Below are 144,179 nucleotides of genomic sequence, written 5' to 3' on the forward strand. Positions count from 1 at the left end.
CTAAAAAGAAGCAAGTTTTACCTGTAAAGTGAGAAATGGAGTGTGGAATGGAGAGAAACTGAATCTTTGTGCTTCTCAAAGTGCTGAAGCAACACTAACGCTGATCACGGCTGCTCGTGGTAGGTAAGTGATGTTACTGTTGTACCTAAATAGCTGTGGAAAGAATTGAGTGGGCTGAAGGAGGAAGTTGACTCTTCTGCTGAGGCGGGTGTCAGCGTCACCAGCTGAGCTGCTGGAGCCCCACCTGCGCTGCAGACCCCAGCAGTCCCTCGCTTTGTCGCAGTCCAGAGGACTGAATAGAGCTGTAGAGAAGAGGAGAAAGGAAAAATGTAGTCATACGCTGGAGGAATATATCCATCTAAAGAAGTAATTGAAAGAGGCTTGCTTAGCCTAGAGAGGAAACGGCTCCAGGGAGACCTTAGAGCAGCCTCCCAGTACCGAAAGGGGTTCCAGGAAAGCTGGGCAGGGGTTCTTGATTAGGGAGTGCAGGGATAGGATGAGGGGGAGTGGTTTTAAGCTGAAAGAGGGGAGGTTGAGGTGAGATCTTAGGGAGAAATGTTTTCCTGGGAGGGTTGTGATGCCCTGGCCCAGGTTGCCCAGAGCAGTGGTGGCTGCCCCATCCCTGGAGGCGTTCAAGGCCAGGTTGGATGGGGCTTGGAGCAACCTGGTGCATTGCAAGGTGTCCCTGCCCATGGCAGGGGTTGGAACTGGGTGGGCTTTGAGGTCCCTTCTGACCCAAACCATTCCGTCATTCTATGCCTGTCTTGTAGAGACAGGAATTACAGTGTTTTCCTGGGGAGACGGTTTAAGGCTAATCCTTAGGCACAATAATACAGATATTTATGTGATTTAAAATGCATTGAAGAGTCCATACTGAAACAGAACCCGGGGGTTTTATTACTGAAATTTGTGCTGTTTTGTTCACGAGGGAAACATAAAGCAAGCCTTGTTCCTCGAATTTCCCAAACCCCTCCTTCCCAGCAGAGGCTCTTTAAAGGAAGAGCCTGGTTCAAAGGAGGCAGCCCGGGCGCGGGAGAGGGAGGAATGGAGGGGATGGCACTTCGGCAGTAAAAAGCGTTTGGGGTGAGGACGTCGCTCGTGGCCCGGGGGAGCAGCCGGTGGCCATCAGCAGCCCGCGCTGCTGGGGGAGAGGCAGCGCCGCCAGGGGGCGCCGCGGGGACGGGGAGGGACGGGGATACGGATGGGGATGGATGAGGATGGGGTAGGGATGAATGGGGATGGGGGGAGATGGCGATGGGATAGGGATGGGATGGGGATGGGATAGGGATGATGAGGATGGGGATGGGAATGGGGGGGATGGAGGTGGGGACAGGGGGAGATGGGGATAGGATAGGGATGGGGATGGATGAGGATGGAACTGGGGGGAGATGGAGGGAGATGGGGATGGGATAGGGATGGATGGGGATGGGATAGGGATGATGAGGATGGGGATGGGAATGGGGGGGATAGGATAGGGATGGGGATGGATGAGGATGGGTATGGAGCTGGGGGAGATGGGGATGGGAATGGGAGGGATGGATATGGAGATGGGGGAGATGGAGGTGGAGCTGGGGGGATGGGAATGTGAATGGAGATGGGCGAAGGGGATGGAGATGGGGGGTGAGGATGGTGGTGGGGATGAGGATGGTTATGGAGATGGGGGGGTGCTGTCCCCACTCTAAGGCTGGGGAGGGGGGCAATGGGGATGGAGGCGTTGTCACGTACCGAGGGAGACAGAGTAGGACCCAAAACTGTACTTAAACATTTAATTTATTACCTACAATGTTACAATTCTAAGAGTACAAGCTTAAGTCTAGACCTATATTAGCATCCTATAAGGGTTTGTGAGGGACTATATGACCTTTCTGAAGTGCAGTGCCAAAGGCTTTCTGGATGTTTCCTCGAGGTTGCAGGTGAAGATTTTGCAGATGCTCCCATACGAGGACAGGATGAGAAAGTTGGGGTTGTTCAGCCTGGAGAAGAGAAAGCTCCAGGGAGACCTTATTGTGACCTTCCAGTACCTGAAGGGGCTACAAGAAAGCAGGGGAAGGACTTGTTTACAAAGGCTTGGAGTGATAGGACTGGGGGCAATGGGTATAAACTGCAGAGGGGCAGATTTAGACTGGACATAAGGAAGAATTTCTTCACCATGAGAGTGGAGAGACACTGGCACAGCTGCCCAGGGAAGCTGTGGCTGCCCCATCCCTGGAGGTGTTGAAGGCCAGGTTGGAGGGGCCTTGGGCAGCCTGAGCCAGTGGATCCTTCTGGAGTGATAACATCTGGGCTACCAGTTGGCGCAGCTCCTTATCTTCTCTACCTTTGGTCAGTGGTGCTGGTAAGGGACACGGTGGGTTGCTTTGGCCCCCCTGTGGGTGCAACCTCCACCAAAGCACAGGGATTCCAAAAACTCCAGGGTCATACATCAAGCCATTTCCAACACACAAACCTCATGTTTTCCACCTCCATAAATCATCCAAGTACAGCTGATATTGGTTTCTATCCATACATTTTATTAAAACTTCTGTTTTCAGGATCATCTCTGATTCTTTGTTCTGTGGCTATGGTGTAACCCTGCATACCTGCCTTGATATGCGGGAGGGGGTGACCAGGGGCCAGTTTGGTCATCCTGATAGGCAAACGAGTGGCATTGACATAATGGCTAGCTCGCTGTCCCCCACTCATCCTTGCTGCACACATGGGCTTTGATGTGGCTCCCCTTCTCCCCACAACTCAGCAAAGCAGTAGCCCTCTTCAGCAGCTTCAAGGGGAGTGATCTGTCAGGGGTCACCGCTCTGCACTCTGGTGCTGGGGGGGCGTCCTGGCTGCTCACATCCTTCTTCAGGGCAGTGGGCTTTGGGGTCTTGGCTGCTGCACCCAGCTCTGGGGCTGGGGGGGGTGTCCCAGGCTCTGCACCCTGCTCTGGAGCTGGAGGGGGGTTGCAGCTGCTGCATCCCACTCTGGAGCTGGGGGTGTCCTTGCAGGTTGCACCCTGCCCCGGGGTGGTAGGGTTTTGGGGGTCCCAGCTGCTGCACCTCATTCTGTGACTTGGGGTGTGTGTCCGTGTCCTTGCTGTCCATACCCTGCTGTGGGGCAGTGGCGTTTGGGGGTCCTGGCTGCTCTCACCCTGCTCAGGAGTGGAGGGGATTGGGGGAGGTGTCGCAGCCTCCGCACCCAGCTCTGGAGCTGGAGGGGGGGTCCCAGCTGCTGCACCCCGCTCTGGGACTGGGGGTCCTGGCTGTTGCACCAATCCTCAGTGCCAAGGGACAGGAGAGGGTGGGATACTCTTAATTTCTGTCCCTGGGTGCCAAGATTTAGGCATGTCCTTGCTCCTACTTCTAAAGTGAGACAGAACAGTGAGCAGGTGGGTTTTGCTCCGCAGCACTGACACAGTTGCTCCCTGTTCTTCTCGCTCCCAGAGCAGGAAGCCAAGGCAGGTGGGATGAGAGGGAACAGTGGAGAGGGTGAGCTTGCCTTTCTGCTCCTGCTTGGGGGAGCTATGGGGCTGATGCTCAAGCTTTATAGAACTAAATGCACTGGAGTGCTCAGGACTCTGCACGTTTGTGTTCCTGTGCTGAGAAAAGTCCTGCAGCTCCCATGGCTTCATTCCTTGCTTCTATATCAGCTTCTTCCTTCTTTTTACCTTCTGGTTCAGTGTTTTGCCTGAAAAATTTCTCTCTCTACATGACTTTGTAGCTTGACATTTTTATTCCTCAGGCTGGAAAGGAGGAAGGAAGGCAAAGAAAAGGTAACACAAGTGTTGCTGCTCTGGAAGCTATTTGAAATACATCTCTGCTTCTTGATCTTTGGCAAAAAGAGAAAAGGACCCTGTGAAAAAAATATTCAGTATTCTCAAATTGGAAACTCTTTATGTTACAGCAGAGTTTATTTCTCAGTGTGTTCGTGCTTTCAAGGCTGTCTCCCAAGCCCCGCTCAGCTGTCCTGTACCTGCCACGTTGCCTCTGTGGGATGCTTTACCTCCCTCGTTTGCAACTTTCTGTTCCAGTGCTGTGTGAAGTGTGTGGCTTGGCTAATGATTAACCAATATGTTTGCCACCTTTCTTTTCCTGTGAAGTCAGAGAAAACACTCTTCTTTCTTTGGATTCACACTGCCCTCAGGGACAGGCAGAGAGAAGTAGGGTGTCTGGTACCTGATCTGCTGCTGATCTTGCTGTGGTGGCTGAGACATCACCCCTCTGCTGCCTGCCCCGATGAACGTCACCACTTCCTTAGCAGAGCTGGTAGGACAAGCTGCGTGTCCGTGTCTCAGCCTGGCATCTTACCTCAAGCCTTTACTGAAACTACAGGTGGCAGATCTACAGGCAGGAACATCTCTGGCTGCTGCCAAGACTGGTGCACGCTTACCTGTGAGAATCCTTGTGGAAGAGCATCACTGGGAGGCCACATGTAGGAGGTCCTCATTGGCAGATTTTAAAGGAACCAGCTTCAGCTTGAGGTAGATGGCTGCAGGTTTGAGAGAACCTTTTGTCTGTCCTCAGGCGTTGGGACTAACAGCCAAAGTGTGCTGTGCAAGGTTAAACACGTCTAGATGCTCATTTAGCTTTTCATCCTGTGCCTCTTCTCTTCCAAAATGTCATTTATTAGAACACAAAAGACTTAGACTTATAATGTAAAAAAAAGCTATTGATGTGATTTACATCTATTTATCCTTTTCAAGAAATAATGATTCAGTTTTACTGGATCTTTAAGTCATGTGGAATAAGAAAGGTTTTCAAGAATATGTAAGTTCAGTGTCCCATGCACCTTAATTCTTGCCAGTGGTGGAGAGCCTGGTCACATACTCTGTCATTATTTCCTTCATCAAACCAAGTTTTGTCAGCTGTGAACCATGGAAAGAAAAGTCTGTAATTTGACCATAAAACCTGCTGAGGTAGAAAATACTTGCTTAAGTGTCATATACTGCATAGGTGGAGGAAATGGGCATTATTACTATAACTCGATTACTAATGGTGTCATATGAAATGCTGTAGTCCTGGCTACCACTTAGAAAGCTAGATGACCGGTATTATTTGCCCTTCCAGAACAGGAAAAGCATTGTTGGAAGTCCTGAAATATTACATGCCATTAATTCCTGGAATGAGCCGTCTGAACACATTGTATTTGCACTCTTCTGGGGAATAAGCAGGCCCTATGTAAACACTCATTGCTGGCAACGGGCATTTTGCCTGAGTAACGATTGTAAATTAATCCAATTAGATCTGACTCCAGTAGTAAGAAGCTGAAGTTCCCAGGAAGAATCATAGAATCTTTAAAGTTGGGAAAGACCTCTAAGATCATTCAGTCCAACCATCAACACAATACTAATGTGCTGCTAAACCATGTTCTGAAGTGCCACAGCTACAGGTTTTTTGCACACCTGCCCTGGGCAGCTGGTTCCAGCGCTTCACCACTCTTTCGGTAAAGAAATTTTCCTAATATCCAATCTAAACCTCCCTTGGCACAATATGAGGTCATTTCCTCTCATCCTATCACTTCTTACTTGGGAGAAGAGACCAACACCTGCCTCACTGCAACCTCCTTTCAGGCAGTTGTAGGCAGTGATAAGGTCTGCCCTCAGCCTCCTCTTCTCCAGGCTGAACAACTCCAGGTCCTTCAGCTGCTCCTCCTAAGACTTGTGCTCCAGACCCTTCACCAGCAGCATTGCCCTCCTCTGGAGATGATTCCAGCAGCTCAATATCCTCCTCCTGCTGAGGGTCCCTCCAAATTCCTACCTTCTCCTGCCCATAGGGATGACTTGCTGTTCAGACTGAATGGCTTTCTTTGGCCTATTTGTGTTCATTTTGATAGCAACTTGTATTGGTTTTTTGAGCTTCATAAAACATAGGTTTAGTTGCTTGACTTTATTCCGGCTCACGTCTTGACATCAGGATGTCTTTTGCAGGATTGCTCTCTGCAGCTTGAAATTTTCCATCTGAACATGCAGAAGTGGGGTATGGGGTCAAAGCTGATAGTTTTATCTCAAAAGGAAGGTTGTGATACCTTCTTTAAACCCGCCTGGTTGTCATATCCAGCTTTTGTGCTTGCCCCCTGACAGCAACCAGGGACAGCATGGAGGGCTTCTGTTCCCAGCGCTGGTCAGCATCTCCTCACATTAAGTGACTCTTGAAGAGAGTGGTTTCCCTGCTGATGGGCCAGCCTGTTACATCAACTGCTCTCTGAACACTGGCTGACAGCACTAATCTGCATTATGTGGGATTAAACAGGCACAGTAATTAACTTGCATAAGCGCTTTAGCAACTTTTGGCCTTTGCGTTGCTGCATCCATGTCCTGCATATCGTGGTACTGTAAGGTGGGGACAGCAGGGTGGGAAGTTGGGAAGAAGATAGTGAAGCTGAAATTTCAATCACAAACAGCGATGGGGAGTGAGAAAATGCATATAGCCAAGGCGAAATAGTCATTGTCATTTTTTGAGGAGTTGAGGTGTGCTGAATGTTGTACAGGTGTGTTGAAAACGCAGTGTGGGCACTGGTATCCACAACTCTCACTGAATCCAAACAAATAGGGAAGCCATGGCTGCATTCCCAGTCCTAGGTTGTTATTCCAAGGTGAGAAGTGAAGCTGTACCTAGAAATTTACTCCTTTGATTTTACGGTGTTCATCACAAATCATACCTTCCACTAATTCATACTTCTACTGTTTGGAGGTTCAGTTCAAATGGGCATCCTTAAACTGAACTAAAGTATTGATGTGTCAATAATTTCTGCCAGTTGCTGTCCTCAGGTTCTTTGTTCTGCTCAGTGGCCAAACATCTGTAGCTTTTAAAGCATCCTCCATCCTGGGAAGCACCAAGTCCAGAGCACTGTGTCTTCTCAATGGTGTATGGCAACTCTTAAATGTATCTGATGCAGCCAATTCAGGTCTGCTTTGAATAAGATGAATCGCAGAGAAGGCTGAAATGCATTTGCCTGTAGCATTTTCTCTTTCTTTGAAAATGTATGGTGCCAGGGGAAGGGTCTTGAAGTCAGCAGGAAAACTTGAGATTTCCCTCCCCCGGTAGATCTAGGTGTTACATGTGAAGCTTCTATCAGTTTTACATGAAGCAAAAGTGAGGAGGCACCAGGAGCTCCGCTGAAATTTGTAGGGCTTGAGGAAACAGGGCTGATCCAGTCTGCCTTGTAGACCATATGGGTTCCTTCGTTTGGCTTTCACACTCAGGGTCCTCTTGCAAGCTTCACAGGAATGTGTTCTCAAACCCTTTTTGGCTTTCAGGAATGAATGTACAAATGTCTTTGGGCATTTCAGAGCAAAGCACTTGAAGTTTTATCATGGCCCAGGTAGTCCCACATACCTCCAGATGTTTTAGGAACTACTGAAGTAAACAGAAACCTTTGGTATGATGGACTTCAGTGCCATGCCACAAACTCTACGGGAATGAGGCACTTCCGAGAGTCCTAATTCAGCCTTAAAAACTTGTGGTAGCCTTGGGAGAAGTTACTCATAGGTAATCAGCTCAGGAGGATTGCATTCACAGGTACTGACAGTGCAACAACTTCCCTCATGATTAAAATCAAATTCAGCTGGAAAAATCAATCTTCTGCTGGCTTCTCCATCCTTTTAACCAGGTAAGAGTTGGTCTGATCCAGCAATCTGGATGTGATCTAGAAGTCAGGACAGCAGGTCAGCGTACGGGGAAGGGATTCACAGAGGCTGACCATTTTGTAATAAACAAATCAGAGTTCATTAATTGATTGCCTAAGAGGATCAGGCCCTCATCTTCTGGGCCTCGGTTCACCTCTTTGGCCACCGCATCGTCACTGCTTCGCAGGCTGCTGCTGCTGCAAACTGCTCAGAGCGTGGCTGGATACCAAAGCCTGCCAGCGCTCACTGGCGGGTACAGCTGTGTCACAGGCTGCTTTCCCTCTTCCCCTTGCAGCACCAAGAATAACCAAGCTGTACACAGACTGGTGTAAAAAAAAAAATAGAGGAAAATAAAGTATTTTAGTGGCCTAATTCCAGTGAATGCTAAATTTCCTTGTCTCTCACAATCCAGTGCTGCAAACCTGAGTCTCACTGCAAGGTGAGTAGCTCTACCAAGAGCATCTTGAGAAACACATCTCCTTCTGAAGAGAACCACCGGTGGGTGTGAAAGGCTCTGATCCTTATCTCAGCCTGGACATGCTGACAGTGGAGGCAAAACTAGTAAGTGATATTGTCACCACTTAGGTGTTCTTTCTTAAGCACTGAAGTTTACCTTATTAGAAAAGCCAGTCCCCGGATTCCTCCTTTAGACAATACTTTTTGTTTCAAATGCTGGTATAAACTCCATAATTGATCTTTTCTATAAGAGATGGGAAAATGAAAGGGACCTTTAATTTACAGTGAAACCATTAGTAAAAACCATAGTAGGTAAGAAAATGATCCACAATTGAAAGAACAAACCCCAAAGTATGAATGTAACAATATAAAATTACTTAGAAGTTCAACTAATTGTTTTACCAACTGGAATCATAAACCCCATGTCCTGTTTCTCCAAGAATCCCTTCACTTGATTTTGTACGACGATAACCTGGCACTCTAAATCCTTGGAGAAAAGGTTATTGATTTGGGTACCCGCATGGAAATCTGCAGCTTTAAAAATATTTATTATCACGCAGCACTGTTATCTACAGTGCTGCATGGTGGCAGCTGGATAGTAATGTTGTTATGCTTAATGTTTATATGGCATTGCTATCAAATTTGCTAATGTTATATGTGATGTATCTTTTACAGTACTGGAAGGATATTCTTCTCTTATAGCTTGACTCTTGCTATGTTTGGTGAGTAGGATTTCACAGTGCAAGATGGTAGGAGCTGGAGAACATAGAGAAGAGCATGGAATTGGCTCTTTGCGTATAAAGCTGCTAATCCTGTGACATTGCACTTTTTGCACAGTTGCATCAAAAGAAATCTGATTCTGCCTCCAGTGAAGTTTTGTATCACAGGATCCTCATGACAATTTCTGATATAAATGCAACTTCTTTGCTTAAGGCAAAGTTTTCTTTGTAAAAGGCCATAACTTTAGCTGTGTGCCAAGATTTCAGATGCTCCGCAAAGGTGAGGCTGTTTGGTACGATGTTCTCAGCTTCATTCACAATTCCTGTTTAGCTTGATGCCACTCCTGACCCCATCTACGCAACAAGAGGGCTGCTCTGCCCGATGGTGGTTGAGAAGCAGTCAGGCACAGCCTCCCCACCCTGACCCATCCATGAAGGCATCTAGATTGCATTTTCCGTGGTGGTGTCCCACTGGAGTCACCTGCTGCTCCCAGTCAATGGGTGGAGTGGGAATGGGGCCGAACTAGGCACTACTATCAGTGAGCAGTGGTCTCAAACAGTTGTAGAGACTGATTGACTTTGACTTGATGTGGGAGAAGGCAAAGCCGGCTGCCATCAGGGAATGCGGATGGACAGCTGTGTTGCTGTAATTGCTCTGACTGCAGAGAGGGGGATTTGATTCCTTCTCCATTTTAAGGTATAGCCTTGATCGAAAGTGATAACTGTGCTCTTGGCCACTGCCTGGAGTTGTAGCCCAGTTGCCAGAACTTATTGAAAACCCACCAGCCCACCCTCTGTATCATTTAATTTGTTCGTGAAGGGCACACACATAAATTTTTAATGCTCCAGGACAGATGTTTGATGTAACACTGATGCTGCTATCGTTTTTCACTATTAGTTGGGATAAATTTCAATTAAATTCCCAACAGAAAAAGCACTTTCTATTGTGTGTTCACTGGCAATAAAGCCTAACTTACAGCTATTGAAGAAAGTGGTGGTGTTAAAAGGACAGGCTGAGCTTAGGTGTGACATGATTTCTCTACAGCACGGTTAGCTAGGTCTCCTCTTTTAATCACCTATAAACATTTTAAATAGAATCAAAGCATAACATCCAGATGCTGTTAATCTTTGTAAAGGGCTTTGCAGTCATCCTTAGATTTTGGTTAGGGGCTCACAGCAAAAGATCTACCATGGCTGGGGGATGTAAACAATTAATTAACGAGTAGATAAGCGGTTCTACATACATGTATGGGTATGTGTCTGTATGCAATAAAATGTTAGAAGCTTCTGTAGCTCATTTCCACCACTAATAGCTCGTAGAAATGTTGAATGATGGCCTTTCTTTTCATGAGCTTTCTAAGTTCTCTCATAAAGCATTTGAAGTCCAGCTCACTGGTGTATAAAGCAATCTGAGGTTTGCAATTGCTCTACTATATGCCAGGTCAAATTAATACCGAAGGGAAGAGTTTTATGTGCATTAGTTCCACCAGCACTCTCACCATCAGTCCCAGGCTTGTTCCACCTTTTTATAGGAGGTGCATACCTGGATTCTCAAAAGTACTGTGCCTAGTAGAGCAATATTGATAGAATTAAGTGAAGTCTTTCAAAATTTATGTATGCACAAAACTCAGCTGCGTGTCTGTTCTGGTCAGGTTCTTAAAAAGTTTCCTGACTCATCATCAATTTCAAAGAAACCTTCATGACTGAACAAATGGGTACAAAGAGCTAGAGAGGCGTCTGGGCTGGAGAGTTCTCCTTTTAAGTTTGAAGAGTGCAAATCTGGAGCCTGACTTTACAGCCCAAGCCCACATGTACTTGTATGCGGTGACCCAATGCCATGATTTCAGCTGTCTTCAGATCACTCCTCTCCAATAAAAGCAAGTGAATGAGGACTGGACAAATTAGTTTAGTGATGCTTAATTGCAGCCTTAATTATAGACAATGAAGGTAATGACAGTCCGTGACAGCAGGGTGCTGGTATTGCTGCTGCTCACCTGTGGCTCATGCCTATCCCCTGGCGGGAAGCTTCATTTGGTTTATTTCCTAAACTGAATCATTTCAGAAATCTGGCCGAGAAGACAAACATAGGCAGAGGGAGCTGGAGGAGCTGAGCTGTTTAACCAGAGCTGAGGGCACTGCCGCTGAGAAGGGGGCTCCAGGTGAGCATCCCTTGCTGGAGGAAATGATCTGTGGAGCTGCAGCCTTCGATGGGGGCCAAAAAAGCTGCAAGGAAGCTGAGGAGCAATACCATGGATGTCAATAAGACAGGAGTGTCAGCCCTGGATCTGCACCTGCCTGAACTCCCAAGGTATTTGGATATAGAGTGAAATCCTTCCCTGGTGTTAATAGAAATGTTCCTACTTGTGGGGGAAAGAGGATTTACCCATGCTGCTTTAATTCAGCTGTAAGGGAAGGAGGGTCTGGCTTCACTCTTTGGAGCTGGCTCTCACTGCTCAGTGGTATCGATGGTATACAGGTCTGGTGCTTACCCGTTTGTCCCAGCAAGATGATTCCTGAAGTGGGCCTGGAAAAATAAAGATTCTGAGATTTGGTGGTTAGCAAATACAATGTCTTTTTGTTTTGGTATGTGAATCTTTCTATTTAATAATAAATAATGCTGTATAGATGGCCTAGTGATGGATAAACTCCCCCCACAAAATAGCCTCATAGAGAAAAAAAACCCACAGATGTGTTAAAAGCATTTTGGGTTTGTTTTGTTTTCCCTATTGCAAGCCTCTTTGCATTTCTACGACCTTGTCTGCAATGGCTTTTGAAGGTAGCTGATGTGAACGGCTGGTGTAGATAGTCTGCCACTAAACACAGGATTGCTGGAGCAGCTAACACACACCGAGAAAGCAGGGTCTGGGCAGCAAGGAGCACACATGGGGCAGGCTGTGAAGTCTGGTGACAGTTTTTATTGTGTTGAGTGTTTATTTCTCCTTAGGAGATGAGCTAAAGAGAAGGTACATAACAAAAGGCTAGGTGGTGCCAGGCAAGGTAGTACAAGAAGCGTTGTGGAGTCACCTACTCTCTTGTTGGCACGGATGTCAGTCGTTAGCACGCAGGGCAGCGTTTGAAATGAGGCTGTTGTGCCTCCGTGGCTGGTATCCAGCTATGTAAACAGGCGCACAGGGCACATTCCCCTCCCAGGTATTTACCCACATACCTATGGCCAGGCTGTGAGTTCTTCAGTTCAGCAGGAGCCAACACCCACTGAAGCCAGCAGGAGTCTGGCTCAAGGGAGAGGGAGGTAATTTTGCTTTTTAGTTACCAAGTATTGCATCTAACTGAGCCTGAGCCTGCTGTAGGGGAGAGAGGCTGATCTTAAGCTGATAATTCCTTGTTTAGATGTGACTTAAAATAACTGGCTTTGGGGAGCAGCAGTGCCTCCACTGATCCCAGTGAGAAGTGTCCTCCAGCCAACACCAGCCACAGGTCCCAGATTTACGACTGAAAATGACATCAAAGCTCCACTATCCCATCTTTTCTTTCACCCATCAAAGGACTGAATGAAAACCGACAGCAAGAGCTGCACTGAGCAACCAAGAGCTGGAGAATTGGACGCTGCAACTCCCCTCCCTGTGTCATTTCAGTATGAGTGGCCAGGCACCAGTTAGCTGAGGGAAGGGGCAGGGAATGGAGCTGTTGAGACGTGGGCATTAAACCTTTATGAAGAGAGGCTATTACCACAATTAGTGCTGAGGAGATGGGATACAGATGCACAAGCTTCCCATTGTTTTTAAGATATATCTGGCTTTCTGGATGACCACTTCTCTGTCAGATCAGGACGTTTCTAACTAGCTCTTACTGTCGCATGTTGAAATTTTAACGCAGGTTGGAAAAACAAAAGCATGTAGGGGGAGGTGTCACTAAAAGCAAGTTAGGAATCTTGGCACTGTCAGCATTTTGGACGGTGTGAACACATCTCCATGCACTCCAGAGCTAGTGATCTATATCCGTGTTACTCATCATCACGTGTCTAACCATAACTATGTTTTTAGTTACATGGGAGCAGAAGTATGCATACTGTTTTTCAGGTGTGAAAAGGCCTTTTGCTTGCAGCTGGAATCTCCTACGCTGATTTGCCAGCCTCTGAACTTTAATCCTAGTCTAGTGCAACTGCTGTAAAATCAAGGGCTATGTTTCATGTGCCAAAGCAAGTGATGAAGACAAAGAAAAAGGACAAAGATGATGGAGAGCAGGGGTTACAGCAGCTGAGTCAGAGCATGGGCCATGTCCTGGGCACAGCCTGCTCCAGGTCAAGTTGTACATGAGGACTACAGTTCTTGCAGGAAGGGAAAAAAACCAGAATTCTCAGGGGATCCAAAAGTTTAGTTCAACAGGAGCATTCCTTGTGTCCTGGCCTCTCCTTCCCTGGCACCAGTGTGTTGTGCTCCTTTAAAAGGCTGTCACCAAAACAGAACACCTTCTCGAAATGGCAGTGGCAGTTCTCCTGTCTGCCTTCCCCTGGGCACAGCTGGGCTGCAAACATGACTCCTTTGGGACTTATGTTAGCCAATTCCCATGATATTGTAGTATATATCTACATATTTCCTAAACCAAGGGCTGGGTTCTCTAGGCAATAAGGAGCTCTCAAAAGCCACATTGTACGCCTAAAATTTTTAAATCTAAAAAATGTTAATAACAACTCTAGGGTTGCATCCTTTGCATTCTGCATTCAGAGCCTGGCAGGATTGCAGGCTTTGTTTATACAAGCACTGATGTCTTATTTGGCGGGGTTTTTTTTAGGTCAAGACTAGTTTTTCTTTTGTACTTGACAGGTAAATGAAATGTAGGAAACCCACTGGTTCCCCCAAGGCTGACTGTGAGGTCTTGAAGTGCTTTGGGAGTGGTGTTTTTCAGCAGGCTGAGAGATCACTTGGTGCCTTAGAATTAAGAGCATGGTTATTTCATATTCCGCCAGGCAAAAGATATTACTAAATGTAATATCAAGCTATTAAATAAGGGTGATAGAGTGTAATCTGTTCCACGCTGTGTGATGCTTTGTGTATTTGCAGAACAGTTCTAATCAACTTCTGAAACCAAACTGCAAGCTGGATTTTTTTCTCGCTTAAAAAACTACTCTTTTCTTGCCGTAACGACTATGGTGTTGATCATTACTTTCAGTGCTGTGTACTGAGGAGGAGATGGATAGAGTAGTAAACAAGTAGAAAGGGCTTCATGAATTGCTGTTAAAAACAAAGATAGGCATAAAGAAGGATCAGTTAAGCATCTTTTTTTTTTTCCCAGGCATTCTTTGAGATTGTCAGAGGAAACTTAATATTGCTATAAAATCTGATATGCCTTGCACAAGAAAAACAAGCAGGCAACAAGGAGTGGTTAAAGCTTTTTTGAATAAGTTTACCAAAACCTATTAATTCTCAATAGTTTGTACCATGTTTTCTTTGCCTACGCAGGAACAAAGCAAATGACACCTAATGGAATTTATAGCTGATCATAACCTAAAGGCATCCAGATTTCACCCATTGATTAAGTGTTCCACCATATAGTTTCAGTAAATACATTTAATTTTCAAGAATACATTTACATCCCTGTTAACTGCGATATCACCAGAGCTGTCTAGGCGTCTATTGCAGACTTAAAATCTTGAATAAATAGTGCTCTAACTTATGCCAAGAGTACTGTATGCCAAACCAGCCATAGTTTACAAATAGTTAGTTTGCAAATAGTTCTAAAACATCAGTGTACTACAAAACTAATTGTTCTTACCGCTTTAATTTAAGAGTTGAAATCGAACTTGAAGTGTATAGTGACCTAATATTTACCAGGTGCAAGATTTTACGTTATGCATATTTCCAATAAATGAGCAAGACTTTTATTTAGGCCTCCAGAAAGCATTGTTCACTTCTACTTGTTTACATAAGAAGCAATTATTGCCAAACCCTCCCATGGTAAACAGCAATACCTTGCTAACAGCAAAAAATTGCTGTTGCCTGCGTTAACATCCTTTTCTTGAAGGAAAGGGAGCTGACTCAGTACCTGCAATAGAGCTCTCAGAACTGTCTCCCAGGAGCAAAACAGGTTATGTGAGAACATGACCTTGGTGAGCTGTGCTAATGACTATGATTTAAAACTTCAGGCTTTTGTCTCAACTAGAAAAACAGATGAGGCAAAATGACTTTAAAACCAACACAAACAGCACGAAACAAAGTGCAGACACGGAGTGAGTAACTAGCTGATCACTAGCTAAAGCCTGTCTATTTTTTACCAAGCTGGCATTAAGCATGTAAGCTTAATATATTAAACCCACACATTTTCGTGTTTATGGAAGATCTCGGTGAATACCTGCATTATTGTGTTGTCAGCTTACAGATGGCTGTACAGGAACCCAATGGTCCATGTTTGCACTGAGTAGTGACCATATTGTGTCCTTCCCCAGCTTAACCGGCCAGCGTGGACAAGCCCAACATGTATTTTGTGAGTTATTTATAGTTTGAGAGGATAAATTCATGTTTGTTGTCTTCTTGCCAACGGTAATTGCTATTTGGGCTGGGGTCAGAACTTCTTGGAGTGGGCTGTCTCCAGAAAGGTCCAGCATGCAGTGTTCAGGAGGAAACACTACTCGTGTTTCAGCTGGGTCACCTTTTCAGGACTTAAGGTTTCTTTGAATTAGGATGTTCTCCTGCGAATGCAATAGATGTTTGGTCTCCTAAGGGAAAGATTTAGGGGAACTTTCCCTTAAAAATGTTCACTGCGCATACGAAGTATTTGTTGTTTCTAATTTTTATACATATTTGCATATATTCTACTGTCATTTCTTAGAAATGTTCCTGTCTTTGAAATATCAGAGGAATGAATAGGTAAAGAACACAAGGTTTCGAAGAACACACGTATGATCCATTAGTTGATGAAGCAAACATTTTCCAGTGATGCAAATTATGGGATGCAGATGCCCTCTCTGTGTACTGTTAAGCAAGTGTGGTTGTAGTCTTCCTCAGGCATGAACTGTCTTCCTTAATCTTAATCCTTCTAATCCTTAGACCTTTCCTGTGTCAGGTGAGGACAAATGCTCCATGTGCTCTCAGATATCACTGGCCTATTTACCCTAAATCCAGCCCACTCTATATCTGAACTCACAGCGCTGTATCACTTTAATCATCAACGAGATCACACTGTCTTCAGTTATTTATGCCTTCGTAGATTGACTTCAGAATAATGCCAAGACGTAGGAGGATTATAAAATCATGCTTTCGTTATTGCACTCTCAGCTATGAATTCTTGAATGAGACCTTTCTCTTAAACCCTCCTGCCTCCATTCTCTGCTTATTCTTTTTATTCTCTGTGTATTTTCTGATTTTACATGTTACCATGAGCTCTCAGTTCTATCTATATGCTTTCTAATGCTTTCTGTATGTTTACTAACATGGCTTTATAGCACAAAATGGAATATTAGAGGATGTAAATGTATCAGCATTTGTTTCAGAATTTATTTTTCTTTGGTTTTTTGGGTTTTTTTGGTTTGGTTTTTTTTTCACCAGTGACTCTTTTCTCTAGTATCTCAGCAGGACAGCCTTAAAATGTATTGGATTTTGCAATTACCATTATGGAATAATTGAATTTTTGCAATTATTTCATGAAGCATATAAAACCTAGTTACCAGAGGAGTTCTATTTCATTGTCTGCTGTTTTAGATACTAGATTTTCAATTGCTAAGTAACTGCTATGAAGCAAAGGAGTATGTCCATCAGTCAAAACTTATATAAACCTCCTTTTATCATTACTGAGGAGTAACTGGAAGAGCAAAAGTTGCCTTAAGCAGTAAGTTGTATGGATTGTCTGATGCAATCAGTAAGAAACACTGTAAATGTATCATTGATCAGATCTGACGTTCTGCTCAGCTTTGCCCAGAATCCACGGACATACAAGCCCCTGGATAATCCCTAGTTTTACATGTACAAGTGTCATAAATGAGGCTTGAAGGAAGCAGTTAACTTTCTTCCCCTCCAATTCACTACCAGCACGTCGCAGGTCTGCTCCCCCGCAGCTGCGGCACTGCAGTGTCTGCAGAGTGAGCAACTGTGATGGACAAACTGCACTAAATACAACAAACCACTGCCTTGCAGGTGTCAAGCAGCAGACAGCCGGCAGTGACCACACAGTCCACAGAATTGGACACCTCTGCTATATCGCTCACCTTTTGAAGGGTTCCCTAGCTGAGCTTAGTGAAATCAGTGGTTTGGCTTCCTTTCTCTTACGCAAAACAAGCTGAGAGCCGCTCTTTTGAAGTCTCACAATGGTATTGAAGCGTTGGTGTACTGCAGTACCAAGGAAATCCAAGTGTCTTCAATGAATTGAAGTACCGCAGACTAGATTTCATGGGTATTAAAATGACTGATTGGTTGTGGCAAAATGAAATCAGATGCAGGTGGTAGGACTCAAACAACTCCGAGTTCAAATAAAATTTCCTATATGAACACGTAATGCAGTTTGAATCATCGGTCTCAGAGTGTGCTGATCAACAGCACCTTGGTGTCTGTGAGTCACAAAACACTTGCTTTTTATAGACCAGGCTTGCGTTTTAGTGCAATGGCTTTCTTGTTCAAAATATATTCTCTAGTTTTGGCTTTTCTGCATCCCAACTGCCTGTTTGTATACAGAATTTGGATTGTTTTTTTCTGGGAATAACTCGTCTAGGGGCTTATCTGATCAACTGGTAGTGCATTTATCCATTGCTTGAACGACTTCACAACTTTCTTCATAGTTTAGGCAGGACTTCAAATCCTTTTTTAAAATCCTCCTACTTTTACAATTCTGTATTATTTTCCAGCATAACTGAGTTCAGTATAAATTAATTTAGTACTGTTACACCTAGTCACACCTTTGTGTCTGAAATTTGGTCTGCTCTGAAGCATCTTTGTCATCTGTCTCCACCTAATATCCCAGAGAAAGTAAACACATTCATTCCCCCTCTTTCTGCTTCTCAGCTTGGAACTTTTCCTGCTGGTTGGAGTGCTTGGATTTAAATGGTGGAAATAATGTTATACAAATATGACAGGGTAGTAGTGACTTATTTAATGAAACTGTTAAACAGCTTCAGACCTTCTGAAACTGAAAAAGTGCATTGCAAATGTGAGGGAAAAGTTCCACCATGCATGCAATTTGCAGGGGAGACAGAGTAAATGGGAGAATGTTTTCCCAGAATGCATCTTGGGTACATTTGGGCACCAAATTAAGTCAAGGTGTTTCTCAACCTGCCAAATACTTGGTAGTTTTACCTCAGTTTTCTCAAATAACACCAAACATCTGACTTGAACAAGAGCCTGAATTTAAGCTTCTGTTTTGGAAACCCTTGGCCATATTTGTCTCCTGGTTGAAGTCTTAGGCAGTAGAATAGTTTTGGCTCATGGAAACATTGCACAGTAGTTGACTAAACAAATCTCAGTAAATAAAAGCAAACCATCAAAAGCCTTTGCAGCCTTCAACTGCTATGGCAGGAAACCCAGTGAGTCTCACTAAGGTGGTCTAAAAGGCAAAAGGGCTCTGTGGTTGGTGCTGCTTTAATGAAGAAGTGATTTTAGATCTGTGCTATGCCCAGGAGAACCAAGGCTGGAAGGGCTGTTGATGGACTGGGCTGCAGCATGCCCGAAGCATCCATACCTGTGGAGAAAAGCTGATACTTTGGAAGAAGCTAGAGGGGTGGAAAGAACCAACAGCATCACAGGTATAGCAGATGTGAGAACTTTTAGCTATTTGAAAATCCCTGGAGGGACAGAAAATTAAGTACTTCAAGAAAGTTAAACTAAAACCAAACCAACTTCTTATGTGAAACAACAGAGACGATTAAAGAAGGACTTGCGTAGGACAAAGCTTGTGATCTGGATAGAACAGATGGGCTCGTGTGCAAGAAGTGCAGGGGGCTCAGACGTACACTCAGACCTGGGCTTGGATGTTTTTATGGTCTATTTGATGATTAAATTGTATTGTAAGACACTGGTCACTCCGGACATTGTTGTTTTGGAACCCATAGGGATCACCTTTCTTCTGTAGGCTCGAGTCACTACTCATTGTTTGATGCTTTTGATTCCTCTTTGCTGCCTGTGACGCTGTCAGCGCCACTCTAATGTTTCATTGGCCTAGAAAATGACAGGCAGCTTTCAAGCAGGAAACTTCAAGAGCAGAAATAAATTCTATTTTTAATCTTGCCTCTGATTTCTGTGGGTGACACAATTTCTCATAGTATGGTAGTTCATGTATGGTGCAGCAGTGTTGCAGAGTGCACCTTGCAGCTTGGTTTACAGATCCTACCCCACTGAAACGCTTTCTCTAGTTGGAAATTTAAGTTCTGGGGGGTTATCACATTATTAATACCTGAACAGCACTTTGATTTTTTGCAGTAGGTTGGCAATACATCTACGGTATAAGAAAACACAAAATAGGGATTTAAAGAAGTACTCAAGCATTAACAAAGCTGAATTCTGTCAAGCGGTGATAAGTTTTACACTGTATCCTTGATCACTTTATTATTAATGTCATCAATCTCTCTTGGCTCTGGGCATGACCACATTGCCAAATGTTCTACTGAATAATTCATCATTTGGGGCATGTTGCCAGAGTTTGCTGCTTTCTGATTTTGTTCTTAGCAACTTACTCATTTGCTCCTTTATTTGGAAACAGAAAGCTTCATAGATAAAAATGAGTCAAATGAACTGAGATGTACATGGAGAGTATTTAGCATTGACACCTCATGCTGCTTGCTCTAGAAATGTTTTTCCATTCTTTTAAAACAACACCCCAAAATTAACATTTCTGGGAATGATCACTTCAGGAACACAAGCTGTTTCTGCTGCCAGAAACCGTATCCCAGCTGACTCTCCCTGCCCCTTCAGTATTAGCTCAGCCCTCTCTAAGAGGGTATTCAAAACGCCACACTACCAGGATACTTCTAGAAACAGAACTTTACAATGTCAGTTTGATTGTTTAATTGAAAATGTCAAGGGGCTTGAGTCCCTTTGTTGAACTGGTTATTGTTTGAAGCTAAAGTAAATTAAGTTCTAAGCAAACAGTTTGGAAACATTATCTTCTTTTTAGTTAAAATTAATTTAATTTAGATTAATGCTGTATTAATCTGTTGTGTTCAATTATTTAATGAGTCATGGAGAAAGTTTGCTAATTATAGTCATTTATTTTTCACAAGTTTGAAGGCTACAATGAAATATGTTCTATCCAGATCACAAGCTTTGTCCTACACAAGTCCTTCTTTAATCGTCTCTGCTGTTTCACATAAAAAGTCAATTTGTTTTTAGTTTAACCTTCTTGAAGTACTTAATTTTCTGCCCCTCTGGGGATTTTCAAATAGCTAAAAGCTCTCACATCTGTTATATCTGTGATGCTGTTGGTTCTTTTCCCCCCTCTAGCTTCTTCCAAAGTATCAGCAGGCAGCAGCGTACTCATCAAAGATTAATGCCAACCTTCCACACATACTTACCCATTCACAGGCTCTCCTCTTTCAGTGTGGCCCGTAGTTTTGTTTTTATTATTTCCCACTGGATATTATTTAGAATTGGCCAAATATAACACTGGCTTTCTGTTCTCTTTTCCGATGCGTCAGTGGACTGCACTTCAAATCAGTATTTTTGTAAGATCATTTGAAATCTTCTCTCCTGTTTACTACTAGCTATTCATTCTCTGTTGCTGATCAAAGCATATGGTAGTGTTTCTTTTTCCCCCCTGACTGAGTGCCTGTAACTTTTTAAAATGGAAAGTGAGAATAGTTAATGAGCTTTTCCTTCTGGAAATTACAAAAAAAAAAAATAAACAAGCATTTGTGAATACATGAATGTGGTTAGGGGGAGCCAGGAATGTTTTCACAGATACTCCTTCCTTCCCTGAGTGCTCCAGGGTGATACAAGAACTTCTTTCCTGCCTTTAATTGTGCTCTAGTGCTTTTTGAAATTTAAAATAAAAATGAGCTACTATATTAACCGATCATTTTCCGTCACTGTGTGTAGCTGGTATAGAAAAGTTCACTGCCTCCCACAATCATGTATGTGTCTTGGGCAGTTCACATTTCCAATTGCAAACATGTGCTATCAATAATTTCATAGGTGACTATTGTGTCTACTAAAATTCCCCAAATTCTTTGGGTTCACAGAATCACAGAATCACAAGGTTGGAAAGGACCCATTGGATCATCGAGTCCAACCATTCCTAACACTCCCTAAACCATGTCCCTAAGCACTTCATCCACCCGTTCCTTAAACACCTCCAGGGAAGGCGACTCGACCCCCTCCCTGGGCAGCTGTTCCAGTGCCCCATGACTCTTACTGTGAAGAATTTTTTTCTGATATCCATCCTGAACCTCCCCTGGCAGAGCTTCAGGCCATTCCCTCTTGTCCTGTCCTCTGTCACCTGGGAGAAGAGGCCACCTCCCTCCTCTCCACAACCTCCTTTCAGGTAGTTGTAGAGAGTAATAAGATCTCCCCTCAGCCTCCTCTTCTCCAGGCTAAACAACCCCAGCTCTCTCAGCCGCTCCTGGTAAGACTTGTTCTCCAGCCCCTCACCAGCTTTGTTGCTCTTCTCTGGACACACTCCAGAGCCTCAACATCCTTCTTGTGGTGAGGGATCCAGAACTGAACACAGTATTCGAGGTGTGGTCTCACCAGTGCCGAGTACAGAGGGAGAATAACCTCCCTGGACCTGCTGGTGACCCCATTTCTGATACAAGCCAAGATGCCGTTGGCCTTCTTGGCCACCTGGGCACACTGCTGGCTCATGATCAGTCGTCTGTCAACCAGCACCCCCAGGTCCTTCTCTTCCGTGCAGTTTCCTTATGGGATACTCAGTACAGACTCGTACTAGAAAAGTGTTACAGTCTAAATGATGCATTATACCAGTATCTTCCAAAGCCCTGCTGTGTAAGTAACTACACTTAAGCAAAAAGGCATGGTAAAATCCCTGATATCATGAAAAGCTTTACCTATGCTACAGGTAAACATCAGGAATCTATAAAGAAGCTCAAGAAAATACTGAATACAGGTAGGAATCTCTTTAAATCGATATGTTGTTGTTTGTCTATATATATTTTTAAACCATAGGTGTCTTTAAATATGAAGTTGTTTAATGAGTGTGGGATGCAGATGATGTTTCCCTTCTGATGCTGAGCTGAACGAGGAGCCACAGGGATTGCCAGAGATCAGGCTATCCAACCTGGAGTACTGTCTCCAGCAGCCGCCAGCACCAAACGGTACAGGGGGAAGTTTAAGAAATGTCATTGTAGAGTAATGGATAGGACACAGTTTAGTCTTTTTCATCATAACTCTTTAGAAAAATTGGTTTGAATAAAAGCTTTAAAACCTGTTAGGATTTACTAGTTAGTTCTAAATATTTTTGTTGTTATTTGAAGGGCTTACTCCTATCTCAATTGCCTTCAGATATGGAATGCACTGGACAGCTTTTTGGGACATAATACATGCTCTTCAAGGAATATCTGACACGCGGTCCTACACCCAGGAAGATCCTGGCAGGCTTGGACAGTTGGTATTTGCAGGGTAATGAAAGTACTTCAGCTGCTCCAGTGTCTGTAACAAGCCTGCAAGCTCCTCAGTTACAAGCAGGGAGTACGAGTTTGGATAATATAGCTGCCATCCCAGTCCAGACAAAGCCAGTAAGAACTGGGGTACATCAACACCAAAGGCCTTACAGTTTTTCAAAAAGCATCTTGCTGAGGTGGTATGTCATCAGGAACTCCTCATTTACCCACGTGAGGGATCGATGGCTGCATCTATCTGGAATAAATATAGCTAGTTACACAGTTAGCTCATGCAGACTGTAATAAAGACTGAAATACAAAGCTTACAACAAATCTGAACTTGGGAGCTGAAGTTCCTTCAGAATCCCCAGCTCCTAAAACTTGGTAGTATTCAGATTAGCAGTTTAATAAGGGTCACATTTAATTTTGCATTGTGGATTCCACACATTTCTCAAGGTGAGGCTTTTGCCAACGTATTTTAGGTATTTTACTGCTCAGCTGCTGGTGATTACCTGGGAGCAAACAAGAGCAGAGAGATCAACAGGAGCTCTGATGCTGAGCAGATGAGCTCTGCACTGTCTGGTGCTTTACCTCCCATCTTCCTTTATGTAAAATTGTTTTTGCAGTTTTATCCTAAACCTTCCTCACCTTGGACAAAACGTGAAAGATTGCATGACACAACTGTAGGACTCTTTTCCTCTCCTGTTGCAGAAATGCGTACATTTTCCTTCTTTGAAAAATACGTCTCTTCTTCCAAGCCTGCTTATCCTTTTTCACTTTTCCTAGTGCATGTGAAACTTATAAATATAACCTCTCTATACTCCTACCCACATTTCAGTTAGCACCACATTTTTGCTTGGGTAGCTCATGACATTTCTAGCTCAGGTAACTGCAGTGGATAATGTTTTCCTGCTTTTCAGAGCTGTCATTTCTTCTGTTCCAGTTCTAAATATGTGGAAGTGTTTTTTTTCCGGTAACCAAGGTGACCTAGTTAGTTTTTGGATAGTAGTACGTACCCTGTGATCGAAGTACGTACCCTGTGAATTTACTTTTAGCAAAAGCGAACATATTCCCTGTCACTTGAGGACCGCAGGTGACTAGATATGCAAACAGTGCTTTTCTCTAAAATGTGGTATCTGTGAGGGTAAAGGAGGGAGGACTGTCTGTGGGATATTTGTCACCTGTGGTAATCGGCTGTGTTATAAACAGTACAAAGTAATACACTGCCTGCGAATCTGTTGGTAAGGTTGTGCTCAGACTACTGCCCTCAGCTTTTCAGTCCTACTCTTTCCTTCTTTGTGCTGTGCAGTTCAGATCGCTGGGCCGTTTGGCCCCAAGGGCAGTGTGACAGGAGGAAAACAAACCTAACCCTTCTGGCAAAGGCGGCTGCCACCACGGCAGACACAATCACACGACCCACTGTAATTAAATCTTTCTTCTGGGCTTTGAAACCTTCTTCCCATATGTTGTTTTTATTTTGCTTATCTTTGCCAGGTGCTCATTTATTTTGTCTTTCAATATTGTATTATGCAAATTAAATTAAATCTTTAAGTCTGAAGGAACATTTGCAGGGTCTGAATGAGTCAGTATCAATGAGGGAGACCTTCAGTAATTGTTAAATGGGAACTACCCTCGAGCAGTACTAAGCAAAACTTGCTCCGAGTGGCACCAGCTTTGATGGCAGTTGATGTGAAACGAGTGGTCTTTGTTCAGTACTGTCAGCAGAGCTCCATGCACAAACCTCTGCTGCAACAGCCGCTTGTGACACCTCCACTTAAAACCTCAAACTTTGCAAAATCTTAACAGCAGCCTCAAATGCGGGAGCTTGGCAGGCAGAGGAGAGCTGATAAAAAAATATTCTGTTTAATATCTTTATCAATGATCTGGATGAGGGGATTGAATGCTCCCTCGGCAAGTTTGCAGATGACACCAAAATGGGCAGAAGTGTTTATCTGCTGCAGGGCAGGAAGGATCGATGGACCAAGGTAAATTGGATGAGATTCAACAAGATCCGGTGCTGAGTCCCACACTTCAGTCACAGCAACCCCATGCAGCGCTCCAGGCTTGGGGAATTGTGGCTGGAAAGCTGCCTGGCAGGGAAGGACCTGCGGGTGCGGGTTGGCAGTGGCTGAAGATGAGCCAGCAGTGGCCCAGGTGGCCAAGAAGGCCAACAGCATCTTGGCTTGTATCAGCCCCAGTGTGGCCATAGGAGCAGGGAAGGGATCGTCCCCCTGTACTCAGTGCTGGTGACGCTGCACCTCGAATACTGCAGTCAGGTTTGGGCCCCTCACTCCAAGGACATTGAGGGGCTGGAGCACATCTGGAGAAAGGGAACGGAGCTCGTGATGGTTGTGAAGCACAGGGGTTATGGGAGTGGGACCTGGCTGGTTTAGCCTGGAGGAGGCTGAGAGGAGACCTCATCATTCTCTGTAGCTCCCTGAAAGGAGGTTGTAGTGAGGTGGATGTTGATCTCTTCTCCCAAGTGACAAGGGGTAGGATGAAAGGGAATTGTCTCAAGTTGCACCAGCGGAGATGCAGATCGGGTATTAGGAAAAATTTCTTCATCGAAGGAGTGGTGAAGCATTGGAACCGGCTGCCTGGGGCAGTGGTGGAGTCTCCATCCCTGGGGGGGGTCCAAAGAGCGTGTGGTCGTGCCAGTTCATGACACGGTTTAGCAGGTACAGGGGGATGGGCTGAGGGTTGGACTGGAGGTGCTTAGAGGTCTCTTCCAACCTCAACGACTCTGTGATTCCACGGTGATTCACTGATCCCCGCAGCAGCTCCTGCCCCTGTAACGAACTAAGGGCCAACAGCAGGTCACTAACGCACGTTTCAATAGAGGTGGAGGACACATGGGTACACGTTGGAAGGTTGGGGTAACGCCTAACTGCGAAGACCCCACCGGCCCCAGGACTGGGCCCAACGGGCCACCCGGCACGCGCAGTGCGACTCCAGCGCGCGAAAGGGAGACCACGCCCCTCGCCGTAGCCACGCCCACCCCACACATTGCCCCGCCCCACCCACTGGCCACGCCCCCTTCGTCGCAGCTGACCTGCAGTAACCCCGTCGGCGCTCGCCGCCCGCCCCTCCCGTTCCGGGGGGAGCCCCGCCCCGCGCGCCACCCCGCTCGGGCCAATCGGGCGGCGCCGCGGCGCATACGCAATGAGCGCGCGCGGCGGGCTGCGCTGAGCCCAGCCAGGGGGCGGCCCGGGCGCCGGCCGCGCGCGTCCTCGGCGCCGGGGCGCGGTGAGTGCGGGGCGCCGCTGGGAGCCGAGCCGGGCTGGGATGAAGGGGGGGGGCGTTGGGAGCCGGGCTGGGATTGGGGGGCGGTGGGAGCCTCGATGGGATTGGGGGGACGACACTGGAAGGGCGTTGGGATGGAGCGGGGAGGGATGAGAGGCCGTACTGAGATGCGGGGGGAGCCTCGAGGGGGAACGATGGAATGGGTGGGGGGCAATTAGGATGGTGGGAGGACTGTGCTGGGATGGGATGAGGGGGGGCGATGGGAGCAGCGATGGGATGGGGGAGGACGGTGAGAGCCGCGAGGGGTGGCTGGGAGCCTCGATGGGATGGAGGGGGGACACTGGAATAGAAGGGGGGGAAGATGGGAGCAGCGCTGGGGTTGGGGCGGGGGGGGATGGAGGGAGCGCTGGGAACAGCCATGGGATGGGGGACGGTGAGAGCCTCGATGGGATGGAGGGGGGCCGTGCTGGGGTCGCGGGCGGCGATGGGAGCCTCGTGGGGGCGGTGCGAGCCCCCCCAGTCGCCGTCCCGGGGTGCTGCTCGCTGTGTCCGGGGCCGGGGGGGAGCGCTCCCCGGAGCGGCCGGTGCTCCGAATCCCGGGGTTCTGTACCCGCCGGGGCTGCGGTCTCCCCTGCTCCGAGGGGTTCGGTAACGCGAACCCGCGGCGGCTGGAGCGGGCGCGGAATTGGCAGCCGAGCTGTGCTGGGTGCCATCTGGTTTCGGAGAGTCATAGAATGGTTTGGGTTGGAAGGGACCTCAAAGTGCCAAACCCCCGACACCTCCCACTGGATCAGGCTGCTCAGAGCCCCATCCCACCTGGCCTCGAACACCTCCAGGGATGGGGCAGCCACAGCTCCCCTGAACAACCTGGGCCACTGCATCACCACCCTCAGAGGAAAACATTTCTTCCTCTAAGAGCTCAACTAAATCTCCCCTCTTCCACCTTTAAAACATTCCCCTTCGTCCTGTCCCCTCAATCCCTGATAAAGAGCCCCTCTCCAGCTTTCCTGTAGCCCCTTTCAGTACTGGAGGCTTCTCCAAGTTCTCCCTGGAGCCTTCTCTTCTCCAGGCTGAACAACCCCAAATCTCTGTCTGTCCTCGGACGGGAGGTGCTCCAGCCCTCAGACCATCTTTGTGGCTTCCTCTGAACCCACTTCAACAAATCCGTGGCCTTCCTGTGCTGAGAACTCCAGAACTGGACACACAACTCCAGATGAGGTCTCACCAGAGCGGAGCAGAAGGGCAAAATTCCCTTCCTTGCCCTGCTGGTCCCGCTGCTTTGAATGCAGCCCGGAATATGATTGGCATTCTGGGATGCAGGTGTGCTTTGCTGGCTGATGTTGAGCTTCTCATCCACCAGCACTCCTAGATCCTTCTCTTCAGGGCTGCTCTCAACCTATTTCCAGGAGTTTGATGATGGATTTAATGCTGTGGGCTGTTTCCTTCATTGACTTAACTGGGAAACATAGCAGAGAAACATTCTTTGCTTGCAGCGTGTGGGAGAGGATTAAGTGTTAAAAGATACTTTGGATAGTTTCGTGAACAGCCTGAGGTTCGTTTTGTGTGACCCATACAAAATCTTTGGAAAATAAGTAAACGGTAACCTTTCAAAAAATCGAAACGGTGACTTTCATAGAAGTTGTGGATTGAGCACTGCTAGGTTTTTCTTTGTTTAAACTTGCTGAAGAAATATCCTCCAAGACACACGTAATAATTATGTACAGCAACCAGTATACTTGCTTTTGAAGACTGCATTTTGTTTAGAAGTACCAGATTTTAGAGCATGGCTTTTTTTTTTTTTGCCTATAAAATGGATTTGATAGCACCAAATGTGGAGTTCTTGCATTTAAATAGTCTCTGTCGCTAACTTGAAAAGTGCTGTTATCAAAACAGAACTTGTGAAAAAGACTAAAACCAGTGATTTTGAGTACTTTTAAAAGTCTGTTAAGAGTAAGGGCGCTCATTTTTACTCAAAATATTTTAGAATATTATCATTGAATCACAGAATGGTTTGCGTTGGAAGGGATCTTAAAGCCCATCCAGTTCCGACCCCACCTGCCATGAGCAGGGACACTTCCAGAGATGGGACAGCCACAACTTCTCTGGGCAACCTGGGCCAGTGCCTCACCACCCTCACAGGAAAGAATTTCTTCCTAACATCTAATCTAAATCCCTTCTCTGTCAGCCTAAAACCGTTACCCCATAATAGAAGTCTTAAGGAATATTTCAGTTGATACGAAGACTTTTCTATTATGTTGTTCTAAGCATCATGTGAAGAAAAAGCACAAAATGAAACCAAAAGACATAGTGAGACTTTTATTCTGGTTATATTCAGCTGTAGAAATAGCCTTTCTCCAAAATGGACTTAGCATGTCATTGTGCAAAAAATTCACTGTGGCATATGACTTTTTTTTCCTACTCTTGGGGTACTTTCCTACTTTTTTTACTTTAAAAAGTAAAAATCAAATGGTGGATGCTCTATCAGGCCTTAAGGATGTTCTAAGAGAAAGATTTATCACGTGGGTGCACTTACAAGATTTTATACTGGCCATCTGCACCACACAAAGAGCAAGCACATGTAGTATTTGCCTGTCGTGTGTGCTTCAAAAGGTGAAGGAAAGACATTAAGCCTGGTAATTCCTCCTTGTCCTGTGGGTTTATGTTTCGGGAATGGTTGCAGCTAAATGTTGTGACTGAAAGACTTCTTTTCTTGGTAGTTATTCAGCATGTTTGTTATTGTTAGTTCCTAGAAAGAGGAGTTAGGTCATATTTCCTGCTTTGAAGGTTCAGTTTTGATGGCTGGCTGACAGACTTGAGTGGATCTGACAGATCTGCTGATCTATCTAAACTTCTGAAACACGTAACACAACCTGTGGTATGGATTCAGTCCCTGCTGTCTAGTCAGGAAAGCAAGCTTCTGACTGATGGAAATGGAGTCCCTTGGAGAGGAAGCAAACCTACCCAATTTATTTTAAAATAGCCCATTTGATCCTCAATGAGCTGTCACTTGGTTCTGCAAACTGTGCCACCTCCAAGTGTCCCATTCCTCTCAAAGTAATTGTGTAGATAATGATCCTCAGCCTCAGTTTTACTCTATGCATTTCACAGTTATATGTTTGGTAGCGTGCTGTGGTGTTTTTGACAGAGATCTAGCTCTATGGCTAAGGGTAGGGTGTCCATACTGGTGTATCTGGAGTGCTTTGGGGCTTTGACCAAAGCACTGTGAATGTCCTGATGCAAAGAGTCAGGACTGCAGTGTGTTGAATCTGTTTCCTCTTTTCAGAAGTGTTACGGCTACTTCCCATCTTCCCCCTCCATTCCGTTTGCTTGAAGGATCCCAACTGCACAGGACCATAGAGTAGAGCATATTGGGCTGAGTATGCTGGGATGTGTAATTTTTCAATTTATAACATTGTTAGAAAACAATAATGCCTATGAGAAGTAATTCCTCAAATCAAGAAACTGGGTTCAGCCTGAAGCCTAACAATTTTTTTACTGCAAAACTGATCCTCTTAGAAGAACTAGAGAAAACGTCTTCATGCTTGACTTAAAACATGGTGTCCTTTTGCTGGGTTGGTGAGCATTTAAGCCACTGATTTCTCCAACCTGCATTTAGTGCCAATGTAGGGCTTTTATTCCTCCTTTCTGTAGACCAGTGAATGGTTTGAGCCACAATCATACTAAAGACCAGTTTTTTGGGTTTTTTTTGATGATTCGTCAAGACATCTGGGACAAAGCAGCACACACAGCTTGGGAAAAAATGAGAGAGGACTATGGGTAAAGCATTCTTGTTCAAGGAGATCCAGCTATGGAGTTAACTTCCAGAAGACAGCAGGAAGAACTGAATCCTGAATTGCTTAGCAGTCAACGTTTATTTAAAAAATATGTTCTGGAGTAACAAAACTAAACCCTTTCCTGACAAACAAGCTGCTACTTAACTGGCAGGATGACAAAACTGAAGGAATAATGCAGTCTAATGCTGCAACATTGCCAGACTTTAAAGACTAAGTTCAGGTGCCTTGAATTCCACTCAATCAATGGAGAAATCTACGTGGTTTTGGAGACCAGTTCAAAGAATTTACATAAGACGCTGAATGAGGAGCTGCCTGAAAGCCTGCTAATAAGAAATAGGAGGCAGAAGGATTTATGTGGAATTTAGGCCATCTGAATATGGCCCTAAGATGCGACTTAGTAGTACTAAGTAAGGTGTATTAACACTAAGAAGACTTGGCTTCAATTTCTATCCATTTCATCTGCTGCTGATTACTAAGCAAATTTGCCATTTAAACAGCTCTTCAAGGGTGGGGGCTTCCTGGCTGTGTTTCCTGGCAGGAGTAACCCCCTGCAGCAGCACAGCCGGAGGCCAGCCTGGCTGGGAGCAGCTCTGCTGAAAAGGTCCTGAGGGGGGTGGTGGCCAGCAAGCTGAGCACTGGGCAGTCGGGTGCCGTGTATTAAGAGGGGCACAGCCAACAGGTCAAGTGAAGCGATTATCCCCTTTAGACCGCATCCAGTTGTGCTGCTTTCCAGGATGAGGGCAGTGTTGATAAACTGGGGTGAGTGCGGTCGAGAGCTGCCAAGGTGTTCTTTGAGGTGTGTGTGAGCTTTTGCCTTGTGAGTGGAGGCAGAGAAACCATGCCTGTTGAGTCTGGAGAAGAAAAGACTGGGGGGCCCTTCCAGCACCTGTGGGGAGGTCTTCAAGAGAGTGAAGCCAGGTTTTCCACAGTGGTGCATGGTGGGAGGACAGAGACAGCAGTATGAATTGAGGTCAGAGGAGTCTGTGTCTATAAGGTTTTTTCATCATGAGGTCAGTCAAGCAGCTGGATTTGCTAACCGGAGAGGTTGCACAGTGTAATTCTGCGAAGGTTTTCAAGATCCAGCAAGATAAAACCCTGAGAAAGCAAGTGTGATCTCATTGGTTCCCCTGCTTTGAGCTGGAGGTTGAACCAGAAGTCTCCCGAGGTCCTTTCCCACCTGAGTTATCTCGTGGCTCTGTTTAATTTCTTCCCACGGAGCAGTTGCAGTGGAAGTTTCTGAGCCAGCTTGTTAAGGACTGCATGCGGTCTGGCAGTGCAGGTTTACTCATCATTCTTGGAGGAATATAGCAAGCACTTAAGCCGCTCTCAAGTGGCAGGACTTTATTTGTTTAATTATGCAGTTAGAGTGGGAAGAAATGCTCTTCAGCCTGAGATCCTGATCTGCATCGGGGTTTGCCATGTAGTAAGGTCTGAAGGGCTCTCAAAGGTTTTGTTACTCAACTTCGAGGTACAATTTCGGATCTAATGATTTTCAGGATGTTGAAGGGAATCACCTGGACAAGGCCATATCCTAGTGGTGCCTCTGAGTGGGCGTTAGTAAATCCAGGACTACAGGAAGGAAAGCGCAGCTCTCTGAAGGAAGCTGCAATCTCTTTATGTATCACCTTCTAAATCAATTAGAAGTTGTTCAAAATTAAAAATGGGTTTAGAATTGGCCCATTACAGAACTTGCAACAATCTTTGCTGATCCTTGGTGGGGAATAGCTCATACATGTTCCTCTCCTTCCTGGAGCCTGCAGTTCCTGGGAAGTCAAGGTGCTGACTTAGTATCTGTAGTCCTGGAGGAGGAGGTGGCGGCAGCAGTTTGTCAGCACCTGTGCACTGGGAAGTCGTGTTTTCTTCGGTGTTTGTATGTTGCATTAATCATGCAGGTGTGCTGATTAATTAGAATATCTGAAATGAGACAAGGTCACTTCTCGGTTTTATGAGTTTCGTGAACACTGGGAAAGATGGGGTTATTGAGAGTTACTGATTTATGGATTTTCACTGCTGGTAGTGGAAAAGAGCAATAACAAACTACAAGCCTTAGCCTATTTCACTGACAAATAGGAAACCTGGCGCTTTGTTTTGTAGTGCTGTGCAAAGATCATGCTTACCCAGAATGCTTGTATCTGCTAGATGAAACTGTTGTGAGACCTGGAATGGAGAAATAGATAATGAAGATTAGAAGTGACTTGCTGAAGGATAAGGAGCAGAATAGCAGGAGTGTTGTGTGGCCACATCCAGCTGCCATCTATTTGCTGTGCTATATTACTGTCTATGTAGAATGTTCTGTCCTCCTGTGATAAACTCGTAAGGATACTGTGAACTGAAAACTATATAAACCCAGTTTTTCTGCATCTTCAGAAGGAAGACTTTTCTGCCTTTCTCTTACTGCTGTCCAGGACAGGATGTGGAATGTGTTGACTACTGAGACATGCGAAACCTTGACCATCCTAGGAAGTTTTTGTATGGGTTCTTTGCTTCTTGACCAGAAGACTTCTGAGCAATTACCACAGTATCGTATGTCAGCGTGTGTGATGATGCAAGTCTTTTTGGATTGGACATACTATATGATTTCTATCAACCAAAGCTTTAACACAGAATCGGGATACAGGGAGGTGATTCTCCTCCTCTACTTCATCCTCATGAGACCCTACCTGGAGTACTGTGTCCAGTTCTGGAATCCTCAACATAAGATGATCATAGGGCTGGAGCACCTCTGCTGTGAGGACAGGCTGAGAGAGTTGGGCTTGTTCAGCCTGAGGAAGAGAAGGCTCTGGGGAGACCTTATAGTGACGTCCTTCCAGTACCTGAAGGGTGCTATAGGAAAGCTGGAGAGAGACTTCTTAGAAGTGCATAGAGTGATGAGAGGGAAAGGCTTTACATTGGAAGGGGGAAGATTTAGATTAGACATTAGGAAGCAATTGTTCATGATGGGGGTGGTGAGGCACTGGCCGAGGTTGCCCAAAGAAGTCATGTCTGCCCCATCCCTGGAGGTGTTCAAGGCCAGTTGGATGGAGCTTTGAGCAGCCTGATCCAGTGGGAGGTGTCCCTGCCCATGGCAGGGGGATGGAACTGGATGGGCTTCAATGTCTCTTCCACCCCAAACCGTTCTGTGATAGTCTGTGAAACAGTGGAGCTTGGTCTGCAGTTGTTTCACCAAATCATTATTAAAATTGTAAAGTTTATGGCCTCATCATGTGAGAACCTATGAAAAATGTGGCAAGTGACAGCATCTGTGGATAGTTTTTAAAAGATAGATATATATGTAATGTGTGTTTGTAAAGAGGCTGTCTGTGGTCTGTTTTAAGGATGCGAGTTTGGAGAAAGGCAGAAGGGAACGGGGGAAACAGGAGGTGACAGCTTTGCAGGAGGATTTAAGTGGTTATGTAGAGATGCATTGCTTTTTTTTGTTTGCAGATCTTGCAAGGATTTATGTTTAGTGAATGCTGTAGAAGAGAGAGGTAAGGTAGCAGGCATAGAAGGAAGGCAGTGGTCTCAGCAGTGCTCAGTCATTACTCGAGCTTGAGTTCATGTGGCAAAATGTGGATTCAATATGTTCCACAGCAGTCTGTCCTCAAACTCCTTGGGAAAGTCTGTCGCCAGGACTTGTCAGTCATTTATAGCCGCAGTTGAATTGTTCTGATGAAGCATTGCTGCACTGTGTTGTCCTAGGGAAGCTGCAGATAGAGAAATGATTCTCCTAATGGACGGCTTTGAGATGCCTAGAAAATATTTTCCAGTTCTGCAGTGCTGATAATTGTGTAGGTTTTATTCCCCCTCTCCCTTTATGGAGAAGATGCTTCTAAAAATTTTTATCTAGTTCTCTTATAATCTGCACAAGTAGCTTAACCTGATAACATCCAACACTCTCCAGAGCAAGGCACAAATCCACCATAGCAGGGCTATGAGCTCATGCGTGTGTCCCAGCCACAAAAGCAGGGCCCTTAGTGAATGTTGGAAGGTGCTGTGAAGGAATACAGACTAAAATAGACTTTCCTGAAGAAAATGGTGACAACATTTGTTTTAAAAAATCTGACATTTAGCAATAAAATAAGTTTTATGTTTAAAAAAATTGCTCTACCCCAGCCCATGTTGTGCATTCACAAGTGCAGTTGTGGCCAGGTCCAGGGGATGAGAGAATGGAAAGATCTGCTAGCCTCACTGTTTTTTTTCTATGTATCTGTGGATTTGTATACATCTGAGACACCAAAGTTCAAGTACTGTGGTTGAAATTGTATATGTTTTAGTCACATCATTGGCTTAATCTTTCATGATTCTTTTGGGGATTTTTTTTAAAATGCAAGACGTGCTTCTCTTTGTGTTCAAAATGTCATGAAACATGAAATATTTTATTTAGATTCTTCTTCTAGAAATAAACGTTTAAGTCTGGACTTCCAACTTGTGGACTTGCATTAATGTGATCTGACCATCCGTATAACACAGGCAAAATAATTTTGGCTGAGAATATTCACCATATTCCTGCAAATGCTGTTGGTTCCGTGGCACATTTCTCTTTAAAAGAGGTCAATGTTCTTGTTTTAAAAACTCAGTGGTTAAGGCTCTGCCCAGCCAGGTACTTCAGTAATTTGCTCATGTTTACATAATCAGAGTCTAAGGGCTGGTCTCTTTTGCCTGAATAGAAAAACAGGATTCCCTTCTGCCAAAACCACCTCCTACCTACGTAGTATTTGTAGACTGATTCTGAGCTACTGACTTGAATTATCTCCCATGAGGACTTAGTTCCCTCCACACCTTTATCCCCTCCAGTCCGTGTCTGAGGGCACTGGATGTTGCCTTCTAATTTTCAACCCCTGCGTTTGTCAGTTTTATTTTTGAGGGTGACAGAGAAGAGCACACTTCCTTAATGCTGCTTCACATAAAATAAAGTCTCCTCTAATTTAATGAGTCCTTGTTTTGCATTTGTTTCATGTTAGGCAGTTGTGTTTATAACTGAACCTGCCTTGCTTTGCTTACAAAAAGGAGAGAAGGATAGAGAGAAAAGGATATTTGTTCTGGTGTGATGGAGGAGAGAGATTGACCTGATACTCTGCCACTTCTATGGTTAGAAAATAGGATGATAACTCAAATGAGCAGGGTAGGCATCCTTATGCTGTACTTGAAATCCAGTGCTGGAGTTTGAACAAAGAATTAGTTTCCCCAAGCAGTATGGTTATAAGACCTAGATGAAGTAGCTCTTTAGGAAACTCTAAATTTGAAATATTTTCTTTATTCCTCTGCTATTTCTTTCTTTTGTAGTGTTGTGTTCCACACTGTCCTGGAATTTTAGAGCAGCCAAGAGAAATAAAAGCCTTATGAAGTGGTTTGCAGTAAACCAGCCTGCTCGTTTTTCTGTAACCGAAGCTTTCGTTGACTCCCTGTGGGTCATCCCCAACTTTGGGTGCAAAGAAAGAGTGCTGTCTGCCCATAAATACGTGGGGGAATGACACTGAAGCAGGAGCAGGTGTAACCTGCTTCTGTGGTAGCTTTCCCTAGGCTTCATGAAGTGCTTAGTTCAAGGAACTGTTTTGACCAGCTTTGTGGTAGACAAAAAGACTGGGCAAAGGTGGAGAAGTTCCTAAGTAATTGGCTTCCACTGGTAACTTGGCATTTATACTATCATGCTTATATCTGTAGGAAACATTTAAGTCTTATTTCTGCTGACTGTGCAGCATTCCTATGGGAATAAGTCAGTTTGGTTTAGTTTGAGTCATTTTGAAATCTGGTGTTAAATAAGCCAGGTAATTTTTTAGCATTAGGTTATGAGAAATACTAGGAGAAAGGCAGTTTCTGTGCATTGCAGTTCAATTGGGGTCTATATTCAAATATAACTGATCTTAAAGTATTTCTGTTAAACCAGTGTAGGCCTCAAGGGCAATCACCTGTAAACTTGTTTGTTGAGGAGGTGGGATTTCACAGGTGCTAACCTAAGCACTCTGAGAAACAGAAGACTGTGTTTGAGAGCATATATATATCGTGGCAGAGGCAAGATTACTGAAAGTGTCCTTGAAAACTGAATATTCAGAGAACTTCGAGGAAATTTCATTTCTCCCTTTCTATTTGTGCTCAGGAAAAGCTCCGCAAGTTATTTTCTGCATCTCCATAGTTGCTGGAATGAAGTATTGCTTTTGATACGTCTTGCTTAGCCTTGGCAGAGAGGTTGGCTTCATGAGGTATGAAATGCCCAGTGAGTCTTGTGCAAGTGCTGGCTTGAGGAAATGCTTCCTGGGTCTGTGATTTGTGTAAATTGTGTTCCTCTTGCTTTTCTGCTGTGCGGCTTGGAGGAGTGTCTTCATTATATTGAGAGTGGATGCTGCAAAACACAGTCTGTAGCATTCACGTGGGTTTGGGAGCATTAGTCTTTCCCTGTAATGGTAGCAGTCCCCTCTGAAGGACTTGAGACTTCCATTACTGGCCAGAGGAGAGGAATTGTTCCTGTTCTGGAGCTGTCACACGGCAGAAAATCTGTGTGTCACCACGGCAGAAAATTGTGGAGAAAAGCAGATGTTCTTGTGGGAGTTTCTTCATTAAATGTTTTTTGTTCTTAAATCCCTGGTGATGACTGGACACGATTATATTGTTAAAAATCCCAAACCCCAACACACCAAAACCCAAGCAGCTGGAACCTGAAAATGTAGTTATCCTTCAAAAGAGAGAGTGTGTTGAAAATTTCAGCAGCTCAGCCTTCCAAATTAAGTGGTGAAGCATCCCACTTTATCACTTTGGTGCCTTTGATCATGCCGTGGATGTCCTTATTCCTTGGAATTGCATTGTAGGATTCCTCTTGAAAATAATGTTCACCTGGCTGATGTTTTTCTTGTGGGGAACTTCTCTAAAGACTTGGAATAAATCCTTTACTCTTTCTGCTGAAGCCTATATCATCGTTTTGTTCTTTCACACTTGCTTTGTAGCATATTCATCTGCTGCTTGCTCTTTAAAGAGGTTCTTGCTTAAGGTTGTCCCTAGCAAAAGCCCATTAAAGTAGTGTTACAGAAGAAGGCAAAGACCAGATTTTGCAGCTGGCCACCTGTGTGTTTGGTTTTTTTTAAATTAAAGAATCTACGATAATGGGTGATAATTTTTCCTGTCACCTACATGAACTCTAATTCATGTAAAAGTAAAGGAGAACGTTTTTATGCCTGTATAGCTTGTGGTAGCTTGAAAACAAGCAGCTTTACTGCTAAAAATCTCTGGTATTGTTATGTTAGATTTTTGTTCTCATCTGATGAATTCAAATGACTGCAGTGTAGCACACAATCACATTGAATACAGGAGAACAGAACATCTATTTTTGGTTTGATTTTTAAGAAACAAACGAGTCAGACCTGTTTGCTCCTTAGCATTGCAGATTTCGTAGAAATTAGAGAATTCACCTAAGGCTGTATTTTGTGGTAGAAAAATGACATATCAAACCATTCATGTTCCCTTCCATTCAAGTGGAGAGTGAGTTTGCCTCCCAGTGGAAGTACATAGGAGAATTTTCTTAAAGAATTGGGAAGTGGCTGTAGGAATTTGGACAGTCATGAACTGGCATCGGTAACTGGGCGCTTACTCCTCCAGTAGCCAAATGTTGAGGGTAATGATGATGGTTTATGTCTGTACAGACTTTTTTCATACTGTGTGTGCAGTGGTATTGGTGTTTTTGTTTAAGTACTTTTCCGTGTTTAATTTGTATCTGTGGTTTAAAAGTCTAGTTCTTATTTCCTGACTGTACTTGGGAAATCAGTGGCTTTGTCTCTCTGATAGTGATTTTGCAGGTACCAGTTACTCTGAGGTCTTATCCAGTAGTAAGGTACTTTATCCATTAATTTCTTTGTTTCTCTGGCACAAACGTGACAACATTTAATTTAGTGTAGCGTTAAATGCTAAATGCTCTCATAACTGCTTATGAGAAGGAATGGAAGCAATGTATTGACAATATCTGATAAATCCAGGTGCCTGAAATGAGTAAGGCACTTGTTTGCCATGAAGCGGTATTATATAGTGGGAAGAAAAGGAGACAAAGATGTAGCAGCATTGGATTGTATTCCTGGCACAGCCATTACTTTGTTGAACGACTTTGAATATTTTATCACACAGTTTCCTTCTCTCTATTAGTAGTAACAATGACAGCAACTTATTGGGCACTATTTTCAGGTTTGCTGACAAGTTTTTGTCTTGGAGCTGAGTTTTATTACTCTTATTAATAGAAGACATATTAATCAGTCCATTAAATGTGTCATCTGTCTTGTATAAGTTAAAACATTAGAATCATAGAATGGTTTGTCTCAGAAGGGACCTGAAAGCTCCTCCTTGCCATGGGGAGGGATGACTTCCATCGAATCAGGTTGCTCAAAGCCCTATCCAACCTGGCCTTGAACACCTCCAGGGTGGGAGTAGCCATGACTTTCCTGGCTGAACCTATTTTGATTTTGTTTACAAACCTTTGTTACAAGTGAAAAGTAACTTCAGTTTGTAGCCCCTGCAGTCAGACTGTGCATTGAAAGGCTCATCATTTTTGGGCCCTTTTTTTCTGCTTCTAGGGCTGCTTCTCTACTTTGTCACTTTAGCTTTCAGATCCTTATAAATATTACTGTATTTGTTTCATTAGAAAGCAAGGGATGGATTTATGAACTGGAACTTCTTGCTCTCCTGCAAAATGCTGGGATAGGTTGTACAAGTGGGGCACGGGAATTTGTACAAGGGGCTGATGGCAAATTGGTGTTTTTAGCATCCACTTGCCCCTGCCTTTTTAGAAATAACTGGATATAGCAAAGATCCATTTAAGAGAAATCACAGGTTGTTGCCCCTGGAAATGTCAACTGCTTCTATCTAATTTAATTTTGTGCTATCACATTTATCTCCCTGTTTTCTGCCATCACTATGTGCGATTATTTTTCTTTTTTCCCCTTGGTGTAAATGGGCCTGCTAAGAGGAAAAGATATGTTAATGTTTTGCAGAATCTTCTAGATAATAGAACTATTTACTTTGTCTCAGGATTTAGTTAATGTAGTGGAAAGCTTCTCCTTAGGGTAAAGTACTTCTTTGGTTCATGTCATTCTTACCGTTATGGCGTTATAGTGTCTAACAAGTATAAAGTAATATATTTATCCTTCTTTGGTTCATGTCATTCTTACCGTTGTGGTGTTATAGTGTCTAACAAGTATAAAGTAATATATTTATCCTAATAATGTGCCTCCTGGCTGCCTCCAAAGGAAACAGGAATAGCATTTTACAAATGCAGCATCAAAATATGAAGAGCATAAATTAAACCTCTTTGTATTTATAGGAATGTGCGATAGCCTACATCCAAAGTTTAAAGGTATTGAGGCTGTAGTGCTTGCAACCACCAAGGGAGAGCTCTGAAAAAAATAGGCAGTGAGATCATTAGTAATGAGAGCAGAAGGTTAATCCTTCAGATCACAGCTCTTCCCTGATCCCACCGTGTCCTGGTGACAACCAAGTCACAAGGTGTTTTGCGTATTGGTTTGTGCTGATCTTGGTTCTCCTACATCTGTCTGAGTGGAGGTTTGATTTACAGCACGACCTTCCCCCTTCTCCTCCAGCTGCGTGTTCCCTCTTCGCTGTGGCATTAACGCCTGTCTATTCACGGTTATCCAGTTTGAGGTAACAGAAGAATAACTTCTTTTGTAGTGCTAATTTTCTGTTGGTTTAGGTGCCTGCAGTGACTCACCCTGGGTTCTGTTCAGCACTGATGTTGATAGAAAGGAAAATCCACCCTTCTGTCCTGAGAAGGAGAGGTTTTAAACTGGATCAGCAAGCTAATCTGACCTGTTCCTAGCCACACAAGCACTCGTGTGTTGGTACAATGGAAGGAAAGAGCTGGATTATGTTTTCAAGATGAACAGTCTGTTTTTGTTAGCAGCCCAGTGTTAAATTTGCTTGAGCCAGACTGAAACCGTACCCCCAGGCTGTGTGCTTCATGAGCAACCTTGGCTGCCCCAGCGGTCTCTTAAATACTTACCTTGAACTACTTTGTTCCAGGTCATGATGTGTCTTTCCTAATGGGTCCTGTGTGCCCTAGTGTACTTTTCAGAAACACAGTGGTGCACAGAATTGCCTGAGTTCTCTTGTGGGTTTGTTTCTGCTGAAGCCTCCCGGGTGTGTGAGTTGTGTGAGCAGGAGTGGGAGTGCCGAGGTGCCTCTGGGAATCCTCCTGTGTGTAGGATCACATTTACCCGAGCGTGGGTATTCACCCAGGATTGTGCAAGATGTGGCTCGCAGATGGAGGCTCCAGGGCAACCCAAGCAAGGTTGTTCAAAATTACACTAGATGTGCTTGTACGGAGGAGTTATTCTCCCCACGTCCTAAAACCTGCATTCTTTTGAGAGAAAAGCCATGATCTGTTATAATTTTGGTCTCCCACTGTATATCTTTCATTGCAAGTTAATAGCAGTCAGGTGTGAAGCGGCAAGGAGGGCAAAGTCTAGGAAAAGACAGATACCTCTTGTTCAGACTTGGAGTGAGAAATCGCAGACTGGAAGTGATGTGGGAATTAATTTAATTCTGGTTCTGCCTGCTTGACAAAGTTTCCTGGAACCCTCCAAATGCAGGTCAGGCTTTTACAGCCACGCAGTCCCGGATCTTTCTTTAGCAAAGTCTTTTCAGTAACCAAAACAAGCCCTGTATAGTCACGTGGAGCTGCTGAGGAGGGTCCTGCTGCTGGGTTTGTGGTGCACGGAGCATTTTCTCTCTGTTGCAAGCAGATGTCCTTTGGACAGAGCTGCAGATCTGTTCCCAAATTGACTCAATAGAGGCAGTCTGTTTTGGAACAGGGTTTCAGGTCTGCCTGGTGAAGGTCTTTGTGGGTGTTTTAGAGGTGCATGGAAGGTCTTTGTTGCTCTAGAAGTGATGCTGAGAGCTGGACATCAGCCTGGGGAGGAGCGGCATGGAAGATTGGAGAGGCTGGAAAATAAGAAAGCAAGTGACAAGGGCAATGTTTGCACTTTTACAAAAAACGTTTGGAAAAAGATTGGACCACTAAGCTTGGTGGTAGCTGAGTCCTGGGGAGCAAATGTGTCCGCGAGCAGTCCTGGGGCAGTGGCTCTCAGAGTGTAGGAGGTGATGGGGAGGAGAGGCTTACTGTGGATAATAGCAGGGTGGGTGAGTTGGGAAGCTGAGGTAGGTCCTTGTCCTCACTCTGCAGACACTTCAAATTCAGGGAAACATCCTGAGCACCCACGCTTTGGGGCCCAAGCATAATTTCCACCATTTTCTAGAGCTCACTGGGATTTCCATCCTCTTTATTTCAAGAAATGTGTGAAAACACTTCTGTTGTAGCTGTGAGGAACATCTGCTTTCAAATGTAACTGTCTGAAATCCATACTGCAGAACAGATCTTCTGCTTAGATAGCTCTGCACTTGGCATTTTTCCTCAGTACTGTTCAGGACCTCAGGCTCCACCTTGCCTCAGAGTCACTGGAGTTTGCTTGTGAAGCAGAAGCTGTTAGCTTCTGTGTATATTTAGTTTTCATTTCTATTTTTATATAGATGAGTACATGAGTATTTTTAAGTGAATGATAGTAATTTGGTCTTTCTAGTTTTTTTTTTTTTTAAAGTTGAAGCACCGTTGCTGAATGCTTGCAAAGAAATGTTTTTTTGCTGGCAGATCTATAGTAAATTCAGATGTAGTGAAGAAACCTATTTCCTTGGGATTGTGGATGTTTTTAAGTCCAGATGTCAACTAGTAGGGGCTAATTTCCAGTACAGTTAAAGTTCTCTATTATAGGCTTTGCTATATTGTTGTGAGTACTGAGATTGTTAGTTTTTACAGCAAAGTATTGGGCAATATGTGAAGATACTCGGATGTTTTATCTAATACAGCCTAACCATATATCTAGCCTTTTTATCCTTCCTGTGAATGTTAGCAAATCAGGGTATTTTTTGTAAGATTCACTGATAAGAGGAACCTAATATGTGTTCCCATGACTATAAATTGTTGACTGAGATGTTTTTATTGTGTGAATATATTGAAATCTCTGGGTTTGAGTTTGGTTTTGATCAAGTAGTACATGTGAAATCATGAAAGTCAAGAAATGGTGCTTGTGTGCTGTGGGTACTGAACCTTGAGCAGCAAACAGTCGATCCACTGGAACTACTCTTGGAAAAGATTACCTACCTAAGAGCTGAATAGCTGTGTAAATAATAACGTTTGCAGGCAAATAAGAGATAAGAAACGTTTACATTTGCTGCATGTTTTAAATGTGAATCGCTGGCAGAGGTCTTTAAGTGAGACTTATTTCCACGAAGGGCAGTAAATCAAACCTTGCTGTGTTATAGAGCAAAGTCAGTATCTGTAGTGATTACTGTTCTATGTAGTCTTTTTAAAAAGCATCCAGAGATACTTATTGCTCTGACTGAAATGTAGTCTCACCATAGATAGGTATACAAAGATTATTTTCAACTAGGGGTGGTAGAACCATTGTTATACTGAAAGATACAGGGGAGTTAGGAGTTTGGCAGTGAGCCAAGTGGTGGAGCTGCTGAATTTAACCAGTGCTGTTCCAGCCACCTTGATGATGCTGTGTTTGGGTACAAACCATGATGCTTTGTTGTGTGTAAGCTTTACTTGGGCATAGTGAGCCAAGACTTTCCATGGTGATACATTGCAGTGTTAGACAAGCAAAAGGTTTCTTGATTTGTTATAAAAGACAAGTGAAAGAACGGACGATGAGTTTTATAATTGCCTTACTTAACAGGGATTTTCCAGTTTTAGATTTTATGCAGTTGCCTGTGACAGCTCCTGTTGGGCAAACTGAGATGGGAACATCTCGTATCAGCTGTTGTACCTGTACATGCCGCGATGAGAAGTTGCATAAGGTTTTGTTTTCTTGTTAATTCATGCTGTTATTGTAGTGTAATTATTATAAGCAGGTCAGTTAGTAAACACATTCCTGGAAGGATTTTTTTAGAAGAAAACTTTTGTTAAATGAGAAAAACCCTAAAGGTTATAACAGCATTAGCATAAGCAGCATATCAGGGCAAATCGCTGATTATGTGTTAAGTAGGATCAGTCCTGAAAACTGCCGGTTTACTTCTGCAGACTCATGAGTGTGAGTGCTGGTTGCTTCTTCTCATCACTGTTGAACAAGTGTATAATAATTTACTTGTGGCCTTGTGTCTTTGTTGACTGTATCAACTGCTTCTGTATCAACTGAACAGCTAGGATGTGTGTGCAGAAATATTTGCTTGCACAATTTTTCTGTAAGTTGTATTCTTGCATATATTAGCAGCTCCTGCTCCAAGATCTAATCTGCCAACCTTTCCTACATGACTGGTCCGGGTTTGAACACTGATTCCTCAAAAACCGTAACAACGGTAATTACAATAGTGATGATGATTACAATTAGATTACATAGATGCTGTGTAAATATCACAATCTGGAATTGTTTGCCAGAGACTGGCACAGGACCTCTACCTCTTGCTTTGCGTTCTCCTAATCATAAGATTTTAAAGAAAGAAAAATAGAGTCTTATTTGGCCTTTAAGAAGAAGCTGCATTTGCAAAAGATACTTTTTTTAATCCTTTAAAAATCGCGTTTTAAGTGAAAACTATTTTTGTAAGTTAATTTTTAAAAGCAACACTTTGAAATAGGTGACTTGTAACATCCTGGCTTTCCTGAAGGGGGAACTGAAATAGTGATTTCCTCTGGGTAGCAGATGTGCATCACAAAGATTTAGAGCTGGCCACTTGCTTTTGTGAACCAGGGTGACATTCCCCTTAGTCTGTCCTGGTGGAGTGTCCTTGGCTTGCGCTGCAGCCTTCGTGGGATTAGCACAATTTATGATTTGCGATTCAAAGAGAGCATTTCCAGGTGTGGGGGTTCTGTGCTGTTTCAGGTAAGCCGTAAGAGTTTGACGTGAGACCTTGGCATGGATAGCTTAGAAATGGCGGAAAGGCTTCCTCTGTCCTTCTGAGGCGGGAATAAAGCTGTTGGGATAACTGCAAAAGCACATGGGAAGAACACTGTAAGAGCTTAGCGCCTCTCTAATGAAGGAAAGTCATGAAACCCAGAAAAAATACTTTTGGACAGGCTCTCCTTTATTTGTCGGACAGGGAATTTCTTTGGAGAACAATTTTCAATAAAGCTATTAAATCAATTGCCTTCACTTTTGCTTGTAACAGTGCTTGGTTAAATTCTATTTCTGCTTTGTAGGCACAGATAATTTCTCCAGCTTTATAAAGAGAACAAAAATGCATCCACCTGCCCTGAACTGGGTGAGACCAAATTATAGTACAGCATATAACTTCTTGAAAAGTGGGTAAACTTTTCTGTGTGTGCTCTGGATTGAGCTCTAAAACACCACATTCTATGCTGCTATCAACAACAGTGTAATTTTTCTGGACAGCAGTAGCCTATTGGCTGGCGCATGATTTGCTTTAAGTATCTTTTGGTGACAGCCTAAGACTGTAAGTCTCATCAAACGATTACTGAATCTGCACTTTAGCCTATTGAAGGCTTTTATTTGCCATCACTTTTTGCCTTTGATCTGAAAGTTAAAATATATACACGTACATTTTCCCTGGAGGAAGATTGCAGTTTCCTTCTCTTACAGAGATGTTCCAGTTTGTATAATCTTTAGGAAACATTTCAACATATTTAGTGATCAGGATTCTCATGTACGGAGCAGTGGCATTACTTGTGCTCTTAGGGATTGTGTGGAGGTTGATGATTTACAGTCACAGGTCATAAAGATTTCTAATGAAGGTATCCACATTGGTATTCTGATGTGGTAGGAGAGAATCTTTTAAGTCACATAATGTTTTCAGGTAATATATGCTATTCAAATGTCATTAATTTGAAACCCAGGTTCTGGATTCCTTAGGCTCATAGAATCACAGAATGGTTTGGGTTGGAAGGGACTTTAAAGCCCATCCAGTTCCACCTGCTCTGTCATGCCGTGCCGTGGGCAGGGACATCTCCCACCAGACCGGGCTGCTCAAAGCCCCATCCAACCTGGCCTTGAACACCTTCAGGGATGGGGCAGCCACAACTTTCCTGGGCAACCTGGGCCAGTGCCTCCCCATCCTCATCGTGAAGAATTTCTTCCTAATGTCTAATCTAAATCTTCCCCCTTCCAAATTAAAGCTGTTCCTCCTCATTCTGTCACTCCATGCCCTTGTGAAAAGTCCTTCCCCAGCTTTCCTGTAGCCCCTTTCAGTACTGGAAGGCCACTATAAGGTCTCCCTGGAGCCTTCTCTTCTTCTCCAGGCTGAACAACTCCAACTCTCTCAGCCTGTCCTCACAGCAGAGGTGCTCCAGCCCTATGATCATCTTTGTGTTTTGCGTTTGCGTAGCGTCCAAAGAAATAAAAATATCAGTAAGTGCTGCGGTCTGTTGAGTGGGAATGAAAGAATTTTCCCTCTTCTATCGGTGTCTTGTTCTGTTTGTGCTAGTGGTTAAGACTTTTAGCCTAATTTCTGCATAAAAAGACCTGCTCTCATATGGGTTGTAATAATATGTTTGAAAACAACGCCCATGCCAAAAGCTGTAGAATTTATTACAAATGCTGTCTCTTTTTTTTTTCTGTCCTCCAGGTCTTTTTGGATCCTCAATTGATCCATGTTTCTGAACTCTTCCTTGTAACCTTCGAAGGCAGCCAAAATGAAGTTGAAGCATAACATCAACCCCGTTCTTCTACAGTTCATCAACTTGATAATCTTGGTGTACTCCTTTGTAACGTACATTCCGTGGTACATCCTTTCAGGATCAAGGCAAGCTATAGCAAAAGCCAAGCAGGTTAAAGCTAGACCTGTGAATAACAAGCCTGGAGGTGCATACAGATCTGTGAACAGTCTGCACTGCTTAGCTTCTGTTTTATATCCTGGGTGTGACACACTCGACAAAGTTTTTAAATATGCTAAAACTAAATATAAGGACAAAAAACTCTTGGGAACACGTGAAATCCTAAAGGAGGAAGATGAAATCCAGCCGTCAGGAAAAGTTTTTAAAAAGGTAAGTCTTTTTGCAGTCTGTCTTCACAAGTTTTTTCAGAAGGTGTTTGTTCGCTTTTGCAGCAGTTCCAATCCAGTAAAGCCAATCAAGGGAAAAAATAAGTTTCTCTACTTAAGTGGAGTAGTTGTGAGAACAGTTAAATTCTCAAATTCCCAATCTTTCATTACTCTGCATTTAAAACAAACCGAACCCATCTTTTTGCATTCTTGAGTAGGTATCCTCCTTTATGGTTTCAGCCAACAAAAAACCACAAATGTGGTTTAGGTGTTTGTTTTTAATATTCAGCTGATGATGAAGGTGTGGCGGCTTTAAAGTTTTCTTTCTAGGTGAATTGAAAAGAAAAGCCTTCCTGTGTGTTATTCTGAACTATAATCAGAAGTATAGAAGAATTACTTGATGTCTATCATCACATGTGCCTTTCCAGTAAGCTTAGCTGTAGACTAAGGATTTACTGGTTTGCCCTGTGAATTCAGGGCTTAAATGAAATTTTTGTTTGCAAAAGTATTGCACAGACTTGAACTGGAAGATTCGTTGTTTGTGGTTTGGTTTTTTTGGGGATTTTTTTTGCCCCTTTCAATCACCTTTAAGGGGAATGGAGTCCCTACTAAATCTGTAATTATAGTGTGGGGGAAGAGGCGTAGTTTCAACATGAAACTGTTACTTCAAGGGCTGACTTTTTATAGTCTTTCAAGGTCAGGCCTGTGTTGTAAGTTGCTGCTTTGTATTTGTTCGGAGGCATTTAAAAGTGCAGTTTCGACTGAAGAAGCATGTCAAAATACCATTAATGGGATACTCTCGTGTGTGCAGATAGGTCTGCACTTCTGTCTTAAAGTTGTTAACTATATGGTATAGAGATAATTTTTTCCATAAGATTAGTTTTCCTGCAGAAGAAAAAATTATCTCTTCATATAATAAAAGATTCCTTAAATATTGCTAGTTTTAATTCTGATACAGGAGTATAATATTTACAGTAGAATTTGGTTAATATCACAATACAAAACAAAGTTCAGTTCTGTTAAATTCTTCATAGAAGCTTTACTTGGTGCTGAATCTTCTTCCCAGCACTGGAGTTAATTTTTCAGTATGGAGGAAATGCTGGGAAAAAATGGGTACTTGGAATCTTTCTTGGTGCTCGTTTTGCTGCCTTGTTGCCCAGTAAAGAAATGGAAAGGTCATGTTGTACAAAGTGAGCTTCTGAGCACAAATCAGTATTCTGGCTGCCCGTGCTCTGTTTTTTAAACAGAATTAGTAACATAAGGCTTAAGAACTTAGGAGTTTTAGCCTTTTCCATTATGCAAGCAAAGTATTCTGAATATTGGAAAGCTGAAGAAAGTTGGTATTGACCTACTTACATTACTTGTTTCTTGGTATTTAGACTTAGAAATTACCTGATTTAGGTAATTTTGTCTAAGCTTGACACAACAGTTCATTATGGTGGGGTGCCATACTTGCCCTCATGGTGTATTGGTCCAAGTCTTGGCATCCTGCTATGAGAACATGCTGAGAGTTGGGGTTCTTCACCCTGAAGAAGAGAAGGTTGGAGGGAGACCTTATAGTGGCCTTTCAATACTTGAAGAGCACCTGCAAAAAAAGCTGGGGAGGGACTTTTTACAAGGGCATGGAGTGACAGGACAAGAGGGAATGGCTTTACATGGGAAGGGGGAAGATTTAGGTTAGACATTGGGAAGAAGTTCCTCACAATGAGGGTGGTGAGGTGCTGGCACAAGTTGCCCAGGGAAGTTGTCGCTGTCCCATCCCTGGAGGTGTTCAAGGCCAGGTTGGATGGGGCTTGGAGCAGCCTGATCCAGTGGGAGATGTCCCTGCCCATGGCAGGGGGGTTGGAACTGGCTTTAAAGTCCCTTCCAACCCAAACCATTCTATGATTGTTGCCTAAGTCTGAATTTAGTTTGTTTCCATGAAGGAATACTGTTTCTTAGCACCTCCTCACATATTTTAGCAAGTAGGGAAAATGGGAAAATTTCCCAAGATTCTTTGTTTCTGAATGTCAGGATTCTTTTTCCATGGTTTTTGTCTTTCATAACTTGAATCTTTTTGTTGCCTGGTTTCCTTTAGCAAAGGCAACTCGTAGAGGTTTATTTGGTGCACCTTTTTGAAAAGGTGCATGACTTCAATTTTTAGATAGAAACTCTGTAATTTCTATACCTTACAAGAGCAGCCAAACTAGTTAATTATATTTTCTTTTTCAGAAGTTAAACACAGTGGTGGGTAATGATTGATAGATTTTTCTGCGGTCAGCTGCAAGTCAGGGGCAGATCTGAAAGTAGATGATGGGTCTGTGTACTGAATTGCATTACCTGTTTGTAGATGTGCCTCTGTGCGGGTTGTGATGGTCTAGATTAGGCTGACCGGTGGGTTGTTAGTGGGGTAAATATATACGTCAAAGTAAATATTAAGCTTTTGATTCTTAGCAGAGCTGTGTGTTCACACTTCTAGCTAAAATTATTTAGAGCTAGATATTCAGCATTTTTAAGATCAAATACTACAGTAATTTATTCTGAGAACAATGATAACCCAGATAATCTAATTTTTTAAATTTTTACGATAATGTATTGTTAAAAAGGTTGATTTATTCCTCTGTAGTTGCCAAAATGACAGAAACTCATGGATGTTAATAAACCAAAAATACTTTTCTTCTGTAGGGTCCTTTTAATCCATGAATTGGAGGGCATACCTAGTATTAATTTCATAAAACATTTATTTGTCAGGATAAAATAATGGTGAAAATACTTTACTAATTGAGATGTGTTTAATTGGAAAGATTTTAATTTAAGCAGAGCTTAAGTTTTATGATGCCCAAAGGATGAACTTTATTCTGCTGAGTGATTATTTTATGTCAGTTTACTTATAGGTTAAATTGTTATGTGCTTGCTTTTCTATGTTGGTATGTGGGTTTTTCTTTGTTTATTTACGATCTTTTGTTTGTTTTGGAAATTGTTTCTTTTGTTCTGTTTTAAGAAGGGTTTGTAACAAAGAACAGAATTAATGGAAACAGTAATAAATAGGACACAGTGGGGAGAACTAAATATGGTTTGGGCAGTGGAAAGTGATGGATGTAAAACCTGTGAGAGGTATGTGAACCAGTAAGCGCATGGGCCAGCACTTGGGAATCCAAATATTAGTCATAATAGCTGATACTGAGACTTAATGGGAAGTTTCAGGAAGATTTTTGTTATGCCATGGCATTGAGCAGTGAAAGACTTGCTTATGATGTTGAAAACCATAGTGCTATGTAAATTATAATTTAGGGTCTGCTTTTTTCAGAAGTGTTCACCTACGATCCATGTTTTCATGTGAAAAAATGCCAAAAAAGGACATTTCAAATAACCCCCTTTGTATTATTTTTAATATACTTTTTGCAAGGAAATATAGTTAATTCGTGTTCACTGGTTTCTAAACTGTAAATTGTTCTTCAAGCCTCATAAGCTAATTTTAGGAAGACCATGAAAGATAACTGAGGTCAGATAGTTTAATGACTCTACATGTTCCTGTAGCTCTTCTGAGAACTTTTTATGACACCTTCACGCGAGAAGTTTAAATGTGGTTGCCCTAGAATCCAGAATAAAGAAATGTTCAAATTTGCAGCTTTCCCAAATATTAATCAGTACTAATATTTCCAATACATTAAATGGATAACTTAAATATTTGAACAACTTGCGGTGTATGTATGTTCAAAAGCTGGTGCACTAGAGGGCAGCATTTTTCTATTTAATGTAGTATTTCAAAGTCAACATTCAGAGGTGCTGTCTCTTCTGATTTAGTTTGTGGTTTATGGGTCTGTTTGATCACTTCTCGATAATCTTAACTTCTTCAGCTCTTCTCTTTCAAACTATTTTACAGTTACTTTCTCTACCTATATCAATAGTTATGTAGCAGAAATAAGTTCTGAAATTTGTGAGATTGAATGCGTGTGAACGTTCAAAAGATTGTGGCACTTAAAATCAGTCTTAACGGCTGTTTAGAGTAGGAACATTGGAGAGTATTAGCAATAGGCTCCCAAAAGAAGGGCGAAGAAGGGAGGTGGACTGGGAGACATGCGCAATGTAAGGAAAGATGAGAGAAACCATAACCTGCTCTGTGTCCTGCAAAAGCAGCCTGCAGGGAAATGCAGAAGAAGGGGACATACAGAGGCAGTCTGTTAATGTATCATAGGGAGGGAATGGAGAAGAAATGCTAGGCATGGGGAGGAGAGGAATATGGGAATTTAAATATATGGAAGGCAGTAGGAAAAGTAAAACTCAAAATAGCTGCATTGAGAAAGGTCTTACCTGTTTTCACACGTTGGTGATGTTCAGAAATGTAACTATATTTCTATATATATAAAAAAGTGTAACAGTGCTGTATGTCCTTTCTGTGGGTTTTCTAACCTCTTAAGACAGGCAAGCACCAATAAGGCTTTTTACTACTTTATATCAAACTTGTTTAAGCAGTGAGGATAAATTGTTTAGGAGAATAAGGAAAAGGGAGGGAAAAAAAATCGGAATTACGGGTGTTATTCAGAAAGACCTATTTTTGACCATTCAGTGATACACTATTTTTACTTCAGTGAGTTACATAGTAAGTGATGGAGATGGCCAGTCCATACAAATGAGCAGGTTTTGGCAAACTTGCCAGAAACAGCAACAAGAATCTGATTGTGTTTCTTGGTCTAATTATTTGTGAGCAGCAGCATCCCCGAGGCTGTGCCCGAGTGCAAGGATAGAAAGGCCCATCGCCTGATTACTTTCTGTTGATTGTTTTCAACTGATGAGCTTGTCAGGAATTTCCAAGTCTGCCAGAAATACTTTGGGGGGGGGGGGGGGGGCGCGATGGGAAATGTACCAAATGGGATTTAATTCCCAGTTACTGAAATTTGGATGGACAAGAAGAGGTGCAGTATTTTCTTTGGAAGCAGGACAAGTTTTCCACACTGGAAATATCTTTGTGTGCGGAAGCTGAAAGGAACTCTCAGGTCCTCCTCCTCGAGGGGCTGTAGCTGTGAGTGTAGATAGCGTATGAGCCCCGTGGCGCTGCAGAAGCGGTCAGGCAGTAATTCTGCTGTTCTCTCACCTGTTACAGCAGGGAGATTCAGTGGGATCTTCCTTCTTCAGGAAGGTTTTTGGCTCTGAAACAGTGTATTTGCCAACAAAGCTGAGTTTCTGTCAATAAAACAGGAAATCCTAAACAGATATTTGTTAGGAATGTTTAGTTTTCTGGTGAAACTGCCAAATGTTGTTATGGGATTATTTGGTTGGAAAAGACCTTTCATAGAGTCCAGCTGTACCTGTCCACTACTCAAACATATTCCTGAGTAGCTCATTTACCCATCTTTTAAACACCTGCAAGGATGGGGACTCAACCACTTCCCTGGGCAGCCTCTGCTACTGCCTGAGAACCCTGTTGGTGAGGAAATTATTCCTTATGTCTAATCTGAACCTGCACTGGTGCAACTTGAGGCCGTTTCCTCTGGTCCTATCACCTGTATCTTGGCAGAAAAGACCAACACCAACCTTGCTACAAAGCAGTTGGAGAAAGCGATAAGGTCTTCCCTCGGCCTCCTCTTCTCCAGGCTAAACAATCCCAGTTCCCTCAGACTGCTTTTGTAAGGCTTGTTCTCCAGCCCCTTCCCCAGCTGTGTATAGGATATCATCAAAGACATAACCTATCACTCCGGGAGAAAATGTTGCTGTAAGGTGCAAGTGCGTTTATAGAAGTCTATGACAGTGGACTGGAAATTGAAGCCAGATTTTCCTGTGCACCAGCTTTCCCATCTGAAGAGAATTGAGATTGCTTAACTTTTTCCACATGATTTTTCAGTACTGAGATCTTCTGGTAAATCCCAGTCCGCTCTCTGTCCTGCTTTTAGTAGTAAAAAAGGCTGAAAAGATTATTCCTCTTCCCCCTTAGTTTTGTTTTGGAACAAACAAACGAAAGAGAATTTCACAGTTTCTGACTGAGGACCCATTGACAAACTGCTGTCTGCGTTCCAGTTTCCCTGTTTGGTCAATTTTGTTACAAGAACGAACGCTGTATCCTAACTTCAAATGGCTGTGGTTTCTTCACCTGGATAAAGATGTAGGCGAGCATGTATTAAGTATTTTCTTTTTCTAAATGGGATTTATTGTTTTCATTAGGTCATCCTTGGCAAGTACACCTGGCTTTCATATGAAGATGTATACATTAAAGCTGTTAATTTTGGGAACGGCTTAGCAGTATTGGGTCAGCAACCAAAGACTAACATTGCTATCTTCTGTGAGACAAGAGCCGAGTGGATGATTGCGGCGCAGGCCTGCTTCATGTGCAACTACCAGCGTGAGTACACATCTCTCCTAAAATGTTTGTCTTGTGATCTTACAACACAGTCTGAAAACAAACCTTTTTCTTACTTCACTTTACACACTGAGAAAAAATTATATAAAGCTTATATGGAGTAGTTAAAACCACAAATAAAAAATACTGCCTAAGGTAAAGACTACACACTTCGTAGCGTTGTGCCTTATTGAATGGAGAACTGTGTAACTGCAGCTGGAGTATGCTTTCAGTAACTCTTGCTCAATGAATTTGTGAGAGGTTTATTTTCTTTTAATCTCAAATCAGTACAGATTCCTAAGTTTCTAAAAACAAACAAACAAACAGAAATCACACACAAATTCATTCACTCTGTTTCAGGAGTTGACGTCAAACCTTTATCTGTGCCTGCAAGTTTTGTTTTAGCTGGATATTTTGTCAACTTTTCAATTTTGATTTTGGTTGGTTTATTGTACTGTTATCTTTAAAAAGTGAAGAGGAATGAGGAAGTCCTGAACTTGTTTTGGGCAGTTCGTTTGGATTAAAACCTTAATAGTTTATAGTAACTATTGCTTAGTAACTCTTTTACCAAACTACAAGTAATTCTTTATTCAAACCTTGGTGTGATTCTTTTATTTTTTGTTGATTTTTTTTATATTTTTCTTTCTTCACATCTTGACTTTCTCATAGTCCGTTGCATGTCATTTAATGCTTTGTGGTTAAGCCTGAATGCTGGTTTGAGACTACACTCAAGGACAAGCTTGAGTCCTAGTTGTTACTTCAGAAACCTTATGACTGTTTTGGTGAACTATTTAAAGTCAGTCTCGCTCTCATTCGTAGTAACTGGATCCTTAACCTTGGCACCAGACTGAGACTAGGTTCTCTGACCTCTTCTTTTTCTCATGGAGTGACCATAAGAGAAGTGTCTTTTGGGCTCTTCTGTCTGATGACAGTTCTAGTTCCTTCTATAATTCCTAGTTGCTTATCCTTTAGTCTTCTGCTATTTTATTCTGGAGACTGCTGTGTTGGGGCAGAGCTGAGTCTGCACAGGGAGGACAAAGTGCTTTCTTTGCAGGATCCGTGTACTGTGTTGGAGGTGCCTTAGGGCACCTCCTGGCAGAATAGGACAGACTAGCTGGAGGTGTCCTTGTGCAACTCCACAGCACAGGGCAGAGACAAATGCAAGTCCAAATCTGCCCATCTTTCACTCGAGGTTTGTAGAGGACCATGAGGTACATCTCTGCCACAGTGGAAGGCCTGCTGGATACCCTAACCTAGTCTGAGCCTAGGCGCAAGGATATGTGAAGGAGCTCTAGGTGTGTTTTTCTTGCTGAGAAACCTATTGAGTGCTGATCTAAACCTGGTATTCGAATTGTTTTCAAATGTCTCTTTCATCACTCCTCAACATGTCATTCATTTGACTGTAAGCCTGGACTGGCTGGGTGCTGTGATCTTCTCAAGAGGGACATTTCTTATTTTCCTGTAGGGTGCTCTAAAAGCTGCTGTTTCTCACAGGCTTTGGCTGCTTCTCTCCTAACACATTTACCCTCCTTCAATAAGAGATGGGCTGTAAAAGCCACATGTGCAGAAATGCCTGGTTTACTACTTACCTACACTAAAGCTGTTTATCAGTTAAGCTTGCTTCCAAAATCTGAAAAAAGTCTAACAAGAAAATTGTATCTTAAATTGTCCTTCTCTGCTCTAAGCACAGTCTGTTTCAGTTTGAGAATATGAGTATATAGCAATTTTCATTTAAATAAGTCTTTACTGTGTGTCGGTGTGGTTATTTTGTGTGTATACTTACACTGTATTATTACTTCAGTTTTAAGGGTGGAGTTGATTACGAGATTTACAGCCCTAGCTCATACCGTTTCAAAATCAGCCTGCTTACCTTGTGTGATGTATGCAAACAAGGAGGTAGTAGATGTTGTGTACTATGACTTCAGCAAGGCCTTTGGTATGGCTTCCTGTGGCATCTGTGCATCCAAACTATTTAGACAGAAACTGAAGAAGTAGCTGATAAGATGGAAAATTCATTAATCCGTTGCTTGAAAGGATCGTGATCAGCAGGACGAAATTAGCTGGGATTGGCACAGAGTCCATTGCTGTTTAACGTCTTTATTGAAGGTCTGGATGATGGGACAAAGTGTAAACATAGCAGTTCACAGCCTGTAGCGGGTTAGTTGGCGCAGCCGGTACACTGGAGAGGAGGGCTTATGTTCAGATGGACCTGTCAGCTGGAAAGGTGGTCTGGTGGGAACCTCATGGAGTTCAGCGAAGGCAATTACAAATTCCTCTGTGTGTACTGGAGTAACCTCATGCACCAGAACAGGCTAGATAGAGAGCAGCTTTGTAGAAAAGGACCTGGGGTCCTAGTGGATAGTGAGTCAACCATGAGTACACAGCGCCTTCTTGCAACGAAGGCCAACAGCATCCTGGATGATGGTAACACGAACGTGGCAGGTAGGTCCAGGGAAGCCGTCCTTCTCCTCCATTTGGACACTGGTGACACCACATCTAGAGTACTGTGCCCAGTTTTGGGCTTCCCAGTCGAAAAAAATGTCCTTCACATACTGGATTGAGTCCAGTGGAGGGCTGCCAAGACGCTGAAGGGGTTGGAGAATGTCACGTATGAGAAGAGGCTGATAGACCGAGGTCTGTTCAGCATTAAGATGAGTGAGTTGAGATCTTGTTACTGTCTAAAACTCTCTGATGGGAGTGTAGGGAGAGGACAAAGCCAGACTCTGCTCAAAGATGTATTTTGTTAAGATTGGAAGCAAAAGGCATGAGTTGAAACATGGGAAGATTTGATCAGATGTTAGGAAAAAAATCTTCATTGTGAGGGTGGTTAAATGCTAGAACAGGAGCTTGGAATGGCTATGAAATCTCCATCCTTGGAGATACTTACCACTGGATTGGCTGTGGCCCTGAGCACTCTGCTGTGATAAACTGTTTTGTGCAAGTGATCTTCCCAGTTGCCTTCCAGCCTAAATTCTTTGATCTTTTTGGTCCTTTCTTCAGCGAGTGACTGCTGCAAACTTGCCTGCCAAAGCAGGGATCTACACAAGCTGTTCTTGGATGAATTGCCTGTGTTGCTTTTAAACTGTCTCCTAATACACAGGGTCAGTTCCCATTTATTGCTTTTTGGATCTGTTGGATTCCTACGGACTGTCTTGGGAATAAAATGCAAAGGCTTGTATCAATTATTTTTTCTTTCTAAATGAAGTACACTTACAAATCCTAGGAAGATTTTTGTAATTTGAGGAGGGGAAAAAAAAAAATCCAAGCTAATGGATGGTGTCGTGTGTCCAATGGTATGCGTGTGTTTCTTGTTTTGTTGGATTAATGTTTTAAATTCCCTTACTGGGATGTGCTTCGGCACACTGTCTGACGTGGTATTTAGCATCTAAGCTGTGTGTCATCTTACATGAACTTGGCTGACTTGTATGTTGGCAGATGATGATATACCATGCAGTGTTCACGTAGTCACTTTGCTGAATGAGTTATAACGTTCAGATGATGTTGAAGAAGCAGTGTGGCAAGATGTTGCTAAATGACTCGTAAACTGAAAAAATGCTAATCTGAGTTTCATAACAACGAGCTGCTGTGGTGGGGTTGTGACATTTTTTTCTGAATGTGAGAGGTATTAAATCTTATGGTACATGGCCAGAACTGATGCCGAGAGAGGGGGTTCATTTGCTTCATACCTAGAATTGGAGAGAATGAATGCCCTTTGTACTGCAGAGTTAACGTGGGGAAGGTAGTTTTTGTTTTATTATGGATTACTCACACAAACAAATGGGTTTGTGATTAAATACTTTTTGATTGTAAACTTTACATTGTTTGATGCTATCCAAGCCTTGTATTTGCAGGAGGTAGAGCAGGGTTGCTAGTTCAAAAACAGAAAAAAAAGTTCTAACATGATAACAGATTTTCTTCCAAAGTATCTTCTCTTCATCTGTGTGAAGAGCTCTTCACCAGTGTGGGCAGATGAAATACCTGAGCCCATAACCAGATAATGAAATAAACAGGAAAGATGCTGTTTCTTTTTTTAATCACACCTTCCTGAAGCTTGAACAAAAGTGGTTATGTCAGAATTTGTTTTGCTGAAGCCTATGAAGGTGCTTTTTATTTGTTAGGTGTGATGGGTGCTGAAACACTCAGTTTAAAGTTTTAGTTGCATTGAAATAAACGTCAAAAGTTCTGTTTTATTTCTTTAGGGCAAGGCTGTGTTCTTGTCTATAAGGTGGCAAATTGAGTGGCGTTAAGATTTTTCTTCATCAGACTTACAGAGCAGTATTCCTAGCCGAAGCCCATCTATCAAAGACTCACTCATACTATTGCATGTGTAAGGACGAACACAAAAGACAACCCCTTCTCAGTGTGAAAAGGAGAGGAAAAAAACATTACCTACATTTTCAGATTTGCCTGGAAAGGTTTTTAGGTGCCAATGTGGAGAAATGAGAATTTCAGACCAGAGTCCTTGCTCTGTGTTTTTCTCTTCGTGACGTGAAATGAGAATTTCAGACCAGAGTCCTTGCTCTGTGTTTTTCTCTTCGTGACGTCCATACACCATGATATAAATGGTATAGCTTTCTCTGGCTCTGTCACAGAGCTGCCAGTTGTCCTTGATGCGTTGATTTGTAGATGAGTAGCGGCATAGATGGCTGTTGCAGAGATTCTTCTTTTCTCTCCAGGCAGTGTCGTTTTGGTTGTGCTTGCTGGCCTGGGGAAACTGGATTTCTGCTTGCTGTTTATGTAACAGGGGTCACTGCCGTAAGTAGGGAGAGCTCGTGGGAACGAGGAGAGGCACTCTTCTGGACTCTGCTCCCACCAAATTAAAGAAAACACAGTGCATGTGCGTTTGCCCTGCAACAGTTCTGAACTATGATGGACTGTTTTAACAAGGAAAAAAATAAGTAGAGGTCAACTATTTACTTTTCGGTGTAAGAAAACTGCTTTTGAGTTCTTCCTTAGTGTGCTGCACTGGGTCAGTAACTCTCTGGATTTCAGCTTCTAGAATACAACAGAGTTTGATTTTATTCTATTTGTATTTTTCATTTTTACTGTGGTGAATATGGCATAGTTACAGCCTTGCTGTGCTATGGGCTTTCTGGTTTTAGTAATTGTGTTGTTTAAATATTTGGCTGAATCCAAGCCTAAAATGCTAAAAAAATTCAGATACCTAATGAGAAGAAAACATCCATCACTAATAATCAGTTATTAATGATTGTGTTGATTGACCTTACAACGGCTTTGAGAATCCCCTGCCTTAGGAAAATAGGAAAGGATCAGTTTTTTTGAGACCAATACATCTCTACCTTTTTAAGCTGCTTTTTTCTTCCTGTCTTTTCTCGTGTAGTTCCCATGTCAGGAAATTAAATACGTTTTTTTAAGTTGTTGATATGAAATAATTGTGATTTGACACTCTGCTAATGAGCTGTCCTTAATATAGGAAAGTGATTTTATAAGAGTCAATTCCCTAAACATTTTCTTTCCTTGCTGTTTGGTATTTTCACAATGTCGGTTCAATGTCTGATTACTGCGGTGACTAAACCTTTGTTATGTTGTTTTAAAGAGATGAGAGAATGTGATAGTCACAGATTTATTACTGAGTGTGAGTCTTAATCTGCTGATGACATCTATTACAGCATTACAGTCATTTCTTACTAGCAGTCAGTTGCAGGCTGGTAACTAAGCACATGAATTCTGAAAGAAGTCACGTAAATGGAAGCTGTTTCTTTTCCGTGTGCAAGAGGACTGTTAAACAGCACATTAAACTGCAGACAGATGCCTGCTTGTAAAATGGTAGAAGCCATGGACGTAAAAGAGTAGGTCTAGATGATCTCTGGCTAGACCCTGAAAAATGGTTGAAACAGTAAATGGTCACAGAGACAGTGATTGTTCTTTATTTCTTCTGTGAACTGAAATTTATCCTGTATCTAAATGTATATAATGTGTATTTTTTTAAACCACAAAACTGTACCATCTTTATATTACTTGACAAACATTTTTACAGTTTTGCCTAACTTAGAATAGGCTCATCTCAGCCTTTTGTTGTAAACCACACTTGAAAGTGTAAAATAAAGATTCATTTTTTTCCCCCTCTGTTTTCTATTCCAGTTGTGACTCTCTACGCCACGCTGGGGGGCCCAGCAATTGTACATGGGCTCAACGAAACGGAGGTGACCACCATCATTACCAGTAAAGAACTGATGCAAACAAAATTGAAGGTCAGAAGACTGCTCTTTGTCTCTCTCTTTCCAATGTATCTGCTCAGTATTGTTAAAAGGGCCTGGTTCCACTGTAGTGAATGATCATTTATTGCCTTTCTATAGGGCAGACACTTTTAGAATAAGATTTATGTATCTGTCTTCATGTACAGAGAAAAACATTAGTCAGTGGATTTAGGCTCCTCAGTGACTGGAAAACAGGATGAGCCATTCGTGCTGCAGTGCTGCCTGGATCAACTCCTTTACAGGAACTGCTCTGGTTTCTAGGTGGATTTAGTGTGGTGTTGTTGGGATGGACTCCATTTTCTCTGAGTCCTCAGACCAGCTGTGGACTCCCCCAGTTCCCCCTTTTTGTATTTCTGCTACAAAAATTGTCATGACAGTCTGTTGCAGGGCCCTTTGCAACAAACTGACCATACAAGGCAACATTAATAACACAATTACAACAATAACCAGAATCAACAACCCAGTTTTCATCAATGATAACCATCCTGACAGTCCTCATCCTTTTAAACAAGCTATTCGACCAGTCTGATCCATCATCAACTTGTAACTTTTTCACCCCTTCTTTTAGAAGCTGAATGCATTTATATATTGTTTCCAAATGATCTATCAAACATCCCTGTCTAGTCTGTTAACAGCTACGTCAACAGCTACCCCAATAAAATTCCACTATTGAAGTTTCCACAACTACAGAAATAAAGAGCAATGACTAGTGCTAGAGATGTACCCCTTATCTTCTTATTTCTCTTTGCTAATAGCTCCTACATTCCCATAAGCACTGTTAGTGATTCCAAGGTCTTTTAAGCTTGCTAGCAAACTTCAGAACAATGTCCACTTGCTCTGCGTTTGCTGCTAATATCATGGGAATACCAAGGCATCAGCCACCTACGTTGGTACACACACAACAAATGCTCCTGCTGATTCAGGGACACAGTCTTTTCTCATCGGGTTCAAATCCATACATGCTTTCTCCCATATCTCCTCTTCTTCTGTTTACAATCATCACAGCCTTCAAGAGCAACCTGTAATGAAAAACTGTTAGCCAAACACCAGTCTAAATATTCTATTGTAATAGAGACAAAAATGTTAATGGCTCACTTCCAGTTATTTGTACTATTCTTTTTTTGCCTTTAATGATGATACCTGCAATTATCTGAATTTGAATAAATACGGTTTTCTTAAGTTGATAAAAAAAATCCACTCTAATATCACAAGATCTGAAAGAAACAGCACAGGTACCCATTGTACTGTTAGGCCGAATGCCTGACAAAGAGTAACAAAACCAAACGTATTGGATGACCAAGTTGTCTATCAGCTTTTCTCTGAGTAATGGCTTTTTCAGTTTTGTCCAAAGTTTGTTGTGCGTGAGAGTACTCATAAGAGTATGAGGTGCTGTTAAAGCCATGTCTCCCTTAAAAAGATCAAATAATGGACTGATTAGTAATACCCAAAGAAGGTTTAACCCAACTGATTTGTTCCTAAGAGCTTTTGCAAATCGTTTAAAGTTTTAACTACTGTTTGCAATTCGGCGTGCTGAGGTTCAATTGTGGCATCTAAAATTTTCCTCTCAAGATATTTCCAGGTTTGAATTTTTTCAGGTGCGACTTGAAGGCAAATTTTCTCTAATGCAATCTTTGAAATGATATTAATTGAGCATTACAACTACTTCGGGTGATATACACAGGTGGAAAAGGAATATAAACCATAGCTTGTATTTGTCTAGTAAAATCAGAATTAATAACACCAGGTTACACAGACTTTGCAAAACAACACTTGAATGACCCACTAACCAAGCACTTAAACCATTACTGATAGGAGCAAAAGCTTTGAGCGATACCTTATGAATGCATTAATCCCTTATTGTGATTGAGGAGGCTGTGGAGAAGATCTGAGCGGGAGCATTTACTGTTGTCAAGCGTCTCTACTGTGTGCTGGGTTGCTGGTTTCCTTGGTTCTTTGATGTTAACGGTTTACCCCGAATATTGTATTTGGAAGGGCGTTGATTTGTAAAGTGACAATTTTTTCGACATTTATGGTAACGGTCCAGGCCCCTTTTGTCTGTTTTTACCTGTATGGGAATTCTCAAGGCTGCAAATGCGTTAACTTTTCTATTCCTTTGCAGTTTTTTAACTCAGAGAATACTCCTTTTGGACTCTTAAACTATGCTTTCGTTAGTGTCTGGCTAAAATTTATGTTTGTCTGCACTAGGACCCAGCAGTTGCTGATCTGATAAGGGACACTGGAATGCAGAGTGTTCTTCACAAATTGTTACTCCCCTAAAGAGAGAGATAACTACAACCAAGCTGAAAGAAAAAAAAAAAAGCAACTTCACATTCAGAAAAAAATGGGAGGGTGGGGAGGAAGAAGGGACTCACACAGTGACAGGGCTGGGTTTTTTCCATTTTTTTTGTTTTCTATTTTCCATTTTCTTTTTCTATTTTCTATGTTCTTTTTCTATTTTTTTCTTTTTCCATTTCCTTTTCTGTTTTCTTTCTTTTTTCTAATTTTTTTTCTATTTCGTTAGGTATTTTACAATTTTCTCCTCTGCAGCCTTTCACTCCAAAGGTTCCAGATAAATCTACCTGTTTGCTGGATGTTTGAGATTGAAAGGTCCCAGAGTTGCATTTTTAAGATTAATCAACAAGCAGAGGCTCAAAGCCCTGTAATCAAAACCCAATTTGTGAGTCCTACAAATGTTTAAAGATCTTCAAACACACACACACGCACAGACACACACAACCACTCTTTTGAAAGCTAACTTAATATACCCATGCAATGTTGTTTATGACCAGCACGATGTTATGAATATTTAAACTGTACATGGTACTGCGCACATACAACAGCTAAAATATGCAAATGTATTATAAAATAAGGTTAATATTGATTGTTTAACAGGTAACGGTCTTTGGTTGTTACAGCATTTTTGTGACAAAGGGCTGTCCTGTGGTTGCTGTGAATTATTCATGCATATGATGGAGCCGGTGGCTGCTTCAGGCGCTGTGGCTTGATCCTCCAGGGAGACACATATGTTCCCAGGGAGCCCGGCTCTAAGGAACAAGCAGGTTTCACCGTTCTTTTGGTTTTTGACTAAACCACAGGCTGTGACTTTTCAACTGAGCTGTCATTTGTTTCAGAAATTCCCACTACAGCCTCAGCTGCGGAGGAGGTTGTTGGAATAGAGTCTGTCTTGCCCTCTACTTCATCGTGCTCAGACTTTAAATCTTTCAGAGCCTCTAAAAGTAATCGCCGTCTTGTCAACAATTCTGGGGCTTCTTTTGATCCATGAAGCAGCATCAAGTATTTTCTCCCCTAGGGCTTGCCAAACAGACACACTGAATGCTGTGGCAAAGTTTGCTTCAAGCCCCTGTCGCTGCACCCACAGCAACATTTCTGGAGGTTATTACCAGCCACTTTTAACCCTTGTCTTTTCAATATTGGCGTTCACATAGAAGGGACAGCTTCCTCCTCTTTTGAGAGGTTATGTTCTGTTCCCAGCGGCTCACCTGATATCACTTCTCAGGTGTTGTTGTGAGGATCTGGATCAATTCGCAGCTCCCCCGCTGCTCTCAGTTACGCTGGGCTCCGTCCTCACCGCACTTTGCCATGCAATCCAAGAAGTTTGTATCACATCGGTTCTATCGCATCGATTCTATTGTGCCAGGGTCACCAAATGTCATTGTTGGGATGGACACAATATTCAAAAGTTTGTGAGCAAAAGCCAAACTTTATTGTTTTACAAGCCTCTTTATATTTTTTCTTATCTATGAGGCACTAAAGCTGTTAAAGTGATTTGCTCAACCGCTCTGTCCATGCGCCTAAAACTTTACTATGATTTGTTGAACAACGCTGTCCATGTGCTACCTGTATCTACTATTTTTCTTGCCAACTTTCAATTAGATGTTACTTGTTTTGCTTTCAAGGTTCTTCTTTGGGACTTTCCAGCCGTGTTATGGGAACATGGTTATCTGTTCAAGATCAATATCCATTTTCTCTTGAGTCCTCAGACCAGCTGTGGACTCCCACATTAGTGCCTATAAATTTAACAATAAAGAAGCAAATGGGAAGAACAGAGAAATGTATAAACTGCTAAATGGCATCATCCTCCTGATTCATTGTCAATGGTTTTTCCAGCAGAAAACGGCTCTTAAATGTTAAGATGGGTGCTCGAAGAGTTAGAGCTGGTTTCAGGTGCTGGAGAAAGCTCGTTAAACGTATGAACAGTCGAAAAACTTTTTGACTTACTGACCCACATGGAAAACGTAGGCAGAACAACTGATCTGCATGAGCTTTATCAGCATGAGTTTTGGGGGAGCTTGACCTATTGCATAGGGGAATTGTTTTATTTAAAAAGCAAGTGCTCTTTCTGAAGTTTGAGAATTCCTCTAAACTTTCTTCTCTTAAATTACTGGAATTTATTTTTGCTTGCAGTAAGAGAATGGATTTCTTCTGCTTACGATGATAACCATCCCTTGTTCCACCAGAACACTGAAAATTGTTTTAGAACTTACATTTATTTTGCGGTCTTTAACTAATGCTTAACCAAATTTTCTGTATTTTTGCTATTTTATATGGCACAGTAATCAAGGAGCAACATAGGAATTACTGTGAACTCAGCATTGCCAGCTGCCCAGGACCTTTTCTTCTCAGTGTTCTATGAGAGTGGAAAGTCAGTTATCTCTACAAGTCTTTACAGCCTTATTTGAAATAAGACCCAGCTCACTAAATGGTTAGAAAAGCTTTTGGACTTGTAAGTGGGAAGTTCAGTTACTCCTGTGAATCTAAATGTGGAAAGTTTCAGGCTTGGCAGCTATCTAAGCTAGACAAGTTTATCCAAGTTTATACTTTAAGTCTTCAGATATTTTATGCATTTTTTTTAAGTGGATACAGTAGATAGATTTATATTTTTCTTCTTGTTGGTGCAAACCTCATTTTTAATTTCTGAACTTATGTCCGTTTCCACAGGAAATTGTTTCTCAAGTTCCGTTGCTGCGACACATCATCACAGTGGATGGCAAACCAACAACGTGGTCAGAGTTTCCCAAGGGTGTCATTGTTCACACGATGGCTTCTGTGCAAGCAATGGGGGCCAAGGCAGATACTGGTGAGTTGTCTCTTCTTTCTGTTCGGATCATCTCATTTTTTGTCCTGCTTTGACTCTGTTGAGTAAACTTGGGGAAATTGCAGATCTCAAACAAATTCTGCACATATTAACATTTTATCATCGACTTTTTCTTTAAATGAAATCTCTGAGTTTTTTTGGTTTGGTTGTGGGTGTATTTTTGGGGTGTGAGTGGTTTTTTTTTTGATTTCAGCTTTTATAAAAGTAAAGTGCTTTTAATAAAAAATGGAGTGACTGCTGAAATATGTCAGTGTATGAGATCTCCCAATCCGATAGGCTCTCCACACATTATGCATTCTCTTTCTTAAAACAAATTGCAGGAAACAGACAGCAGGCCAGGCCTGTGCCCTCGGATATCGCGGTGATCATGTACACAAGCGGATCCACAGGAGTTCCGAAAGGAGTTATGATCTCCCATTGCAACATAATTGCTGGCATAACTGGAATGGCTGAGAGGATTCCGAATCTGGGGTATGTACCAACAGAAAATGAAGTTACATAGTTGCAGATATTTTTAGGGAAATTAATGTGTGCAATAATAACTGCTTTATATTGCTTTGTCTGTGACACATCGTACTGTGTCTGATGTCTGAGCATCTTCCAGCACTGCATTAAATGCCATGACTACTCAGTGTGCTGTTTGTTCTCTTGTCTTCCGGATGCGGGCAAGATGGGGACACTCAGGCTGCCTTGTACTAGACTGCTCAAAAGCTTCCCTTTGCGATCCCTTTGTCTTGCGATGATCATGTGGTATCCAACTTCTGAAACAACACCCATATTGTTTCAAATGTATTCTCAAGCTCAAAGGTGTTTTTCAACTTTCTCTAGTTCTGCAGTAAGGTCTGTGTAAGTTTAGCTTAATGACTCAGCTGAGGACTCCTAATGGTGTAATATAAACCTATCTTTTACCTATTCTTTACAGGGAAAAAGACATCTATATTGGCTATTTGCCTCTCGCCCATGTTCTGGAGCTGAGCGCTGAACTTGTGTGTCTGTCTCATGGGTGCCGCATTGGTTACTCTTCACCTCAGACACTGGCTGACCAGGTATGTTGTAAGTGTTAAGTCCTTATGGTAAAAACCCAAACATATAATTACTCATATCAGATCTTTGTAATATTTTTTAAAAAAAATACTACATCAGATCATCTTTTCTGCAATTTATGAAATAAGATGTTAGTGGTTGTGGCTGGTGCTCTGGACTACTTTGAATTGTTAAAATGTACTTTGTAGGAAAGCGATTGTTTCAAAGATGTGCTTTGTCATTTTGTTTCTTGTGTTAAAAATCTTGAATGAGTCTGCTAGTAAGCTTGTTCTTCACTTTAGTCCTCTAAAATAAAGAAAGGAAGCAAAGGTGATGTTACTACGCTGAAGCCAACCCTAATGGCAGCTGTCCCGGTGAGTAACTGAAGGATAAATAATTTTTAAAATTATTTTAAAAACATAATTAGTAATTCATTGATTTAACTAGAAAATTAATGCAATGATGATGTAAATAAAAAAGGTAGAACATTTGTTAAGCTATCTTAAATTACTATTTGTGGTATGTATTTGTACAGTGGGTATAAATGCCATATGAGTATCAACATTTTTCACAGCTTAAGTAGCTTTGGCGATTAGATTGCCATTTTAATTAGTTGTCTTTTGTTCATTATGGTTAGTGGATGGGATAAAGAGAGCTGGCAGCAGACAGTTTAGGGTTAACCAATGCTCCTGTTGAGATGTTTGCTTTCCTTGCTTCTGTGAACATTTTGCTGTCTCTTAACAATGGAAGAGGAGGCAACCTGGGAGTGCATTGTCACCTGAAATATGCTACAATTTCTAGATCGTGTTTCCTTTTCGTTGTATTGAATTTAAGACAACTGTTTCTTTGAGTAATAGTTAATCTTTTTATGTAACTAGGAAATTATGGATCGGATCTACAAAAACGTCATGAATAAAGTGAATGAAATGACTAGTTTCCAGCGGAATCTATTTATATTGGCCTACAACTATAAAATGGAACAGATCTCCAAAGGCTACAGTACCCCGCTCTGCGATAGGTAATTTCATTTTTAATGGCACCCAAAGAACACCTCTCAAAGTCTTAGCACATGAGCAGCATCTGGGACTTTTTGTTCTTTCCTTTGTTTGAATGCTGACACTTTGAACGTGTCTGTAAGTAATCGTAAATTGAAACAACAAATTGGTAGTTTGCGTGATGATTTTAAGTATTTCCTGATATAATTTAAGTGAGTGTTATTTACCTTGAAATTGGTTGGAGATTTATATTAATTTCATTATTTTCATCAGGACTTTAATAATGCATTTACCAAATTCTTGGGTTAGATGGAAAGCCTGTTCCAATAGATAACTGTAGACTTCACGTTTTCACGGAAGTGAATCGTGGAATATCTGAAGGAACACATAAGGAGCATTGAGTCCAACATCCAACTTTAGTCAGACTAAAGGAAAATATAACTGCAAAATTCATACAGCTTATTTAAATTATTTTTGAGGAGAAAAATCACAAAACTTTACTGTCTTACTAAAATCTATGTTTTGAAAACATTTAATGTGAAAACAAGCCTAGATAATTGCGTGTGTTTTTGAAAACTTAAATGTGCTCCTTCAAAATTCTCCTTGAATGCTGTTAAAGTTTATTTGAAGATGGTGGAAACTTTCAGTTCAGATACAAAATGAGATACTCTCTCGTTTTGTTTTTAAGCAAGAATTTATTCTTATTTTTGCATTTTAGCCTTATTTTCCGGAAAGTACGAATGCTGCTAGGTGGAAAAATTCGCATTCTGCTTTGTGGAGGAGCTCCACTCTCTGCAGCAACTCAGAGGTTTATGAACATTTGTTTCTGCTGTCCTGTAGGACAGGGGTATGGACTCACGGAATCAGCTGGAGCTGGAACGATCACAGAAGGTTCGTGTCTGTGCATTCTCAGAGTGCTGTGATTCATGCTGGGCGCTCTGTGTGTGCCACCTCTGATGCTCTGTTCATTTGGTATGTGCCACCAAACATAACTGGGGAATCCTGGGAATAACTTGTAATCAGAAATGCATAAACCAGTAGGAGTGCTCATTTTGACACATTGTGGTAAAAAGCGAGTGGCCTACACGGCAAATGGGTGTTCTCATTTGTGATAGAGAAACCTGTAATTCTGTGAATGGGATCTTGGCCCACGAATGATATCTAATTTGGATGAGTATGGAAAACAAAAAATAGAATTCAAAAGCCTGCACCAGGTTTTAATGTCATATAACAGACCTTAATGGCTTCAGGATGCATTAAGTCCTCAGATTTCACCAGTATTCAGCGGTGGCAGAAACAGACAATATGTTTTGGCAGTGGTATGGTCCAGCTAGGAACTGTATGAGGAGTGTTTGGGGTTCATTGCTAGATTATGCTGGACCATGGGACATGCATTATGTTCCTTGGTGATCCTCAAACTGCTGTGATGTTTTTACTCCCAGAGGTCTTTGGAAACAGCTTCTACAGTAGCTTGGAAAAAAAACCAACATAGTGGAACTGTAATACAAATTATGTAGTCTCCAGTAATGTTCTTTTGGGAAGGTGCCCGAATGCAGAAGCGTTTGGAATTGAGACTCCAGACAAGTGAATCAAAATATAGAATCCCTGAACTGTTTTGATATATTGCTGCTTGTTTCAGAGTCCAAGAAACACTTTTTAATGTGGTTGTGCCGCTTTTGAAGCGTGATCTCCATGGACAGATTCCTACCAAAGCTGTGTTGATTTGCCTAGAGGTATTTGTATACACAGCTATCTGCTCTTTCTGCAGGATAGGGATTTTATCTACATTATCTTGATAAAGCCATTGGCTTTCTTTAAAGTTTTGTTCTATGAATTGAAATTCAGAAATAAATAGTGTTGGTTTTCTCTAAGCTGCAAGACAACAAAGACTTTTTTAATGCATTTTGGTACATTTTGTTTTTGTGAAAAATCCTTTTTTTAAAATTCTAGTTTGGGACTATACTACAGGGAGAGTGGGAGCGCCTTTGGTCTGCTGTGAGATCAAGTTATTGAACTGGGAAGAAGGTAAGAATCTGTGTCATTAAATTATAGTGTGCTTGTAAGAACTTCTGTAGCTATTTTCCTATTGGGCTTTGCTCAGCAGTAATTAGAAAACTATTTCTTGCTGTTTTTTTTTTTTAACTTTTAAATACTACTTTTACCTAGAGAAGTTTGATCTTGGGTTATAAAAAAGGTAAAAAATTCCTCAGTTTTTAGTACTGCCAGTTTCTAGACAGAAGCTATCAATGTTGTATTGTGGCTCTCTTTGACTCTGCTATTTCTTTCACCCCAATCACTATAATTGTATATGCACGTTGTGTAAGCGAATACAATGTTGTATTTCTTATTTTGATCAGTATTCTTGTGGGACAGGGTGCAGATCTTTTGTCTTAGAGGTGCTCGATGCAGGAGACCTCAGCTGAAGCGCACGCAAGATCCCTTCTGTTGCCATTAAGAAATTATTTTCAAATAGTTTTCATGGTATTATTAATAAAATTAAAAAACTGGCATATGGAGTGGGATCTTAATGCGTGCTGGATAACATATTTAATGGTTTGAAATGTATTTAAGTGATCTCCTTTCACTGTAAGCTTTTGTGTTCTACAGTAGACATATGAAATACCTAGGGTTTTTTTGTGTTTATGTGAAACCTTGCAGCTTTTTTTCTTTCTTAAAAGATGAGGTGGAATTTATCTTTTTTTTTTTTATTTGAGCCTGCATGAAGCTGAGAGAGCCTGTCAGTCTTGGCAGAAAGATTGCATAGAAGTGGTGTTTGCTCTCTGTGTGTGTTTGAATTTTACTATTTGCAAACGCACACGTTCAGTTGCTGTTTCTAGACTGAGAAGAACTGGATAGTTCTAAGAATAATAGGAATTCTTACTTTGGAATATATTTTAATTCTTATTAACTTAATAAAACCCATACTTTTAGGTGGATATTACAACACTGATAAACCATATCCTAGAGGGGAGATTCTTATTGGAGGGCAAAATGTGACGGTGGGCTACTACAAAAATGAAGTAAGGACCAAAAAAGATTTCTCTGTTGACGAGAATGGGCAGAGGTGGCTCCATACCGGAGACATTGGAGAATTCCATCAAGATGGTTGCCTAAAAATTATTGGTGAGTTAATAAATGGAGATGAACATATATATTTGTATATATACACATGCATTTTTCAGGGTTGTAAATACTGAAATTAACAAAAATATTTCTCTTTATCTTGCTTGGCATGCGGTTGTCTGAAGCCTTACCTTGTATCCCAGGGGAAATGTGATATGTTAACCTAAACTTGATTGTGTGTTTGAAAAGCTGATTTTCGAAACAATTGCTTCCTTTTAAAACAGTCTTAACATTGACTCCACTCTGTTAGTGAGACTGGGCAGTAATTAGAGTGCTAAATATAGGCAAATTGGGCTAGGTAAGGTGCCTTAGATTTTATGACTTTATATGCGTGGAATTTGATTCAGTTAAAGGGCTCTTTTGGTAAGATGTGTTCAGGAATTAAATAAATCTTTTTTTAATCTTGCTATGCTTTATAATAAGAATATGCCTTTATCATAAGGGAACTAGGAGAAAAATATACTAACGGTATTATATATAAGCCTGTGATAGGCTTGTAATTCTTTGACATAAAGAGCTACGTTCTGTAGGCATAAAAATAGGTGCCCTGCTCACTACCTGGTGTTTCTTTTGAAGCCAGTCGGTGATTTAGGGTGCTCTATGCTCCTGAAAACTAAGTTTATTTGGTTTATTGTTTGAGAAGAATCTTAGGTCCCATTGCAGCTACCTTGTAGTGGTCGAACAGGTCAGCCAGCTGCAAAGCTGCCTCACCTGGTCGAGCGCAGCAGCATGAAGGTGTATGGCAAAGGAGAGGCACTCCTGGCTGCTGTCACAGCGAGGTGGGCAAGGCCCTGGAGTCACCTTCGCCTTCTTTGGGCCATTTACAATGAACTCGGATAATTTGGGCTTAATTTTTGATTCCTGTTGTTGTGTTTCTAATAATGTGTGGATGATTGTTCTTGAAATATAGATTTAGTTTGGGAATGAAAAACAAAATGTCAGCAGGCATCTCTTGCCTTAAGCATCTGCGCCAGACAGCATGAAATGTGTGTGTTGAGCCAAACCCTGGTTTTTGCACAGTCCTAATTGTCTGCTATGCATGTGACAGTGCCATCGTATAGGAGATGCTGTTCTAAAGGCAGGAAGTGCGTGGAATTGAGATGTGCCTTATTTTTATTTGAGGGGAATTGATGAAACACAGTCTGGAAACCTGATATTAAATGTTTCTAATATGTTCAACAAATATGCATCAGGTGGCCTCTGGCATTTATACATACATTTCAGAACAATATAAAATCAATGTCTAAAGTTTTATGTTCTGTAATTAATCATTAATTCCTTTTTTTTTCCCTCAATAGATCGTAAAAAAGACCTTGTAAAACTCCAGGCAGGAGAATATGTTTCTCTTGGCAAAGTAGAAGCAGCTCTAAAGAATCTTCCACTGGTAGATAATATTTGTGTGTATGCAAGCAGGTAAGATGCAGCTGATATTTTGTTATTGCTGTATTCCTTGTCTGTCCTACTGAAGCCATAAGCAAAACTTTTTGCCACTCAATTTGTGGAATTTTTTTAAACCAGTTGAAAAAAGGATTTTACCTGTAATACAACAGAAAAACTTTCTCTGTCAAGGCTACAACATCTGAAATGTTTATTTTTATTTTTCCTTTCTGATTTTTTTAATAATTTGTTGGAAAATGCCAAGAATGAGCCATTCATTCCCTTTTCCCCAATCTGAAAAGTGGTTAAGCTCTGACTGCATTTGTTACAGCCATCACTCAAGCACTGCAGAGATTATTACCTGTAGAAGGCCCTAGGATGCCTTTTTCCTTGCTGTACTTAGCTGTGGTCTGTTCTTCAGAAGAAGTACTGTTGTACTTCGGAGGAGGTGGGAGGAAGCCACCAACAGCCCAAAAGCTGGTTTGGGCTTTAAAAATCAATTTCTTTAACTGCTGCAGTGCACCAGCAGAAGCCTTGAAGCTTGAGAGAAAGCACTGTAAATACCGTGAAAACGCACAATAAATGATGATCAAATGTCCTTGCTCTTTGCTTTCCATATGTAATACTTGAATGAGCCACTTAAGGGCACAAACATGTTTTAAATTTCTATTTCTAGAGTTTCTTACCTGTGACTAGTAGACTTCTATATATAAATTTACTTCAGGTGCACTTTCTTTCCTGTTGTCCCTTTGATATTATGAAAGTAATTTTGGAGCTCCTGAATAATCAGGCATATTCTGATGTCCAGTATGGCCTAGAAAGCCCCACTTGATAACTTTGACCAGGACCAGCACACCAGAGAATTGCTCAGTGATAATAAACAGAAAATTAACTTTTGGGTTGTTCACCTGGTTCTCTGTGGTGGGTTTTTTTTTGTGTGCTAACTAATGGTAGACATCCTGTAACTTCAGTTTTCAGAGATTTGGATCAATAGGCTAAAAGGTATTGGGCACTGCTTAGAAAAATTCGATTATATAAGGCCTTATTTGTGGTTTTGGCCCATTGAGTGAGTCCCATGTTTGTTTTCTTTGAGAGCCTGAGGTTGCATGCTTGTTCTGAGCACCCTCTCTAGTCTGTGGAGGAAGAAGATCTTGCAGATGATTTCTGCTGTTCTAGGATAGAAGTTCACTATTGGAATTGCGCTATCTAATTGGTGTTAATTTTGCCACATCAATATAATGTTGGAGACTAAAACACACCTGTTACATGGGCACTTGACTCTGATAGTCTGTATCGTCTGTTACTTAAGAGTAGGAAAACCTATAAGCAATTTTTAAGGTAATTTACAGAGTCCAAGTACATTCCAGATTATTTTTCTGCTGCTACTGTATCTCTCCTTAATGCTTACATGTGTGTGATTTGGCATAAGAAGCCATGACATACAGGTTCTCTGAATCATCATCCGTTTCATTGTGGGTATATACTACACTCATCTCTACAGTGTGAGCTCAGAGACTCTCTTAGCAGTGCCTGTGACCTCTCTGTATCCTGTCTGTCCTTATACTTTGCTTGGATGATCTTATATGGAAGAGGAGCCCTTCATTTCTAGCTGTTTCGTTTCCCACATGCAAAAGGACAAAGTGGGCAGACTTCTACAAATAGGTTAAGTCTGTGATTTGTCCTTAGATCTTGGGCTGCAAAACTCCTCTGAACGTGGTAACAGGGAATCAAAAGTGTTTGTATCATATCACTGCTTTAAAAGCTGTGTTCATTGACCGCTTCAGACAAAATACTGGGTGAGATAAGGAATAAAACGTTTGCTGAAAGGAATCCTGATTAGTGCTCCTTCAGATGAGACTCCTGCTTTATCACTTTGCCCATACGAGATGCATTCAGTACATCTGAAGCATCACGTCAGGAAAATGAGTAGTGTAGTTACTTGAGGAATGAGCAAACATGGCAAAAACCTTAGGGAGTTCTCAGCAGGAAGCTCAAGGAGAGCTGGTAAGGGTCAGACTTTACAGAATAGGAATGGTGCTATCAATGTGTAGCGCCTGTAGATGTCTCTTACCATGGGTCTGAGGACTGTACGTGGGTAGGATTTCATGCGCAGCGGGAGCACAAAGATGCCTAGTGTAGGAGAGAGGTTTTGGCAAACTCTCAGCATGGAGGAGGTGACTAAGAAGTTCCTGAGACCTTCCTTCCTGCTGTCTTTATGACCTCCAAGGCTGAAGAAGCTAGCAAATTGAAAAAATCTGCAGAAAGAGTGGTAGTGGAGAGGGAAGCAGGTGCTTCAGAGAGAAGATGGAATTTTTTAGGGTACTTCTCAAGACAAACTACTTTAGCATTTGAACTGCAACAAGTGAAGATGTAACTAGTGTTACAGAACGAAATGTTCCAGGAGCTGTGAGCTGCATGGTGCTTTTTCTAAGAGAAAGCATAGTTGGATGAACCTGTTTGTCCAGAGGAGATATGCTGCCGTTCAGGAAGCTGAATTATAGATGAACCGAAAGTTTGAGGTGTACCCAGCCAACTGACTGCTTCTATGTGCTGTTTATCCCTGAAGGCACTGATGGTATTGCTGGACGTGACCTTAAGATTGTCAGAAGCCTACAGGAACCAGGGATGAAAGTGCCAGTCCTTTGTCCTCTGAATGCCTGCATACATAATACGGATCTATTGCAGAGTAGACCCTACGTGAAGTTACAGGGGTTCAGTACAGACTGTAGCACAGGTGGCAGAGGGGAGAAGAAAATTGGAGAGGCGAAGGCAGAAGGTGAAATGCAAGCCATAGGTGATGCTAAGGCAAATCTGGATCTGTACTTTCTACAAGTACATTCTTAGCGAGAGAAAAACCAGAATGGTTTTCAGTCAGCCAGCAGGCAAAACTTGTCAACAGATGATGCCAGGGAAGCCCATGTTGTGATGGACTTGCATACAGTCTTCATGTCAGGTACCCGTTATAATTCATGCCACTAACAAAGGAGAAAATTGCAATTGACAGTAATCAAAAGGGTATTTAGAGTTAATATTTTAAAATCAGCTTATCCTTTAAGGTCTCCAAGATAAAGTAATCTCTATACTGGGGTTAAGGTTTTGTATTTTGCATTAATGATCTGTCTGGCGAAAGAGAGTGGAAAAGATGTATCTGTAGATTGTTAAGGTGGAGCAAGACCAAGGGTGCAGTTGGAGGACAAGATTAGAATTCAGAGCAAGCTCGACTAAATGGAAATATGCTTGAAAACAGCAGTCAGGTTAAAGAGGGGGAACATAAATTATGTTTACATCTAAATAAACTGCAAAAATATAGGATGAGGACCAGCAGCTGATAGCAGTTCTGTAGGAGCTGATACGAGTCAAGTGCCACACTCTTATCATAAGGTAAATAATATAGTATAAGCAGATGCATAGCATACAAGATGCACAATGATCACTTTGCTCTACCAAGCATTAAAAGGTCTGAGTTCCACAGGGAACGCTTCAGAAAAGCTGGACCTCTTCAAAAGAGTCCAGTGGAAGGAAAATGGGAGCATCTGGACAGATATCTGTGAAGCATGACCTAGTTGGAAAAAAAAAAGGGGGACATTGATTAAATTCCTGAAAGAAATTGAGGAGTGAAGGGAGACTGTAATGATGATAAGGCAGAAAAAAAAAAATTAGTAATTATCTGTGAACAAATAAGTGGTTTCTGTGATGAGTTGGGAATAGCAGTCAGGAACAGCTTACTAAAGCTAAGAGTAATGAACATTGGCATTGGTGTTTGCCTGATGTTTAAGAATGGGTTAGATATAGCTGACCTTGTTTTAAGGCCGGTGGGTGAATTGGATGGTCTGAGATCCCTTTCAGCTCTGAGTCAGTGATCTGCTTTGTTAGAAAGTGGATATGCTACGTGAGGTTTTGTTTGCATTTTCGCTAAGCTTTTACACCATCTCAAAAATCTTGAATCCCTCTTTCAGGGTGAATTGTACTTCAGTCTTTTCCAAAGACTTTGAGATGACAGCGTGATATGTTCTAGGCACGTCAGGAGCAGGTAAAGATGGGCAATGGTAGAGTGAGCGAAAGAACAGTCACTTGAAGGAGAAAGAGAAATCACTTCCCTTACAGAAGCAGGTGTTTTTTGAGATGTGTTGTGCATATGCTCATTCCACAACCTGCTGTCCAACGCCTCTTCACTGCAGTCCTCTACTCCTCTACAGTAGCTGGATTCTGCAGTTGAGAGGAAACTGAGGTAGGGAGGCCACACAGCAGTCTTCATACTGGGATGCAAAACATGAGGAGAGGCAGGGCACATTGACATCGTATGAGTGTTGCCTTCCCAAAGCTTTGAGCAGGAGACACAGTGGAATATGCATATGGACAACACACCTCGAAACAATCCAGTTGCTGTAAGGTTAAGTAGCTTCTCTTTCTACTTATTTTTTTAGGCAGGCAGAGGTAACTTGTGCACTATTGCAAAAAGATGAACAGGTGAACAAAAGCCAACTGTTAAGAGCAATATCTCTGTATGAAGTGCTAACCATCCCCTCCCCTAACTTGAAATGTTATTTTTGAAGACTGGTTAACTTTACAAAATTCATACTAAAGTACATTATACTTCTCAGTTTCCATTCTTATGTCATTGGATTTGTTGTGCCAAATCAAAAGGAGCTTGCGGAACTAGCTCGAAAGAAAGGATTTAAAGGAACCTGGGAAGAGATCTGTAACAGTCCTGAGATGGAAAGAGAGGTACTGAAGGTGCTCGCTGAGGCTGCCATGGCAGGTGAGTAGCTGGGTTGATAGTATTAGCCTTGTGGACCATAGTGTCTGTGAAACGCATAGGCATAGGCCATAAAAGCAGTCCCTTGAGCGTATGTGTTTCATAGAACTCATATGAAGTGAAATTGCCATACAAAAACCCCAACAACAGGAGATGAGTTTAAAAGTCCTTTTGGTTCACGGGGCCAGGAGCTGAGGAAAGAATATAAAAAGGGCAAACTGAACCTGCTCACTTCAGTTCCCTATAGACATATGCAGGTGTGTGTCATTCTTTAAGGTGTCCTGTAGTATCTTTTTGGCCTTACCTGCTGGTCTGAAAGAGTGTGGGCTGCTGATAGATCCATGATCTGTGTCTTGGGTACCGTACAGCCTCACATGCTGCAGTCCTGTTCATAGTTGATATCAGCCCGTTGTGACAGGGACTCTGCTAGCTTGCAGCAACTTGCATCTTGGGGATTAAAACTGAAAGCAGTCTTTGTAGTTAATAATTTTCAGTAGACTTTTCTTCCATTAACTCTTCCAATTGCTTTTAAAAGTGATGTAAATATCCTGTATCAGTATTCGTACTGTCTTGTGGTGGAGTTGCCCAGCTCAGCGATGTTCATGTGAAGAAATGCCTCTTTTGTTTTAACCCTCCCATCTGCCAGTTCACTTTAGTTCTGCCAAGCTCCTGTTTGGGAAAAGGCAGTGAACAGTCACAATGGCAGTTGTGTTTTTTTAAGTGTCTATTATACATCTCCCTCAGCTGTATCTTTTTCATGCTAATTGCTTGTAGTCTATTTAGCTGTTCTGGTGCGGAATTAAACAGTGGCACAATGATATTTTGCTTGTTCTTTTGTAATTTCTGTCTTGCTTTAGCTTTTGCTTTTGCTCATTACTGAGCACTGAGCTTTTCCCATAAGGCTGTCATTTACGACTGCAGAATGGTTTTTAAATGCTCATTGTAGATGTTAAATTTATTTTTCATATACATTCTCTTTTACACTTTGCCATGAATGGGTTTTGCCTTCTGTTTTGCAATCACTCAGTATCGTGACGTTCTTCTGCACAATTTTTGCTATTTGTCCTCATCTTTTCTACCCTGGATAACTACACTTCCAACAATCTTTGTCTTGTTACTCTGCATCTCTTCCTCTTACTTGTGAATATATTAAACTCTCATTAATGAATTTGCAGACTTTATTACAGGAGTGTACTCTTATGGCTTTAAATTGGAAGGAGGAAGATTTAGATTAGATATCAGGAAGAAATTCTTCACGATTAAGGTGGCGAGACTCTGGCACAGGTTGCCCAGGGATTTTGTGGATGTCCCATCCCTGGAGGTGTTCAAGGCCAGGTTGGATGGGCCTTGGGCAGCCTGAGCCAGTGGGAGGGTTGAAAGTGAATGATCTTTAAGATCCCTTCAAACCCAAAACATTCTATGATGAGTGCAATCTCAGTGCTGCAGCAATGAAATTGAATATTTGATTTAATCCTGAGGAATTTTTGCACATTCTGTTGTTATTTTATATTTGTTCATGTTTTTCACTTTGATATCTTGAGCTTTACTTTAAAAGTAATACTATGATTTTTAGTGTTAAATAGCAAAAAAAACCCCAAGCCCAGTTTCTTAAGACTTCTCTTAATATCAAGGGAAGTAAAAGGTCAAGGAAAAGCTGAAAATTGCAGATTGCACAACATAATTCTACATTTATGGGTTTAGGGTTTTTTCTATTTAACCTGAAAATAGATTTTCTTTAATCTTGTCCATGTGTTTATTATTTGGTTTTGTTCTCCTGTGTCTGCAACAATAGCAGGAGCTCTTGCAGATGACAATGGTTTGTGCTAAAGGCACAACACACAGAGCACTGTTCTGTTTTAAGGGAAACACCTACTCAGTTAACTTAGTTTCCTTGGACAATTCAGGCCTTTCAGGCAAAAAACACACCTGCCCACCCCTTTTTTTTAACCAGGCTTAAGTAGGATGGATTTTCATAGTATCATTGCTTGGCTAGAAAAGACCTTTGAGATCATAAGAGTCTGACTGTACCTGTCCATAACTAAACCAGATCCCTGAACACCTCATCTACCCATCTTTTAAACACCTCCAGGGATGGGGACTCCACCACCTCATTGGGCAGCCTCTGCCAGTGCCTGAAAACCTTTTTGGTGAAGAAAGTTTTCCTGATGTCTAATCTGAATCTGCCCTGGTGCCTCTGGTTGAGGAGCGCTTCTTCATTTATGTCAGGCGCTTTCTGTGTGACAATACGGTTCCTCCTTTTGTGCTCAATTGTAGAAAAACGGTTACATTTCTGTTTTGTATTAAAAATGTTTATTTTTACAGCTAATCTGGAGAAGTTTGAGATACCAGTAAAAATTCGTTTGAGCCCTGATCCTTGGACCCCTGAGACTGGTCTAGTGACAGATGCGTTCAAACTAAAACGCAAAGAGCTTACGGCGTACTATCAAACGGACATCGATCGAATGTATGGGAAAAATGTCAAATAATTCTTTCCTCTGCACCACTTTGCTACAGTGAGCTTGGATCAAATAGGAAATACTTGAATTGCCTGTCTCAACACTTGAGATCAACAAACGAAACCACCATTCCTCATCTGCAGCTTAAACTGTTATTTCTGATAACATCACCGTGATGACTGGCAAGTTGAGTAAAATGTTACGGCAGCAAACTTGTGTCTGTCTCCTTTTTTGCAGTTTTCTCTGCTACCTTGTCAGTCTGTGGATTTTCCCAAGTCTTTTTGGGAAACCATGATTCTGAAGCCTCAAGTTTTTAAGCATTTATAAATCCTGTATAATGTTTTATTTGTATCTTTAAAATTTGGATGTATATAGAGAGAACTTGGCTATATAAGAAATGGTTATACTGGGGGCCTTTTTTTACCTATTTAAAGATAAGAAGGTATTGATGTTGTGATGTTATGTACATTGCAAATGCTTGTAACAAGATCATTGTTGAACAGAGGACCAGGTTATTTGCTGCTGTGCTATTTTTTGGTGTTAATCTGAGGGAGAAAATGTTGGACATTCCGGCTTGTGTCATACACCTTCAATATGTGCCTAAGGGTTACTTTTAATTCTGTCTGAAGATGAGAAGATGGTCATGACACAGCTCTGCATAAAGGCAGGTACTCTTGCAGGTGTTAGTTAAAGCTTGTTTAATACAAAAGATGCTATGAACACAGCAGAAATAAAACCGAAGAATCATCGCTCAAATACAGAAACTTCTTTTCTAAATAGCTTGTGACCATTTCATCCAGTAGCTGAGTTGTGTAGAGCTAATACAAACTCTCAGCACTAATTTCAGGTGACACTTTGAGTTTGTCAGTGTCGTTTCCACAGAGGGACTGTAACAACCTTTGTCTATTCTCGGTAGGTTTGGACACCACACGGGGTTTGCTCTTTTCTGGCCAGACCCCTGTTCTGCCCTAGCTGCAACCCAAATCTCACTGGGGGGATTTTTAAAGTCATAATGACAGTTATGTTCTCAGCTCACACGGTGCCTAGCTGCCCTTTGTGCCATTAAAAATCTCCCTTTAATTCTGTATTCTGTTGTTTAGCATTCTTTGCTTTAAAAGCAGATATTTGAAGTATTTGTCACCCAGAGTTATTTATGCTGTTTGTTTTGTTACACCCAATTCTGACTTTGGAAAGGAGTCACGATTTCTGTTTTACTATAGGTATGTGAATATTGTTTCAAGAACCATGGGGGGTCTTTTCTTCTTCCATGAGAGCATTTTAGTTTGGTTTCAGACGGGATTTTTATTTTCAGAGTATTTCTAGAAAGAATGTTTTGAACAGGGTGAAATGAGAATGTGAAAAAGCACACATCAGTCAACTTTGTGTGATGGAGCAAATATTAAAATGGCTTTAATTTGGAGATTATTCTCTTGTGTATCATTTACTTGTAGTACTAAAAAAATCAAGGTCTTGATGCTTACTGAGTACCTGCTGTGGTAGCACGTAACAATTCTGAACAGCAGCAGATTTGTTTGGGAGAGGGAGTTCCCGCTGCTGACATTTGTGATGTGGGAGTTTTGCAAGATGTTTGGTACACGAATTCCCATTTAAAAAAATCTGAAATATTATATAATTTCATGCATTATAGACAGCAGTTCCATAGGAGTAGAAATTTATTCAGTAAGTTCCCTTAAAGGAATCTGAGGGGAGACCTTATCACTCTCTACAACTACCTAAAAGGAGGTTGTAGCGAGGTGTGGGTTGGTCTCTTCTCCCTGGTAGCCAGCAACAGGACAAAGGGAAATGGCCTCAAGATGCACCAGGGGAGATTTAGGTTTGATATTAGGAGGAATATTTTACTGAAAGGGTTGTCAGTCCTTGGAACAGGCTGCCCGGGGAGATGGTGGAGTCACCATCCCTGGAAGTGTTTAAAAGTCGAGATGCCCTACTTGAGGACATGGTCTAGTGGTGGACTTAGCAGGGCTGGATTGATGATTGGACTCTATCTTAAAGGTCTTTTCCAACCAAATCCATTCTGTGATTCTACGATTAAGTTTTGATGAAATTTGTGTGCTTGATTTTGTTAAGTTACCATCTCTCCCACTATTCATGGATTTCCCCTGCTGCTGCCTATGAAAATCTGTTACTGTTTTGTTGCAGCTATTCAAATGGAAATATAAGCAACAAAAAGAAATCAGAACAGTTTTTATGAGAGTAATGCCTTCGGATATCTAGATCTTAGATTAAAACCTTCTGGCAAGTAGAGGTAAGGCTGATGTTGGAAAGGGAAGAATCTGAATGTGGAAATTGCGAACTGGGTAGGGAAGTGTCACACCATGTTAGACATTGCTAATACTTAAACATGCATTTGTGCTCCATCAACAGGCTCTTAAATAGTTTGCACACAGCACAGGATGTACGTCGTTCAAATATTTTGTTGTGATTTTTAGTGAAAATGAATTAATTGCTGAAGTACAACGTATATCACTTGGTGCGTTGTGCAGCAGACTGAAGAACATAGATCTGCTTTTGGTTAATTCGGAAGAAATCTGAAGTCAGTATTTTATTCTGCTACGGGTTTAAATCTACTTTTGGATAAATTACAGAAATGAAACTTTTTAAAATGGTTTGAAAATAGGTTTAGTTTTTCTAATCCAGTCACGAGATTGGGTTGCAGCTGAATTCTGCACTTGATCTACAGTTCTTTTTTTTGATATTTGAAATGGATGTCACTATATGTAGTTCTTCCTTCTTTAGACCTCAGTTTCATTGTGGACATTTATTATTTTTCTACAGAATGTGAAAATAAAGCAGTTCATTAATTTTTAGCCTCAGCGTTGAAGATGGAAAGACTGCAAAAATAGTTGTATGGGCTTAAAATATTTATGGTGAGCTTGTCTTTTCTTTTGATTTATAAAATACCCAGACTTTAATACTGCTAGAGTCTGAGTACTTCCATGTCCCAGTGAGACCACTTGTCCTGTGAGTGCTCAGGCTTCTTGGAGTTGAGTGACCAGGGCTGTAGCGGGACAGTAAGTCAGAGCTGCTGTGCAGATACAGGGCTTCCTTGCTCCAGCAGTCCTAGTTGTGGGTTCTGCTCTGCCTCTGAGATACTTTTGGCTGCCACCACGTTCTCTTGTGTTCCTCAGCAGACAGACAGCTTTAGGGGAGTTTTTTGGAACACTGTGTTGATGCCCTGCACGCCAGCCAGGGATTTAACTGGCTCCTCTCCTTTTTTTCGGTGTCTTTCCCCACCCAGTGTCACAAGAGCAGCAGAGGTACCTGCTGGAGCATATTGCTCCTGTCCCAAAGGCAGCTGTAAACTAGGAAAAGTGCAGGGTTGAAAAGAAACAGTCCCCATCGCATGGGGAATTTTGTAATGGAACGAGACGTAACTTTGAAACAGTCTTTCTGAGTTCAAACTAAGAACAAGGGGTAAGTACTTCACCTGAGGGATCCCAAAAGGGGGGGATTTTTTTACAAAGCTTATGTAAATATGGACTTCCCAGGACTCTGAATCATTGGAAATTGTAACTTATTCTGTTGTGAAAATTTACCTATTTTGTTATGAAAAGTGACTGACCAAGAAATTCCAAGGATGCTGTCAATCTCCTTTGAATTCCTACAATTATATAAAGCTATTCCAGGGTTTTAGGCTAAATTCAATCTAGACGCCTGAAGTGTTCTTTGCAGAAAATAGCTTTTCTGGATTAGGTTAGGAACCAACAAATTCCATGTCAGAAAAGACCTTGCACGTTTACCAATGCCGCTGCTACTGCAGGTCACACACAAGCGGGACTGCAGCTCAGCGGGAAGCTGTATCTTGGCAGTAAGGCATTGTGCTGAAAGGAAAGCAAAAACCAACGTGTAGCTGAAGCTAAGAACATTATGCATCCCTACGTCCTCTTGGTTTTATAGACAGGATGCAGAGAAGGGTATGGAATTGAAACCATACGTTAAAAATGTCCTGTAAAGCTTGTAAGTTTGTGCAGAAATTGCGATAGGACATAAGACTCCTTTGCAATAACCCTTTTCCTGCTAAAATTCACCAGCTTTTATTCTGTACTAAAAACTACATTTAGGCGATGCAATGCAGCATTTTTAATTTTTATTAATGTGATGTATTAACTACTTTGGACTCAGTATCAAATTGTGTACATCTGTTTCTTTACTGGTAAGAGGAACAGCCTTCAACTTGCATACACCTTGGACCAGGCTGAAGCGTGAATTGAATGACCAGTTGTATATTATTGTAATTGGTTATTTAATGTAAACTCATTTTCAGTGTGATCTTGGTTGTTACTATGAAATGCTTGAACATTGTATATCCTAATTGAGTTATATTGTATGAATTATTTATTTGTAATTGGGTATCATGTTTCAAAAATAAAATTAATTTCTCAAATTGGGCCCACATGTCCAGTTTTATTAAGTGTCTTTTCTTTTTTATCCATCTGAGCCTAGAGAATCGTGGTTGTAAGTGAATTTAAGTCTTGTTGGTTGTGTTCATGGCCTTTAAGAAGGGTGGTGGGATAGAATAGTTCAAAATTTTACATTTCCAGGGAAACCTGTTTGGTGGGGACGTCCTTTCAGTTTGGTGGTAACTGTTAGTAAAAGGCTCCATCCCTGCATCGCTCGAGTTTAGTATCCTGATGGTTTTAATGTTAATAGCCGCATGCTTTGTGGGGTGGGAATATTCTGGTTGACTGCTCGGCCACTTGGGATATGCAGATTTTGCTCGTGTGTTTTTCTGTGTGTTAACATTGCTGGTAGTGAGTTTGTGTCTGGACAGGGTAGTAATTGTCCTTATGTGCAAGGCTGACTAATTCAAGAGTAGAAATTTGATGGAGTGGGAATTTAGCCAGCTCATGGCTTTTGAAACTAATTTCAACTATTGTTAGATATTCAAAATAAATGTGCCGGTTTCAAGCTGAATGCAGGAACATGAGTTATCTGGCTGGGTTTTTCACAACAGGAGAGCTACCATCCTGTTTTGTCTGTTCTGTTGGCGTATGATCTGTCATTTACCCTTTTTTTAAGAGCACTGACTGTGGTAATACCTGATGTAAAGCTGTCAGCTTCTGACTGTTGCACTATCCAGGTGTACTAGAACTTACATTTTGTGTTTAATGTTCCTTACCTTAGAGGACTGAAGGCTTGGATCCCAAAGAGGTGTTGGATGCTTGCAGGTGGGCTTCTTAAGCAATCTTTGAGCAGTTAAAGTTGAGGTTTTGATGACAAGCTCACTAATTGTTGCTGGTAACCATCCAACCTGAAGGCATCTCAGCTTAACAGATGCCCCTCTCCCTTCTTTTTTTTGGATCTTTATTTGCAGGCTCCTGAGATGCCTCAGGTCATAGTGCTGCCTAAATGTTGAGCCTGGTGCACGGCCCATTTCGATTCTACCCCTTTAATTAACCAGGAAAAAGAGTCCAACTTTCTCTTGATTTTGAGTGATTTTCAAAGTAGTTATCTCTTTTCCTTCAAAAATATGGCTTTTTTTAAGACCAGTTTTTATTTCAGATTAACTTAGCAAAATATGACATACTTCAATGGATTTATTTTTTTTAAGTTGGTTTCTTTTTTCCCCCCTCCTTTTGGCATCTCCAGCTGCTAAAATGCCTTTAGGTTAAATGAAGACCAGTGCCTGTGCTTCACTTCTCCAGCTGTGCCTGTTTTCAGGTGCCGCGCACGGTGACGGCTGAGAAGTGTTGGTAGTGAGTTTGTGTCCATCCTGAGAGGTAATCGCCCTTAAGTGCGAGGTTTACTAATTCAGACCTACTAATTGCTCATTGCTGAGCAGGGCTGTGGGCAGGGATGGTGTGGGTCTCCGTACCCTCCCCTTTCAGCTGCCCCTGGATGGGATGGCTGTTAGGTTTGTTGTGAGCACACCTGCCCGACAGGATGGCACAGCGCTCTGGAGTGAAATATTCTATGTGTGTATCACCACATAGGTGCTTTATTTCAGATTTCGGGGTTATGCAGCATTGCCAAGTGCGACAGGAGGAAAAGCGCCACATGCCACATTCTCATCCCTAAGCCCTGAATATCCATGTATTCTGATACACCCTTTCCCACTTTATTAGGACAAGTGTGTGTTTAGGTTTGGGGAGGTTTTTGTTGTTTTGTTTTTGATGTTTTTTTTTTTTAAACTGTAATGCTCTCTGTTAGTGACGAGGTTGTAACTGTTTGACAGAGAGACAGCTTTATGAATGTAAACAGTTTTAATGGAAAAGTTCACGTGGCTTTGCATTAGTGTGCAATCACAGGAACTGTTTGGCAGCATGCCAGGTGGATAAGAGTCCTTAATCCCACTGAAACGGCAAAATCTTGACATAGATCTGTACATTTCCATTTTTGCTACTTGGGACTCCTGGGGTGTGGTGGGGAAAGTGGCGTTGTTTTGAAATATGGAAATATTAACAGCAAAAGAGAGTGTCTATTGTATCAAATTCCTGTAAAATTCACTATACCCCAACCTGGTAAAAATCTCTGGATGCTTAGCACGTTAATACAGACACTAGTTTAGAGATTTACCTTAATGATGCTGATCAGATGCAGTTCAGGTCATTTCTAGGTAAGTTTTGCATCAAGGATCTTGCTGCAAACTCACTGGTTTCGATGGCTTTTCTAGTACTGTGTGTACCTTTAGTTGGTTTTAAACTTATGTGTCTAATTTATAAGATTTAAGAATGACTTGGAAAGCGTTGTTTCCGTTATTTAGTGTAGTTGGAAGACAGGCTGTGGATGCTTAATAAGCTGTAAGGAAACTGGTTACTAAAACTCATTAAGAATTGTGTGTCTCATCAGCTCTCTCCTCTGGATCTCACCCACGTTTACTGGGTATTCCTGCCAGGCTTCTTGGAAATGAAACGGGTTTGCTTAATTTTGTTGCAATTCAAGGCTTGATCTGTTCCAGCTGAAGGAGCGTAATAGAATTGTCAGGAAGGCTGGGGATGCCAAAGAGCAGTCTGGCCTATTCACCATTGCATCCTCCTTCCTCTCCCCTCCCTGGCAAAGTTGTGTAAGAGATGAATAACCACAGCAGGGGGAAGGTAGATTTACAAGAAGAAATTTCTGTCTCAAGATTTATGATTTAGCATCATAGAATGGTTTGGGTCAGCAGGGACCTCAAAGCCCATCCAGTTCCAACCTCTCTGCCATGGGCAGGGACACCTCCCACTGGACCAGGCTGCCCAAAGCCCCATCCAACCTGGCCCTGAACGCCTCCAGGGATGGGGCAGCCACCACCTACCTGCTGCAGCCCAGCACGGAGCCTCTGGAGGGTGGTGGATTCTGCTGGACTGCTTTACATCTCATCAAGGGTGTTAGGAGCAAAACGTGCTAATGCTGCTTTCAGACACCTGTTTTTATTTGAAGTCTCAATAAACTTGATAAATATTCCTTTGAAATTATCTCCCTTGTGGTTATTCCTCTGTATGTTCAGTAATGGATTATCAGATGTTTTCCAGGAGTGGTATGTGATGGTTTGAGCTAAAGTAGAATCAGTTTTTAACTTCAGCTCAGTCTCGTCTGATTAACTTCATTTTCTGAGTTAACTGCATGTTTTTCACACTGTTTCTAGAAGTGGTAACATGAGGCAGAAAGGTCTGCAGGAAGGTTTTGCTTATCCTACAGTGACCAAGCTCATCCTCGAGCTGGTGAACCTGTAAGTCAAAGATGAAAAAGGATGGTACCTTCAAGGAGGGACAGACAGTAGAGGTGACCCCAAACTGACCAACAGAGGATTCCATCCTATATATGTCACACTAAGTATAAACCTGAGGGATGGTGAGGGTGCCATCTCTCTTCGATGGCCAACATCCAGTGAGGGCCTCACCTGTCTGTTTGCCCCTATTCCTAGATCCTTGCATTCTGAATCCAGTTCCTGAGTCCACCTCCCTCCTGGTGAAAGGGTGCCACCGCCTTTTACATTATGCTCTGCACCATATGGGGGAGACACAGCTGCCTCTGTCCTCTGCTCACAGCAGCAGCCTTGAGGGGTTTGAGAAGCCATTGCACTTGCCCATTCCCCTTCCAATGCTCCCACTGGATCAGGCTGCTCATCCAGCCTGGCCCTGAACATCTACAGGGATGGGGCAGCCACGACTTCTCTGGGCAACCTGTGCCCGTGCTTCACCAACCTCATAGCAAAACATTTCTTCCTAATATCTAACCTAAGACTGCCTTCCTTCAGCTTAAAATAAAAATTCCCCCTTTTGTAGCTTTATGTGTTTGGATGGGGTTTTAGAGCCCAGGCCAATCTGAGATGACTGAAAACTGCACTTCAACAATCTCAGGCATTTGGATTATGATTATTTCCATTCGTCTGTCTTTGTTTATTTGCTTTTTAAGAAAGCTCCAGTAGTGCTTAGAACGTTTTTATTGTGGTAGAAATTTCTAGCTCTCTGTGATTTGCAGATCCCTGTGCTGATTCAGTGCAGCAAAGCCTTAGAGAGTCCGTTTGAAACCACAGACTGACACCGTTTGACATTTCCTTTCCCACCTCGGAGTGGGACTACGATGTATTCCCTAGCTTCTTTCAATTTTTATTCAACTAAGACTTATTTTTAAAAGCATTTGGTTGTTTCTCTTCCATGCTTCTCTTTTTTTTTTTTTCCTTGCGTCTGGCTGTACCTCCAGGTTTCCCATGGGATTTCCTTTGCCTTCTGGGTCCAAGTGGAGGCGGCCGTGTTGGCAATGTCTTGGAGAGCCCTGGTGGTAGCTGCATTCCTGATCCCCCTTTTCAAAGGGTTTGTCCTCCATCACTGCCAAGAGCGGCTGTGTGTGGTGATGCCATCCTTCCAGCAGGGAAATGTGTTCCCACCTGAACACTGCTGTGTACCGCCGGATGCTGAGGCAGCACTTGCGCCAGAGCCCAGCCAGACAAAGGGAGCGTCTCCTCCTGACATTGGGAGCCTTTGGATTAAACTTTGTAAGAGCTCCTTACTTGTAAAAGGTGGCTTTATACAGCAAAGGACTCTGCTATGGTAACCTTCAGCACAGATTTCAGCAAATGATACCCAGCTTTGGTTTTCATCCCAACTCCACTTCAGAAACTCAGTAGTATCTTCTTTGCTGTGGTGCTTTTGTTTTTCTTACTATTTGTTTTTGACTTCATTGCTAAGACCTTTCTCTTAGTTTTTGGAGACAAATGGTTGTGAAGACTGATAGATCTCGAACACTCATAATATCTCCATGTCTGATATCTAACCCCTCATCTATAAAATCTTTCTAAATTAGGAAAGATGTGTGAACTGCAGCAAAAAACTATGTATTGACTGAGTAGACAGAACTCTTGTCAATGTCTTTTCATAAGCAGTAGTGAAGCCTCAATTGTCTTCATTACGCTGTTTCTTCACCCGCTTGGCCCCTTCTGTTCTGGGGCTAATGCCTCAACCATCTCTACAAGCTTGGTGATGTGGCATCGCTTCTGGAGGTGGCTGCAGATGCAGGAGCTGTGGGCTGGAGCCTGCCGTGCTAGGGTAGGGTTCCCAACCAGCCTGTGACGCTGGAGAGATCAGCAAATAAAGCATCATGGAGCCCCTTGTCACTGCAGCTCCTCTGGGAGAGAATACTCCCAAAGCGTTGACGGGTTTCAATAATTAATTGAATTATTATTTGTTGTTTCTCAGGCTAATAAACTGAAATGTTGGTGGTTTCAAATAAAAAATCTCTACTGATTTGTCTCTTCTGGTCTATGTGAGGATCTTAAGTGGGAGCTGGATGGATGTCTTGTGACACAGTCTGGATGTGTTCATACCCTGGAAGGGCAGTGTGGGAAGCTATGGCTGAGAGTAGGTATGAATGATGGCAATGCACATTTATACTCTTTAAATATAATCTAAGTGTTACTTATGTTACTTGGGGGTAATTCTCATACTGCTTTCTTCACAGCTTTGTCTTGATTTTAGCCTTGGCTGTGTGAGTGGAGATGTGTGTGGTGGCCAGTAGTACTGGTGTGCTCGTGTGAGGGGCTGGCAGCTCTGCTTCACTCTACTCTCATGCACAGCAGAGAGCACAGCCCTTATCTCCAGCTTTGTTTGTTCTGGTTTGTTCTACTTGTAAGGACAGCATTTGTCCTGCCTTCACCTTGCAGGGCTCTGGTGAGGAGCGTGGTGGATGTGCAGCAGAGCAGTCTCCATGCCTGACTCTCAGCCCTCAGCACAACCGCGCTGCAGGTCCTGCCATCCACCCGGAGCCTTGCAGGCAGGAGCACTGCCGTCCTTCCACCTCCCACCTGCCTCTGTGCAGCCCTGCAGTTGCGTACAGAGATTTATACTTGTTTGACCTGTTTGAATGATATTTGCTTTTCTTCTGGGTAAGATCTCAGTTTCTTGGCCCAGGTTGCCCAGGGAAGCTGTGGCTCCCCCATCCTTGGAGGTGTTCAAGCCCAGGTTAGATGGGACCTTGGGCAGCCTCATCCAGTGGGGTATCCCTGCCCATGGCAGGGGGGTTGGAACTAGATGGTATTTAAGATCCCCTCCAACCCAAACTATTCTATGATTCTTTGCTAGTGTTACTTCGGGGTAGGATTTTTGCAAATTATCTATTTATGTATTAATATGTCAAAACACACGCTCTCTTTAAGATCCTGAACAACTCATTTTTGAAGATGTGTATGTAAATAATAAGTGGTCTTTGTATTCAACTTTAGCTTAAAACATCTGTTAACTAAATGCTCCAGTAGTTGCGAGTTGCCCACGAGACAGAGCCCTCAGGACTCATCGATCATTCAGTTGTCACCTCCGGGGATGCTCCAGGTGTGGAGCACAGTCAGCACTGCTGCAGGCAGAACATCTGCTGGAGGAAAGGAGTCTGGGTGGCACAGGCTTTGAGAAGGGCATGTTTGTCTGGAGGGCAAAGGAGAACATTTGTCAACCACACCGAGTGCTCAGGGAACTGCCTAGTGATGTTGTGTGAATTGGGATGTGGGAGTTATTTTTAAGCAGGGATGTCTGAGAGTGCAGGAGAATCCATGTGGGAGGATGAATCATAACTGTGATGGGGAAGGGAAAAGATGGGCAAGGCTGGTGGTGAGCTGCTCCCTCCCCAAGCATAAAAAACACTCCCAAGGGCATAACCCAACCAACCAGCTTCCCACAATCCTGCCAAGGGTGCTCTCGGGAGTGAAGGAATGTATCTAGATAGTAAATGTACATCCAAAAAATCCCCAAATATCCTAGCAAGTTCTGGATGATTCTGGGCCTCACAGGGAGATGGCTGAGCAAGGAAGGCTGCTAACTACACGGGCAACAGCTTAACTGCTTCTAGGAAAACCTACTTTAAGAACTGCCATCAAAGCAAGCAGAATGTAGCAAGGGAATTTTGCACCCATGGAGCATGAAGTGGAAGCAGGTGGTGAGGCTGTCCCAGCACCTTGAGCCTGTTGTGAGGAAGAGGAAACTCGGGCATGACCAGCATGGATCTTCTCATCCAGGTCTTATGGGTTCCACTTACGTGGGTCTTCCTGGGAGATCAGCTGAGTGAGCGACTCTCCCGTAGAGCTGAGATCTCTTACGCTACTGCAGCCCAATCGGTAAAACCCAGTCTTTGGTGGTTTGGGTGAGCAAAGGGAAGTAAAGCAAACTCTGCATGGAGGGATGTAGGCAGCTCCGTTCTCTCTCCAGCCAAATTTGCGTGCCACGTTGCTGGTGCGAAGCTGCACGCAGCCAGTGCCCGGCCAGCGAAGGGACCGCGAGCCTCGGTGCCGTAGACTCACTCTCTCAGTGTAACTAAGAAAACCCTCCAAGGGCCTATGTCCCACTGGCAGTTGAAGAGCAGATTTTTGTGCCACAGCTGATTCAGTTTTTTTACAATTCAGCCACTAGAGGAAAAAAAACCCCAACTTTGCAGAACTAATAAATTGTTGTAAATGTTTGCAGTTTATTAGTGAGGGGCTACAACCACACTCATGTGCAGCGGATAACTTGCTGAATAGCAGGGATGTTTGCTTTCCTGTGAATTTCAGAGATTGTACAACAGCAAAGACTCACACTTTGACCTAATTTGCTTGCATTTTGGATCTAGGAAAAAAACCAATACCTTTAAATATTGGAAAGAATTATCTCACCAGTCCTACTTTATTTGTTTTGAAAATATTTTGAGTGTCTTCACAATAGCAAAACAAAGTAAAAAATGATCTTTCCCTGTTTTTAATTCATCCTTTGTAGTTTTCCTGCTGTAGGGAGGGACTCCTGACCTCCTTGGAGGTCATCTCCCTCCTGGGCACTGACCCAGTCGAGGTCTGCCTCTCAGTCCTGGAACAAGTGACCTGCCCAGAGACAGAATGAAGGGCACAAATCAGAAATTTCCACTTCTCGAGCCCAGGTATCGTCACACCAACCTCAGAAAAAAATGCTTGGGGTTTTCATGCCTCTTTCATTTGTGTGCAACACTGTTTTTATAGATGTAAGATTGGGTTTTTTTTAAACTTTTTTGAAGATGGATATCAAGTTACCCTGAAATAAGATCTGAATCAAATCTCTGCCTGAGGGTAAGGGCAGTCTTGTTGCTACAGTAGAGTGTTGGCCGTTGGACATTATTTTGTCATTGGCTTATTGCTCGCCTTGGTTTAATCTCTCTCTGCCGCTGTTACCTTCCTTCCTGAGTTGTGAACACATCTGCTGAGTGTTACACCAGTGCACAGCCTCGAATACACAGCCCTGTAAATATGGTGATTATTGAATGCATTGAGCTTTTGCTCAGACTCTGAGACCTTTGGGATCCACTTCCCCACTGTGGATTCAGTTGCATAAAGAGCAGCATTTCAGAAGTGCAATGACTGCATCCTCAGAGCAAAGTAGAGTCAAAGACAACAGAATCTATGTTTCAGGCAGAGCAAAAAAATGGGTTGAGATCAGGCTGGCTGGAAATTTTCATATCTCTGACCTCGTCCATGTCAACCCCACTATTTGTGTGTGACAGCAGCACCGGCTGCTTCCCCCTATCGTGGTGCTGGGACATGGCTTCTCAAAGGAGGAACAACTTCTGTGCCCTTTCTGAAGCTCTACTCAAGTCATCTATGTTTTGAACAACATGGGAAAGCGGCTGAGTAATGTACAGCGGCTGTGTTTTGGGCTTCCAGGGAAGGAGGAGGGACCTGGCTGTGGATGTAAGCAGAGGGAAATCTTGCTTAACACTCGAGGCAGAAGAGGGGGGAAGCAGGGGATCTTGTGGTCATGTCTGCTTTTCTAAAGTTTTATTTCTCTTGCTAACTCAAAGGAAGTTACTGTTCAAAAGTCACAACTTGGATATCTGAATGATTAGACTGAAGAAATAACAGAGGCATGCAAAAGCCACGGGCTGTACCTCTTTTGACTGCAAGAACAAGTACGATTTCTCTCTTGCATTGTTCTTTTCTTGTAGCCTTGAAGAAGCCTTGAAGCCTTCTGGAGCTCTGAAAACCAGCCAGGGGAAGAGGATTAGCTGTTGCTAATGGGGAATCAGAAGCATGAAAGCTATCTTGTCAAGAACTGAACAGCGTGAGATGAGTATCTCAGCACTGCAAGGTACCTAGCTAAATGGGGGGAGTTGATAACGTGGGTTCTGCTTAAGGGTGCTTGAGGACCACACAGGCTGCGTCCTGTACATCTTCAGTCATGGACAAGTTTCTAGTATTAAAAATCCTGGTATGGAGGAGTTTGCTCCTCGCTTGGTTTCCCTTCCACTGTAATTGACTCCTGGGAAGCCTTTACCCTACATCTTTAGAAAGGCAGTAATATGTAGTTAATACAGCTTTAAGGGATCTTCATTTGGGTTTTATCCATGTTTAGTGCATATTAATTGTTTGCACTTTATTGTTATAACAATAAATAGAAATCCAATATATCCTGTCTGTAATATGTTTCGTTAACAAGATCTTGCATTTCTGTCAGTTGTTTTTACAGCTAGATTGAAACCTCTTCTACATTTAATTCAGCAGAAATTCTTCTGAAGTTCTGCATTACCTACCCGCGAGTGACGACGTACTATTCCCTTATTAATTACAATAATATCATCCAGTATTCAGAGTGTGTTACCTGCCCAGCGTAGCCTCCTGCTTTCCTCGGTGCCATGGCAATCTCATCTCCATGGCAGTGCTGGTTTCTGAGCATCGCTTGTAGCTGTGGAAACGTGGGATGCCAGGGAAGCCGGAGCTCGCCTGCGATCAGGTTGTGGCAGCTCATTCCTGCTGCAGGTGTTGTTTTTAAGAGCATTAGTGCAGTCTATAGCACTGGTTTAACACGTGGGTTTTTCCGTGTGATAATGAAGTTGCTTGGTTAAAACAAGACTGGCTCTGAAATGAAGGGTTGAGTAAGATAAATGAAATGAAAGTGCTAATAAATTAGCGCCTAAAGCCTAGGCTTGCTTTACTTGTAAGGCTTCTAAACTCTTTAATTTAGCAAATTGGCTGCTTTCCTGAGCTAAATTGCAGAGAGGAGCTGGGCAATTTTTTTGAAGTGTCTGAGCACTGGAGAACTGAATCGATGTCGGGATCTTTTATTCATTTTTGGACTGATCACACCCTGAAACAATCATCAGGGGGAAGAAAAAAAAACCTACCCAAAAAAACTAAAAGGAAAACTCAGAGTTTTGGTGATGACCTTGGCTCCCCGCACTGAGCTTTCCAACAATGAGATGGGGCCTTCTACAACTTTCCTCTGTAGGAAGCATCGAAGCTTGTTGTTGTTTGCTGGGTACTGAAGAGAGGGTCTGAATGAGTTGTGCTGGAGAGGGAGGTGATGGCAGCGTTAACCCAGAGACTGACAGGCATTAAACCATGAGAACTGGAGGTGTTACAGTGACGTCTGCAGAGGGCACAGATTTGTAGTAACATGAATGTGATGTTTTGGGGCACTATGAAGAGGTGCCCAGCCCTGGCTGCTGCTTTTGCACTGATGGGACATGAGGTTATGAGGCGGGTAGCTTACAGAGCTGAGTTGATGGGAATTCTGTCGAGGAAAGGGTTTCGGTATTAAGCCCAAAGGGCAGAATGGCAGAAGAAGGAACTGGGGTTGGAGAAAAGAGATGGGCCTGGAGAAAAGAGATGGGCCTGGAGAAAAGATGACCTTATCACTGTCTACAACTACCTGAAAGGAGGTTGTAGAGAGGCGTATGTTGGTCTCTTCTCCCAAGTAACAGGTGATAGGACAAGAGGAAATGGCCACAAGTTGTGCCAGGGCAGGTTCAGATTAGACATCAGGAAATTTTTTTTCACCAAAAGGGTTCTCAGGCCCTGGAAGAGGCTGCCCAGGGAGGCGGTGGAGTCCCCATCCCTGGGTGGATGACGTGCTCAGAGATATGGTTTAGTAGGGGACAGGTACAGTTGGACTCTATGATCTCAAAGGTCTCTCCAACCAAATAATTCTATGATTCAGTAGGAAAAATTAGTAGGCCAAGTGTAAGGTCCTGCACCTGGTTTGGGGCAATCCCCATTTTCAGTACACGATGGGGGGTGACGTGCTTGAGAGCAGCCCTGCAGAGAAGGGCTTGGGGGTGCTGGGTGATGAGAAGCTTGACATGAGCCAGCAGTGCACTCGCAGCCCAGAAGGCCAACCATGTCCTGGGCTGCATCAAAAGCAGCGTGGCCAGCAGGGTTAGGGAGGGGATTCTGCCCCTCTACTCCTCTCTTGTGAGACATCATCTGGAATACTGTGTCCAGTCCTGGAATCCTCAACGTAAGAAGGATATGGAGCTGTTGGAACGGGTCCAGAGGAGGGCTACAAAGATGATTGGAGGGCTGGAGCACCTCCCATACGAGGACAGGCTGGGAGAGTTGGGCTTGTTCATCCTGGAGAAGAGAAGGCTCAGAGGAGATCTTATAGTGACCTTCCAGTACCTGAAGGGACTACAGGAAAGCTGGAGAGGGGCTATTCGTAAAGGCTTGCGGGGATGGGACGAGGGGGAATGGGTATAAACTGGAGAGGGGCAGATTTAGACTGGACATTAGGAAGAATTTCTTCACCGTGAGAATGGTGGGATACTGGCCCAGGTGGCCCAGGGAGGTTTTGGCTGTCCCATCTCTGGAAGTGTTCCAGGCCAAGTTGGATGGGGCCTTGGGCAGCCTGATCCAGTGGGAGGTGTCCCTGCCCATGGTGCAGGGGGTTGGAACTGGATGATCTTTAAGGTCCCTTCCAACCCTTATGGTACTATGATACTATGAAATGACCCTGTGGAGATTGCTGTGTCTGACAGAAATGAGCAGTTCACAGACTGAGCCTGTGCTCATTGCTGGGACGCGACAGAACAGAGACTTCCCTTCCTTGAAATCAAGTGTAGTGGGTGTCTGCGAGAGAGCACTTCTCAAGCCTGTTGGGGGCTGGGAGCTTCCTGCCAGGAGGTTTCAGGATCCAGTAAGTTCCATCAGCTCTGGGGAGAGCCACGGAAGCCGGTGTTGGCTGCAAGACAGGGCAATGCCCTGCCTACAATGAAGGTGATGGGCCTCAACATGGACCAGTAAATCTGCTGCTTCTCTGATAACCGAGGTCCCTGATTTAGAATGCTTTTCTTACTCAACACTCAGCAACAACAGAAGTCTGACCCCTGCAGAATTTCTAGAAACTGTGATTCAAAAAAAAGCGATGTGGCATTCTCGGGAGTTTCTGATCTGTGCCCTATTCTGAATTATTTCGCAGCTGCTTCTTTTCCTTCACATAACTGCAAGAGATTAATTTTATTTTATTTGTTCCCACATCATGCAGGAGACCAAAACAGAGTGGTTCTGATCCTACTGCCTCGACCTTGCAGCCTGGCACAGGTCATCATCCACTTTCATGGTGATTTTGTGCTGCCTGCTCTTTAGTTGTCTTCTGTTTTAGTCTGCAGAAAGTCACCTTGATATTTTAAAAAGGACTTTGTAGTAGACGGATGCATTGAGAGGGATTTGTTTTGGTTTATCTTGTTAGTTTCTGGGTTTAGGAAAAAATACTGACCTATTTTAGATGTGTTGGTTGGTTCAGCAGCAAATCATAGAGCTTAATCATCAAGGCTCCTTAATCCTAGAGAGCTGGTTTGGGGTAGTTTATTTTTTTTATTGCTTATGCAGCTAGCTGCTCCTAATGCTGACATTATTATACCCACAGCAATTACATCTGCATCCAATTTTTCCTTTTTTTTCTATTATTTACAAACACAAATGATTTCAAATGAACATTTTCTAGGTTGGGGCTCCAGTCTCAGGAAGATATACCAAGCAAGGAGAACTTGGGCAGGGAACCTTCCAGAACAGATGCACCCATCTCTGCTTGAGAAGGAGGAATTATTAAAAGAAAAAAGGCATCTGACTAAACCATGGCTGAGTGTTTTTAGGAAAAGGAGGAGACTTTCCAGCCAGCACGCCCTGTGTTTTAAGCATTCCTGGAATGTGCCTTGCACCAGACGGGGGGCAGGGGGCTGAGCTGCACCCCCAGGGAGACGTGGCAAAGAGAGTTTATCTTTTGGGAGAGGGAAGGAACTGGTTCTGGCAGCTTTTTCTTGGAGGGAGATATGGGGAAACCACCGGGAGCTTTGCAGATCTGTCCTAGCTGAATGCACTGCACAAATGTATGGGGTGTGAGTGCGATTTCAGGGCTCAGAAAAATGTGAAGTATCTCGCTACAGACAGACACAGTTCTGCTCCAGCAAAACCACACCAATGTGGTGTGATATGACACAGTAAATGTGTTTATAAACAGAAATGTCAGAGAAAAACTACAAGGGGATGTGGACAAGCAATATGAATGTGTGACATTGAGTAACATGTGTGTGGGGGGGTATTTTTCATTGTCTTTTAATGTTATTTGGGTCTTTTTTAAAATCTCTTTCCTATCTTCCTTCCCCACCACCCCTATAGCCAAGCAGATGGGTGTTATAGGGGTTTGAAAGAGATGCTTTGGCAACCTGGATTGTGAATGACATTGGTGGTGAAAAGAAGATGATGGGGGGATATCAAAGGAGAGGGACAAGTCATGGATGGAGAAGGTGGAGGGAACTTTGACTCGGGATGAGATGAACCCTGAGGTGTAGGTAAGGACCATGAGTTCCAGTTTTCAAAGCAGCACCTTCCAATCTGCATTTTCAGTTCGCAATTTAAGGACTTGATATGAGAATGTGTCCTCTTGCCTGTGTGATACACAGCTGAGCTGAGCCTGTGAGGCAGAGGGAGCCAACCGAACCCCTGAAGAGAGCAAACCTCTCCTGGGTTTTGACTAAGCTGGGCTGAAGGGCTTGGCAGGGTGGATGCCAAGACCATGTGGAGGAAGAGGTAGAGGAATGGGAAAATCAGTGGGCCGTGTGGAAGAGAAGTTGTGTGGCGAGGAAAGGCAGTGAGCAGTTGGCAAATACAGTGAGTAAATGGTTTGTGTGTGTCCCCTGCCACGAGGGGCGTAGGCAGGGTGAGCCGGGGTGAGTGAGGAAGTGGCGGATCAGAAAACCAACGCAAACTTCCCACCCCCCATATTAATTTGAAAATGGGAAGCAGTGTGTTAAACTTCTATCGTTCTTCAGGATCCTTGCCTGCAGCGCAACAGCAAAGAGAACACAGCCCCTGCTGTGCGGAGCCCTTTCATCTGCCCAGCGCTATTTTGCTTCTCTAAGTGGATGATTTGTGTAAGCAACTGCTGCACACCATGAACAATATCTACAAGTTATACAGCAGTTATGTTGCTCTCAGGAATTCCTTTAACACTTCAGTTTAAGAATTGACACTTGAACGTTCAAATGCTTATGAAAAAGTTGGGAAATTTTGTGAATATGGCTACATCCAAATTCTTTAGTTACGTAGCTCAAAGGAGCATTAATTCATTCTGTCTTTCTAGATGTATTTTTTTTTTTTTTTTGCGTTTCCCATCTGGAACAGCAATGCCTTTTTCTCCAAGTGCACTGCATTCTAGAGCCAGTTAGGAAAGCACAATATCTCCTGTATCTGCGCAGAATTCCCCGCTTCCTGTCACTTCCTAGATCTGAGTGAAATACCAGCCTCCTAGGAAGAGCAAGACGACCACACAAGACCACATGTTGTTTACTTTGGGCTGATTATTCACATGTTATGAGCAGCCAAGAGAGAAGACTGTTTTCCCCTAAGTTCTATAAGCATAATCCCATCAAACAAGTGGCTGTCTTTGCTTTAATAAAATACGTTCGAGAAGGGATGATGTCTCCCCACTGAGATACAGATGCCTGTATTTGAAAAATACATCTCCTCTGGCTTCTTTTATCATTCGCCAGTAAGCCACCCATGCTGGAAGTAGGCATTCACGTGTTGCTATGTTTCTTTTCTTTGATATCACTTGTTAAATGTTAATTTGGGAAGTGAATTTTGATTCCTTTAAGCAACCTTATTGTTGCACGTTTGAAGTGTGCTCTCTCACCTCTTTGTTCAGCACACAGCGCAAGGTGAATTTTCCATGGGACAGTGTGGCAATCAGGGCAGTGATTCCCAGAGGGCTGTACGCTTTCTGTCTGTCTGTCTGTCTGTCTGGTTTGCTGCCATGGGCACCCACAAGGTGTATCTAATCTGTGAGGTGCAGCCTCGCTGTGCTGGTGAGGGAAAGGTCTGGAGGGCTTCTCCTTGTTTTTTTTTCCAGGTCTCTTGGAGAAATTTCTGTAATGCAGGAAGCACAGGACGGTTTGGGGGTCTGTAATATCAATTGGGGTTCTGGTAATGGAAGATTACATCATTTGAGCTCTATTAGTTTGCCACACAAGGCGAGATTATGAGTGCTTCTGTTAACTGAAAGAAATAAAGCTTTTTCTATCAGTGGAGAAGGAAGAAATCCTGTTCTGTTAAAGCTCACACACCCCCGAATTATGTACAACCCATTCTCTGCATTATGCATTGAGGGACTCGTTCTGTGGATGCTCGCATCTCTGGCTCTGTAGTACTGAGAGGCAGAAATGCAGGAGCCACTTTCAACTCATTTTCAGGAATCATCTTAACTTCTTCTTGTAGTCAGGCTCTAAAGGGGAAATCCAAACCCTACAGGAAACAAAGACAAACTGCAGATGTGTTCATCACTTGAGACTGGGAGTTTGGTGTCAAGTTTCAGAAATTGCAGCTTCACGCTTCCCCTCCTTTGCCATGCAGGATCTCTCTCTTCGGAGAGGATGCATGTGCTCTTGCTGCCTCTTTTGTGTACTTTCTGTCCTCTTTGCTATACACCCGGGGTTCATCCAATAGATACTATTTTGTACCTTGTGTTGCCTTTTACTTTTGGAATAAGAATACAAATAGCTGTTCTGGGTATTTTATGCTCTAATAGTGAGTACAGTCAACAGATGCCAAGATGTGATAAATCAAACTGAAGTGCTGTCTGAGTTGCTTCAGCTTGGAAGGGGACTGCTGTAGAAAAAGGCAGTGATGAAATCAGAACTGCATTTGCAAGCCTGTAAAGATTCAGGTCAACAGGGTTGAGAGCACAAATTGATGGAGTGTGATGTTTCCTGCTACAGTAAATGTGGAGGTTTCACAACAAAAAGACAAAGGGAGTGTTACAAGCATACATGATGCTGAGTGCCTGATGCTGTACAAAAGCCTGAGAGCCTTGAACATTAGAGGGAGAGAGCGCTCAACATCTGGTATCCATGTGAAAGCAAAATATCCTGTATGTGTTGAAGGTCAGAGTGACCTGGGATGCTACGCTGACATGGCTGTGAAAGAGCATAGGCTGCTTTTTACTTTGTGAACAAGTTTTCCAGGACTGGAGAAAATAATGGAGAGAAATGGGGTTTGTTCCTATAAAGCCTTGCAAGTGCTTTCACTGCAGATGGACTGGATGTGCGCCACTGAGAAAGCACTATCTGTCCCTCTCATCTCTGCTCTACATAGATTTCTGGGAGAGGAGAGAGAATTTACCTCTGTGTTTGTGTCCTCCTCTCAGGTAAGACAGAAGCTCACTGTGACACGTGTTGTATTTTTTATTGTTTACTGTTGTGACTCCCTAATGGGGTAGAATTGCTTTGGTTGTAAATGTCATGATGGTCTCCCTTCCTTTTTTCAGTCTCTTCTGAACACTCAGTATTTAACCTTGTGCTCAAGAGCGGTGTTAGCAGAGATGAATATGAAACGTCACTCATATACTGGCAAGTACTTCGGTCTCAAGGCAGAAAATACGACACGGTCGATGCAGGCGGCCAGAATGGTTCCCTGGTATTAGCGTTGTTTTCTTCACATGCACTAAAATCCATCTGGATCCCATGGGAGCTCTGAGCACGTATCTGAGCCAGAGCTCACTCACTTAAATGTTGGAGTCTTTACCATTTATTGATGTATGAAAATGAAAACTGCCATGTTGTAGTTTATTAAGTCTAAGCAACAAGTGTCTTCTTGACTTAAGAGTCTGTGCTTTCTCCAGTGATTAAAATTTTGCCTGTTTTCCTTCTCCAATTCTTCCAGGTGTGGTGGACTGAGAATGGTTACACCTCTGTGCCAGCGCAGAAGCCACGGGGTGGGTGAACCCTGCCCTGTTGATTGCATATGACAGCATCCTGCTTTCCTCTTCTTCTGGGTTTCCAAATGTGATTTTCAAAAAAGCCCAAAGCAAAGTGACAAAGCTGCAGACAGCGGAACTGAGAAGCAGGAAGAGAGCAACTAGAGGGAGGCATGAACCTGCACAAGAAACAGTAGGGACTGGGAAGCTGCTGCTTGTGAAGAAGCCAGCAGGGTCACAACTAGCAGTTGAGTGCGTACAGTACAAACGAATCTAGCATTTGACACTGAGAGCAAATGAAGTTTCTAATTTATCTCTTTTTAAAGGTAGCGCGTCCAACAGATAATTCTGTTTGTGGGGGGGAAAAAAAGGAAAAAGGGAAAGTGTTTTGAAATCAAACATAGCTACATCCTCTGTACCACATCAAAGGAAAAAGATAAGCTCATATGGAGTTTTAGTACTTAGAAGGGGCTATAGGAAACCTGGGGAGGGGCTCTTTTATCAGGGAGTGCAGAGGCAGGATAAGGAGTAGTGGTTTTAAGCTGAAAGAGGGGAGTTTCAGGTTAGACATTATTGCTGTGTGGGTGGTGAGGAACTGGCACAGGTTGCTTGGAGAAATAGTGACTGCTCCATCCCTGCAGGTGTTCAAGGCCAGGTTAGATGGGCTTGGAGCAACCTGATCCAGTGAAGGGTGTCCCTGCCCGTGGCAGGGGGTTGGAACGGGATGAGCTTTAAGGTCCCTCACAACACAAACCATTCTGTGATATTCACTATATTATATAGATACATATACATATATTGACAAAATTACTTTGCAACACGTCTCAGCTACAGGAGAAAATAAGTGAAGGTGGGATGACTTTGAACTCAGATTCTCATATCAGCCACTACAGAAATCTTTATTTTTTTAAATGTAATTTCTTGCTGTTGCTGTCATGAGAGTTACCCATTTCCACTCCTTTTGTTTCCAGTCACTCATAGCTTTATGCAATTCAGTTTAGGGATTGAGTAGAAACGCTTATCCTAAAACTCCAGGACTCTCACAACACATGGCTTACAGTAAGTGCTAAATTTAGAGTAAACTGTTGTTACAGCTATTGTTGAGATTTTCTGTTGCTTTTCATCTCTCAGTATCAGAAACCAATTTGCCTTACAGTTCTTTGTTTTGTATTTTAAGAGGAATTGCAATGCCCTGGATGTGACTTCTGGGAAACCTCTTGCCACTGCTTGAGTTGGGAACACTAGAAGACTTGGCTATGTGTTGCTTCTGAGCACTGTATTTGCTTCTATTGGTAATGAGCATGAATTTTTCTTGCTCTGGGTGCACGAGCACCTGAGAAACTTGAAGTTTCATGATATGGAGATCTGCTATGAAGGATAAATGAATTTTGAATTAAAGCAAACTAAATGCTGATTATGGAAAGAAGGCTGATGTGTGCATCTTCTAGGCTTTTATCTGCATGTTTTCGCTAGTGAAGATTGTAAGGCAGAGGTGAGCACTTTACTCAGCTTTTCACAGTTAATAACTAGGCAGTGTGTTCCTTCCATTTGGAATCCAGATGGTAACAGGGATGACACTGAGAAAATTGCCGCCTTCCTCTAGAGTTTTCTTGTTTAAAGTGCATAAAAAGTTATCTATTTATGCTATGAAAAATAGCGATGAACACCAACATTAAAGCTAGAGCTATGTGACAATTTCTCAAATGTCAGCTTAGCCATGTGGTAAAGCTGTTGCGCTTAGGAACACAAGGGTTATTACCTTCTCAGGTAGTGATCTGCGAGTGCATTACCATGATGTACCCTCACAGCATGTGTAATTTGTTGATATTAGATTCATCTTACAAGTGAGCGAACTGAGGCATAGAAGCATTAAGTGCCTATAGTAAAGCCCATAAATTTCATACTTTCATAAACAGGCTTGTTAGTGATGAGGCACGTGGCTTGTCTTGGGCTGCTACTCATCCCCTACTCTGGGAATGAGTACATGACTTGCTTGCGGCTTTCGGACTAGCTCTTGTGTTCTAACATACTCGGAAGCTTCACTGAAAGTTGACTCTGAGTTGCACAGAACTTGAAAGAAACACGTGCCTGCCATTCCTCATCTGACCCTCAGGTTAGGTGAGGCATTGTCGTTAACTTTAAGGGGCTTTGACTTCAAGGAGCTTTGGATCAGGTCCTTTGTGAGACTTGTGTTTTGCAGTGGGAGCAAAAGTCAGTATACATATGTCAGTATGGAAGGTCTTTAAATGCAAGAGCAAATATTGGAGAGTTGGGGTTGTTCAGCCTGGAGAAGACAAGGCTCCAGGAAAACCTTAGAGCAGCCTTCCAGTACTGAAAGGAGCTACAGGAAAGCTGGGGATGTGTTCTTTATTAGGGATTGCAGGGATACGACAAAAGGGAATGGTTTTAAGCTAAAAGAGGGGAGATCTAGATTAGATATTAGGAAGAGAGATTTTCCTGTGACGATGGTGAGGCAATGACCCAGGTTGCCCAAAGAAGTCGTGGCTGCCCCATCCCTGGAGATGTTCAAGGCCAGGTTGGATGGGGCTTTGAGTAACCTGATCCAGTGGGAGGTGTCCCTGTCCATGGCAGGGCCTTGAAACTGGATGATCTTTAATATCCCTTCCAACCCAACCCATTCTATGATTCTATGAAATCAAGGGCACAAACACGCCTTTTCGTTGTGTCTTCCTTTATGGTATCAAACCCAGCTCTTCATCTCTAATTTTACTTTCATTGAAATCATATATATGAGTGAAAAGTATTGATCATCTTTGCTGTCCTTTCCCAACTGCAGCAACTGGAAGATCTAAGTCATAACTAAGTCAATATTTGCACAGCAAAACTCTCCTCCTTTTTTTTCCTTAATGGTAAATTCCCAACTATTATTTCCATTAAAAGTCCATGTGCAAGAAAAAAACCCCAAACACCCAACCGCTGTGTTCTCACCATTTCTCTTCTCTTTCCGTTTTTTTTTTTCCAGATTCTCAGATGATTACTTCAAAAAATGCACACGATCAGATGTTCTTTGTAGTTATACTGCTATCTAAAGCTTATCAAACAGGCTCAGCTTCCAGCAGGAGCTAGCCCTTTAACAGTTGTGTCTTGTATCTTTATTCTTATTAACTCACTATGTGGAAAAAGAAAGATAAATGCAGCATCAGACGACAGATTATGCCCATAATGAAGGGTTAGGCATATATTTTCCATGCAGCCTGCAGAGTCATTTGAGTCTCTAAGGAGGTTTCACATTGTCTTCATAATGGATTCTGCCCTTGTTAAGTTTTCTGACTGTCCTCAGATTTTTATTTAGAGATAGGGTTCGCATTATATTCTCTTCACAAGCTATGTTGTGAAGAATTCCTGCCCCATGGGATGCCTCAAACCTCAACTGTTGCGTCCTTTGGTGACGGAGGTTGCTGCCACAGGAGGCTTTCTAGGAGACAGGGTTCTTGAGAAAAAGAATCTGGCATCAGCAACGATGTTGTGACCTTTACATCTTTGAAGTGCCTGGCTCTGTTTTATTAGTTTGAACGTTTTTCAAAGGGGGAATCTGGAAGGTGGGAGCAACAGCATAAGGTTTATTCTTAAATGTCATAGCCTAGGTTGGGAGTGATGCAAAGGTGAAAAGGAACGTGCGAGGGGCAGTTGCTGAAAGTGTAAGAGGCCTGTAAATGAAATTTCCCATGAAATTTCATGAGGTCTGTGGGAGAGAAAATCAATCTGAGTGGAAGAAAGAAACCTCAAGATTTCATTTATAAGAAATAGCTAGTGATCTTGTCTCCAAAAAAGAAATTACTTGAAATTAAACACAAATTTTTGCCACCATCAATGGTTTTACGTCATGCGATGCATTATGTATTTGTAACACAAGTAATTTTGAAACACAAAAGGCTCACATTTTCAGTTTCAGTTGGTTTTAGATAAAAATACAGTTTCTACAGGGTGTAGCTTGAGAAAGCTGACTTATGGCAGCAATACAAAAGTGGCATATGTTTTTTAGGCAGTTATTATCCAGTGTCTTCCTGTCACTTCTCTTCATGTCTATAGAAGGCTCAGGGATTCCTTCCAGGCCTTTTTAAGATTAAACTGTTTTTCAAAATCATGGGCTAACAGATGGAGAAGAGTTCTGGTCATCAGCTAGCCAAAATAAAAATAGTTACAAAGAGTTTTCAGCAATAATTATGCATAATTATTGACCAGTATTCCTATACTTCTGTAACGTGTGTGGCTCATCTTGGTAATTTTGTACAGAGCTTCACCTATGTGAAAAGTAAGAGACTTTGGAGCAAACAAGAGACCCTATTTGCACATGCGGGCACCTGCAGAAGAGCCAGTCTGCCTCTGCTCTGGTGGGAACTGCGGGGTATCAGAGCCTCTGGATGCTTGAGAGTGCTCTGTGTTGAGGTGGGTGATGACCTGTATATAGTACTGACAACCGGAAGCAGCAGGACAAGATTCCAGTGTTCTTGTTTTCAGGATCAAGAAGGATCCTGTTTACAAAGACTTGTAGTGATAGAATGAGGGGCAGTGGGTATAAACTGGAGAGGGGCACATTTAGACTAGAAATAAGGAATTCTTCACCGTGCGAGTGGTGAGGCCGTTGCCCAGGGAAGCTGTGGCTGCCCCATCCCTGGAGGTGTTAGAGGCCAGATTGGATGCGCCTTGGGTGGCCTGATCCAATAGGAGGTGTTCCTGCCCTTGGCAGGGGGTTGGAACTGGATGATCTTTAAGGTCCCTTCCAACCCAAACTATTCTATGATTTTATTATTCTATGATTCAGAGGTGATTTCCTAGGATGCCATAAGCACGGAAAAAGGATTTCTCCTTGTACTGAAACAATTTAGATTGACCCAAAGATGCTGGGTGTTTCCTCACATTCTCTTAAAGTCCTGCATAAAAACTTGTTGATAAAACCTGACACATTGTCTTCAATTTTTGAAATTCCAAATTTCTGGAGCTGAGCGGGGGACCAAATATCCCATGGAGCTAAGAAATATGTCAAATAAAAATTCCCAAAGTGGCTAGAAAATCCAGAGGCTCGCTGAGGTTAGGCTTTATCCTACCAGTTAATATGCTCTTGCTGTCTGCTCAGTAATTTGTCGTGAACAGGGAAGAAGAATCCAGACTTGGCAAGCCGGTGCCGCAGACAGATTTTGTCAGATGAAATCCCAGTAGACATTAGGCCAACATCAACTGCTCCTGAGCTATCACATGGGAATGCACAAGGAGATAAAAGGAACATCCTAATGGGCGGATGCCCTGTTTTAAGGGGAAGAGAGGGGAATCTGGCTGATGGAATTTTTTTTCTTTTCTTTGTGGAGTCATTCTGAGAAATGATGGAAAATGCTGGTTCTAAATGCAGATGCAATCCTGTCCTTTCTTGAAATCTTCATTTAAAGTTGCTTAATTCCTCTCTCTTACTTTTTTTCTACATATCGGAGATGTTAATCCTATCTGCCTTTACCTCAGAGGGTTTGTGAGGGCAGAGTTTGGAAAAGAATTCACATCTATGCAAGGAATCCACAAGTGACTGCAGGGGTAAAAAAAAACCCAGACCTACCATTGGGAAACTCCAGCACCAGTCAACTACTTTCTGGAAGTGGAGTGTCCTGTTACATAAACATCCTTGAAGCTTTGCAGAAGGAGTGACATTCACATCACATATGTGGGGCCTGACTAATTGGGCTTTGTGTGTGAAGAACGGGATGGGGAGGATGAGGAAGTGAAATCCCCAAGGTGCAAGCTGGGCCTCCTTCTTCCCATGGCCTGTGCTGTTGCCTACGTGTTGAAAAGGGGTCTCGGAGCCTCCTGTACCACTGAGCTGATGACTGGGAAAGCTGTGGGCCCCACAACCCAGCCTGCATCCTAACTCTGCCCTCAGCAGCAGTCTGGGAGGCATCCTGCTCAGCCCAGCAGCCAGATGCAACAGCCTTCAGCAGTCACGCAGAAAGCAGCCCTCTGCCCAGAGGTTGTTAATGTTCTTTCATACTAAAATCTGCATTAACTCAGTGGTTCTGGTCTATGTACAAACAGAGTGCAGACTGTGTAGCTCCTGGCTGCTTCTACAACCCGTGGAGAAGGAGGCTGCTAACTTCAGGAGCTGCAGGTTGCCCCTTGGAGGAGTCCCTGCCTTTCCACTGAATATGTGAGGAACCTAAAATCCCACAGTTGCTGGTTTGATGGTCAAAGTTAGGTGGCACCATCATCCCTTCATCCAAAACTCACTTCAGAGCCAGGGCCCAGTTTTCCACAGTCCCACCCCTTGTGGCGAAGTGGAACTGTAGCAGGAGTTGAAAGTCACTGCTTTGTTTTGCAAACACTGTGTAAAGCCTTGTCACTAGACCCAAGCAAGGAAAATAATCTGTTTCATTCCCCATCTCTTCGGAGAAAATTGTGGATAGCAGGCATGTAAATAACTTGATAGCATCTACTATAAAATTCACATGATGATTTTCTGTATTTCATGTCAGATACATAATAATGGCTTGCAGGTTTCCCGTTCCACACAATAGCTCTCAAGGTAACCGGTTAGATTTGGCAATTGGAAGGGCGGTGAAAGGAACTGATTTCCAAGCTGAAAGAGCCAGTGCTGAACTGGTTAGGAAAGAGTAAAATCTGAATTCCCATCTCTTTTTCTTTTCACAGCTGTTAGGAGTTCAGTGGGTTGAACTGCAATCCTTCAAGTTCATCTGTTGACTTCAACACAAAACTATTATAAACTGTGCCTCTAAAACACGTGATGAAACATTTCTTGAGAGCTATTTATTCCAACTGCAGCAGAGGAAAGTTTTCAGAACACCCAGCATTTGCTAGAGGAAAGGTCTCTTGAGCTTCGCGAAAGGAGGAATTATTTGCATACCAACGTAAGTTGCTTTTTGATTTTTTTTTTCCCTGCACTATTGAATAAAATCATACTTTTAACTTCTCCCCCCCTGTGGCAACATGATCAAGTTGCACAAAGCTATATTTATGTTCCTGGCAAAGTGTTTCTATATAGTTTTTTTTTTTTCTTTAATGGTGTGGATTGAGGATTTTATAATCCAGCATAGAACTCAACATGACTTAATATTATATATTTTTCTTTCCTCTTATGTTTTCTGTATCTGAATAACAGTTCATTCAGTTACAGTATTAATATGGAAGTATGATAGACTGCAAGCTTCAATGAAGTGTGTCCTGCAAGCTTACTATTTACAAGTAGCAAGGAATAGTTTGGGGGTACATTTCTTCAGATGTTTCTTCTACATCTTTGATCTAAAGTTTGATCTTATGTATATATACACATTCTCCTCCAGGCTTCAGCTGTGCTAAAACTCTTCCCATGCTGAAAATGGACCATGCAAATATGACCCAAGCCATGCTTGATGCTGAATCCCGCAACACAGAGAAGAACAACGGCAACGAATATTTTTACATTCTGATCGTCATGTCTTTCTATGGGATCTTCCTGATAGGGATCATGTTGGGCTACATGAAATCTAAAAGAAAAGAGAAGAAGTCAAATTTGCTTCTACTCTACAAAGATGAGGAGAGAGAATGGGGGGAAGCCGTGAAGCCACTACCAACAATATCGGGGCTGAAATCTGTCCAGATCCCCATGATGCTGAACATGCTGCAGGAGAGCATGGTGCCGTCCCTGTCCTGCACCATCTGCTCAATGGAAGGCAGCAGTGTGAGCTCTGAATCCTCCTCCCCAGACATACACTTCACCATCCAGGAGGAAGTGCTGGATGCTGAACTGGGGGAAGTGTCAGAAACACTCCTTCATGAGAGCAGTGAGGGATCTGCGGAAAACATCCACAAGAACTCCTAGCACTTGAAGGACTCCCTTCATCAGCTGCTCAAGCATGAGCGGAGCTCCCACTAAGAACTTGTGGTTCTACTTTCCTGATCTCCAATGAACTCTCAGCAGGTATCTGTTTCCCTGGGCCCAAGGCGTTCCTGAGAGCTGGCAGGACAAGGGAGCGGTGGTACTCAACACCAAAGTGTAACTTGCACGTAATTGGGATGCTTAATTTTATTTTTTCCATTTTTATTTCTTACCACAAGAGCTAAGAATGAGGAGAATATATGTATAATTTCTAACAAGGTAACCGTTACTGGCATGTCTCTGCATATTTCAGAATTCTGCAAATATCTGGGAAATGTTTAGGGAAGCCCCAGTATAAGTGCCTGATTGTTAAAGATGATGTGTAATGCTCATCCCCACAAAACTGTGGTAGAGTAGGGGTACTTTTACTGTGTTTTTCTGATATTAAACCACAGCCAACAGCAGATTTGCTCAGCAAGGTGCCAGAAACTGAAAACTGGTCGATGCTGTAGTTGAAGGGAGATTGCAGTGTGGCTGGAGACTGACTTTTAGGCACAGAAAGAATAAAAGAAAAAGAAAAAAAAAAAAAGAAAAATGAGAAGAGGCACTGAATTTCTAGGAGGATTGAAAAGCCTAGTTTCGTGTCTATGCCATTATGTCTACCTTTGCTTAAGTTGCACCTGTACTGGCTGGGTCAGGTTCACTAACTTCTGCTGCAATCCAGCCTTTGACTGAGTTACCAGTAGGAATAGTAGTCTTGTATTTTCGCTTCTGTATTTTCTAAAGACATGTACGTTTGATCAAAAAAGGCAAAGATCTGTAAGTAAAAAAAAAAAGACATTAAAAGATCTTTGTTAGAAAGTGTAAGATGTAGAAAGGCTTGAACAAATGCTGCTCTGTTATGGCCCCTTGAAAAATATGTGGAATTCAGAATAGAATTTAATGTAGCAAGGGTGAAATCCTGGTTCCACTGAAGTCAACTGAGTCCTTCTGACTTCAGGGAATGCACAAGATTTTGTGCCTCTCTGTTGGAGGTAAATTCTCCGTTTGAGGTCAGTAAAATGGTACCCATTTACATCATTAAAAAATCAGGCCTTTCTGCTCTATTTCAGCCAGTGTAGATAAATGTTGCATTACATTGTTTTCTTTTTTGTTTATCACCTCATAGTTAATTAGTAACTACCCACAAACTCCCCTCTCTGCCCCCATTAAAATGTACTGTGATATTTTTCAAATGAAAATATTCATATTTCTTATGAAATCAGTTATTAAATTATTGCACTGTTAAAAGAAGTAATGTTAATATTGTAGCAACGTATGATTATTTCAATCATACCTTATATTTTATTATAACTTATTACAGTGTTTGGATTAGTTGTGAACCGTGAGGTCTAAAGAGCCTGAATCTAAGCATTGCACAGCAAAATGTTTGCAAAATGTCTCCACATATTTCCTGCACTAAAATAGCTAAATGTGATTTATCTACTGGCGTTAGAGCTTGAGAGACAGCTTGAAAAATATGAACGCTGAACAGCAGAAACGAACTGAGGCAAGAGGCTGCTGTACATCTGCTGTTTAGGCAGGAGAGCTCTGCTTTGGGCTTGAAGGGTTAATGAGATGGAGCCTGCAGAGGAACCACTGTCTCTCTCCCTAAACACAGCAGAACAAAGGCTCCATTGTGCTCAGAGAGAACCTGGTTCAGTTCAGGCTGAAGGCAGTGGGAGTTTTTTCCAGCGACTTCAGTGAACTTTGGATCAGACCATATAAAGCTTTTTGGTAGATTTACTCCAAAAGGGACTGTTTTAAGTTTGAAAGAAGCCAAATTAAGTTTGGCACTTTGCCTGGAATCACTTGAATCCTGAAACTTTCCAAATGAGACTGACATGCGCGAGTTGTCACATTTTCCATTGCTTTCTTCTTCGTCATTTTACCTTTGGTATAAATGTATTTGTATCTGTAAAAAAACCTGATGTATATAATTCCTAACATTGAGTTGTATATAATTGTCTTATGTATTTAAAGTTTATTGTTTCTACTGGCACTAATTTTTATTTAAATAAAGAAACACATTTCCTGGCAAAGTTTCCATGTTTGTTCACTATGTCAAAAAGACTTCCAGTAAAGAGACCGGGCAAAATTTCTACGGGATCCTTTTCTTAGCCTCTTATTTTCAGATTATTCCTTGTGTTTGACAGCAGTGCAGAGCTGTGCGCTGACTGGAGGGCTGAGCCGGGCACTCCAGGTCTGCCTTGCGTCTGTCCGAGCTCTTTGGGGCACTGGGCACCTTCCTTGGGCTCAGCTCTGCCCATGTGCGGGGAGGCTCGCAGGGATACCTGGAGTCCTCTTGCAAAGAGCAGGGGGTGCTGGTGAGCCGTCAAGGAGGCTGGCAAAACTGAGGAGCTGCTGTGAAAACTGTCTCTCTTATTGAGCCTCTTGAAAAGTCTGTTTAGAGTTTTCCTTTTCTATTTGGCAGTTGGGTGGGGTAAGGTGGAGGTTACGGGCAAGTATCTGACACAGGTACCTGTTCCCAGTGCTTGGCGATGGAGCGTAGCTGGATTTGACTCTGGGTCTTATTGCTACTCTGTCATTTCCAGCATCTAGGGATAGGGGAGGTTTGGGGATTCTGGCTCCCAGTGTAGGGCAGAAGTGTTTAGAGGTAACGCTGCACTTCCAGATCTCCAGGCCAGGTTGGATGGGGCCTTGGGCAGCCTAATTTAGTGGGATGTCCCTGCCCGTGGCAAGGGGTTGGAACTGGATGATCTTTGAGGTCCCCTCCAACCCTAACTATTCTATGATTCCATAATCTCCTTCAAGCTGCGACAGTATGTACAGGGTCGTAGGCACTGACTGAGACCTACTTGCAAGGGGTAACTGAGGTTGTTTAAAAAATCAGGTTGCGATAAAGTTATATCTGCTTGCTTTCCCACAAAACCTGTTCCCTTGTGCTCTGCTTTCTACGCTCACTCCCAGTTAAATAATCTTGGAACCTGTTCACAAGCTTCTGTGGTCTAAATCTACTCCTCAGGAAGACTGCATTTCCCTCCAGCAGTGTAATCTCCCGGGTGTCCTGGAACAGCAGGTCAGTAACGTTGCATCTTCCACATTTGCCCATGTTGCTCTCTTAATGTTTCAGTCTTTCCATTGTCACAATAATGAATCAAGAGACTTCTGACAGTGCTGGTGATAAGAGGGGAAAACCAGAACAAAATGTAAATTACAGCTCTGCTTTGTGGATCAAGAAGCTCGCTTATGCCAGCAGTTTCTTGTATTAAATTCAGCTGCTATAAAGGGAAACACTACGTGCTTTGGGGTCTATTTGCACTCAAGTGAGCTGGAAAACACAAAAACTTGGCCACTTTCTTGCAGACTATGACAGAGCTATCCTTGGCCCATGTGGTTCAAGAAAGTATGCGTGATGGTTTGGTATGTATTTGTCTTCAACCTAGGCATCTGTCTGCCTCTAAATTAGTATTTTAATGGCACCGGGGGAAAAAAAAAGAAGCATAAATATATTTTAGGTGTAAAAATTAATTGGATGTGCAACTGAATGCAATGACTCCTTGAAGACAGCCCAGTGACTGCAGACTACCTGGTAGCTACTATTCCAAAATAAAGGAAGCATTGTTAATCTTGAAAAACTACAGATGGAAGGAAGAAAATCGCTCCCATTAAGCTTGTTTCAGAATCCTTTTGACTACTAAGGAGTAAAAGGTGGCAATAATTTTATTTTTCCTGAAATGACAGACATTTCCAGTGTGCTTTTGCAATTGAGTTCAATCAGATTCAGTGCTAATAGATCTTGGCTTGAAGGTACTGATAATTGACTGTAATCTGACTGAATAAAGATGATTTTATTTTTACAAATACATTTTTTCTTAAAAGAACACAGCAATTAGGCTCTCATTTCTTGGCAGCACTATACCTCATACATTTGCTGGAAGACTTAACGTATATCACCTTTGACAGAACAGGAAAAGATGGCCCCATGTGGCCAGTGTACAGGGTCTGGCTCCATGACATACTGTAAATCTAAGTGCCAGACCTCAAGATTACCACATTGGCGTCTGTGGTAGGAGCTGGCTGGTTTACAGTCCTAAGTCCTACATCCCATACAGGTGCACCTGCAAGGTTACTCATTCAGCAGACTGAACCAGCTGAATAACTGACATGGAAAGGTAGAACCCACCTCTTCCACAGGTACAGGCTCTAAGGATGCCAGGCTCTGGACCAGGGAAAGAGTTAACCAGGGAAAGAAGTTTAACGAATAGGAGACAATCCAGATTCCCAGGGCTGGAGCTAAGGTCACGGATAGATGTGTGTGAGGCCAGGAGCCTCACGTGTTACAACTCATTGAAAAATTTCTCTTCCCAGCTTGGTTGTCTCACAGTGGCTTCCCCTGGGTCTGTCCTTTCCTCAGCCATGCACCCACACCCAGCCAAGTAATCAAATCTGTTCTCACAGGGTTGGAAAGGAAGGAAACAGGTAAATTATAACAGTCCTTTGTATCTCTAGTTCCTCAGTGCATGTTGGACAAGGATAGGTGTACTGCTTGGGGACAAGGAGCACACAGGTCCCCAACACAGACCGTACTTTTATCACAGCCATTTCAACCAAGAGAAGATTAAACGACTTGCCTTTAATTTTCATCTCAAAATGTCAAGACCTTGTGAAGACAGCAGGAGTCCCCGCCAGGTGATAGGTTAACATTCTCAGAGATGCTCAAAGTGGAGTCCTGGACTGTGTAGTTGGTTGTGCCAGATGCAATTTTACCAGAGCTGGACCATGGTCTCCTGTGGTTGTTGACCTACCATGCTCATAATTTAATCTTTTTGGACCTTATTGTTGTAGTGGTAAGATTATTTTTCTCTGAGTTCACAGTAACACTTCAGATTTGAAATAGGAGTTTTGGATCTAGAAGGCACAAAATTTCATAAAATTGTTTAGGCTATTTTTTTTTAAGCACTAATCATATTTGCCTCTGTGTATTTTGCTGATTTGCTTTCATATTCTTTCCATTTTCGCACGCCTTTGCAGTTCCAACTGCATGCAGCCAAAAATATCTGTGAGCTAAGCTGCTGTCTTACTATATTGACGCTTCTATATCTGTCTCAGCTAGGGGAGAATATAGAAAACAATACAAAATCAATGAGCAACAGAGTTTTTCAAAGCTTAATTTTGTTTCGGTTGAGTTTGGGTAGGGTTCCAGTTTATGTCAGACCAGGTTAGACTGGGACTTTTGGCATCCAAATGAATGACAAAAAGAAGGGTGATAAAGGCTATTGAGTGGTGCATTACAGGTTATTTTCCCATCTCTCTCCCTGCTGTTTAATTGTCCTGTGCTTCACTTGATTATTAGATAATGCTACTTATATTCCTGTCTGTGAGAAATTGATGTGTTCTTAATAGACATGAAAGCCCTGTGATTCTTAGATGAAAGTTACAGTATAAATACAACGCATTTGCCCACCTAGGAACAACAAAAATTCCACCCCTTCCCCACCATCTCCTTAATACTATTGGATGTTAAAGTAGCCACGGCAACAAATTGCAATTGCTAGCATCTGTGACTATCCAGAGGGATGCAGCTCATCCCACTGGACCTCATCAGGTTGGTAGAATGCATCTAAGAGGACCTTTTTGCTCAGTGGATATGAGAGAGGAGATGCTGGTGAGCAGGGCAGTGCAGGGATGTCGGAGACCAAATTCAGCTCCCTCTTCTGCTCCAGGTTCACCGTGGTACTCTGGAAAATTACTTGTTTTGATGAAAACTCTGTGAACTGAAAGGAAGAACACATCTTTGTTGCCTAAGACTGATGTGAGAATAACTATGCTGAGGATCTCAAGGTGCTGAGCTCTGATGGAAAGTGAGAACGGACTGGTGATTTGTTACTCTCTGTACTCAGAGAAGGAACCACTAAATTAAAGAACCTCCTCTGGGGTGAACTCCAGCTGTTTGTCTGAGGCTGAAATGTGATGTCTCCATCCCCTGCAGCTCAGCTGGGCCTGGAGCAAGCCTGCAGTAGCGCTGTCTCCCTGGGACAGCCGTGTCTCATCCCATCAGGGAAAACATTAGCTGAACAGTGCAGGCAGGAGGACATGGGATGCACAATGTTCGCAAGAGATTTTTAATGCTATGCTAGAGAACACATAAAAGACAGGACTTCTCTTCAGGAGGAAATGAAAACCACACACCTCTAAGGATGTGTATCCTCCTTTCTTTTCAGAAAGTGATAAACTGATTAAGCAATGTTTCCTATAAGAGGCAAGAGAGGAAGAGAAAGAGAGTGCTACTGCTACTAATTTTTAATAATTGGTATGGAGCTATGTTGTGGCAGACCGATCACCCTGAAATGCCACACAGACAAGGCCCAGTAGTGCTTCTTTCAAGGACTTAATGGAGCACTGTCTCATCATTTTCCTTACAAATACCTGATGCTACAAAGCAACCTGTTGTTATTGCAATTCCTGCCAGCAACAACAGGTTAATGAGTGTCATTAATTGCTTTTCAGGACACTGGCACTGTGCTTCTGCTGCACTGGAAATCAGGGAACACTCTTGACACTTGCAGAAGCGTGAAGCGTTGCTGGGACTACTGAAAACCCAAGAGCCACTGGGACTTTTCTGCAGGTGTGACTTTCCTCATGCAGCGTTGCAAGAAAACACTGTGGAAAGTCCAGGGTTGTGCATGCAACCTGTTCATATCTGTTAATTTTTGTCAGTTGCACAGGATTTTACACCAAAGGATGCTGATAATGACCTTTACGCTGCTGTTGAACTTAGTTTAAAGGGTGAGTGGTATCTAAAAATGACAGCAAGTAGGTGATGTGATGGTAGCACCCATCCGTATTGACCAAGGAACTGCTCATTGTGCCTTCAGCAAAGGCAACAGCAGCAACAGCTCTGTCACGTTCTCTCACTAGGGGTCTAGCTATTCAGTGTTACACATAATTAACTGAAGTCATACCTAATGAGCTGCTCTTTGCCCAGGATGTGTATCTCAGATAGATTCTCACTGTAATTTTTTTTTTCTCCCGTATTTGTCAAGAATGAAATCCCAGATGAAAAGGACTGTGCAGCTTGCCTCTGTGGGGAGCCGTCATCAGGGAGGTGCAAGCGGCTGCCGGCGGAGCTAACTCTCACCATGTTGCAATGGCAAGGAAAAATGCTGCCCTAGTGCTGGCTGCTCAAAGTTTCTGCTGCTTCAGGGGAGCTATAATATTGTACGTAGTGTTTGGGTGGATATTTACATACTAAGTTAAGCATTGTTATTATAATAAAACTCATGAAGGATATACAAAATATCACAGGATTCTTTTTGTCAGGGAAAAGAGTTTTTTCCACGGTTTCTCTTCCCTGAACTTTAGTGAAGTATACTTACTGGTGAAGTACCATGATCAGCAACAACAAGAACATTATATTCACATGGGAAGAAAAGAACATGACATTCATATAGAATAGGCAGAGCTTTGGGGTTAAAAGTATCCTGTGTAGCAATATTTGTGAGATACATGTGTGCCAGGGAAGGATCACAGACTCGGGAGTTTGGAGCAAAAGTACTAGACTCCTTGAGTCCTTGTATTTTATGATGTCTAGACAGACAGTGAATTTACCTCATTTTTCTGTTGAGAGCTGTGCCAGTTTGGGCTGGGAGAGTCCAATAAATGGACTTTTATCTGTGCGTATGTTCCTAATGTTCCTGTTTTTTTCCCCCTCACTCCCATTTTTCTACAGGACTGTAGCTCAGGGAATTTATTTTTTTCAGGCCTCTCCTTATATCCTTTCTCTTTTCTGCAAAAAAATACATAGCTTTGGGCACTTAAGTCAGGTTGAACATGATTTTTTCTGTTCCTTGGCACTTTGTAATGGTGACTGCTACCATCTCTTTTTGAGTAGCGCAGTACGTGCTTTCCTAACACCTACACAACTCACACACTGACATATGGTTAACATCAATTTTATAGGGGGCTGGAAGTACAAGAGATTGTGTTAATTTTTTTCCTGTTATAAAGCAGAGCACAGGATTTGTTACTTCTATGTGGGTCACCAGTTCAAATGCAAACCCAGGACAGGACTTAGCGAGCTTGACATGGGGATTTGATGACTGTTGTGACACTGACTGTGAGACTGGTACGCTCAACACACTGAAAAGAAGCAGTTTGAAGACAAAGAGGAGACATTTTATGCTTCAGCCTGCAAAAGCAGCAGCAAGCCTGTAAACTGAGTGATGTGAGTTAGCTAGTGAAACTGCTGGCTGGTGTGGAATCGAATCAGTGGAACCTCCTCCCCACTGACCTCCAAGCAGGGCCTGGTGGGCTGTGGAGCACGGTGATGAGCACTGACTCCCCAGCTGGTATCTGCTACCAAAGCACAGCCCCAGCTGCCACCACACACAACAGGCTCTTGGGCCATCAAGGTATAAGGTACCACCCCCTTTCTTATGCTGACCCCGATTTTGGAGGGGTAGACCTTCCTCCCACAAATGTTACAGGCAAAGTAGCATCAGGGTTTGGGGAGGCTCAGGCTCCAGGTAGGAATTGGGGAGATAACCCTGCATGCTCCTGGACCCCTCCAAGCCAGGAGACTGTCTTTCAAAACGGATGTCACTCCCTTTCACTTCTTCGTTTTTTCACTTTTTGTTCCCTCTGGGCTCTGGAAACATACACTTTATTGCTACACAGCAACTTCCCTGAACTCTATCTGGGAGATTAATGGTTTATTGAAGAACAGGCAGGATTTAGATTGTCATCAAGAGACCCACAAAAGTAAGCATGTAAAAAGTGTTATGGAAACAGAGCACGGCCCTTTGGAGTTTTCAAGGGTAGAAGCTGGGCTATACACGTCCTGCATCCAGCTCCTGAACACTTTTGCTGGGGGCACGTGTGGAACAGCAGTGGGAATCATTATTTGTCCTGGAAATTAATGAGTCCCTCGTGAGGTGATTTGCTTTATGTGCACCTTTGCACACAAGCTGATTTTTTTTCCAGGGTAGTGGCTCCTTTGTTTGTGCATATGTGTGTGTGTGTGTGTGTGTGTGTGCATTTTGTACGTCACTGGGAACACATTAATGGCCATCAGGAACATTTCTTTTGGAATCCTAGCAGATATCCCCAGTGATCCAATTTGAAGCGTTGCCTGGAAAATGATTAACTCCTCTCTTTGGTCTATAAGGGATAGGATTACACAAATCTGCTCCGTAGCTTCAGGCTGCAGCCAGCTCATTCCTGTAGACATCCTCATATTTTTCTCCAGGGACTTGCGCTTTTAGGGAGTCCTGCACGTAAGCTATTGTTGCATCTGAAGGCCAAACTGTTCCATTTAAGCACGGGTCCATAAATGTGGCTGTGCTACAAAGCCCTAGGGAAAGACTGGCCTGCAAACATCCAGCTGAGCCGTGACACAGTGAAAGCAGCACCCTGCTTTAACGTCAGCTACCCTCCTCAGCCTTTTTTCTTTCCCTGCTCTCTTGATCTTTTTCACGAGATTCATTATTGGTGATATTTTTCGTGCATGGAAATAATGACTTTATATGTACTGTAAGTACTGTGAGATTAGCTATGCAGTAAAAGTGCACAGTTGCTACCACCGTTCCCCTAATTATTGAAAATCAGCTGAAGTTCACTGTTTCCCCATGCAGTTGCAGAGCTGAAAATTGAATGCTGAAGTTGCAATGCCACAGCTTGCTTGTTTAGGAATTGGTTTCTTTGGGTAAGAGTTTAAAATAGAAGCTCTGAAGATTTGTTAGGACAGCTCATCCTCACACACGTAACCATTTGCTCCATTACCTTCAATCCAGCATCTTCTCCCCCTAATACTCCATTTTTTCCATGGGCTCCCTCACCCTTCTCAGGACGACAGATCTCTTTCTGTTTAGAATAACAGAAGTAAAAGTAGAGTAGTAAAATAAAACCTATTTCTTTAGCTTTGTATACTTTTTGTCAACCAGATAAAGGCATCGGTTTGCTCTTGACTCATCTCACTGGAGGAGGTTCCCCTATGAACGGCCCCAAAAAAGCTTCAGTGGCTCTGGACCCTTCCAGCATTTCAGGCATGCCAAGGGTATCTCCTCACACTGGCCTGTTTTATTTTTGGTTCAATTCACACTGTTTTCCTTGCCTTTGGCTGCAGGTGTCCCCAGGGGTGGGTTGGGCTGCAGTCTGCCTTTAACCTGCTGTTCACAGATGCCGATTTTGGCATTTTTCTCCCCACTCTGCCCTGGCTCATCCAGAGCCTCGCACCGTGAGGGCGTGGGTGGTTATTGGGTTGCCCCAATACCTCCTTCCACCCACAACAGGAGGTGAAGAAAACCATTACAGAGACAAGGCAGACACATCTCACGGCCGCGCAGTTGCCTTTGCACAGATTCCATGTGGCCTGACATGTGCATTGAGTGATTGGAAGTTATCGAAAAACCCTGTCTTAATGGAGCTGATAGACTCTCAGAAGAAACTGTCAGGTGATAAAAGCCATCAAATGAGAATTACGGCCTCTGAGCAAGGCTAGCAGCAGCACACAGCTCAACCAGGGGCTGCAAGCGCCGCAAAGGGCTCACGGCCACACAATGGGGTATCTCTGAGAGGTTTCTGTGGTGGGAAGCCTACACCAGTGTTTTTTCAGGCCCATGGACATCCCAGTGTTTCCCCCTTGAATCTGTTTGCATGGAAGGAACCCAGAAACAGAGATGGACCCAAGGCCATGGCGAGAGGCAGTGTCAGAGACCTCCCCATGGGAGTTAAGGAAGGTCCTGCCATGGTCAGGATGGAGGGCACCACGTGGGCCCACCAGCCACCACGCTCATGAGAAGAATAACAAACCCTATGATTTGCTCCACAATTGTGTCTCTCAGGTGCTGTTGCTCACAGCTTTATGCCTTTTCATTCCTCCTGAGGCATGTTATTACCGACAGCCGCCACACCACAGTACACTTTATTGCTTAATTACATATTGCCAGTCTGAGTAATGTCTCTGGTTGCTAGGCTTGTCAAGCCCTATTAACTGATAGCATTTGCCTTCCAGCTCTGAAAAGCCTGGTGAAAGATGCACCGAGCTTCTCCAACAGATATTTTATCATCGCTCGTCTCTAACATAAATAACTCTGACGTCTATTCATCCTTTACAAAGCTGTTTTTTGAAGGCTAGAAATGAGCATGGAGAATTTTGGTGAATGCCTTCCTGTTACACGGTCACCCTGCCTGGTGGCTGTGGCCGTGGAGGCGGAGAAGGGATGTGGCCGATCTGTGCTGATGGCAGCAATCACAGCTGTGGTCTCAAGCACAGGGTAATCAAAAGCAATTCCTTCCCACAGCCTGAGGTCTTCTTCAACTTTGCCTTGTTGATATTTGTGAAACCTCTAATTCTGTGCCCTTTCGTTTTGCTTTGTGTCTGGGGATGATACCGTGTCATTCTCTTTTCTCAGGAGTTTTAATATTTCCAGTGACTTATGAAAAGGGCAATTCTGTCAGGCATTTTGTGACCTTTAATTTGGGAGAATGTCATTCTTGAGGATGACTGTGGTAGTTTTGTCTGCTACTTTCCTCGTGGTGATAATTTTGTGATGATGGCCACTCTAGAAAACCCAACTACAGCTTTCTCACTGTGGACTAATGGAGCCTAAGTTTACTGTTATTTAACGCCTATGATGAAGTACCCCGAATGAACCAACCAGCCTGGGAAATCAGAAGAAAATATTCTGATGAATAGAAAGTTTGTTGGGAAAATGATATTTAGGTCACCCTCAAACTATTTATGAATTCAGGTCAAATTCTCTACCTCGTTACTCTTGGGATTTTAGTTTTTTTCTGGGACTGGATTTTTCTTCACAGTCATTTTTCCCTTTTACTTAACTCTGGGGTTAACGCATTTGCCCAGAAACTGGGAATCCCTCAGCCAGTTCCAGTCTGTGCTTGGTGGAGCTGGATAATGCAGTCCTAGTGAATTACCAGCAATTTTGAGTATCTCGGGAAGAAAGGGCAGTACACTTGCACTTGGTCCCATTGCGAATATAAAAGAATACACATAAAATATGTATTTCCTGAGCCAGAGAAAAAGAAGTGACAACTAGTCCTTAGGCCACTGCTTAGCAAATACATGGAGGCAAGACTATATTGTCTTTCTGTTCCTGCTCGGGTGACTATAACTTGTATAAAAATGTATGAGAATGCCACAAGACTGTAAGATTTGTCTATGCTGTAGCCTGGAAGCCACAGTGCTCTCTAAAGAGATGTGGATTCCTTCAGGGGCCAGGCAAAAATGAGCCTTCAGCCATTGTTTCTTGGATTTAATCAGGGAACGACATACCCTATCCTCTCTTTTCTTAGGCCGTTTATAAGAACAAAATGTTTTCTTGAAGACTGTGTATCGAGTCAAAGCCATGTTGGCTTTTCTTTCTTGAGGAAACAACAACTTATTCAATTTAGTAAATCTTCTTTTTAACTAAAAGCAGTTACTCTCATGAATCTGTCAAGGCAGAGCCTTATTTGCTAGCTGCTAAAGAAGGGGATAAAAAAAAAGCAGCTCAACTTACACAGCTTGCAGTCTAGGAGAGGAGATGTGGTAAACAGAGAGATGAGACAAAATAAGCCGGTATGTGGTTTGGGATGACATGGGTCATGTAGGCAGTGGACTACAGGCAGGTATTAATCACTCGGCAGCAGTATTAGTATCTAAGAACAGCCTGAAGACAATAATTGGATCTCACTCACTTCTTCAGTGTGCTCATTAAAGGTGTTGCTAGCTACTACAAACTTTTCTGGTGCAACAAGAAGGGAAAGATTCGGCTCATGAGGCAGAAAGAACCATTTGACCTCTTTTATTCTCAGTCTGTTCCCTGTATAGAAGAAAAGGTGGGGCTAGGCTGACTTTTATTTTTCTGAGAAGAAGCCAGCCTGTCTTTAAATTGTTCTTTGGGTTTTTCCATCTGATTTTATAAATGATGTTATTTGACTGCACCCTTAACTGGAAACAGGCTTAAGAGTTTTGATGAGAATATGTTCTGTCTTTTTCTTAGTAGCTGCTAGTTCTGGGAAAGGTGCAGTGGGCAGCGTGTCAGGGCAAAAATCCGAGCAAACACCAATAGTTAAGCACAGGCTTTTGAACCAGCTCGGGAAAGCTAGACCACTCTCAGTGATCTCTGGAATTTTGATGATTTCCTTACGCATCTCTTTTTACTGGAAAAAATGAAATGCTTCTCGAAGTCAGGAAGGATGCAACTACTGGGCATAAGCTGTAAGAAGGCTTGAACTGAAGATGCACTTCTACAGTTTTCTAATTTTCTAGTTAGCTAATGAGACTAGCTAATGGTGCTGTGGTTACGTTGCAAAGTGTTGGCACTTTTTTCCCCCTGTCCAATCTGATCCATTCAGCAAACAGCGGAAAAGTTACCCCATGTCAGGTGTGGCAGGGACTGAAGGGAAACTTTGTGAGCAGATTTTAAGACTACTGTTGCATCCCTGTAGGGTCTGCCTGCACGCTATCCTGCTGGGAAGAAGAGCCGGAATGGCTCAGAGTGTGGTGACAAACAAACAGGACTCTATATGGTGACTTTTGTACTCTGCATCCCTGTACAAAAGAGAAAGAAAACCACTCAACTTCCCCTTGGCAGCTCTGGTCTGAGCTGCCAGATCTGGAGAGAAGATTGAGCACCCATGACCTGTGAGGAGGTGGATCCTAAGGCTGTTAATTGGTGGTGAGACATGAGACATAACACAAAAGCAGAAGCGTGAGAAAAGTAGTTAGAATTCTGCTCTCATTTTACAACACGCTGCTTTGTCTTGAGGCCTCCTATACAAGTGTTGATGCCTGATGAAGCTTTAGCAATCAGGAGAAAAGGTGGTCTTCTTGGATTGGACATCTTGGTTTGAGACTTTGAAACATCTCAGTCTTTCATCAAAATCAATTCTAATCACTAGAGAAATCAGGAACCAGGGCTGATAGAAGTAGACTCCAGCTTCAATCAACAGCCCCTGCTCTCTTCTTGATAATTAACAAGAAACAGAGGTCATCTCTTCCTGTTAGGAGCAGAACCATCTTAGCCGCACTGCACACAGTATCAAGTCTGATACTGTTTATCTGACATAAACAGTTCATTGAGATACTAAGATGGTCCAGAGCTCATCAGTTTGGATATTTTACATATGAATGTCTCCAAGGAAACTATTAGACACTTATAGCCTCAGTGGTAGGTGCCTAATCATTCCTTACATTCACATGGGCATTACCAGAATAATAGAATTTTGTATAACAATTGATATTATGCAAATTATTAAGCAATTTATTATGCAAATTATATTCCTGGGTATGTTAGGAGATACTGATGTTTGAAGGAAAAACGTGTAATATTCTGGCTTTGCAACTGAAAATGAATGCACAGTGTTCTTTAGATGCTGGTTGACAGAGAATGCAGAAGCCAGCGTAATCAGCAGCTCCAGGATTCCTCCATAAACAAATATAGGTTAGAGTAAAGCAGCAGTTTGCACTGGAGATATTCTCATAAAGCCAGTGAGTAGACACACAAGATTTGTCTTATGAACTACCAGAACACTGATAGTCCCCAAATCAATGGCATTGCAGTAGTATCAAAGTTCACTAAAGGCATTTACTGTGTAGCTAATATTCCTGCGTGATTACAAGTACAAAACTCATTGGAAAAGTCATTTACAGGTACATTGTGAAGATTGCACAGGATTTTGTATTTATTCACTTTTTTTTTTTAAATTCAAGAGAAGCCTAGAATAACAAGCTAGTCAGGAAGCAATTTTAACAGGATCTGTCTCAATAGAAGAGTTTAAGACACATGGTTCACAGACAATGTCAAAAGATGAGATCCTTTCCTTCTTGTCTTCCAGCTGCTACAGTTGCTTTTCTCCTTCTAGGGCCCTGGAGCACTAATGATCCTTAATCTACCCAACCAGCCTCCCCGGGAGCCTTCCTCCTCCACCGCTGCCCAGGACCTCCCCAGCACAGCCCTAGCTGGACCAGCAGTCCCTGCCCAGCTCTGGGTCGAGCTGTGGGTGCTGTGCTCAGAGCCTGGGACAGCCTGGCCAACTGGATGGGCTTTTGTGCTTACGGACTGGTGGCCCCAACCTAGGTCTGCAGGGAAGCTGGAATGCTGATGTGGTTGAGGCCCCAAGTGAGGCTGGTCAAGGCAATTGAGGCTTATTAGTGCCCTCAAGGCGTTGAGATCTTCTCCCACAGCTCTCCTGTTTGCCCTCAGAAGATGGGAGGAAGATGTTACTTGATGAGCTGCTGCAGTGAATGGAAGTTGTGTTTTCATTTCTTTTTGTCTTTTATGTTTGCAGAGGTTTTTTTTATTTGGACTGGAACGCTGTGTTGCAGCAAGAAGGCAGTTAGGCTTTTCTGGTAGAGGAACTCGTAAGCATGGTAAGATATATTGTCGTATCCATCTCTGTGGGACAAGAGTTTAGCAGGTTCCCAGTCCTGCTCAGCCTTAGGGATGTTTGTTTGTAGGTGTCTGTTACACAACAGGAAAATGTGCCTTCTATCTCGTGGGCTGCTCAGAGCTGGTGGAAGGGGTCACTCCGGTATCTTGTCTAGGATGGGTCAAACCTAGGAGATTGTGGAACTTGAATTCTTCTGCTGGCGTGGCTGGGAAGTTTCTAGTGGCTTGCGTGGCAAAATGTTCTTTGTGCTGTGAACCCATGGTTTGAAAACTGTGATGTGACTCACCAAACTCAGATATTGCGTTCAGTCATTCATCTCATATATTTGCTGGGTGACCTACAGACCAGTGTGTGGGTGTGCTACGTGGTCCGTATCCCCAGCTGTGCCCAGTTCACAGAGAATATGTACATCTGGGATGCATTTTCTTGAGAGCCTGATGCCTTAGCAGGAAGAGCTCTTGCTTTTCAGCTTTATGGGTCACTGCTTCAATCCTTGATTTGGCCAAAACATCCCTTGGTGGTGCACTCAACGTTCTGAGATTTGCTTCAGTTGACTAATGGAGTGCGGGGAAAGAGGGAGCAGGAAGCAAACTTGCAGATACCACAGTGCAGGCACAATAATCCCTGTTGCCACAATTGCACTAGGTTAAGGCTTATGTGTATTTGTATGTGCATGTGTGTTTACTTGTCTTATGCTTGTATGGCCATACGGTGCAAGAATAAAACCTCTGCTTGATGGCAGGGAAAATCGTATCAAAAATCTGCAGAATGATCCGAGAACCAAGGGTGGCAATTTAAGTATGCAGCTTTGTTCTGATATTGCATATGGAATAGCAGTGCTTGTGAGAACAGTAGTTTGTGGTGGAGTGTGAATATTTTAAGTCTCTAGTACATACTGCGTTTGGGAGGTGTTGGAAGCATAAGTCTTCTGGAATACAATGAGCAGAGAGACCGAGAAGCGGCAGACTAAAGGTGGAAGGTTTCAAGTATCTGTTCCTTGGAAGCTATGGGACATATTAAAGAATTCTTCCTGTTGCATTGCTTCTTACACTTTCATGTTCCTTGCTGGCTCAGCTGCCACCTGGAATTGAAGGGAGAAATCTCAAAGAGCAGCTGTTTTCAGGGGATTAGCCTTTGAACATGTTTTTTTGTGAAAGATATCTGGGAGGTTTGTTGGACAAAATTGCGAAAACATAATTATGACCTGGGTACCTGCCCTTGAAAAGCAATGTGTAGGCAGAGACCAGGTCTCGGGATCTATTGAATTGCTGGCAAAAGAAGCTCAAGGCGATGGGGAAACTCACTGAAAGTTTCCCAAAGCTATTTTTCAACAGAAGTTATAAAAATGGCAAATTCTGCTCAAAGTTCACATTCTCTTGCTTTTTATTTGTTGTTCATGTTGCCATAGCATTGGAGCAGTGTGTGGAGGTAGATGGACTGTGCCGTACTGTCCTTGCTGACTCAAGCAAACAGAATCCCTGCCGATACAAGAGCTGTTGCTTCCTGCAGGTAGAAGCTGGAATAAATTCAGCTGCTGCTGTTGTAACCTTCCTGTTCTCTCTCCCTTTCACTGTGTGATGTCAGCAGAGCCCTTGCTGGCATTTTGTCTCTGTCAGCAGTAGGAGATGCCACCAGGACTTTGTAGTCTGGGAAACTACTGCTTCTTACAGAAGGCCAGGGATTAACGTAGGTTCTGCTGACTCATATTCACAGTTCTCCTCTCATTTTCAGGCACAGCGTAGTTTTGGGGAACAAAAATCACAGCTGAAGTCCTGATTTGGTGGGGGCGAGTTGTCCCTTTTATTCTTGTAATCGGATTTTCATTAAGGTTTGAAATTATTAACCTGACTGCTGTGATCTGTGGCTGAGAAAGATGCTGAGCAACATCTATCAGGGTGCCGAGGGACTATTCTATGTAACTATTATTCTGTGCTTCCCTTGCTTTTATTCCTTTCCATACACATTCATTACAGACTATTCTTGGAGATACTGTGCTAGATGACTCTCTTGGTCTGTCAAGTAATAGCCATTTTTATATTCTTAATCTTTACAGATGTACCTTATCTGGGCGGTTGGGAACTACTTACACACGAAAAAAATCTTATTAAAATATTTACAATAATGGACCATGTTTACAATAATATTGTGTTACCGATGTTGTAAGCTGCTAAAATTTCTTGGATAATCACATTATGGTATTACACTTGGACTTTAAAGGAATTGTTTTCCACTAGTGCAGTTTGCATCCTTCTATTCTGCAAAAATAGAAGGAAAAATTTATTCTTTATGTTGGACTGCTAAGCTGAGCAGAGCTTAGTGGGTGAAATTCTTGAGCTGATATGCATGGAAACACAAAATGACAATCTTTTGAGTCACTCTTAAAAAGGCTGAGGGCTCAGCAGATGTGAGGCACTAAAACTGTTTCTTCACAAGAAGAAATTACCTCGTGTAAGCCCTGCTGTGACTGAGCCAGAGACTTGCAAGCTGCTACTGACTTTGCAAATGAGTGCTTATGTGTGTAAGCCATGACTTTCAAACAGTTTGACCTTTTGCAGGTATGCGCAGAAATGCAAGTACAACAAAAAGCAGGTCATGGGGAGAAAAAAAAACTATAGTCTTGCTTGTAGGGAAAGCAGGTAGCCCATGAAACTGCTAGAGTTTAGCCTGCTTGTAAGTCTAGGATATAGGGTTTTTTTTTTTTTTGATAAGGAGCCGCAGAGGTGGCAAGAAGGCTGCCTGAATTTTAGCTTGTCTGTATTACGAAGATTGCCTGAACTGTTACATTCCTTTTTAGTCACTTGTTTCCAAAAAGGGATGTGGTTTCTTGTGATGCATCTCCATCAACTGACTTCTATTTTTGAAGCTGATACAAGTCATGAGTAGTAGCTGAAGCTTATTGCCTTCAGCACGGTTGAAATAGCTGTTTAGAAGTGAAGGGTTATTTGTGTCTGTATCACATGTGCAATGTAAATAAAGGATCTAGATATCAACCTTTGCTAAAAGGGGTTTATATTGCTACAGTCAAAACCTTCAGGTCTGCTTAAGGACTGGATTCAAAGAGTTCTGCTTCCACAAAGGCTCTGAAATTGTTAGTCAAGTTATTTTTAGAAGACCTTGGCTTTCTCAGACTACCACAGCTAGAACACTGCTAAAACCTGCCCTCTGTCTCAGCTACAATGTTGTCTGGGTCTGTTTACCAGGGTGAGCAGAGAGGATGAATTCAGGTGGCTGTGAGCTCTGGGTAACTCCAGCAGTTTGTTGTTCTGTGGCTGTTAATGGTGCCAAACAAGGAGGGTGCGCTGACTGCACACTGTGTAAGCACGAGGCAGGATAGGGGAAGGGCTGCTCAAAGCGGCATTCACTCATAGGAACTTAATGCTTATGCTATAGGTCTCTGGTGTACTGGCTTAGTACTTCTAAAATTGCCCCAAGCCCAGTGTTTGTGAAATCAGTCTGCTCATGTGCAGCTATCCCAAATTATTCAATTCGCTGAGCCGGATGAGAGTGACTCTGGTTGTTACACGCATCTCATGAAGACCAAGTTTCCCTGTGCTTGGGGGATGGGGTCACTGCCCATGAGCAGTAGAGCAGGCTCTTCAGGTGTTCGGTGTGGAGAGCCATCAGGTTCACTGCCCATACAGTGAAAAGGACCTTTCTGACATGTCTGGTATGTGCCTGTGGGTGTCAGGGCCTCATGCCCTCTTAAGATGTCTCCAGTATTCTCTGTAAATAAGTGGTGTTAAGAGCCCAGATCTATGAAATGTAAGCATGTGTCCCAGTTTTGGATGGGATAGAATTAATTTTATTCCAAGTAGTTGCTGTGTTTTGGATTTAGTGTGAGAATTATGCCGATAACACCTTGTCTTAGTTGTTGCCAGGTGATGTTCACGCTCAGTTAGGACAGAGGTAATTTTCTTCCCCGCAGCTGTTGGTTTTCACATGTAGTATGAGAAGAATGTTGATAATACACTGATGGTTTTAGTTGTTGCTAAGAAATCAAGGATTCTTTGTTTCCCATGGTTTGCAAGCCTACAAGTGCAGAGAAGAAGCTGGGAGGAGCATGGACAGGCAGCTGACCCAAGCGAGCCAAAGAGATATTCAATATAAGGTCATATTCTGTATGCAAATGGGAAGTTGGCTGGGGAGCCAAGCTTGCTGATTCACAATTGCTGCTTGGGATGGGCTGCACAATCAATCATCAGGTGATAAGCAATTACATTGAACTGTGCATCACTTGTATCGTATGTTCCTTATTATTATTATTGGGGGGGGGGGTTGTCATATTAGACTGTCTTTATCTCAACCCACGAGTTTTATTTTCCTTCCCAATTCTTGTCCCCATCCTGTCAGGATGTTTCTTAGGCATGGATGCTGCTTTTAGGATTGCTAATTCCTGTTGCCTTTTAAAATTGAATTATTTCTGCAAATATTTTTTTTTCTTTATTGTATTATAACAGAGATTTGATTAAATGTCTGAAGAAAACCTATAGATCACCTAAGTCAACCAAGACTGGGTTGTAGATATTTAAATGCCTGACCTAAAAAGAATTCAACAGGAATTAAACACACTAACATATTTAAAGGTCTGAACCTTAGTGCTAATGAAGGGAGCTGGATGATGCATTTTTGTCTCCAGGTTGGAATAGAAATTTGTGCTTTCCCTCACTCACTCAGTTACCTGACCTGACTGCTCATTTCCCAAGGGAGGGATAGAGAAGTGAGTTGTGCATATCATGGGAGTTCACACTGCTGTTACAACTGCCTGATTACTCATTCACTGCCAAAAAAGCTGTAAAAGCTTCCCTGTAAAGCTGTAAAATGACAACTTTTCAGGTTGCAATGCTTGTAGGGTCAAACTTGAGCCTCCTGCTCGCCAGGCCTGGTACACGAGCACATGAAGGAATAGCATCTGGTTGGGTTGTTGTGCTCTGTGCTCCACGTGTTGTTGTCTTTTACTGCCTTTCTGGTAGAGGAGATAAGTTCTGTTAGGGGTGGGATGCCAGTTGGTGTTGAGTTAGTCTAGCTCTGGGTTTCGTGAACCTTCACATGAAGCAATTTATTTGGGGCTCTAGGTTTTAAAAACCCACCAGGGAAGAAAACGAAAGTGTATTAACTAGGGGAGGAGATAGTGCTCTTTAAGCAGCAGCAATTTAGAAGAAGATACATTGGGCTGAGGATGATAAATACCTTTAGCATATGTACATGCCTGATAGGATGGGATATTTTGTGACATTCATGTTTAAAAGATACCCTCTCTCATCAGCTGTCTGGTTCAATTTCCCTTGGAGCTCTTGGTGTTCATGGCCTGAATTGATGATGTGGGGAAGATCAAATTCAAACTGACAAAATACGTCAGAGGATGTGATACTTTACCTTTTCCCAGCCTCCCCTGTGGGCAAACAAATGTCATTATACCTCAGTGAAAAGCTATTTTGCTAAGGTTTGAGACTTTTGGATTTAGTGAAATTACATGTTTTTCTGCATGTGGAGATAGTTTTGAGGTTTGTTTGTGGAAGGTTTTTTATGCTTTTTTTTTGTTGGATGTATATACTTGTGATCTTTAAGGTGATATATTAAGAAGGGATTATTCAATGCTGGCAACTCATTCTTTCCTGCCCTTCCTGGCAGTCATCGTCCTCTGAAGACAGACAAATAAAAGTAGCATCAACCCTACTGTTCTTTCTGTGTCTAGATACTTAACTAGTATCTGTTAGCTAGGTTGTACTCCTTGAGTTTTTCTTAATCTCATACAAAGACAGAGCTAGGGGCTGTGCCTGTTGATGAGGAGAATGAAAGCTACCAGAGTCTGTAACTAAAATATCAGTTAAAAGGCAGCAACGTTACACTGGAGTGTTAAACTGGAGATCTGTTGGGAAAACAGAGGCTCTAACCTGAACCATTCTGTTATTTAAAACACTGCAATAAGTGTATTCATTGCTCTGTTTGTGCTGGTTCTTTTTGTCCAAACTCCATATTAGGCAGAAGTAACCGTCTTCAGATATGTTGGTAAACAGAAGGAATATAAATAAAAAAAAAAAGGTGGTGGAAATAATAGGGTGTCAGGAATAAAATATGCTTGTGGGAACAGTTCAATTTTTATTGTCTGAAATACCTCACATTATATAACCCTAAAGTTCTCTTTCATATCATAAGACATTTATTTTACAGTGTAAACTTGGACCCAAAAATGTGTGGTCATTTGCTTTGCTATGCTGTTTTAGGTAACATGACATGTAGGCATAGCAGCCTTGGAAGAACAACAAAAACACCCCACTGAAGGACAAACCAGTTTGTTCACTTGCCTTTGGAAAGGTATTGCATACAATCTTGGTGTTCTGTAGTTTCTCTAGCTTCAAGTAATGTGACTCTACCAGGTATTGCTTATAGCTAAATGTAATGTTTAGTCTTCAAACTTTTATAGTACATAGAACTAGTAAGAAGTTCTACTGTTCAGCTTGGAAGTATCCTCTGATGAGATATCAGCAGTGCCAGCATTAATGCTTGCATGCGTGAAGGGAAAGATCTCCGATTCTCTCCAAATTTGGCATTTCTAAGGCTAATGCTATCTTTTTTCAATTGTATAAAATACATCACAATGGCTCCAAGCCCTCTCTGAGTATCCTTTTCTGAGACACAATCTCCTCTTTCTTGAGCGTGTGCTGGTGTGACACAGTCTGACCGACTTGAATGATTTCTCACAAAGGTTTTGTGTTGCTTTTGAATTGAGATGTTGGTAGAAGTTTTTGGAACAAATCCATGAAAATGAGTAGTAACAAATTGTCATGGACAAATTATATAACCCACCTGTTTTGAAGGAATTAAAATATTAAACTACTGAGCTGTTAATTGTTGTGTGTAATGGATGACTTTAGCCTTGGGGCCAATGGAATAGCAGGTAGCAAATGGATACCGGTTCTTAAGAGGTTCTAGGAAAGCTTAAGGCGGGCAAGGCTGATTTTCTACAGGGTAAAACTACTAAGCAATTATTATAAAGAATAGAATTAATAGACACATGGATATACTGAAGGGGAGAGGTTCACACAGCCTTTGCACAAAGAAGTCATGCCTCACGTTTGTCATGTTTTTGTAAGGTTCCAATAATTAAGTGGCTTATCCGCAATCTGACAAACGTTAGAGTACTAGGAGTTCTTAACAAAACAAGCCAACCAACCAAAAGCTCCGAAACACAGACTCAAACTTTGTCACTGAGTCCAAGTTGGGGTAAAACACAGTTTTTTCACAGTGGAATGACTGGCAATAATAAAAAAGGCAAAAGTAAAAATCCTGGGAAAATAAAAGGGTAAGCATCATCTTGCCATTAACTTCATAGTTTGTTCTTGTCTTGCTTAGTCTGTGTGGTTTGGGTCCTTTCACAGTGTTCAGAAGTTAACGTGAAGATGTAGGAAGTGGTGATACGCAGTTTTTAAATTCAGAAGATATGTTGTGAGTTAGAGGGTGGGAAAGGCAGACCATAGCAGTTTATATAATCGGAGGAGGTATGGAAAAGGTGACTAGTGAAGGCATAGTCCATATTTCTCATGACATGAGGACTATAAGTACACAATGAAATAATCAGCTGACAAGTTTAAAACAAACAAAAACCCCTCTTATTTTTTCCATAGAAACATAATTAAACGCTAACATGTCTTGCCACAGGATGTTTTGAAGGCCAAACGATTCCAACCATGATTACACAAATCAATGGAAGGAAAAAAAAAAATCTATGGAGGGCTCCTGAACATTAAATACAGTCTCTGGTTGAGGAAGTTCAGAGCTGGGAGGATACACTAGGGAAATATTAGCGTGTGCTTGCGCTGCTTTCTCTAGGCATCTCAGCTGCTCCAGGGGAAAACTGGCTGATTAGATGGATCTTTGACCTGACCCTGTATGCGCAGTGCTGCTGGGGAATCTCCTTGGTATATTCCAAGAAAGCCTCCCTCTGATTTCTGGTCTGTGAAAGTCTGGCTCCTGCGGACAATGTAAAGAGAACAGAGCAAAAGCAATTTTTCTGTCTCCTGCAAGAAGTCATCAGTGTCCTCTGCCAGGTCTCCTCACACATCAGGATCAAAGAGAGCAGCTCATCTCACCTCTTAATATGACGCTTCTCAATGCAATGTGGTAAAATAGACGGAGATTGGTGGAGTTTCCTGTAGTCCAGTAGCTGTACAGCCAACCAGTTTGCTTCTCACTTTGTTCCTGCACCATGTTTGCTTCCTTCAGTAATGGACCCTTTGGAGAAAAAGAATGCTGCCAGCTGATTTTTCAATTTATCCCCAAATTATAGAGAGACATATCCTAGGAGAGAGGCCCCCCACAACAAATGTGCCAAAAGTTCATTATTGGTCTTAATAATAAAAGTGAAGTATCAGTTGAAGGGTATGCAAGGCACTTCAGTTATTTATAATGCTGCTGCAGCATCCGGCATGATTTAAAAGGGGTATTTTTGTGGTCAGTTGATTGGGAGATATGATGTGAGAGGTTTTTTATGATATATAGAGGTGGTTTTGGGGTTTTTTTTTGATTGTTTGGTGTCTTTTATAGTACTATAAACAGTATATTATATATATATTTATATTTATAAATTAAATATAGGAGTATTTAATTCCATCCTGTTTCTGCAACAGCTGAAAGGAGCTTTCTCAGACTTTCCAGAAAAAATGGAGAATGTCAGGAAAAAAGGTTGTTTGAGCAAAGTTAAGCATGAGTGAACACGGGGATTTTTCAATCTTCATACAGTAACGGTGCTCTTAATATACATGATAGCAGCATGTAGCAGAGTGTGGACTTCTAAGAGTCCAGTACTTTTTAGTGTTTTCAGGCACCCTGGTGATAATCAGTTGTGCAGATTTGTTGAGTCAGGTGACTAACTAGACCTCTGTTTTGTCCCTGACTTTTGAGGAAATTAGCTTTTATTCCTTATGTGCTGTTCCTAAAGAGCCCTAATAATATTCAAATGTTTCAACTTCAAACTAAAAGCCTCCACACTGCGTAGTTGGATCCCATATGGAAGATGTTTAAGTTGGTAGCTTAAAATTCATCTGTGCTCTGGTTAGAAACTTGGTGAACAGCTGTGGAAATCAAAAACAGATGAGTAATTGGATCTGCTGTCTTTGGAAACAGAACCCAATATACGCAGTTTTAATTTACTATACATTTGAAAGCTCAGCATGATGTTGATGGGAACACAGCTAAGACAACAAGCAGGAGTTTTAATGAGTGTGCTAGTTGTGCCGCCTTTCCAGGCTGTTGGCGGCCCTCCTGGGTTGTCTTCAATGCTTTTGTTGGAGTTGGGCTGAGAAAATCTGTACTGATGCTCTTCTTTCAGAAGTTGTCCTGGACAAATACACCAGATTTCCAAAGAATATTCACCAATAGGAAGAGAATATATTTTTGATTGTCTGTGTGGACTAGGTCAGCATGTGACTGTGCCTTCAGGCAGTTGTTTTCAGATGCTGTTGCCTGGAAGCTGTGGTGTTCTCCCTGCAAAGGGCCAGTTCTGTGGTTGGGATCTCCAACTGGAATGGGAGGCTACTCTGTACCTGCTGAGCCCATTGCTCAGGTGGGAGCCTGTGGAAACGCCGGGCAGGTGTAAACTAGGGAAGCTCGACTTGTACCATCCACCACAGAAATTAACTGACTTAGCAGTGAAAGGCTCTACTTATGGAATCATAGAATGGTTTGGGTTCAAAGGGATCTTAAAGCCCACCCAGTTCCAGCCCTCTGGCCGTAGGCAGGGACACTTCCCACCAGACCAGGCTGCTCAAAGCCTCATCCAGCCTGGCCTTCAACAGTTCCAAGGGCTGGGCTGGCACAACTTCTCTGAGCAACCTGTGCCAGTGCCTCACCACCCGCATTGTGAAGAATTTCTTCCTACTGTCTACTTCCTGATTTCTAACTGAAATGATAAACATTGCAGGTGTGTGGAGCTTAAGGGGGAATGAATTGAGCAAAGAAGGGTTTTAGTTTGGGAGTAAAATTTTTTACTTTGTATAGTTTTTGTTTTTCTGCAGCATCTCTAAGAGTGATGGTTTGGCAGGATTTTGTAAAGAATGACGCTCATTTAAGAAGATACCTAAATTGCAGGTTGTTTTCCCTAGTGAGGTGTATTTATAGCATGAAACTTCTGCTGTCTTCCCTGAGACACTGTCTGTATACAAAGAGTGCAGAGGCAAAATAGACAGTTTTCACTTTCCTTGTTCCCATCTTTCTGGCTGAATGCTGAAAGGTAAAGGGAAAAGATATTGGTTTCCTTTGTTTGTCAGGCGCTCTCACTTTAAATTTGCCTTACACTCAAGAACTGTGGTGCTTGTCCTTAATACTGCTACTGCTTCATAGCTCCCCCCCTGCTTTTGGGTAAGTGAGAGGGGGAGCAGATACCTCTCCAAAGGATGTGAGGTGACTGATCTGCAATTCTGCTTTGCAGGTAGGTAAATGTCCTGGTGCAAGAGATCCGTCTGTAATCACCTTTGGGCATTAGGTAAATACAACTGTGCCAAAGAACTGGCAAAAAGGCCATTTTTAGTTCTCCAGAACTAGGGACTGTATGAAAGGTGAACAAAATCTTGCCAGCAAAAAGCCTGTCATCATGTGTTAGTCTTCCCCCATCCACCTTGCGTTCGGTCATAACAGATCCTTGATGAGATATCTGAACAGAAAAGTTCATGTTTCATATCTGTTCTGACTTGTACATCCCAATCCTCATGGCTGTGAGTGCTCCGAGGTGTGTTATATCAATAAAGCTCATATTGGCCATCTCTCTTGCTCTTGTTTTTGGTGTGCAAGGGTAGAGTGCCAGGATGGATGTATTTTGTGTTACTGTACCTCTGTTATATCAGTATTTGGTGGTTAAGCAATACAGTCTGGCAAAAGGAGTAATTTGAGAAGATCCAGAGTATTTTGACTTGTGGTGTTGGTGGCATGGAGTATTCATGCTTTACAAAATTTCGTTTGATGAGGGACTGTCACTCAGAGTCGCCGTACCTGTTCTGTGGCTTGGATGTGGTTGAGCTGGGCATTTGCTAAGAGGCTCAGGAGCAGAAAGGAGTTGGCTTCAAGCACTTGATGTTTTGCTCAAATTTCTGGTAGTTTCTAGCTCCAGTATAAGAGCAGTCACAGAGCAGGAATGAAGCTGAAATTGTCTGAGGGCTATAAGAAACCTGGTTTTCTTCATCTAGGTTTAGTAGTCAAACAGCTGTCTAGGAGCTAGGAAAAATTGCATGGATTTGTACTTGTCTAAGTGGGATTTGGTGGGGCTATGATGTGATGTGGCACAAAGATAGTTGCTTGCAGACAGCTAGAAAGCCTGCTGCCAAGTTGAAGAAAGCACAAGCTTTCTGTTTATCTGTTGTACTTCTGCAGTTTTCCAAAATTAAGGCTGCATTGCCTTTCCCCTACTTAAGATTTTCTTGTCTGTTCTGTATCCAAACATGCTTATGAATTAGAAATGTTGAGCTTGTTCAGGAAACTAGAGCTTTTGTGGATGATGCTCTTCTGATTTCTGAGATCTTTTTGCCTGGTATCTTGCACTGCTTGCTTTATTTACACCGAATGTTCCAGGAGTTGTTTGGTTTGGAGGTGGTGGTAACTGCTGCCAAAGAGATGGTGAGAACTGCTTTTGGCTCTGTGAGATGCAGTTTGCATATAAAAAATGGTAACATTTGAGGAAATGAACTGATTTTGATATTGCTGAGGAGCTCTCAGAATATCTTTGTTCATATATAAAGACCTCCACACTCTTACACCCCTTGCAAAAAATCAGAGTCCTAGTAAAGTCAACAGTACAGCCACCACAGAAAGATGTTAGGAGGTGTTTTCACAAGGCTACACATTTCGGCTGCCTGCCCTAGTCATACATAACATTTTGGTGTGGTGAAAAAAAGCTTTTAGAATCTGTACAAACTTAATGTATGATGAGAGAATGAATCTCTTGTCTTTTTTTTGAGAAACAGTCAGATTCCTAGATTCCATCAAAGAGCAGCGAGTCCCTACTTAAATGCAATGAAAGTGGAGTCTATCAATCTCATAGCAGATGAGATATTTATTGGCTTGAAAGCACATTGAGTCAAAGAGGCCTTGTACTGACACTTGTATTTCTGTTTGCTCAGTCACCCTTAACGTAAGAATCTGATAAATAACAAAAATGCATTAATAAAAGCAAAAGAAGGAATTCCTTTCTTGACACTCCTCACCTCCCTTTGGAAGATGTATTTGGCCAAACCAGGACTGTGGACGCAGCTATACCTGTGTGCATGATCCAGAAAACTTAAAGAAGGGGAATAGGAACTGCTATGAAGAACCAGAACCAGTCTCTCTTGCCTGGTATACTTTGACTGGAGGGGATAAATACCCATGAAAGTAGTATTTAAAAAAAAACAACAAAACAACCTTACCACCACCACCCCGCCAAAAAAAATCCAAACCCCAAAAGAACAACAAAACAAAACCAGCCCCTTGTAAGGCTCATATAAGGTACTCCTTTCCCTTTAACAATAAACTGTTTTCTATTTAATGACCTAATTATGAATCACAGATTTCTCAATGTTAGCTAGAATACCCTTAGGTTTTATGCACCCAGAACAAGTTTCTTGCCCCATTTCACCTTTTCAGATTCTTTAAGAAAATGTTGAGTTACACAGGTCCTGGCATAGATTCTTGGAGGATACCTTTTAATTTCTTTCAACCTGAAAACTGATTCTTTGTTTCTGTTGTTTAACAGCTTATTAATTCTTGACAGACACTGCTTTATCCTATAGCAAAGTCAGAGAGCCCATAGAACAGTAGTGAGGGTCAAAGCCAGTCAGAAATCTAAACCAGCTTCTTTTGGGGAAAATCATAGTGCATAATACACTGTGGGTTACCTTTATCCTTGAGACACTGAATTCTTTAAAGCATTCTGAAAGATTTGCTGGGTATCACTTTGTTTGGGAAGCTCATTGGCTCTTCCGCATTAAATCATATTTATCCAAGTATCTATTGATTCTGACTTCTACTATGTGTTTTACCAGCCTACATAAGCAGAAGTTGAATTCCTTGGTCTGCTATTTCCAAGAACACCTTGACCCATGTTACAAGACTTCCCTGATGCACTCATCTGCAGGTGAGGGAGATTTATGGGTGGCACCTTAGCAAAATTGCTTCTCAGAGTTCCCTTGGAACTCCTGGGGAAATAGTCTCCGGTTGTGGCAATCTCGCTGCTCATTTTGCAGAACTGGGAAAAAGCTGCTTCTGTAACAGTTTAATATGAGGCAGTTTCTCAGACTCATTCCTTGGTAAGGCTGGCTTAGCGGGTGAACCTGCCCGACCTCCTCTGTACTGAACACAAATGGAAAGAATTCGTTAGCTTTTCTGAAATGGGCTTATCTTCTTAAATGTTTATATCTTTGTGATCTCTTGGTTTCAGAAACTTTCCTGCAGGCTTCTGGCTTCCAGTATGTTTGAAAAAGTTTTTATGAGTAGCCTTTATACCTATAGTGAGTTGTACTTTACGCCAACGAGGACAAGATTTTTAATATGCTTTTACTTTTAACTTGACAATAAATTCCTTTTTTTCAGTGTTCTCCATCTGGTTCTCTCTTCCACATTTTGAAATATCTTTTTTCTTCTAATAGCAGTCCTTACTCACATGTTTAAACACACAGTCTTCTTTTTATTGATACTTCTGGAGTCTTTATCTAGCAGGAGGCTGTGATCTGAGCACCTTTATGTAACATTTTTGAACAGCCTCTTGGCCACATGCGATCACCCTACTCTTGTAGCTGCTACTTTGAATTGTCTTTTAACTTTTATTTCCATTTTTCTGTAATATCCTTTATAAACTTTAACATTCCAGTGGTGGAATTCTGAAGTGTTTTCTCTCTTATAATGTTGTTGGAATTGATTACGTTGTGGTCGTTAAACAGCAATTTTTCTGTAATTCAGCTCAAACTAGATCTTGGGTTGACTTAAGAATCACTTTTCATGAGTTTTCTGAACTTATTTAAAAGGTTATTTCCAAGCTTATTTGAAGCTCTGAATCGCGTCGCAACAGGAGTTTTATCTGATCAGTATGGAAGCAGCCAAACTTCCTGATCTTGTCAGTCTTCCTGCCCTCTCCAGTTCTCAGCACCATCCCGTGGTCCCTTTTGCCATTTTGACTGGGTTCGACCTATACTTTAGTATACACTGTATACACTGTAGGCAAAGTCTACACAGGAATAGTGTTTTAAACAAGAAATACGATGTGGCATGCATGGAAGCATCTGTTTTCCTTGATTTCTGTTGAGGTGTAAAATATATTGCGACCTCTTCCCCCTAGGAAGATATGTCTTCATTCTTAGAAAACGTGTACTATATTGTAGTCTCTCAAAACACTTCTGAGATGTATTGTCCTGTTTTGAATATGATAAATACTTCATATAAAGTTTGAAGATTTGAAGTTGAATTAACATCAGCAAAGAAACCTCAGACTACAAAACACTGGAGCTTTTGAGAAAGCTCAGCTCAATGCATTCAATGCAAATCCAGTCTCCGCAGGGACAGTTCTACTAGTATTTACCACTCAAATAGAGCAGAAATAGAACTTCTTTAGGAAGAAAATGAAAGGCATTTTAGAAAGCCACAATTATCTACTCATCTTATGATCTCTGGCAAATAGTTCCTGCTGGAGAGGCCGCTGCAAACAAAGGCCAATTTTCTCACTGACTTTCTAGCATAGAATAACTAATTTGCATCATTCAACAGAGCTAAAAGCAGATGATGTTATTAGGAAGGAGGAGAAATAAACAATTGTTGTTATGAAATGAATTGAACAGTGTCTTTTGCCAGGGATAACTAGGCTGAACTTTGACACTTCTCAGGCAGAATTACAGTGATAGCAATGAAAGCTGCATAATGAAATAAAGTACTGTGCAAAATATGGACAGTGTCTAGCTTTTATGGTAGACATTGTGTAGCTGACTTGTTCACTCTTAGCTAGCTCAATTTTCTGCAGCCTTGGAAAGTCACGTGCATGATTCTGTGTTGTGTATACTGTCTGAAGTAGTCCAGGAATACCTTCTGTAGATACCACTTCTCATTGTTTCCAGAGAGGGACTTGAGTATACCTCTGTAAAACAGTTTGATAGTATAGTGTAGTCATTATACACCCAATCGTCATCATAGATCCAACTGTTAAATGCGGAAGACTCTGACAGGAATGTCGTTTTTGAGGCGGTGTATAATGGTTGTAAACAACAGCTTAAGAAAACATGAGGTGAAGAAATTCAACTTTACAAGAAACAAGAAGGTAAGAACCTTCATTTCATTCCAAAGACTCGCCCAGCCCAGCAACTTGTCCCTGACAATGACTGAAAATGGGTGACTGTCTAGGGAAGAGCGTGGAAGCAAAATGAACACGTACTGTTTCCCCACGAGCACTCTCCCCAGCTCGCATCATTATCAACTCGGACATTTCCTGAGCCAGATAGAGCCTCTGTGTATCTAGTAACATCCAACAAAACTCACTCTCATAAACATGTCTGGTTTTCCCTTAAACGCTTGTAAATGTTTAGCATCCACTATATCCCACAGTGGAGTTCCTCAGGTTAACTACTCTTCACGTGAATAAGAGCACCCTTTTGTTTAATCTATGGAGGAAACTCTTGAGATTGATTTTTCCCAAACTCAGCAATACGGCTTGATCCATGACTAGAATGACCGAGTCCTAAAACCCAGCAGCAGATAGGTCTATTATGGAGGCCAAATGCGCATACTCAAGGTAAAGTTGGAATAAGAAGCAAGTGTCCCATAACCATGGTTACCCCAAAACTGACACTCTGTCATTCAGAAGGATTGTGAGGGGTTGGTGCATTTGCAGGACTGTTGGGTGCTCTGTTGGGTGTTCTTTGGGGGCCAATCTGCCTACTAGATTTACGCTTGGTCTGGCAGGTGAGCAACACAAGCTAATCAGGTTTTGAGTTGTGGCCAGTACATGTAACACACACCTGGAAATGGGAGAAAAGTGGGAGTGAAATGAGCTAATCTGCCACTGTGCAGAAAAGCAGAATTATTTTTATATTATCCTGAATTAGATGTCATCATGTTGTTTTGCACATGCCTTATTTTTCTGGTTTTAGTGTCCTATGATTGCCTGTGAATGTTCTTCCTAAAGCTGTTCAGTTGTTCCTCTGTGCTTGGTTCTCTGGACTCTGCTCTTGGATCGTGACTTGCTTGCCAGTTTGGAATTCTTTGGGTAGGCTTTTGTTTTTCTAGTCAGTGGTAGTTAACCCATCTAGAGTCGTGGCCTATGATGAGAACTGAAGCTCAATTAGTAATAATAAAAAAAAAAAAAAGTAAAAAAGGCTTTCCCACAGTGAATTAATTTGCATATTCTCTGTTTGTTGGAATCTGAATAAAAATATATATTGACATCGCAGAGAGGGAGAATTCTTGAGTTAGTTGGTTTACTGCATGTTCAGAGGAGTTAGCAAGGAAGATATTATCTTTTTTTATATCCTTTTTTCCCCTCTATAATATAAACAATATCTAAATATTAGGCTGAAAATAGTAAAACTTCATTGTTTAACGATTTAAGGAAATGTTACCACCATTAAGAAATCGCTCCAACTGATTTCTGAGTATTTCCTTTGGCAACAGTGCATGGGCTCAGGTGTGTGAAAAAGATTTAACTAAGGGGAATGGTTGCATGGGATAGAGCTATGGAAACAGTGCTCGTTATTTATTCACGTTATCTGTGCTTTCAGGCTTAGCTATAGTGAGTATTAAATACAGTTGAGTTCAGAACACTGCACTACTGTTCAAATCTGACTCAACAACAGGGTTTAACTTCCAAGTTTCTTGATTGAGCACATACATGTTTTCACATTAGCTTATATTTTTTAAGGCAGAAGCAAGTAAAGATTTTTATTGATATCTGAATGTCAGCAAATTTCTTCAAATCCCAGTTTGCGATTCCTGAAGAAAAAAAGGGTTAGTTCTTAAGAATAAAGTAAGAAAGAAGTGTTTATCTGAAGAAACAACAGAACTAAATAACTGACAGGGAAAACATATCAATAAAAATATGAAATCATGCAAAAAAGTAGCTCGACTATCCTAGAAATTTTATTTATATCTTATTTATCTTAGGCTGTGCTTTTTATTTAGCATACTAGTACATTAAGTAGAATTAAATAAGTAGCCGGTGTCCTTGTTTTCAGTGAAAATATGTAAAATTGACTAAACCATCAGCATAATTTAACATTTGATTTCCTGGCTGAATTATTTTTGTTTTGATTGGTTCTTGCACAAAGTGTTTTCACTGAGCGAAAGAAAGTGATACTATTTTTCGGTGTCAAAATTGTGAAACCTTCCTCTAGGTTTAGGAAAAGTTTGTATTGTAACTTATTGCACACAACACCTTAACAAAATTCAAGAGCATATTGTATTGTCGTAAACTTATCTATCTCAGCCAGGAAAATGCATTCTGCTGCCAAAAAGTGTCTTGCTCCACCTGTGTGGAAGCCAAGGGAGTTACTTAGAGCAAGCAGGCTCAAGAACTACTCTACTGAAAAGCGTTAATGCCAAAACCTGAGAGGCTTGTGGAAAGTCACATGCATGATTTTTAGGGGAAACAAGAATCTTGGACTTTGCCATCCTCTCCACACTGAATTTGGATGCATCTCCAAATCTGTTTTTTCGGTAATGCACAAAGTCCTTAATTTCAAATTGCATCAGGCATTACATATAGATTTAAAACCTGCTAACCTTCACCACCTAGACTCAACTACTAGTGCACAGAAAGCATCAGACTTTAAGCTGCTTTAAATAAACTTAACTCCACTTAGTATTATGAATTTACCCAGGCTTGTGACAGACCAGAGTACTCAAATCCTGGTCAGGGAAGAAAAAAGTATTGACTATGTAGACCAGGCAAAGAGAGGAGCAAGTTTATGGGTTTTGTAAGGCTAGAGGAAAGTCTCATTTACTCATGTTGAGCAACTGCTGAGGTCTAAGAAAAGCTTGTTTGCCATGTGCCTGGACTGCCCCAGTAGCAGGGCAATCTCCAGTGGGTGGACATTCTTGTTTGTGTTGACAGTTAATGAAGTTTGACGGACAGAAAGTATCCTTACACAGATCCAATTAGACTTGAAATATTTTGATGTTTTTATTTGCCAAGATGATTAATTTTTTCACTTTGAATGAAAGGTCTCAAATGAAAAGATTTCTGAAATAAGGACGAAGTTAATAGTCTCTTGTCGCTGTTGAGACACGACACAGTGATGCAGAAGCAAGTTTCTTTATTGAAGTTACATGGCTGACTGGCGCGTGCTTGATCTTACACATGCGTCTCCGCATGATTAGATTAGCTTATACATAAACAACTGTGAATGGATGGTACTACTTTCATGCATGGTCCTATATTGTCTGCCCACTTCCCGTCCCATGATCTCCTTCAGGGTGTATTAAGCAGGGATCCTCAGCCCGCTGTGGACCCCCACAGTCTCTTAATGATGGCTGTGGAGATCTTAAAAGGAGCTGTTGTTGTCCTTTTTGTCCAACACAATCGAGTTCAGTTCACCGCTATCCTGGAGTTGATCTCAAATCATGCATCACACCTCCTTGAACACCAAGAGAATTATGTTCTTTGGTTTTCTACGTATGTTATAGAAAGCAAAATGGCTCCTTCAGGAATGGTTGAAAGGGATGTAGAAAACTTTGTATAGTCTGGGAAACTCTTTTTGAGGTTCAGATCCCCTCAGTCAGCTGAAGAATAGCTAAACATTAATCCCTTATAAGGTGACAGAGTGGTCTACCTAATCCTGGAACTTTCGGCCATCTCCAATGTGAAAAAAACCAAGTTGAGCGTTCCACCTTCTCCAAACATATTTTTTTTTTCCAGTCAAAATTGTTTTGTAGATAGGTGACTTACATATAAAGCAGTATGTTCTTTCTGATAAAAGAGATTCTACAGCAATGGTTGTACCTTGTTACTGCAACTGATACCTGGGAAAAAAACCTCTGCTTTTGATGCTTTTCTTTATCAGAAATTGAGATACTGCTTGACTGTTTCCAGATACTTATGTCTATGCAATAAAGATAGAAAGTTCATTTCCCAGAGCAGGAGCCTGCATTTAAAGAAAAAAGTTTAGCAACAAAAGGGAAAAGTATGCATGTCCAGGATTTTGTATATCAGTCATAAAATAAGAGAAATCTTTATTCCCTGGGAAGAGGGAAAAATTAATATTGCAACTTTTAATGAGTCATTTAATCTCATTCCTCACAAGCTGTTTTCCTCTAAGAAGATCAAGTAGTATTGACTGTACAGTAAACACATCTCTTCCTTTGGTAAACAATTTGTACAAATTACTTCTAAATGCCTTTTTAGCTTTAGAAATGCTCCTCCTATCCACAAGTCTCTCATTCCTGGTCAGAGAAGGTCAAACTATCTGAAACAATATCTGCATAGAATTTAAAGCTGCAGATTATTTTTAACCTTATTTTGAGAAGTTGGTTTACAGTCAGTAAAATAATAAGTAAAAATTACTATTGCCATCTAGTTAGAAAATAAGCTGTAGCTTTATAAGCTGCGTGCAGCAGGTGGTCAGTGGTTAGAACTGCTGTCATCCAGCAGAGTGTTCCTGTCTTGACCTCAGGAGTCTTGGACTATGCTTAAGTAGCTGGGAAACACCCACACCAGGAGAATAATGGCCACAATGAATGTGACAGCAATTAACTGAACAAGAAGTTTGGATTGTCACTCTCTCAAAGTCAGTTCTCCAGCCTGAGGTTGAGGTGTGCTGGTTTGTCAGTAGAAAAGAGCATATGGAACTACACTAGACCTAGGGAGATAAAAATGAATGGTGTTGCAGAAAGTAGTGGTGTCTGCCTTTTCCATTCCTCATGGTAGTAACACTTCCCTTCATAATTTATCCCATCATATGTAGGATTATCTCAGTGTCTTCCGGTAAAGTGTTAAATAATATGATAGCCTTCTGCTACAGGATAGTGTAGCTTGCTACGTATTTGTGTTCTAAAAGGGATAATGAGAACAAGTGGTCAAAATCAGACGGACTGAGCCTTGTGGTGACCCTGAGTTCCTAGGTAAGTTTTCTCTATGGTCTCTGATTGTCTGTGGCAGACTTCTGACTCCAGAGAAGAGGGGCTCTAGCCTTCACCGTAGAGAGTTCCACTATGCCCAAGGAACGGACAGGTTGACCACAGTCCTCCTTACAAAGAGCTAAATAACCTGTGGATGCTCTGAAGGGAAGTATAGAGACTGTGAGACCTCCAACGTATGTTTCTCAGTCAAACATCACACTAATGTGTATGCAGAGATGAAGGACCAGGGATTTTGAACTGTCATTGCTCACCAATTGTCTGTGTAATTGTCGATGGTTCACAATTCGTGAACAACAAATGTGTTCCTGCTACATCCTGTCGCTGTGAAAGAATTGTTTAGCTGTTTAGAAACTGATGCAATTCTCGTTGGAGCTGAGAGGACCAAATTTACTCAAAAACAATAACAACAATTTGAGGCGAGGGAAAAAACTTAGATTTTTTTTGTATATTTTTTTTTTTAATATACAAACCAGTAGTAACTATGAGTACTATGTAGAGTATTTGCGTTATCAATTAATGTGTTATTGGTCTTTTTATTCATCACTATAAGTACATGCGTGCTACAGCATGTATTTAAAACCAGGTTCCCAAAAATTCTCCGGTTGAGCTGAGGTTGCCTTGAAGATGTGAATGAGTGTGTTTGGAGTTGCTAGCTTGTTATGCTCAGTCCTGCTGCAGAATTCAATTCTTAAACATGGCATACCCTGTCAAGATACCTCTTTTCAAGCCTTTAAAACTGAGTTTCTAGGCCTGATTTTGTTCCTTGAACAAACTGGCAAGAGGTTATTTGATATGAGACAGCATTGATAGGCAGTAGCTGTAGCCAGTCTCCTGTTTCTTTGCTTTATTGTTTATTTTTTGTGGAAGTTTTGTTCTGAAATCCTTAGTAGTATAGTAGGACGTATGTTTTAAGGTGTTTGAAGTGAGAATTGTCATTTGGCAACTTCCTTTGTGCTGCAGGACATTTAAAGAAGACAGAGTGCAGGAGCCGTGCTTTTGTGCCCCTGGGTTGAACTCTGAGCCATCACTTTCCTATATGATGCAATAAGACAACTTTTCCTTATGCTGTGCAAGTATGCAGCATTCTTTGAACCTACTGTACTTCTCACCATTAGTACTTGTATCGCGTTGCTCAATCTTTCTCATCTGTAAATAAAAATTAGTGTGTGTACCATGTGAGAATTTGTGTGTGATCCTTTGATGTGAACAAAAGGCTGCTTTCCCATGCCTAGTCATCTGTCTCCTATGTAAATAGCTCCGATTGCCAAAACGTTACTGTTGAATTTTATAAGCCATTTGTGAGAAGGAAAATGTTTTCCCATCATATTAATTGACGTGAATTTTAAAGGAACTATTAAAAACTATGCTTTAAGGAAACTAAAATAACATAGAAGGAATAAAAATGCAGTTAAACTATATTTTATTATACGCTTTTTTTTTAGGTGACCATTTACATGTTAAACTGAAAGGGGGAGAATCCTACTATAGCTAAGACTTTCTGGTATAATCAGTTAATTTGGTTGGATCCTGGTGCAGTTCTTGGAGAATGCTGGGCTAGATGAACTGAATGATTAGGTGTTTCAAGCTCTGTCCAGGATTCTTCAATAAAATTTCCTTGGTTAATTCCTGGATTCCTGCACAGCTTCCACACTGAACATCTCCCTGTCAGTCACCACAGCTTTACTGTTACGTTCTCTGTTCGCAATGAGGCATGTGTTACTCTATTGAGGAGGAAAGAAAAATGGGTATAATATAGCATATCTGTTTGGTGATGAGCTGCCAGTGTACTTTGTGTTCGGAACGTTTCCTGTACAAAATATGGACCTGAACCAAATTCCTCTGTTTGACTTTAGTTCTTGTTTTTGTATCTGGAGTGGTGGCTCTTGCATGTCTCTCTTGTCAGTAGTTTTCCAGCGCAAATCCCTTCAATTTTTCACAATATTTTGAGGTGTGGATCCAGACTTGAAGTTTCAATGTGAAGGCCATTTTGTGCATAGTTGGAGTTGGTGGCTTTGTTTACTTTAAGTCATGCAGCCATCTAGCCCTCCCCCTCATCCTAAAGGGAGACCACTTTTTTCTTGTGATCTTTTAAGAGCTGAAACTGATTTAACAGCTTCCAGGGAGCCTGAATGTGGTAAACCAAGACCTATAATATTCTGATTCCAACTGTAGTAAGAAAACTCTGGACATTCAAACTGGCAGTAGTGTAGAGATCCGCTTCACTTAGCTGCAAAGTGGCTTTGGGTACTGTGTAGGCAAACGATCCTGGAGGGCTATTCTGTCTGTTTCCATAGATCAGTGGAAGAGCATGTCTGCTTGCAGGTTTGATGTTCTCTGTTTCTCTCTCACAAATCTGTCGATCACATTACTCTGAATGTACACCCTTCTCTCAGCACCAGCAAAGCCATTCTGATCCCTCAGATATTTATAATCTTTTTAATGAATGAATGATACGATGCCAACGAGACTTCTAAGACTTCTTTTTCTGTCTTTAGAAAGCCATTCTTTGCCGGCACTGTGAGCATTGTAGTGCTTCCTGTACTTCTCATATACATTAGTTCAATATTTGAAAACAGTGTCTCTTTGTGCCCAGTTTTACTTCCTGTTAAGAAACCAGACAGCTTCTGGGTCCTCTGCTCTGATATTCTCTCCCATAATGAATTGTGTCAAAAGGACTTACTTATTCTGCATAGATAAGGTCTGACTGCAATACCAGGAGAACTTGATTTGTTCTGCTTTCTATCCGGTTTGCTATCTAAATTAACTAAGGCATACAGAAATCAGATTAGCTGACTTCCTTCAAGTCACGCAGTGAGCAGCTCATTTTGGGTAGGATCCCAAGAGGATACTTGTGGTTCCCAGCCCTCTTCTGTAACCTCCAGACC

The 144,179-nt window shown here is 42.3% G+C and overlaps 2 protein-coding genes and 1 long non-coding RNA gene across 4 annotated transcripts; all 3 read left to right on the forward strand.

Annotated features, from left to right (window-relative positions):
• The first annotated feature begins 11,061 nt into the window (after positions 1-11,061).
• On the forward strand, positions 11,062-81,030 carry ACSL3 (acyl-CoA synthetase long chain family member 3). 2 transcript variants are annotated; one of them, XM_054074602.1, is made up of 15 exons: positions 11,062-11,080; positions 44,839-45,256; positions 51,388-51,565; positions 57,665-57,774; positions 62,740-62,878; positions 63,217-63,367; positions 63,819-63,942; positions 64,222-64,293; positions 64,798-64,937; positions 65,633-65,805; positions 66,865-66,939; positions 67,846-68,037; positions 69,336-69,450; positions 74,016-74,173; positions 76,493-81,030. In XM_054074602.1, exons 2-15 carry the CDS (start codon positions 44,906-44,908, stop codon positions 76,654-76,656), a joined length of 2,142 nt encoding a protein of 713 aa, XP_053930577.1. In that variant the 5' UTR covers positions 11,062-11,080; positions 44,839-44,905; the 3' UTR covers positions 76,657-81,030. The 2 variants fall into 2 exon arrangements, with proteins under 2 accessions (XP_053930577.1, XP_053930578.1); XM_054074603.1 differs by lacking the exon at positions 11,062-11,080 and adding an exon at positions 25,391-25,507.
• A 21,236-nt stretch (positions 81,031-102,266) lies between these two features.
• KCNE4 (potassium voltage-gated channel subfamily E regulatory subunit 4) lies at positions 102,267-107,056 on the forward strand. Its single transcript, XM_054074439.1, has 3 exons — positions 102,267-102,419; positions 104,661-104,878; positions 105,311-107,056. Exon 3 carries the CDS (start codon positions 105,337-105,339, stop codon positions 105,826-105,828), a length of 492 nt encoding a protein of 163 aa, XP_053930414.1. The 5' UTR covers positions 102,267-102,419; positions 104,661-104,878; positions 105,311-105,336; the 3' UTR covers positions 105,829-107,056.
• Positions 107,057-108,288: 1,232 nt separating this feature from the next.
• Positions 108,289-113,228, forward strand: LOC128853057 (uncharacterized). Its single transcript, XR_008451280.1, has 3 exons — positions 108,289-108,904; positions 112,336-112,453; positions 112,872-113,228. It is a non-coding gene; the product is annotated as an uncharacterized LOC128853057 (long non-coding RNA).
• Positions 113,229-144,179: the final 30,951 nt, after the last annotated feature.

This window comes from Cuculus canorus, chromosome 9 (assembly GCF_017976375.1).
Source record: "Cuculus canorus isolate bCucCan1 chromosome 9, bCucCan1.pri, whole genome shotgun sequence".
In the NCBI taxonomy this organism is placed as follows: domain Eukaryota; kingdom Metazoa; phylum Chordata; class Aves; order Cuculiformes; family Cuculidae; genus Cuculus; species Cuculus canorus.

Excerpts from the sequence above, each read along its gene's own strand:
- KCNE4 (XM_054074439.1), top strand. The coding sequence starts at position 105,337 with ATGCTGAAAATGGACCATGCAAATATGACCCAAGCCATGCTTGATGCT.
- ACSL3 (XM_054074602.1), top strand. The coding sequence starts at position 44,906 with ATGAAGTTGAAGCATAACATCAACCCCGTTCTTCTACAGTTCATCAAC. Across the intron at positions 51,566-57,664 it reads CTTCATGTGCAACTACCAGC|TTGTGACTCTCTACGCCACG; the intron begins GTGAGTACACAT and ends TTTCTATTCCAG. Across the intron at positions 65,806-66,864 it reads AGCTGGAACGATCACAGAAG|TTTGGGACTATACTACAGGG; the intron begins GTTCGTGTCTGT and ends TTAAAATTCTAG.